The sequence below is a fragment of the Capra hircus genome, chromosome 13 (genome assembly GCF_001704415.2).
Source record: "Capra hircus breed San Clemente chromosome 13, ASM170441v1, whole genome shotgun sequence".
NCBI classification, from domain to species: Eukaryota; Metazoa; Chordata; class Mammalia; order Artiodactyla; family Bovidae; genus Capra; species Capra hircus.
The window spans coordinates 29,652,817-29,796,995 of NC_030820.1; the positions used below are offsets into that span (position 1 = coordinate 29,652,817).

Sequence of the window (144,179 nt, forward strand, 5' to 3'; positions counted from 1 at the left end):
GTCAAATACCCTGATATGATAAGTGTGTTCAATCCCCAAGTCAGTCCAATTTTTATGATCCCATGGACTGTAGTACATTCAGCTCCTCTGTCTTCCACTGTTTCCTGGGGTTTGCTTAGATTGGTGCTCATTGAGTTGGTGATGTTATCTAAGTATCCCATCCTCTGCCCCTTTCTCCTTTTGCCTTCAATCTTTCCTATCATCAGAGTCTTTTCCTATGATTCAGCTCTTCGCATCAGGTGGCCAAAGTATTGGAGCTTCAGAATCAGTCCTTGCAATGAATATTCAGGGTTGATTTCCTTTAGGATTGACTAGTTTGATCTCCTTGCAGTCCAGGGGATTCTCAAGAGTCTTCTCTAGCACCACAATTTGAAAGCGTCAGTTCTTTGGTGCTCAGCCTTCTTTCAGGTTCAACTCACATCTGTACATGACTGCTGGAGAAAATGTAACTTTGACTCTGCTGACCTTTGTTGCCAAAGTGATGTCTCAGCTCTTTTAATATGCTACAATATCAAAAACATTAGAATGATCTCTGTTCGTTTCCAAGGCAAACCATTCAATATCACAGTAATCCAAGTCTATGCCCCAATGAGTAATGCTGAAGAAACTGAAGTTGAACGGTTCTATGAAGACCTGCAAGACCTTCTAGAACTAACACCCAAAAAAGATGTCCTTTTCATTATAGGGGACTGGAATGTAAAAGTAGGAAGTCAAGAAACACCTGGAGTAACAGGCAAATTTGGCCTTGGAGTACAGAATGAAGCAGGGCAAAGGCTAATAGAGTTTTGCCAAGAGAACACACTGGTCATAGCAAGCACCCACTTCTAACAACATAAGACTCTACACATGGACATCACCAGATGGTCAATACCAAAATCAGATTGATTATATTCTTTGCAGCCAAAGATGGAGAAACTCTATACAGCAAAAACAAGACCGGGAGCTGACTGTGGCTCAGATCATGAACTCCTTATTGCCAAATTCAGAGTAAAATTGCAGTAATTAGGGAAAACCACTAGACCATTCAGATATGACCTAAATCAAATCCCTTATGATTATACAGTGGAAGTGAGAAATATTTTCACGGGATTAGATCTGATAGAGTGCCTGATGAACTATGGATGGAGGTTCGTGACACTGTACAGGGGACAGGAATCAAGACCATCCCCAAGAAAAGAAATGCAAAAAGGCAAAATGGCTGTCTGAGGAGGCCTTACAAATAGCTGTGAAAAGAAGAGAAGCCAAAAGCAAAGAAATCTGAATGCAGAGTTCCAAAGAATAGCAAGGAGAGATAAGAAAGCTTTCCTCAGTGATCAATGCAAAGAAATTGTTTTCCTCTGAAAACAATAGAATGGGAAAGACTAGATCTCTAGAAAATTAGAGATACCAAGGAAACATTTCATGCAAAGATGGGCTCAATAAAAGGACAGAAATGGTATGGACTCAACAGAAGCAGAAGACATTAAGAAGAGATGGCAAGAATACACAGAACTGTACAGAAAAGATCTTCATGACCCAGATAATCACGATTGTATGATGACTCACCTAGGGCCAGACATCCTGGAATGTGAACTCAAGTGGGCCTTAGGAAACATCACTACAGTGATGATGGAATTCCAGTTGAGCTATTTCAAATCCTAGAAGATGATGCTGTGAAAGTGCTGCACTCAATATGCCAGCAAATTTGGAAAACTCAGCAGTGGCCACAGGACTGGAAAAGGTCAGTTTTCATTCCAATCCCAAAGAAAGGCAATGCCAAAGAATTCTCAAACTATGGCACAGTTGCACTCATCTCACACGCTAGTAAAGTAATGCTCAAAATTCTCCAAGCCATGCTTCAGCAGTACGTGAACCATGAACTTCCAGATGTTCAAGCTAGTTTTAGAAAAGGCAGAGGAACCAGAGATCAAATTGCCAACATCCTCTGGAACATTGAAAAAGCAAGAGAGTTCCAGAAAAACATTTATTTCTCTTTTATTGACTATGCCAAAGCCTTTGACTGTGTGGATCACTACAAACTATGGAAAATTCTGAAAGAGATGGGAATACCGGACCACCTGATCTGCCTCTTGAGAAATCTCCATACAGGTCAAGAAGCAACAGTTAGAACTGGACATGGAACAGACTGGTTCCAAACAGGGAAAGAAGTACATGAAGGCTGTATGTTGTCACCCTGCTTATTTAACTTATATGCAGAGTACATCATGAGAAATGCTGGGGTGGATGAAGCACATGCTGGAATCAAGGTTGCTAGGAGAAATATCAGTAACCTCAGATATGCAGATGATACCACCCTTATGGCAGAAAGCAAAGAACTAAAGAGCCTCTTGATGAAAGTGAAAGAGGAGAGTGAAAAAGTTGGCTTAAAACTCAACATTCAGAAAACGAAGATCATGCCACCTGGTCCCATCACTTCATGGGAAATAGATGGGGAAACAGTGGAAACAGTGAGAGACTTTATTTTGGGGGGCTCCAAAATCACTGCAGATGGTGACTGCAGCCATGAAATTAAAAGATGCTTTCTCCTTGGAAGAAAAGTTATGACCAACCTAGATAGCATATTAAAAAGCAGAAACATTACTTTGCCAACAAAGGTCCGTCTAGTCAAAGCTATGGATTTTCCAGTAGTCATGTACGGATGTGAGACTTGGACTATAAAGAAAGCTGAGCACCAAAGAACTGATGCTTTTGAACTGTGGTGTTGGAGAAGACTCTTGAGAGTCCCTTGGACTGCAAGGAGATCCAACCAGTCCATCCTAAAGGAGATCAGTCCTGAATATTCATTGGAAGGACTGATGTTGAAGCTGAAACTCCAATACTTTGGCCACCTGATGCGAAGAGCTGACTCACTGAAAAAGACCCTGATGCTGGGAAAGACTGATGGCAGGAGAAGGGGACATCAGAGGATGGGATGGTCAGATGGCATCACTGACTCAATGGACATGAGTTTGAGTCACCTCTAGGAGTGGTGATGGACAGGGAGTCCTGGCGTGTGGCAGTCCATGGGGTCACAGAGTCAGACACAACTGAGTGACTTAACTAACTCCACTGGGTTTGTCAAAGTTTTCCTTCTAAGGAGCAAGCATCTTTTAATTTTGTGGCTGCACTCACCCTCTGTAGTGATTTTGGAGCCCAAGAAAATAAAATCTGTCACTGTTTCCACTTGCCATGAAGTGATGGGACTGGATACCATGACCATTGTTTTTCGAATGTTGAATTTGAAGCCAGCTTTTTCACTCTTCTTTCACCCTCATCAAGAGGCTCTTTAGTTCCTCTTCACTTTCTGCCATTAGGGTGGTGTCATCTGCGTATCTGAGGATGTTATTTCTTCCAGCAGTCTTGATTCCAGCTTGTGCTTATCCAGCCAAGCATTTCACATGATGTACTCTAATCATTTATAAATTAAATAAGTAGGGTGACAATGTACAGCCTTGACATACTCCTTTCTCACTTTTAAACCAGTCAAATACCATGTTGAGTCATGTATTTTCTTCAATTAAATTAATAGTTATTTTTACATTTTCTGTAAAATCTGGAGGATTTTGTACCAGCTGAGCCACCAGGGAAACCCAAGAATACTGGAGTGGGTAGCCTATCTCTTCTTCAGCGGATCTTCCTGACCCAGGATTGAACCGGTGTCTCCTGCATTGGAGTAAAGAATCTGCTTGCAGTGTGGGACACCTGGGTTTGATCCTGGGTTCAGATGATCCCCTGGAGAAGAGAACGGCTACCCATGCCAGTATTCTTGCCTGAAGAATTCCACGGACCATACAGTCCATGGGGTCACAAAGAGTTGGACATGACTGAGCACCTTTCACTTAACTTCACTTCATAGCAGAGGAATTAAGATTCAAAATATTAAGTGGACTTTATGTCTAGGAGAGAGCTGATGCTTGCTCAATGAATAAATTTAAGTGATAGAGCCAGGTTTAAAACTAGATTTTATAAGCTTAAGTTCAGTTTTCTTCTTGCTTTATCGTTTATCTTCCTGGAAGGGGCTTGGGCAAACCTAGAACAATTGTGTATTGTGCTATTTATTCAACAATTAATGTTTGCTTTTGAAAGAAGAGAATTATGGTGCTTCCACCAGCCTTTATTTAATAAAGGAAGTATGCGGTCTTCCCTGGTGGCTCAGACAGTAAAAATCTGCCTGCAATGCAGAAGACCTGGGTTTGATCCCTGGGTGAGGAAGATCCCCTCGAGAAGGGAATGGCAAGCCACTTCAGTGTTCTTGCCTACAGAAATCCATGGAAGAGGAGCCTGGTGGGCTACAGTCCATGAGGTTGCATAGAGTTGGACATGATTGAGTGCTATCATTTTTACTTTACAAAGGACATGTCTACCTTTTGCTTAGCCTATAATTTATACTTTCCTATCCTTAAAATTCTGAGATAAAACTGGCACATAGCATTGAATTAACTTTAGTTATACTGATTCAATCTCCATGGTAGTAATGAATTTATTCAGATTATCTCTTTCTTCATGATTCAGTCTTGATAGTTGTATATTTCTAGAAATTTCCATGTCTCCAAAGTTATACAATTTGTTCGCCTAAGATAGTTCATAGTAGAGAAGGCAATGGCACCCTGCTCCAGTACTCTTGCCTGGAAAATCCCATGGACGGAGGAGCCTGGTGGGCTGCAGTCCATGGGGTCGCCAAGAGTCGGACACGACTGAGCGACTTTACTTTCACGGAAAAGGAAATGGCAACCAACTCCAGTATTCTTGCCTGGAGAATCCCAGGGATGGGGGAGCCCGGTGGGCTGCCGTCTCTGGGGTTGCACAGAGTTGGAGACGACTGAAGTGACTTAGCAGCAGCAGCAGCAGCCTCTTATGAGTCTCTGTATTTCTCAATGCAGTTGTTTCCTCCTTCATTTCTGATACTGATTACTCTTCTTTTTCTTAGTCAATGTTGCCAATTTTCTGTATTTTTTCAAAAAACTAGCTCTTACATTTCAATGACCTTTTGTCTTTTAAGGCTGTTTCTTTTTAAAAAAAATTTTAATTGGAGAATAATTGCTTTACAATGCTGTGCTGGTTTCTGGCATACAACATGAATCAGCCATAAGTATACATATATCCCCTCCCTCTCACTCCCTACCCCATCCTACTCTATTTCATTTCTACTCTAATCTTTGTTATTTCCTTCCTTGTATGAACTTGAGATTCATTTCTTTTTTTGTATCTTTAAGGAAAAAAGTTAGGTCATTTTTTTGAGATCTTGTTTCTTTACATAGGCACTTATCATTAGAGCTTCCCTCTTAGAACTGCTTCTGGTGTCCCGTAAATTTTTGTTATGTTTTATTTCCATTTTCACTTGTTTTAGTTTTGGATTGCTCATTTCCATACCATTGTAGTCAGAAGAAAAAAAAATGCTTGATATGATTTCCGTCTTCTTTGTTGATTTTTTTTGTGCCCTAACATCATATATAGAAAATGTTTCATGTTAATAATAATGTGTATCCTGTTGCTTTTGGATGGAATGTTCTGTATATGTTAAGTCCATCTGGTCTGACATGTAGTTTCAGTCCAATGTTTCCTTTCTGGTTTTGTCTGTTTATGAAAGTGGATTATTAAAGTCCCCTAATATTATTATGATGTCTACTTCTCCATTTAGGAGAGATAATATTTGCTTTATATGTTTAGGTGCTCCTATATTGAGTATAATTCACAAATGTTATATCTTCTCATTGGATTGACTTATCAGTTTATAATTATCTTTTGTCTCTTATTAGTCTTTGTCTGGAAGTCAGTTTTGCTTCAGGTTTTTGTCTTCCATTTGTGCAGAATATCATTTTACATCCCTTCGTTTTCAGTGTGTGTCCTTAAAACCTGTGAGTCTGCTGCAGACGGCATATAGATGGGTCTTGTTTTTAAATTTTTTCAGTCATGCTGTGTATTTTGGAGAATTTAGTTCATGTACATTTTAGGTAATTATTGATAGGTATGTACTTATTGCCATTTTGTTGATTGTTTCCTGGCTGTTTTGTAATTCCTCATTCTTCTCTTGATCTCATCTGTGGTTTGATGATCTTCTGTAGTGATAGGTCTAGATTTCTTTATCTTTTGTGTATCTATTATAGGTTTTTGCTTGTTTCCATGAGGTTTAAATTTATGTCTCTTTTTAAGATAATAGTAAGTTTGAATGTACTCTTAACTCCTGTCTTTTTAAGAGAATTGTAAGCAATGTTCCCCTTTCTTTTTGGTGTTAATAATTTGTTTTACTTCTCATTTTGTTTGGTGTTTTTATCCTTTTTATTAGTTCTTTCCCTGCTCCCCCGCCCCAAGAGGTCTTTTGGTGTCACTTTTTTTCATAGTATATAACTGTTGTTTCATGGATTTCTCCTTTTATATTTTTTCTTTCAATTTTGTGACTTTTAGTATATTGTTATGCAACCATCGCAACTTTATAAAATATTTTTATTACCCCCAAAGAAACCCCTATACATTAGCAGTTATTTCCCAGTTCTGTTGCCCTACTCAATCCCCATTCTAGGCACAGGCAATTGCTAACCCCTTTTCTGCCTCTATGGTTTGCCTACTATGGCCATTTCACATAAATGGAATCATAATACGTGGCCTTTTACAACAGGCTTCTTAGCAGGTGTTCAAAGTTCATCCATGTTGTAGCACGTTTCAGTAATTCTTAATTTTCATATGATTTTTCATTATATGTATATACACTTATTTATCCACCCATTAGTGAACATTTAGGCTGTTTCCACTTACAGCTAGTATGAATAACACCACTATAAATATTTAAAGAAAAGTTTTTGTGGTATATATGTTGTTTCTCTTGGGTGTGTATTCTTAGGAGTGGAAACACTGGGTCATACACTAACCCTTGATTTAACTTTCTGAAGAACTGCACTACTGTTTTTCTAAAGTGATTTGACCATTTTATATCCCCACCAACAACTGCAGAATTCCATTTTCTTCACATCTTTGCCAGCAGCTGTTATTGTCTAGCTTTCTAATTTAAACATCCTCGGGTAGGTAAGATGGTATCTCATGACTTTTATTTGAATTTCCCTAATGACTGATTTTGTTAAGCATGGTTTCATGTGTTTACTGGACATTTTTTTATCATCTTTGGTAGTATCTCTTCCAGTCTTATGGCCATTAAAATTTTTGTGTTAAGATTTCTTTATTTATTCTGGATACAAATTCCTTATGAGGTAATGAGTCTCAAATATTTTCTCTCATTCTGTGGGTTGTCTTCTCATCTTTTTGATGGTGTCCTTTGATACACAATGCTTTTAATTTTGATGAAGTTCAATTTATCTTTGCTGCTACTGTTGTTTTTGGCATTCTAAGAAACACTGCCTAACCTATTGTGATGAGGAAAATTTCTTCTTTTATAGTTTTAGCTTACAAGTAGATCTCTGATCTTTTAAATTTTTACATAGAACGTGAAGTAGAAGTCTGAATTCGTTCCTTTGCACGTGAACGATTGTTTTTGCATCGTTATTTGCTTTCAGTTTGTTTTTGAGATGAAAGCTTACCTTTTTAATTTCCCAACTTTCTATAAGGTTACACATTTGCATTTAAGCACTGCTTTATTTCTATCCCACAGTTTTGCTATCTGCTATTTTCATTATCATTCAGCAAAAAATACATTCTAATTCCCACTGCAATTCCACTTTGACCCTTGGGTTATTCAGAAGTGTGCTGCTTAATCTCCAGACTTTTGGGGGTTTTTCTAGGTTTGTTTTATGGTGCAGCCTATGGTCTAGGGTTAAGTATCTCACATGGATGTGAAAAGAAAATGTTATCTGCAGTTGTCTAATGTCATGTTAGACAGTTGTCAGATCAAGCTAAGGTTCCAGTCATGGGAGTTAAGGCACCTACACTCTCCTAGCTGGGCCTCCAGACTAAGAGGCAGACAAGCCACTCCCATTGTATTTTGTTCAAACCCCTGAGCCATAGGCTTTATAAAATGATTATGTCATGAAGTTTTAGAATGGTTTGTTATGAAACAATTCTAAGAATAACAGATTATATTGTAGACTCAATGTTTATGAGTAGAATCTATGGTTTTTCATAATCCTTATGGAATTTAGGAGCAGAGTTAGAGAACTAATTCTAGCATAATATTTTATATCCATTTGGAAATAAGCAAGATTAACCCCAAATACTGACATTTTACAGCTGTAATAGTAGCTAGTATCACACTCCTAATACAGTGCTACCGAAAGTTGTTATCTATAAAATTGGGGGTTTTCCTATGCTAAAATCTACTTATCATTGTCAATGTGTACAAAAATATAAATAAAACCCCCAAGAGATTTATAGAGGAAATACATGTTATTGAAGTAAAAGTTTAGTTCTGAAATTCATTATGAGGCTGTCTTGTCTGCCTTAAGTGAAGTATTTTCTGGGTATTCACATTTCAAATTATTGGGCAACAAAACTATTGAAATACAGTAATTGCTCTCAAAAGTACACAGGACGGGGCTTCTGTAACTTTGTCTACTGACGAAGACAGCTGTCCCCCAGGTTTTGGTGCTTCCGACCATTTGAGTTACTAAGTGCAAGGTTTGGTCTCCCTGTTGAGGTGCTGTGAGTCCAACAGGTATTTGTTCTGAGCTCTCAGGCCTAGTGGGCAGACTCATTTAAGAGTATGTTATTTTGAGCTATGAATGTAAACAAATCAAGGGTAAAGTTAAAGAAAAAAAGTGTTTATTTAGGCCATCGACTAGGATCATAATAAATAATGCAATATACTAATGTAATAACAGATGTTCTCATGCATTTATCACATTTGTAAATATACAAGAAAGCTGGCTTACAGGGCTGTTGGGACAAATTTGGAAATGTGTAGTTGGCAATACAGTGAAAGTTAACAGTGTTAAGACTATCAAACAGATTCTCTTTCCTATCATTTTTTAAAATACATCCTCTATATATCTGTGAATAAATGGTAATGTTCCCTTATAGTTTCTACTTTTTTATACACATGCCAGAGCTAAGCCAATTGTCAAAGATTCAGGTTGATAATTTGTTATTTATCAATATTTCTAATGGAAACCAGATTTAAGAAATAATGAAGGTAAAAATTCTTTTGCATTTCAATGTAGAGGCTGATGCATTGCATGCCAGAATCACTTAAACAATAAACGGTGCCTGAATGAAATTAAATCCCAAAGTAGAAGTCTATAAATAGTAACCTTGATACTCAATATAAAAATGCTATTATGATGTCTGTAATTTGGCAAATGACCAAATTATCTGACTGCAACAGTGATGAACTTTGATTAAAGCTGTTTTGCTAGTAAATTTCACATAAAGAATTTAAATAGGGTAACCTTTAACATAAAGCTTTAAAACAAATAATTTAAACATATCTTAAACACTGAAAAATGTGTCTTTAATTGTTATTTACAGTTTGTCAGTGATACCAGTGTATAGCTTCATTGGGCCACTTGCCAGTCTTGCATCCTTTTTTCAACATCTGCTATTACAATCTTCTTTATAAATACTTAGGCGAATCAGTTTAGTGAAGGAGAGCGATCTGTGGTCCAGAGTAATTCAATGTATGGCCATTTGGTTTGGAGACAGCGTTTAATGGGCGTGTCATCTGTCTGTAGCAGGGGGTCTTCAAACCCCATAACAACTGCGGTTCCTTCCACATACATTACCTATTGAACAGAAGCAAGCCACTGAGGTCAATCAATCTTAGCAAAGAAAATTCACTCTTCAAATGTTGCCTCATCATTCAAATGCTACCTTATTTCAGATAAAAAGCTGTGATAAAAATACAGCTATATATTCTGAGAAGGACTTATAATGAAAGCAGAAAATAAAGTGCTGAATTTCCAGAGCTGGAAGCAAACTGGATATTTGTCAATGAAATTTTCTGTTATTGTATTAAATACTTCTGAAGCGCTCTTCATTTTGGTTTGGCACAAAAAATCATGGAGAAAAAAAGACTTCAGTCAGAAACAGAAATCAAATAGCAGGAAAAGGTTGATGGATAAAAAACTAGGTACTTGATATGCAGTGGCAGGTGGACGTCAAAAAAGGTTTCATTCTAATTTAAAAAACTTTTAGACATTATCTATGAAGTAACATACTGACAATAAGTTAGCATTTATAAGCACTCACTGTATACATGAAAGCATTGTCATTAATTTCTCTTGATATCAGGATATTCTAATTGCATAATTTGAAAGACAACAGAATAAGCCTGCTGTGTTGAAAAAAGTATGTATAATGATTTTCATACTCAGTGGCTGATACACATGATTGTAATTATGTTCTTCCAAGATAAAAGCTATAACCTTAAGTTGGAATCTCCTTAAAAAACATTAACTACAAGAGTGGGGTATTTTCTATTACTAGGTCAGGTACTTTGGTTTCTTAATTAGGTTCTAGTTTTGATGGAGTAACTTTACTATTAAAACCCTAAGTAATCATGCATTTTAGCTCTCTAAAGCAAAACTTCTTTTTCTCAAAAATTGTCCACCAAGCATATAACAGGTTATCATAATGAACAAGAAAGACAAGATGACCTCTCTTCCATGAGAAACTTTCGTTGGTCACAGTGTTAAAGCAGAAGTGCTCAGGGCTGAGTACCATGATCTCCTCTGTGGCCTCACCAGCCTGGGCTGCCCTGGTGGGTCAGGCTCCCTTCCACTTGGCCAGCCTTCTCCTGCTACCTGTTTCCTCATGTATTTTTAATAGTATCTTCTATGCGGTCTACCACATTTCTAGCTCGTATAACGTAAGTAACTTTATGTTAAACCTTTGCAGCTTAATAGTATAATACATGCTTTGCATTCTAATTCTTATGTTCTGTTGTCAGGTTAATAGTTCATCTTTGATTTCTGATCTTTTTGTTAGTCATGTCAGACACTTGTTATGAGCGTGACTTAAAAACTTACTATACACATATAGCGTGGGCAAGCAGACCAAGGAGAGGACTGGGTTTCAGGAACTCAGTTCTAGTCCCTGCTCTGCCAGTGGCTGGCCGTGTGACCCTGGGTGAGTCGCTAATCTCCCTGTCCCAGAGGCTTCATCTGTAAAATACAGATAACATTTGACTGATCTACCTTGCAGGGATTATGTAGGCAAGTAACTACTTTGTGACTACAAAGTACCTTCTAGTACAAGGCTACACAGAACTTACAACTACATGAAGTGCTCATTAATTTACACAGTAGGACTGAACATAGAAGTTCTCTTATTGACAATTTCTATTTTTCACAATAGATATCAATTATCCTATGAAAAGATCTTTGGCCCTAATTTAGTAAAAGTTCTAATTTATATTTTGTTATGAAAACAAAAGTATATTTTAGGGGCAGGTTTAGATGTGCCCTAATGCACATGACAATCTGTTTTCTGTAGCCATCCTCAGTATATCAGATACACATGAAGTCAGCACGGGTACTTCAAATTAAAAAGGCATGTTAGGCCTTAGTCCTTCTAATATGAGCTATATCTACTGTGACTCTTAACTGGAATAAATGCAAACAGAGTAAACAGATCTTATGTGTTGCCAAGCTCATTAATCAAAGAGGGTAAACGGGCAAGACCAAACTCCTGCTGTAGAGTGGGTGAGCATATCTGGAAGTGAAGCATCCATGGGCCCTTGTCTGAGATTCAAGAAGGCAAGATCAGAGCACAGCGGGTGAACCATAGGCTCGGAGGGAGACACCCAGCCTTCGCTCCAGCTCTGCTGTCTCCTTGCTGCCTGACCTTGGTGAGCTGCTTCCTTCTCTGTGCCTCAATTTTCTCTACTGTAAACGGAGAATATGCAAGAATACTTAGTTCATGAGGTGGGGTGAAACTTTGGAGAAAACAAAGTGCTGATGACAATTCTTGGTACATCCTCAATAAATGCTCGCTGTTATTATATATATATTAAAAAAAAATCTCCCTCTTGCCCCTTCTTTCTTCATTTAAGTGGATCAATAACTTCAGTGGACTAAACTTGATTTTGTAACAACATGTATGTAGATGAGTTACCTTGTTATAGTGAAACCACTGCTCCAAAATTTCAATGACTCGCTCACTGAGTCCAGGTCTATGATAAGCTGTGATAGTAAAGAGATTCCTAGAATGACCTCCTTGCTTAGGCATCAGGTTTATGGGACTCAGACATTGTAATACATACTCCTGTATTTTATCAACTCAGGTGAAGACAAATTACACTGAGTTATCATACCTTTTCATTGTAATTTGACTGTTTCAATCCATTGTAGTGGTAGACAGTAAAAGACTCTGGACCACTGGAACCCTATATTATAAATAACCAACAATTAAAACTGTGTATCAGGCAATTTCTAACTAGCAATTCAAAGTAAAATGGAAGCTTCGTAATTCCACAGCCTTTGATTACGGAATCAGATTAGATCAGTTAGACACTTAGATTTATGTACTTAATGTTAGGTAAAAGATGAGCAGGACACCAAAAAAAAAAAAACAAAACCCATCTAACAAGCTTTTTAATGACAAAGCACTACCGGGCGGGATTCCTGGACCCCAACGAGGCAGGTCGAGGAAGTCCGTGCCCAGCCATGTTAGAAGCAGCTTATATAAGTTTGTTGCGAGGGATGGTCAGGTTAATGGATGGGGATTTGGATAGGTCGTCGGGACGAGGTGTCGCGGGCTGATAGGTCCTTCTATGTGGCTGGGGTGGGGCGGATTTGGCGAACTGTGCTGTCACTGGTCCCCGGGATCTGGGAGGCTCCTTCCTTAGGGACTTCTCCCGCTGGCGGGGGAGGGAAGGGGCGGCCCATCATAGCCCCCGGGGTGTGACCTTACACTTAAGTACTATAAAATCTAAAAGCTGAAATAGCTGCATCTGGGGAAGAGACTAGAGATTGGCAAAGCAGTGATTTTTATGATAAGTTCTTCTATAGTAGTTTATGGTTTTAAATATGTGCATGTATGGGGGTGGAGATGAAACTTGGCCCAGTCCCAGAAGCTCTTGGAACCCACCTTCCAGGCACTACCTACCTCTTCCATCCTTCAGGTATTCTGAGCTACTCCTTCCTGCTCATGTTTAGTTTATGCTGGGATTTGTAACCAAGAATCCTAAAAATGTAGGACCTAAGCTGCTTTTCCAGTCTTGTCCCCAACCACTCACCTTTCTCAGTTCTCTGAGACAAGCATATTCCTCATCTTCACATGAAAAGACCTTTTGTTGTCAGCTCTGTGCACATTTGTGATTTTTTTTCAACTTCTCTTCTTTTAGTTCAAATCTTACTAATTGTACTTCCAGTTGTCTCAATAATTTGTGCATCATATTTTAAAAGAGTTCATTTTTTAACTGTTTTTTACTTTTCATGTCTAGAATCTATGCTCTTTTTTTGTATCCCACTCAAAAGCTTTAAAAGACATATTAACCATCTTGTTTAAATACAAGTCAGTGCAATTACTTAGATAAATGATTTGACTGGATTTTCAGAGTTAATATATTTTAACTTACAAAATAAATATTTTACTGCAGTTCTGGTAACAAGTGGTACAAAATAAATAGCAACAAAAGGTAATGTAACTGCGCTAAAATGCTTTGTCTCTGGGTTTAGACAACCTACACTGGATCCTGAATTGGCCTCGTGCTAGCAGTATAACCTTAAGCCATTTTTTTAAGTTCTCTAATCTTCAATTTCCTCACTGGCAAAATTGGGGAAAAATAATATGCAATTTAGAAGGTACACAGTATCTCATGCATAGTACATGCTTATTAAATGGTAGCTGCTTCTGCTATTTTTACTGTAAACTATGCTGGTATCTGATGAAATCACAACACACCTTGCTAAATAATTTGAGGGAGTGGTAAAACCCTGCACTCCGACAGGAGGAAAAGTTAAGTGTAGGCTGTAGAATTAGCCAGTGACATAGACATGACCCAACATGAAATAGTACGGTTCCACTCCAAGGGTCTCCTTTAATGCAACTAAAATTCTCCTGGGACACAGGAGCACTGGTAGGAGTTCGCACTACATACAGCATCCTTAACCTTCTTTGCTAGCATTGAGAAAGTTCTAAAGATACATACCAATCTATTGACAATAGTTACCTGAAAGAAGTTACCCAGGGGCAGGAGGGGATTAAGAGAATCTTTCTGTTTTTATTCCATGTATTTCTGAATGTGAATCTTTCTTTAGAAAACAGTATCAAAATGTCTATATTGGTGTATATACTGGCTTTCACCACCTCTGTCCTTTAATCAAAATTTTACATTATTGTATTGGAACATACATGCCCTTCTATCCTCTTGGTCTGGGCAAGTATTTACATAATAATAGTGCTTTCTTAGTCTAATATCTGCATGTTAGAACATGTTTAGTAGGGAAAAATGCTGAAACAATCATAATATGATTATCCCAATAGAACAAAACAATGTTACCTGATCAGGAAAAAATTCTTGAAGAAATGGACCCAATAATATGATTCCTAATCCTTCTGGATCTAATTTATTCTTCATGAGATTTATACTATGGAGAGAGAAAAAAGAAAAACAGTGGATACCACAGGAAAAAAAAGCTTATTTTCCTTCTTTCATGATTAAATTACTGGTACTGCAACACATCTGACTGCCAAAAATCCTGAGAGCTGTTCTTTTTTAGACCCCTAATGACAAATACACAGGAATGACATCTAATTTGCCAAAACTTGGTTATTTTTAAACCAGAGTAATCTGTTACTATTTAGAATTTAAATTATGATGATGACTTTGGAATATTGTTCCTTATTAGGTAAAGTAACTTAAAAACTCAGGCTTGTAAAAGCAGGCCTATAGCCTCCCAAAGGCACATTCCCTTTGCTTCATAGGTATGCTTGAATTTAGCTACCAAATGAGGCATTTAGGCTTAAAAATAAACATTTTTTTCTTTTACATTAGAGAGAAAAAGGAACAGTGTCAAAGGTAGCAGTACATCAGATAATCAAAAACATCTCCTGAAAAGCTCACTTTCAAGAACCAAATGAGGTGGAGGCTTAAAATTCTTAGACAGTGTAAACTGAAGGTTATGAAAGGTAAGACAGTTCTCAAAGAGCTAATAAAGTACACTGAATTTCAGGAAGTGGCATGACTGTTGTTCCAGTAGTGGTCTGGAGTAGCGTTTGGCAGAGCCCTTACCATTTGGTGTCACTGAGGTTGCTGAAAGGTATTATGTATAGAAAGAAGGCAGAGAAGAGTGGACTGCAGTTTAAAGAGTTTTAAAAATGAAAATGGTCTTTTCAGAACATTTTTATTCTCCATATTACCTCTCAGGTTATAAAGATAACTTTTATACAGTTGACCCTTGCATAACATGGGTTTGAATTGCCAGGGTCCACTTACACAAACATACACATGTATTTTTCAATCAATATATACATATATCATAAATAAATTTCTCTTATGATTTTCCTAATAACCTTTCCTTTAGCTTACTTTAAGAATACGGTAATACATATATATCATGTTATGAAATGAAACAAATGAAGACACAGTCATATTTACTATATTAATCCTTGATATGGTCCAGTTAGCTTATGGCCATCAAACATTATAAATGGACTGGACCAAAGGACCAAGTGAGTAACTGTCCAATCTTTCAGCTATTTCTAGGAAAACAATTTGACTCAGCTGTGCTAACTTTAATAACTGTCTTTTTCTTCCTTCCCATCTTAAGACTTCTTAGTAACCAAAATTATCCGAATTCAAGTCTCTTTTGCGTATTAGAGCAATATAAACAAAAAGGTCTCCACTTGGTAATCAGCTGAGAAGAAATACGGTAGTTACTATTATACCATTTATTGGACTGGTTCAACTGTCTCTGAATTTCTCCTCTTTAAGTTGGAATCACCAATTACGTCTAGTAAGAAAGGGTAACATCCCAGCTCTAGGTGGTGAGATTGAGACATTATTTCACATGTGATTAGTTTGCAAATATTTATACATATTTCATACTTTCAAAGAAAATATAGCCAAACTAACTGAAAATAGAATAGTACCAAGTTCTAAAAACTGTATACCAATATGTTTTGGGATGCTTTTGCTGAATCCTTTCCTTAAATGTTTGTTAGCTAAAGCTTTTTCACTGTCAGATATACTTTTGGAAAAAGGAAAAAAAAAAAAAGGAAATGTATATCGAAGGTGATTTTTAATAACCTATATTTGATCAATATATTATGTATTTGATCAAAAGATGTGTCCACATAACTAGAGAGATTTTCCCATGGATAATAAAGATCCCAAATTTATAGAAGTTATAGATGTAATGATGTACATTATTAATGAAGACAATGGTCACGTGGGGCAGTTAAAAGAGTTCTCCTACCCTCCCTCCTCACTAAATAACACTTTGTATGTATCTTACTATTCAGGATCTGAAACAAGGTCCAAGGCTTTCATCACATCTTCTAGAAGTGAGTCAGGTATGAATCCATTATCTGAGAAAATATATTACACAAACAATTTAGATAGTTTACTTCAAGAAATGCTATTACTGCTGATCACAGACACCAGTGAAAAGTCAGTAAGAGGGATACAAAGAGTTAAGGAATAGCATATTCAGCTTATTTTGGGCACAATGTCTATTATTATTAGGTTCTTTTTTTTCCATTAGTGTTCTTGAGCACATAGGCAAAGATTTATTTTCAAGGTTAGTTTTTAATACAAAAATAACCACATGACTTCTACCTGAGAACACCAAAGAAACCTTAAAGCCAAATTACTTCTTAAACAGGCTTACAAATTTAAATGATGTAAGTTTTTTCTACTTAAGTTTATAACAACTATTTATTAATTAGGTTTATTTTTCAATAAATAATGTAAACCTTTAAATTCCCTTTAACAAATCCAATTTAAATGATCCTTTACCAATAAATTCCTCTTGTCACAATGTTATGTACTTTTTTGAAAGGATTTTCATGATCGATTGCTATTTAGGTCTCTAATAATATAAGATCAAGAAAAGATACCTCTTGACTTAAATCAATAGACCTGACTTAAAGCCAAAGATTTAACAGGGAAAAAAAAAAAAAAAAGTTGGGACATAGGGTAGACTCAAATGTTGATGAAGACTAGTCAATAGAAAATACTCCTTTTCTAGGGCTCAATGAGGATGGGAAATGGCCCAAACTCAGATGATGCAACAGAGCATGACACACAAAAAAAGCTTCTGGGCTGTCTGAAATCACAGTGCTTTTAAACCAGCAAGTTGTTGATGCCCTTAAATGTCCAACACTCGAGTTCCTCTACCCATTTACTCATTCTGAAGACTGTCTTGGCTTCCGATCAGCTTCCAACATGATACCCTTTTTCAGGGATTAGGATAATAATAACACCATACCCTTTTCAGGGGTTAGAATAATAAAAATAAAAATCTTGTCTTGGAAAACGAGGTGTCCAAAAGTCCTGCTTCTGTCATCAAACCACAAAATAAAGCATAGCTGCTCTTTCTGGATGTAGTGTGTACTCTGTCTCTACCAGAAAGGAAATAAAGAAGTTATGATTCTTTAAAGTCTTTTCTTAAACCTCCTAAGCACATGCTTATTCATATGAAGACTGACTGGCCTTGACTAAAAGGCTGAGAATCATTTAGGATAATTAAAAATTTTCCTGAACATAATTTTATAAAGTGGGGGTTTAGAATAATTCCAGTTTGTCAAGCTACCAATAATTTACAATATAGAGAATAAAGCACTTGTTTTAAGGCACCTGTGAAAATATTCCAGCTTTGTAAGCCTAACTTGAGTTCGAAAGGTAGAAAAAAATTACTCATTTTGCTTAGTTAGGTCACAGCTAAAAGCTTAGCATCTTGTAATGTAAAACAGGCTTTATCAGGTCACTGGCAGACAGAAACAGTTCTGTGTTTATGGGTTATCACATGTATCACTTGACACAGGCAGTGTGTATTACAATATTCTTCAGAAGCACTGAATGGCAGGCAGCCTTATCTCTTCTTACTGTAACTGAGACTCTGCTCCCATCCTCAGAAAAAGCTAATTGGCTGTATAAGATACAAACAACAAGCAGGAAAACAACACAATGACCTCGTTAACTCAAACATGATTTACCTCAAAATGTAACCACTCCAACACTTTTCAAGCGGCCTATGAGATTTACAGCTTGTAAACACAGAGCACAGCAGTGACTATAAGCCAGTGACTCTATTTTTTTATACGTATAGTATAACTAGAGACTGGAGAGCATTTTTTCAATACCTCACAAACTTTTAATATACCCAAGATCAGAAGAGATTTGGAATTACCTTTTTAAAACACTGATTTTGAAGTTACTTTATTCTTTAGCAGTCATTCGTATCAAGACAAGTTCTTTAGAAAAAGAAGCCTTAAGTCTAAGCAGAAGAAACTCATGCTATCTAGGATTTGGTTGGTTCCACAGAGAATATGGAAATAGAGACACAATGATAAGATGACCTCAATATCAACAGCAGAGGAAACCTGAGAGTCAATTTGTTGACTTCTCAAGCTATTCTTGCCTGGAAAATTCCATGTACAGAGGAGTCCAGTGGGCTATAGTCCATGGGCTACAGTGCTGGTGGGTTGTAAAGAATGGGACACAACTGAGTGAGCACGTGTGCATGCACATGCACACACACACACACACACACACACACACAGAGGCAGGGCTAAGAAACACAAAAGGAAAAAGGAGAATGTGAATGCATCAGTAATTTAACCACATGAATATAAAACAGACTTGTGCAGGCGTTCCACCTCGGAAGAATAGGGAGGATAAGAGGGGGCACTGTGTGTGTGACAGTGAGCTGGTGAGCAGCTACAGAGCCAGTGTTCACATACAGTTAAGTTGTGTTTTAAGACATTTGAAAAGGAGGGGAAAAGCTGTTTGTTTACGAATTTGAAAGAGTTTTGCTTTTTCAAAACAAGTAAACAGATGGTAAGAAGTGCCCAGCTCCTAGAGTGTGAGAGGAGGGACACAGCGCAGAGCAGTGCCAGGAAGGAGCGTTGACAGCAGAGTGAGTTAACAACCTGCTGGGTACGATGAGAGTTCATGAGGAAGAAGTCAGAGCTGGACATGAAGGAAAAGGGAGCACCCACTGTAATTCCCACTGGGAAAACCTGGGGAAGACAAGGGGAACCTGGAAGGTCTCTTTTAGCAGAGGCCGCAGTTGATGGAGAGCTGCAGGAGAAGAGCTGTGTCAGGAGTTCAAGCAGGTGAGGGAGAGCTTGAGAGGAGGCAGGACCCAGCATTGGGACTGTAATATATTCAAACCTCTGTAGATGAGAAGAGTAAAGTTTCTTAGGAACAGAGGAGAAAATCGAGAGCTAGTTATTGTTTATTCTTTAGTGGCCAAGTTGTGTCTGACTCTTTGCGACCCCAAGGACTGTAGCCAGCCAAGCTTCCCTGTCCATGGGATTTCCCAGGCAGGAATACTGGAGTGGGTTGCCATTTCCTAGAAGAGATCTAATTGAGAAGAATGTAAACACTGTTGGTCTTAGTCAAGAAAATAATAAATTATTTTTATTAAATGTTGCATCGTACTTTACCTATTATTATTATTAATACTCTAATAACATAAACAATTTAGTAGAACTCTTAAAGAAAGTGAAAGTGAAGTCGCTCAGTCATGTCCGACTCTTTGCGACCCCGTGGACTGTAGCCCACCAGGCTCCTCCATCCATGGGATTCTCCAGGCAAGAATACTGGAGTGGGTTGCCATTTCCTTCTCCAGGGGATCTTCCCGACTCAGGGATCGAACCCATGTCTCCCACATTGCAGGCAGATGCTTTAACCTCTGTGACTTTGGCCCTGAGGCAGGGTCCAGGCATTTTTGTGGTTGCTTTTGCCCTGGTCTCCTGTCCCATGTCTCCCTGGGGCTTTGCTTCTCTGGCTCCTGGACGGCAGGGAAGACACAGCCCCAGGACTAGCAGAGGGCTTGATACAAGAAGCTGCTCAATCACAGTTCTGACAATTATTCAAGCTAACCCTAACTTTAGACTTACATAAACTGCTCTGTTCGGGCACCATGGTTCAACCAAAAACAGCTTTGTGAACTGTACCTATGAAGTTTGGAAAGAAATGAGTAGTTGATTTCTGGCCTATCTTGCAGAACCACTTCACCTTATGTGATGGGAAAGTTACAAACCAAACCAAACATGGTGCAGAATACAGAAAAGAGTACTATGGTGGGGGTGGGGATCAAATTAGTAATTTAGTTTGTGACTAAAAATGAAGAATTTTCTATTTGGAAAACTCAGCAGTGGCCACAGGACTGGAAAAGGTCAGTTTTCATTCCAATCCCAAAGAAAGGCAATGCCAAAGAATGCTCAATCTACCGCACAATTGCACTCATCTCACACGCTAATAAAGTGATGCTTAAAATTCTCCAAGCCAGGCTTCAACAATATGTGAACCATGAATTTCCAGATGTTCAAGCTGGTTTTAGAAAAGGCAGAGGAACCAGAGATCAAATTGCCAACATCCGCTGGAACATCAAAAAAGCAAGAGTTCCAGAAAAACATCGATTTCTCCTTTATTGACTATGCCAAAGCCTTTGACTGTGTGGATCACAATAAACTGTGGAAAACTCTGAAAGAGGTGGGAATACCAGACCGCCTGACCTGCCTCTTGAGAAACCTGTATGCAGGTCAGGAAGCAACAGTTAGAACTGGACATGGAACAACAGACTGGTTCCAAATGGGAAAAGGAGTACGTCAAGGCTGTATATTGTCACCCTGCTTATTTAACTTATATGCAGAATACATCATGAGAAACGCAGGGCTGGATGAAGTACAAGCTGGAATCAAGATTGTTGGGAGAAATATCGATAACCTCAGATATGCAGATGACACCACCCTTATGGCAGAAAGTGAAGAAGAACTAAAGAGCCTCCTGATGAAAGTGAAAAAGGAGAATGAAAAAGTTGGCTTAAAGCTCGACATTCAGAAAACTAAGATCATGGCATCCAGTCTCATCATTTCATGGCAAATAGATGGGGAAACAGTGGAAACAGTGGCTGACTTTATTTTTTTGGGCTCCAAAATCACTGCAGATGGTGATTGCAGCCATGAAATTAAAAGATGCTTACTCCTTGGAAGGAAAGTTATGACCAACCTAGATAGCATATTAAAAAGCAGAAACATTACTTTGCTAACAAAGGTCCGTCTAGTCAAAGCTGTGGATTTTCCAGTAGTCATGTATGGATGTGAGAGTTGGACTATAAAGAAAACTGAGTGCCAAAGAATTGATGCTTTTGAACTGTGGTGTTGGAGAAGACTCTTGAGAGTCCCTTGGACTGCAAGGAGATCCAACCAGTCCATCCTAAAGGAGATCAGTCCTGGGTGTTCATTGGAAGGACTGATGTTGAAGCTGAAACTCCAATACTTTGGCTACCTGATGTGAAGAACTGACTCATTGGAAAAGACCCTGATGCTGGGAAAGATTGAAGGCAGGAGGAGAAGGGTATGACAGAGGATGAGATGGTTGGATGGCATCACTGACTCAATGGACATGGGTTTGGGTGGACTCCGGGAGTTGGTGATGGACAGGGAGGGCTTGCGTGCTGCAGTCCATGGGGTCACAAAGAGTGGGACACGACTGAGCAACTGAACTGAACTGAATCCAACTTCCTAGAGTGGACTCTATATAGCTAAACAATAAACACTGATACTCAAATGAGAAAGTGGAGTTCATTTTCTCCATGGTAAGTAAGCTCCAGGAGTTGGTGGTGGACAGGCAAGCCTGGTGTGCTGCAATCCAAAGGGTTGCAAAGAGTTGGACAAGACTGAGCAACTGAACTGAACTGAAGGTTAAGTAATAGAAAGACACAGCTCTAAGATGACTGAACAAGTTTTGTTTACTTCTTAACTATCAGATTATAGTCCTAAGTCATCCCACATAAAACTATATAGATGAAAACTACTTTAATCAATAATTTTCTCTAATTAAAAAACATAACGAATTTATTTTCCTATGTATTCCTGAGGACTCCAGTCTGAAAAACTGCCAACAATCATAAATTGTGTTTTCATATTGACAATAAGACAGTCTAATTTTCCTTGTAATTCAGTAAAACCCAATGGAGTCTGCTACCTCATTAATGATGGAAAAAATTGAAATTGTAAAAAGCAAACAAATTACTACTTGTGACTGTAAGATACTAAACGTTAGTTTTAGTATCTTTGTATTCCTGATAGTTCCTTTAGAATATAAACCAAAACTCACCTTCTAAATCACATTAGGCTTTTCAAGTCCAGATCTACTCCTTCTTATTCTGAAGGCATTTCTCTATAACTCTGTTCATTATCTCCTAAAATATTGTGTTCAGAATATTTCAGGAGATAACTGATACTTTCTGTGCACATTTCTTTTCTCAGACTCATTCACTTATAATTTTAGGTCTCAGTTTCTCACTAAGGAAAGAAATATATAGGTATCCAAAAAGGCTCAGTACAGAAAGGCCATATGTTTGCGTTGAGAGTGGTTTGTGTTGGTGGTTACACTGGGATAAGAGTATGTTTGACATCTCGGACCATCAATTCAAATCAAAATTACACAGCACTATAAAGAGCTGACTGGAAACCCTGGGAAAATACCCAGTTCATCTGTCAAGTCATCTTACCTTACTATAGGAATCTACCTCTCACACAGTGATTACTATCAATATGGGTAGAAACATGTCACCTAATATGTCCTGAAACAGAGCAGGCATTTTACATGTGTATGTGTGTATACCACTCCACACTCACTCTTCACTGGGATGTGAGGTATAGAAAAGGCAAACATCCAGAAGAGGGGTGAGAGACGGAAGGGAAAAATAAAACAAATACCTTAAATCCTTAAGAGGAAGGTACATAACAGAAAACTGCTTAACTCGTTCTCTGAAATATATTCTTTAAAACATAAATCCTCTCGAAGCTCCAAGCTGAGCTTCCTGTGCTATACAGCAGCTCCCCACTAGCTGGCTGTTTTACACGTGACAGTGTATATATGTCAATGCTACTCTCTATTTGTCCCCTCCAGCTCTGCACCCCAGCTCCTCCCTCCCGCCCCTGTATAAAAAGTCCATTCTCTTACGTCTGCATCTCTATTCCTGCCCTGGTGCAAGAGCGAGGGGATGTACGTATACATAGCTGAAACAATGACAGCACTGTAAAGCAATTACATCCCAATAAAAGAAAGAGAAGGAAAAAAAAAACAAACCATAAATCCAAGCCTTGACCATTAATTTCTTACCTTTGGCATCACTTCAGTAAATACTACATGATTATTTTTCTTGTGCCCTGTCTTTGCACTCAAGTCAAACACTTTGCTGGCTACTGCCTGCATGTAAATTGCTATTTCCTACCTTATGTTCACAGATATCACTTTCTCTTCTTTACGCTATTTGCCAGCATGACCCTCCCCACTCAGGTCTACTTGATGGCTCTCTAGCTAATCTCAGTTCACTTCAATCACATTTCTTTTAATTTTATTTATGTCAATCTTATTTTCATTTTAACTTGCTACAGTTTCCAAAAACTCTTAAGTTTGATCCCAACTCCAAAGATACTAAAAGCATTTAGGAACATAAATTATTTATTTCCCATCTTTTCCATCAAAGGATTCAAAGAGGTAAGAGGATGCTTATTTTTGTCACCCTCCACGACACAGTTCAATGTGCTACACATAACCAGTGATTCCAGTTGAAGCTGTTAACTTATTAATACTATAAAACTGATTTCATTCAGTGGTGGGAAAATATAAAGATGTAAATTACTTTTACTTCTAAAGACTTAGAATGAAATGTTACTGGAAGTTTAAAAGATTATTAATTCCAAAAGGAAAGAAACTTTTTTTTTTCAAGTTAATAAAAAGGTACAGTAGAAGAAACTAACTGTAGGTAAACTCACCAGTACCAGCACCAATTAACTTGAGGTGTAGAGAGAAAGGAATCACACTTATAAATACCTACTACACATTAAGCACTGCAGATGCTTTACACAACATTATTCATTTAATCTTCATAAGGACTCTTAAATAGGCTATTATATGATACATAAGAAAGCAGACTTATAGACTGAAAGGTAACTAAAGTTATATGGGTTACCAAGACTCCTAGAATTTATATGATTGAAAGAGTACATCTCCAAGAACAAAGAAAATTTCAAGACAAAAGACAATGAATTTATAAAAATAACTGAATGCTTTCAGCAGTTGATAAGGACTTCTCCAACAACGTAGGTTCCTTCATGGTAATTTACAAGGGAACAGAAGGCACGACTCAGTTTTAAGGTTATCCTGGAAAAGTCAGTGAGTTAGTCGTGACCATCACCTAACTAAAGTACATAAATGCAAAGGTGATCAAAACCACCTAGTTAGCAATGATACAGTGGACAGCAGAGTGATGTCTATCTATCTATGAACTTTTCAAAACAACCTCGGTTAGTGTGGTAGAGAAGCTAAGATCTGGCTCAAAAACAAATCATAAAGTTGGTTTTTCTTCTTCTGTATTTTCTTGCACAATATTACACAGAAATATTCTGGGGAGTGATATCAGCAAGATGGAGGGCTTGGAGACCCCAACTCATGTCTCCCACACAAAAACCCAACGAAACAACAAACAACTACAAACTGAAGAAAACAGTCCAAGGATAGCACCGGGCTATGAAGCAGAAGCAACAAACCCATGGAGTTCCAAAACAGATTGAGGATAGTGGTGGAGAAAAGCACACCACTTTTTAAGAAGTACCCCCAGCCAAGAGCAGCCTGACACCAGGAGGGTTGCCCTGGGAGGAAGTTCACCACCTGGGGGAAAAGGAAAACCCGTGCAGGCCCCGCCAACAGTTGCGGGGGGGCACGTGCAGCCCCTGCTGCAGTGGTCTCCTACTGTCTTCATCAGCGCTGCTCCTGCACCTCCTCCAAGAAGGTCTACCCCCGGGTGCCGTGCCCTGCCCTGTTTTTAGGTGCTCACCTAAAACAGCCACACAGATCAATGGAACAAATAGAGTCCAGACATAAACCTACACATAAACAGACAATTAACTTACAACACGGGAGTTGTGATATACAATGAATAAAGACCAGTCTCTTCAACAAGTGGTACTGTGAAAACTGGACCACTTGTCTTACACCACACACATAATCTGATCCACTTTGAGTTAAGACTTAACTGTAAGACGAGAAACCTTAAAACTTACTTATTAGAAAACACAGGTGGTAAGCTCCAAGACACTCTTGGCATTGATTTTTTTGGATGTGATATCAAAAGCAAAAATAAACAAGTGGACTGTATCAAACTAAAAAGCTTCTGTGTAACAAAGGAAAATGAAAAGGCAACCTACTGAATGGGAGGATATATTTGCAAATCTCACTTCTGATAAGGGGTTACTATATAAAATATGCGAAGAACGCACAGAACTCAATACAGAAACGCCAAACACTATGATTACAATAGAGGCAGAAGATCTGAATGTACATTTTCCTATGAAGATATACTGATTATATACAACAGGTACATGAAACAGTACTCAACACTCACTAGTCATCAGGGAAATGCAAATCAAAGTCACAATAAGAAATAGCAAGTGTTCGAGAGGATGTGGAGAAAAGGGAACCCCTGTGCACTGTTAGTGGGGATGTAAACTGGTACAGCCACTATGGAGTACAGTATGAAGGTTTCTCAGAAAGTTAAAAAGAGAACTACCACATCATCCAGCAATTGCACTTCTGGGTATTTTTTTGAAGGAAGAGAAAACACTACTTGAGATGCATCTTCATGTTCAATGCAGCACTGTTTACAAGCCAAGATACTGAAACACTCTTAAATGTCCATCAGTGGATGAATGGATAAAGAAAATGTGGTATATACACTAAATGGAGTATTATTCAGCCAATAAAAAAGGAAGGAAATCTTTCTATTTGCCTCAACATGGATGGAACTTGGGGGCATTATGCTAGGTGAAGTAAATCAGACAAAGACAAATACCATATTATCCCAATTATATGTGGAGTGAAAACCATCTATTTCTGCTTTATTGACTATGCCAAAGCCTTTGACTGTGTGGATCACAATAAACTGTGGAAAATTCTGAAGGAGATGGGAGTACCAGACCACCTGACCTGCCTCTTGAGAAACCTGTATGCAGGTCAGGAAGCAACAGTTAGAACTGGACATGGAACAACAGACTGGTTCCAAATGGGAAAAGGAGTACGTCAAGGCTGTATATTGTCACCCTGCTTATTTAACTTCTATGCAGAGTACATCATGAGAAACGCTGGGCTGGAAGAAGCACAAGCTAGAATCAAGATTCCTGGGAGAAATATCAATAACCTCAGATATGCAGATACCACCCTTATGGCAGAAAGTGAAGAGGAACTAAAGAGCCTCTTGATGAAAGTAAAAGTGGAGAGTGAAAAAGTTGGTTTAAAGTTCAACATTCAGAAAATGAAGATCATGGCATCTGGTCCCATCACTTCATGGGAAGTAGATGGGGAATCAGTGGAAACAGTGTCAGACTTTATTTTGAAGGGCTCCAAAATCACTGCAGATGGTGACTGCAGCCATGAAATTAAAAGACGCTTACTCCTTGGAAGGAAAGTTATGAGCAACCTAGATAGCATATTCAAAAGCAGACACATTACTTTGTCAACAAAGGTCCGTCTAGTCAAGGCTATGGTTTTTCCAGTGGTCATGTATGGATGTGAGAGTTGGACGGTGAAGAAAGCTGAGCGACGAAGAATTGATGCTTTTGAACTGTGGTGTTGGAGAAGACTCTTGAGAGTCCCTTGGACTGCAAGGAGATCCAACCAGTCCATTCTGAAGATCAGCCCTGGGACTTCTTTTGGAAGGAATGATGCTAAAGCTGAAACTCCAGTACTTTGGCCACCTCATGTGAAGAGTTGACTCATTGGAAAAGACTCTGATGCTGGAAGGGATTGGGGGCAGGAGGAAAAGGGGACAACAGAGGATGAGATGGCTGGATGGCATCACTGACTCAATGGACGTGAATCTGAGTGAACTCCGGGAGTTGGTGATGGACAGGGAGGCCTGGCGTGCTGTGATTCATGGGGTCGCAAAGAGTCGGACATGACTAAGCAACTGAACTGAAGTGAAACAAGACTGAGCTCACAGATATAGGAACAGATTGGTGGCTGCTAGAGGCACGGGGTAGGGGAGTAGGTGAAAGGAGTAAAAAATGTCAGAGGTACCACCTTTCAGTTATAATATGAGTCATGGGATATGATGTACAGCATGGTGACTAGAGTTAATCACACTGTATTGTTTATATGAAAGTTGCTAAGAAAGTTTAATTCAGAAGTAGTATTTTTCCCTGTTTAACACCATCTGAAGTCAAGATTCAAGTAACCATACTTAAGTACCATGTGAAGCAAAACCCTTCTACCATGTGAAAATATGATGATCACTTTTTTTTTTGGTTCTCACTTCCACTGGTTCTTATTTAAAACTTTCAACTAGTACACGATAGATTTCATTCAGTAATCCAACAACTCTTTAAAAATAAAACTCAGGAAAGGATCAATGTATTTTAAATACATAAAGATATAAAACAATATTAATAAAAAATAAAATCTTTTACCTTCTGGATCATAAGTTTGAAAAACTCTTCTGGCTTGTTCTGAGGGAGCCTCAGGGGCAACTAAAGCCATATCCTGAAAACATAAAAAAACATGCTATCAACAAGCTTCAATATCATGACATTAAAAACAAAATAAATACAAGGCTAGAGAAATAAAGACATTTGGAATCAAAATACTGTGTGTTATGTTAATATTTATATCATAGCTGTATGACTCTCTGGGCCTTAACTTTACCTCTGAAAAATGGCAATACCACTTCAACCACAGAGAACTGTTGTGAGAATGACATATAAAGTTTTATATAACTCTTGAAAAAGTCTAATATTGTATAAGTAATTACTATAAAACTGAATCTGTAAAAATTAATGACATTTTTTGTTGTATAGTAATAGCCAATGAAAAATAACAAAATATACTCTAGTTTTCAAATATCTAAAAATTAAATCCAGAGATGTGATAACAATTACATAAGAATTCATTTGAAATTTTTTACTTTAGGAAGCACGTTATATCAGTGACCTAGGGACAGATCAATAACAACTTCAGCATGTTCAGAATTTTAATTTTTATTAAAGGAAATATCCAAAAGGCATGTTTTTTTTTCCCTATAAAACTTATTCTCTATCATGATGAATTTCTTTAAAAGTAAGCCACGTTACAACTTACCAAAAATAAGCACATAATTCAATGTTATCCTGGACTCTTCACAAAGCTTTACTCCATATATTTTAGCCATTATGAAATTCTACACTTAACCAACATGAAACTAGAATATAGGCTCTAATTGTTTTCCTCTAATCATATACCTGGTCCAAGCATCTGCCTATAATTGTGTTCACTCAGACAAACCTTATCAGAGAGCAAGTTTCCCAAGCTTCCCTTTTTACTATCTTGATTCCTTTTTGAGGAGTAGATATAAAGGGAACATATTTCAACATGAAAAATGCTATTTATGACAAACCCTCAGCCAACATAAAACTCAATGGTGAAAAGCTGAAAGCTTTCCCACTAAAATCTGAAACAAGACCAGGATGTCCACTCTCAGCTCTTCTAATCAACATAGTATTGAAAGTCCTAGCCACAGCAATCGAACAAGAAAAATAAAGGGATTCAAAATAAAAGGGAAGAAGTAAAATTGTCATTATATGCAGATGACATATATGTAGAAAACCCTAAAGATTTCATATGAAAACTTCTAGAACTGATAAATAATCAACAATATAGCAGGATACAAAATTAACATACAGAAATCTGTTGCAGTTCTTTACACTAACAATGAAATACCAAAAAGTACAAAAAAAAATCCCTTTTAAAATCACATCAAAAGTAATAAAATACTTAGGAATAAACCTGGCCAAAGAAGTGAAAGACTCATATGGTGAGAACCATAAAACACTGATGAAGGAATCTGAAAATGATTTAAAGAGACAAAAAGACATCCCATGCTCCTGAGTTCAAAGAATTATTATTAAAATCTCTATACTACCCAAAGCAATCTACAGATTTAAAGCAATCCCTATCAAATTACCTATGACATTTTTTACAGGACTAGAATAAAGAATCCTAAAATGTATATGGAACCATTAAAGACCAGAACTGCCAAAGCAATCCTGAGCAAAAAGAACAAAGCTGGAGACATAACCCTCCCAGACTTCAGACAATACTACACAGCTACAGTAATCAAAATAGCATGGTACTGGTACAAAAACAGACATACAGATCAATGGAACAGAATACAGAGTCCAGAAATAAACCCACACACTTGATTTACAGACACATATAAACCAGTGAACTTAGAATACTTATCTCAGTACCACACACAAACTCAAAATGGCTTAATGACTTAAATATAAAGCATGACACCATAAAATTCCTAGAAGAGATCATAGGCAAAACACTCTGACATAAATTGTAGCAATGTTTTCTTCGATCAGTCTCCCAAGGCAATAGAAATAAAAGTAAAAATAAACAAATGGGACCTAATCAAACTCTTAAGCTTTTGCACAACAAAGGAAACTATAAACAAAGTAAAAAGACATCCTGAAGAATGGGAGAAAATATTTTCAAATGATGCAATTGACAAGGGCTTAATTTCCAAAATATCCAAATACCTCATAAAATTAAATAAAGAAATCAAAACTACAATGAGGTATCACCTCACAAAGGTCAGAATGGCCACTTCATTTAAAAGTCTACAAATAACAAATGCTAGAGAGGGTGCACAGAAAAGGGAACAGTTGTACACTGTTGGCAGGAATGTACATTGGTACAGCCACTATGGAGAGCAGTATGGAGAGTCTTTTAAAAGCTAAAAATAGAACTACCATATAATTTAGCAATCCCACTCATGGGCAGATATCTGGAGAAAACCATGGTTCAAAAGGATAAATGCACCCCTGTGTTCATAGCAGCACTATCTGAACAGCTAAGACATGAAAGAAAGATGTGGTATACACACACACGAATATTACTCAGCCATAAAAAAGAATAAAATCAAGCCATGTGCAGCAACACAGACTGACCTAGAGATTATCATAAGTGAAATACACCAGAAAGTCAAATACTGTATGATATCAATTATATGTGCAATCTAAAATATACAAAAATGAACTTATTTATAAAATGGAAACAGACTCACATAGAAAACAAACCTATGATTACCAAAGCAGGGAGGGGCTGAGGGAGGGATAAATTAGGAGCCTGGGATTAGTACATACAAATAACTATATATAAAATAGATAATCATCATGGTCTACTGTACAGCACAGGGAACCATATACAATATGCTGAAACAAACCAGAAAAGAATATGAAAAAGAGTATATATATTTGTATAACTGAATCACTTTGCTGTACAGCAGAAATACAACACTGTAAATCAACTATTCTTCAATTTTTAAAAAAGTGGGATATAAATGTTAAGTAGAATTTAAATTGCTATTTCTCCATGCAAACAAATTTTTTAGAAATGCACTAAATAACTTTTGTCCTAATCATCTTGCCCTTATCTCAAAGATGAAGGAATAAACTCTTCAGGGTCAGCTAGAGTAGTTCTCACTTGACCATGTCTGAGCACCTTAACAGTATGTTCCATTCAATGGGGAGTAGGTATCAAATGGGTATGGGAGTCAAAACAAGGCAATATATACAAGCCCCTACACAGTTTTAATGTATTAAATGATAAAATAATTTTAAAAAATCTTGTTACTTTATAATGTAGATCTGGTAATGTACAATTATTTCCCTTTTACCATCCCTTGATACCAACTTTTAGGGTGTCATTCTCCTGCATTTTCAGTATCATTTTATAGATAATACACATGTCAAGGGCCATGCTTTCATCTGGTTGAACTTTCAATGCCTTTCTGATTTTATGATCCAGTCCTTTACTGCTGGATACGTGGATTGTGCCTAACATTTTACCATAACCACTGCTGTACCAAATAAACTGGAACATGTGATTTCATATGTGAACAGTCATATCTATAGGACATGAACAGTGGTATCTGTAGGACAGAGTTCCAGAGCAGGATCACTGAGCCAAAGGAAAAAGGCATTGCAGTTTGGTACTACAGATACTACCCGATTCTTGGGTTAAATGTGTTCATTTAACCTAGTCTGAACAGTATTTCTTAAAATGCTTTCTCCTTTCTCTAATACATCCCCAGTAGAGCCTTAGCTCTACAATCACCTTTGTATCAAGGCTAGGATTGTAGCGTGGGTTCTCAGATTTAGGGAGCACTTAATAGCATTGAGACTACTGTTATTATTCCTTAGCTTCCTTTACTACTTCCAAACCTTTACTGCAGACGTTTCTATGTGTATTGCAGAATAAGCTTTCACCTCCTTAACTGTTTCCAACTCTCCTTTCTTTTTTCAATTGTCTACTTGAGAACACCTGTTGGAATTCGTGGAGGAGCAAAGTCACTGAAATGCTGGTGGAGGAAAAGGTCTACAGCTGCAGATGAGCTCTTATGCAAAGGGGAGGGTTTGGAGGCACAAGACGAAGATAAAAGTCATTCTTCCTACTCAACACCTGTTGCATGTCAACCTTTGTTTCTAGTAAGTGATCAGGCAGAGCTTGAAATGAGTTTTAACACATTACTTCAAAATTTCTAAATATTAATTAAAACTGTGATCTAAGTAGAAGGAATGGGCATAATGTTTTTCTTGGTTAAAAAACAAACAGAATCTTTTGGGGGGAAGAGGTGGCAGAGAATATAAATGAAGCATCTTTTAAATCTTCCTACAAAAGTGAAGTTTTGGGAAACTGCCACCGTTTATAAGGTTTGGGGAACAAGGAAGATTCCAGTTCTAGCCAGAGGAAAAGGTTGGCATCAAATTCTCTGACATTAAAGATTTCAGAAAATAAGGGAGTGTGAAAAGAATTTATTAACTACCTGATGCCTCATCTCTAAGTTTCAAGTGCTACAAATAAATAAATACTATGCTTATGTAAAAAAGAAAAAAAAAAGAGAGAGAATTAAAGTAGACTTAATAAAATATTCACTGCTTATCTCTTGCCTCCGGTTATAAACATATTAACAATTTAGGCTTTAGAAAATGTGTGCTTAATTCTTGTTTGGACAGGCATGGCCTAATATAGAAATATCCGATGAAGCCTGGGCAAAGTCCTGGTGTACTCTGGTTTAACAAGTGTTCATTTGGAGTAAAGGTTGGCAAATTTTTTCTGTGATGGGCCAGACAGTAAATATTTTAGGCTTCACAGGCCATAACGTAGCAAGATAAGACAGTGTGTAACAGCAAGATAATATAATACATAAACAAGAGCACCTGGTTGTGTTCCAATAAATATTTCACAAAATAGGTGTAGGGCTTGATTTAGCCTGTGAGCCATAGTTTACCGACCCATGATTTAGAGAATATATTATATTTTTCCCCCTCAATGCTCTAAGCTGTAGTAAACATGCCTTCTTTTGACATATCTGGGGACATAATGATGTCTTAATCACCTTAATAAATTTTACAAAGAAGGTACTTTGGCTCTCATGTGGAACAGAAAAGAGGGTAGGAAATTCTCACTAGCCAGAATGGAATCATCAAAGGCAGAAACGTGAATGAGCACAACACAAGGGAAACTGAAAGAGCTGAACAGGATGGAGAACTGTGAGAGACAGGGAGTGGTCAGGCAAGGGAATCAGCTCTGATGGAAGAATAAACGAAGTTTGGAGGAGATGGTTAAAAACCCAAGTGGAGCACGTGGCTGTCTTAACACTATGCCATCCAGTGGTTGCCAGTTGTAGGCCTCTCACAGGCCAGCAGAAAAAGGCGATGAGGACTAAAGGAGATCAAAGCTGGAGAGTCTGCCAGGCAAACTATGGAAACAGGTGAAAGGAGATTATGGCAAAGATGTCAGAATAGAGTATTTCCAAAAAGGAATTTAGAGAATTTCTTGTTTGACGTTTAAAAGTTGAAACAAGTATCTCAAAACGCTATGAGCAGACAACGAAAAACCCTCAGAAGCAAACTACCAAAACAGAAATTCCTTTTTCCTCTTAAAATACAACCCAGTGGCAGTGGTCATGTTCCACATAATAAAACCATCAACTGTGACTATCATTACTAGTGAAACAAACTGTGTCCTGAACGATTAAGAGAAAAAAATCTTGTTTTGCTCCATTGGTTTCAGTGATATACTAATAGCTAATCTGCCAAACTCCTTAGGAATTAATTGTTCTTAACTCATATCACTGATTTTAAGATGTGTTCATACTACAGGGGGGAAAAGAAAAACACAAAGCCCCCCTACCAAAACCACGAAAGATTACAATAAATTCTAAGGAAAACATTCCAAAAGTTTTCATCCATAAATTAAAAACAGTCTTCTAAATTGATTGTTGGCTTGCTTATTTTGAGTGTTTACAATGCTTTTTAGATTACTGTAGAAAAAGATCTCTTAGTTAAACCTCGTTTAAATTTATGTAATGTTTACATGTTTATAGATGAAATCAGGACAAGTTACAAAACCACCTTCTATTCCCATTAAAGTGCTTCATGCTGAACTCCAAACTTTTAACTTTCTAATTTGGTTTAAAATTACAAATTCCAACACTCATTTTTACCAATTTATTTAACTTCAACACTTCTAAACAAGGTTCCCTGTGTAAGACCTGGAGTAGGATGGCCTATGTAGTAATTTCAGTGATATGGTAATATTACATATATTTCATATCTGCACAGCAAGTTTGAACAGCAAGTGTAGAATTTCATTAATTGAGAAAGGGTCCTTTTCAACCTTTTAGTGAGATATAACTGCCAAATTTTTTTCACTGCACATAAAGAAAATGATTTAATTAGAAAGGATAATTTAAAATAGAACTCTTATGTAAAAACTGTATAAATGTGAAGAACAATATGATGAGGATCCTACCCTTAGATTTTCTATATCCAAGACAAATGTGGCAATAGTTTTTAGACTACATATTTAACATATTTTCCCCATATAACTACCTACATACCCGTAATGTTTTGAATACCTGTCAAGCCTATTAGATGAGATAAAGACATCACAATCTAATAGAAGAGAGAAAAATATGTTCCTATATGTTCCATGAATATTATTAAAATTCTCTTAAAATTACTTTCTAAAATAAAATTCAAACACACATATCCCCCATCCTCAAAAAACTGCTGAGTTGCAAATAAATAGATTCCAATGATGTAATTCCAAATTATCTAAGGCAGCAAGGATAACTGTGAGCATTTTTTTTTCTTCCCCAGTTGCAGTACTTAGGAGAAAATTTCAGTGTGTACTGCATCCAAAACTATTTAAGGTACTCCCACAAGAGAATCTAAACCTAAGAGTCAAATATTTTAATTAGCAATACTTTTAAATTCTGATTTATCATCAACATTAATTTTATTTTTAAAGTAGTTCTCTACATTAGTTAAATATCATCAGATGCTTTAATGACAGGAATATTATAGCAAATAACTTCTTAGCCAATTTACTGGTCAACAGAGACTGCTAAACAATATAGCTTTTAAAGTTATCTGGCTTCATCCAACTTTCCTTAACTGGCAAAGTACTATAAAAGAAAAGGGAAAAACAAAAAAACAAAAAAACCCTGAGGTGTAATGGGACTATCTAATATCCTAGAGTCATGAAACGAATATCTCTTTTTCGTGTAGCTCTGTCCACCATAAACCTTTTAAAATGTTGTAACATTAGCTATGCTTCTAAAATACCTACGGAAACATAAGGAAGGCCAGTGTTCAGTGTGTTAGCTAGATGTAAGTATGTAGCTCATTACCAGAAAGGTCTTTTAAGCTTATTTATTATACCTTTCATCATTATCAAGAGCAATCTGCTGTCATGAGTAATCAAAGAACCCCTGAGAACCTTATCTATTTTCAGGAATGATCACGCACATATAAATTACATTCTAGCTTGCAGACATTTTATAGTGTTATGAGGAGTCCTTCCACACACACATACACACAGCTAACTGGGATATAATTTCCCTTTAGACTTTAAGTAAAATTTTGCTTTAAAAATCACTTTATTGTATGTTCCATATTGACTTTGCTCATGAACTACTTAAGGAAAATAATTTGGGAACTACTAAGAAATAAAGAGTTTAAATCAGTTATCAAATGCTCTCAAGTAGGGAATTCCCTGGTGCTCCAGTGGTTAAGAAACCACCTTCCAATGAAGAGGACTCGGATTCAATCCCTGGTCAGGGAACTAAGATCCCATATGCGGCGGAGCAACTACTGAGCGCCCACACACTGCAACAATGATAACAAAAGATCCTGCCTGCCACAACCAAGACCCAATGCAGCCCAATAAATAAATAATTTTTTTTTAATGGTCTTTAAAGTAGGTAGGAAAGTGGCCTTTCTTCTCACTCTTCCATGATTGCTCGAATCTGCAGCAGTCCCAGCTACCCCACAACAGCTCACTGCTGTGTGCTGACCTATGCTGTGTCAGCGGAGAAGTCAGAGTAGGAAATACACAAGCAAAACCCTTCAAGATTCTTTCTGCACAGAAACATAAACTCTAAATGTGTAAACAAAACCAGGCATTGGAAGGAAAGTCTTCGATATGACGCGCTGCAATCCTTATGATTATATTAACACTGGTTGGATTCTTTTTCTCCCTATCGTTATGACTGTACCACTCACTGCAGGGATCCCTCCAGCCTTCTCCACTGCTTTATGCCAAAGAATTCATCCCTCAGGCCTAAGGTGTCCTGCTCTCCTGGACATCCAGAATAACTTCTGGTTTCTCTTGTTTACTCTGAAGAACTGAGCCAAGAAAAGCTCTTTGCCCCTTTAACTACCGTATGTCATGAAGAAAACCGCTAATACAAGCTGTTACTCTCTAGGCACAAGGATACCTACAAAATTCAAGAAAAATGATTATCTGGCTTTTTTTAAAATGGTAGATGTTCATATTATATCAAAAATCAATCTGATGGTCAAAAATTCCTCATTTCTAGGCTAAGACTCTTTATATCCTTTAAACAAACTGAAACTCTGTGACATTACCTGGCCCCACAGTAGCCCAGGGTGGTAGACAGTATAGTCGATGTCAATTCCTTGCTCTTCCCTGTGAGAGTATAATCACTGCTTGTTGTCATGGGCTCTGCAGTACCTCTCTGTGGCAGAGATCTACTCCTGAGCCCCACTGACATCATGATTTGGTTAGGTGCCATTGTTGGCCAAAGAAACAGAAGCAGAAGTGACATCCTGCCAGCTCCTGGGGGCTGTGAGGGCCACCTGTGGCTGTGCCAGGAGAACTGTGAAGTCCTCATGGCAGGAGGCAGGCACCTGCGGGACATGTGCAGCCACCCTGCAAATTAAGAGAAGCATCAGGGTGTGTGTCTGGGGAGACGGTTGGAGTGTGCCTCAGCACAGCAAAAAGAGGGGACACTGTCTGCAGAGTTTAAACATAATAAAATGGACTTGGTCAAATTCCTCTTTATTATCGTCATATGCAGGTAGTTCTAGATGATTTCAGTAGCCAAATGCCTGCTCTGGCCTGAGGTGACTGTTCTCACTGCCCCCACCCCACCCTTCTTGAATACTGCTGTGTGAACTGTTCAAACTTTAGGATTAGTTGTGACTTCAGGAAGCTGGCAAAAGGAATTAAACCCTAACATTCTGGCTGAGGTTTTAGTTTATGTCACACGTATAATATCTGCTCGTCCTGTTCATCCTTGACCTGCTTCTTCCTCTTCTATTCCTCCATGCTACCCATCGACGTGAATTTTAACCATATAAGCTGCACAGAAGGAATCTCCATATACATATATACACTTCCTATGTTTCTTGTGAAAACAGAAGCCTAGAAAGATGACTGACACTATGGTCCACAAAACACTACACTGGTTATTTAAACTTCGTAGTCCTGGATTAGTGTAAGTGCAAAGTAAGGGACATCCCTGATCCTAGATCCTTCCACATCCTCCTTCCTTTTCTACTATTTTAAACAAGGTTTAAACGGTGAAAAATACTGACAGTACTCAACTTCTAATACTCTGTAAGTTTCATCACAGCTTCAGAGAGAAAGTTCTTAAGAAGGCTGTTCCACTTCCATGAACAGGCTTTACATTCATGACCTGGATGCTCATGTTTAGCCTTTCGTATCAAGATAAGCATGCACAGCTTATCAAGATAAGCATAGTACAGTGAGATGTCAGAGGAGAAATGATTATGCCAGCTGGTGCTGTATCTAATCCCAATTTTTGCTTCCATCTTATCTCTTAGCACAATGAATATAGTTCAGCCATCATGAGCCAACTATTATTCTCCAAATACAGCACAGAGCTTCATATCCCACATCTCTTTCTGCTTACTCTTTTCCCAAGCCTAGAGCACATTCCTCTTTTCATCTAATATACATTATGTCCTTTAATTCCAATGCCATCTCCTCTGCACACCTCTCCCCTCTTTCAGTCTCTAGTTCACCCTAGTCTAATAATTTGTTTTCCTAAGGGACAGAAGTATTTAAAAGCTCAGTGAACAGAATTCATGCTTTAGCCAGGAGGTGTTATTTCTCACTGGTCCCAGACTCTAAAATGTAGATGAAACCAGTACTTATTTCACAGGGTTGCATAGAGGCCTGAATGAGGAGTGCACATAAGATGCTGACCATATAGTTCCCATGGGGTTGCAAAGAGTCGACATGACCGAGCAACCTTCAATTTCACTTTCATCATACATTAAATATATGCTAAGGCCTTTCCTGCAACCCACTCTATTTGCCACAATTATTTTCATCAATTCTAGATGGACAGGTAGAGGTACAGACTTATCAATGCTGATTCTAAATGAAAACTCATAGACTTTACTCATAACAGAATGCCTTTAGGCATGTATCAGCAGTACTGTATCTTGCATGGACAATTATCTGGGTTCTAATGTAACAAAAAGCTACAAGACACAAATTCAAATGGAAAGAGTTTACTAGTTTCAGTAAACTGCATAATACCACGGACATGACTGAGATAATAGAAAAAAGTTCATAAAAAACAATACTAAAATATGACACAAAATTATGATTTATGGACTTAAACTACAAACAGTAATGATTATGATTTAAACTACAAACAATAATATTTTATGATTTAAACTACAAACAGTAATATTTTAGCTCTTAAATCCATTATCCTTTCTCAGGCAAGTAAGGCATGAAATTTAAACAAATGCACAAAACTCTAATATTTATTTAGGATAAATGGATAGGATGACTAAACCGTATTAATACATAGGAAAACCATATTAAAAAATGCCCAACTGTGAATCTAATTATATTCCAAGTCCTAAGACTTTTATCAGTAATGAAAGATACATAGAAGTGAATTTTCTTTATGAGAAATAAAATCTATAAAGCATCATTTTGCTTCTTTTCCTTAAAATCGTGTTAATACACGTAGAGGAATATATTCATGATAAAGTAGAACTGTTCAACTTTTGAACGCCCTAAAAAAGGTTCTAACATGTAACTGCAGTAGTCCTGCTAATGTTACACCAAAGAGTAGGAACACAAAAAGAGCATGCTCTGTATAAAGAATTCTATCTCAGTTCCCAGTAACAGATACCACTGTAAGAAGAGTCAGCTCATGCAGGAACAATTCAATGTTTTGTTTCTCCTTTGCATTAAATTCAGTTTCTCCATATACTTTGCATTTAAACAGAGATGTGTTTTCATGTGTACTTATCTAAAAGGAAACCTGTTTTATCATAGGAAAGGTCAAACGCAACACTCTGTACACAGTATACAAGGAGTCCTTTTATAACCATAAAAGAGAACAAAAAGGAATGTAAAACTCATCTTCCTGGCTTCAAAAGAAAGTTGGAAATGGATTATCAAGGAAATTAGTCACTGATCTTCTGAAGATGAAGCTAGATGTCACAGGTAGGTTCCAACTATTTTTATGTTCAATCAACAGTTTCCATTCCAAAGATTTAAATGCACAATGAAAACAAAAACACTAAATTTATTTGTCTATCCTTTTATAGACATAATTCTAATACTATTAAAGTATCATATTGTCAAATTTAGAGCATCATCTTGAATCTGCATTGAAAATTAGCTCCATAATTAGTTCCAATTCAAGAAGAAAATATCAAAGTGAGCTAAATAATTTTAATCGGTGACCACCAAATGTAAAAAAGGAAGTTAATGAGCCAAAGGGAAAACTGATGATTAAAGAGAAGAAAAAGCAAGAAAGTTCCAGAAAAACATCTATTTCTGCTTTATTGACTATGCCAAAGCCTTTGACTGTGTGGATCACAATAAACTGTGGAAAATTCTGAAGGAGATGGGAATACCAGACCACCTGACCTGCCTCTTGAGAAACCTGTATGCAGGTCAGGAAGCAACAGTTAGAACTGGACATGGAACAACAGACTGGTTCCAAAAAGGTAAAGGAGTACGTCAAAGCTGTATACTGTCACCCTGCTTAGTTAACTTCTATGCAGAATACATCATGAGAAACGCGGGGCTGGATGAAGTACAAGCTGGAATCAAGTTTGCCAGGAGAAATATCAATAAGCTCAGATATGTAGATGACACCACCCTTATGGTAGAAAGTGAACTAAAGAGCTTTTCGATGAAAGTGAAAGTGGAGAGTGAAAAAGTTGGCTTAAAGCTCAACATTCAGAAAACGAAGATCATGGCATCCAGTCTCATCACTTCATGGCAAATAGATGGGGAAACAGTAGCTAACTTTATTTTGGGGGGCTCCAAAATCACTGCAGATGGTGACTGCAGCCATGAAATTAAAAGATGCTTACTCCTTGGAAGGAAAGTTATGACCAACCTAGACAGCATATTAAAAAGCAGAGACATTACTTTGTCAACAAACGTCTGTCTAGTCAAGGTTATGGTTTTTCCAGTAGTCATGTATGGATGTGAGAGTCCTAAAAATATACTGTTCATCTCAAAAAGAAAAAGAAGTTATTTCACTGAATAGAAACAATTTTCTTATCCATCCTCAAACCATGAAGACAGACTTTTAAATGATTATTTATGAATACCCCAAGTTTTTTTATTCACTCATCAGGAGAAAGAATCTGTGTATGTATGTGTGTGTATTTAAGTTGATCAGGCCAAAGAGTAAAAGTAAGTTCTATTTTTGTCTCCATATAGGATACTGCAAGCATTAACAATTATTTCTTGATTTCAAGCTTAGGGATCTATTGAATTCTTATGATAAAAAACAATTTAGCATATTCAGCTCCATTTTCCCCCTTTATCAAGTATCAACATGGTTACATCACAATGTGAAATAAATCTTCAGTGTATTCTGCTAATTTCTTTCTTCATCTGTTTAACAAAAATCTACAGAGCATGAACACTGAACCTGGCACTGTTCTAGGTGCCAGAAACAGGAAGAGACAAAGTGGACAAGAATTCTGCCATCTTGGAGCTTACTAGTGAGATAATACCTAAAACAAGTAAGTAAAATATATGTTATGTGCCTAGTAATCAGAATATATTAAAAAACCTTACAATTCAATAAAAAGACAAACAGCCCAATTCAAAATCAGGCAAGGGACGTGAATAGACAGTTCCTCAAAGAAGACATACAAATGGCCAAAGAGCACACAAAAAAGATGATCAACATCATCAGTCACTAGGAAAATGTAAATCAAGCCACAACCACCACTGTACACCCACGAGGATGGCAATACTAATAATGGGGCAGTAACAAGTGCTGGCAAAGATGTGGAGAACTGGGAACCCTTGTTTACTGCTGGTAGGAATGTAGAATGGTATAGTTGCTGGGAAGCAGCTTGGCATTTCTCCAAAAATTAAAACATAAAACTGCCATATGACCCAGCAATTCCAGTTCTAGATTGATACCAAATTCCCAAAAGAATTGAGAATAGGGACTCACACAGGTCCTTGTGTAGGATGTTCGCTACAGTACTATTCACAATAACCACAGGAAGAAACGAACCACACATCCACTGATGAGTGGACACCCTGTGTTACATGCACACAGTGGAGTATCATTCTTTCAGAAAAGGGGCTGAAGCACTGAGACAGGCTGAAATAAGGATGAGCCTCAAGACACAAAAGGTGATACGCTGTATGATTCATTTACATGAAATATCCAGTATAGGTAAACTCATCGTGACTGAAAGCAAACTGGTGGTTGCTAGGATTCCAGGCAGGAGGAATAGGGAGTAACTGCTAAGTAGATTTGGGGTTTTACTTCAGGGTGATGAATATGTTTTAGTACTAGATACAGGTGATGGCTACACAATATTGTGAAAAGTGCCAAATGCTACAAAAGTGTTCATTAAAAATGGTTAATTTTGTTACATGAATTTTACCTCAATTAAAAAATATCTATTTTGAAAATAAGTGGGAGAGAGACTGTTAATGAAAAGGGAGGAGGGACTGAGATTTTTATAAAGGGTCCCAGGGAAGGCCTCACTAAGAAACTAAGACTTGAATCCTGATCTGAAGTATAGAGTTCCATACCAAGGTCACAGGTGTGAGGCCTTGTACTAAGGCCACAGAGTCCCCCACCAAGGTCATCTCCCAGAACTGACTGAGCCCCATAGCAACCATTGCCATGAGTCCCCACATCCTTACCAGCCAGTTCCCTGACTCCGTATTAGGTAAAAATGCCCACTTGAGTCCTCACCCTATAGCACCCTAACCAATCACCTAATGCTATCCTTTCAGCAAGAATTTTGTCTTGAGGCTATAGAAACTGACTACTAATCCACGAAAGGGGTTGGCTTTCTCTTGAACAGGCCCACAGTTCTAAGTCAGCTCTCCCTGATCTGCCAGGTGGTCAGCCCGCTGTGCTCACAGTGCCCTCATTATCTCAGCTCTTTTTTCTTAATAATAAAATCACTCCCTTCTGAAATGCTCTGTCTGGAGATTCTTTTCCAGCCTGCGCTCGGATTGCCATGCACGACATGAAGGTAGGGAGGAATCCTTGATACAGACGTCTGCTCCAAGATCCTAAAGGCAAGCGCAGGGGTGGAGGGCTTGCTTCCCGTCGGGAGGTACAGGAAAAGCCACCTTGGCCAAGCAGGGCAGGAGGGGAGAGGAGCAAGAAACACGCTTACAGGGTGATGGGGAGTCTGATGAGCCGAGGAAGGGCCGAGGGGGGTCACTCTAAGGACACTGGCTTCTACTCTTAGTGAAAAGGGAGCCAGTGACATGAAGCGACTCCATGTAATGGGCTCATTCTATTGCTGAATTGAGAAGCTATTAGGCTCCATGAAGGGCCACAGCACGGTCGTCAGGAAGCTACTGCCACGACCTAGGGCAGGCATTCTCCAATCTGTCTTTCAGCTCTTTCAGGAAGTTTCCAGTTTCTCTTCTGTCCTTCAAATGTCCTTTCCTCACGGCTTCTACAGCTTCATGGAATTCATCACAAATTCTCTTATGGTTCTTGGTTTTTTGAAATTTTCTTTTGATGCCTTCATTGTCCTACACTGTCTCTAATCTTGTGAGCTCCTTTTCCCTATTTGTTCTGATTTCTGTTCTTCACATTAACATTTCTCAAATGTCTCATGATCCTTGGTGGTCTTTTAATATGTGAGAGACTAAAAAGCACTGTCTGTGTGGGCAGGCCTTGTAAACCTCACTGTGGAGTTATTTTGGCTGGGCCGTTTCACTGCTTTATCTTGACCTTGTCAATGTAGCCAAAGAAAAATAAATGGCCTTAATCGTGAGTAGGTGCGTTCGACAAGCGCAAAGCTGTGGAGTTTTCTGAGGGTCTACGGTCTAATTAAAAACACACATCTCATTAGACTTCTCACTCCTCACCTATCTCAATCTATCACCAAGTTCTGTCAACTCAGGAATAAATCTCTCAAATTTATATACAGTTGATCCTTGAACAATGCAGGGGTTGGGGACACGGACGCTCAGCACGGTCAAAAACTCACAGGAAACTTATAATTGGCCTTGTGTATTCACAGTTCCTCCGTATCTGTGGTTTTGTATCCACAGATTCAACCAACTGGAGATCCACCCAACCAGAAATTGTGTAGCATTTACTAATGAAAAAAAATCTATGTAAAATCAGTTCAAACCCATGTTGTTCAAAGGTCAGCTGTACTTCTATCCATGTCTACAGTTGTTACCTTGGATCAAACTACCCTTTGCTCACCAGGAAGACTACAGGAGTCTTGTTTATCTAATCCCTAGGATACCCTTCAATGTCTGCTTTCTACAGTTAGCCAGAGTGATTTTTTTCAAAATGTACTTTTGGTCCGGTTCCCTTCCTTCCTATCTCTCCCTCAAACTACTCCCAACGCCGACTTTTAAACTCTCGTGGCTGCCCTTACTCTTAGAAGAGAGCCGCACAGGTTGTCTGCCTTTGCAGCTTCCTCCTGCCCCCACCTCCAAGTCTCAGGGCTCCCCTTCTTCTCTCTCAGCTGTTCGCACCACAGTCCTTTCTTCTGCAGTAATTTGCTTGCTCCAACTATTTCCCTTGTAGGAACTGCTTTTTTCCCTCTCCCTGTAGCTTAATTTTACTGATGCCTCAGGGCTCATTTTCAACATCAATTTCTCAAGGAGACATCCCTAATCTTCCTCTAATCCACCTTTAGAGACCTGTGCTTTGTCAGCACCCATCACAACTTTAATTTTTTAAGTGTGACTCTTTGATTAATGCCTCCTCCATGAGAATGCACACATCCACAACAGGCACCTAATCTATTTTTTCCTCACCACTGTATTCACAGCACCTTGCATAATGCCAGGCGCATAGTAAATAAACCCTGTAAATATGTAAGAAATGGGTACATACATAAATGAAGAGAACTGCAACTATAATCACTTCCAGTGTATAAGTCACATGAGAAAGTCTATTGCTTTACAAAGGCATTTTATTGCGTTGGCCAAAAAATTCATTTGGGTTTCCTGTAACAGCTTATGGAAAAGCCCAACGAACTTTCTGGCCAACCCAACATAATGCCAAATTATAGACTGCCTTTAAAATCATGACCTTAAAACATGCTTTTTAAATATTTCATCATAATCAGTACAAAGAAGTCAGCATACACAAAATACTTTTCCTGACAAACACACAAGTTTTGTAGAAAAAGGTATCAATATTCACTTTAAGTTTTGGGGGAGGGAGAGAGAGGGGAAATTGTGTTATTTCAGGTCAGGAACATACGAGTGGGTAAACCTACCAAAAACAAATAAAAAATAATAACAAAAATAAATTCACTGCCAAAATCACTTACTCAAATATATAAATATCCAAGAAAGTGTGACCAAATAACAGATCTTATTGTAATGTAAAAACCAACAAAGTTTACAATATTATCTAAATGGCAAACGCTACATGAATAAAATTTTGAAAAATTTAAATTTGAACCCAGTAAATATTATCAAGTATTATTAATACTGGACTTCCCTGGTGGCTCAGATGGTAAATAATCTACCTATAATGCAGGAGACCTGGGTTCGTTCCATCCTTAGGTTGGGAAGATCCCCTGGAAGAGGGCATGGTAACCGACTCCAGTATTCTTGCCTGGAGAATCCCCATGGAGAGAGGAGCTGGCGGGCTGCAGTCCATGGGGTTGCAAGGAGTAGGACACGACAGAGACTGAGCACATTATTAAAATCATTTATCATTTACATGTTCTTCCAGCTTTGTAACAGTTTATTTCAAAGGGAAAAATTCTTTACATGTTTAAAGATACCATGCGCAAGCAATCCAAATTCAATTGCTCTAAAATTCACTGAAAAAGAAGTACCCATGCTTTTAAGAAGCTTCAGAGTGAGTCATGAAAAAACATTTTTAGAAGATATAAATTTCACTGGAACCTAAATGTGGAAAATTTGTGCAAAGGCTTTATTCATGAAACTAATGAATTCCCTATACGTTGATGGACAGGGAAGCCTGGAGTGCTGCAGTCCATGAGGTCGCAAAGAGTCGGACATGACTGAGCGACTAAACTACACAGAGGTAAGTGTCAAAACAATTAGCACACAATTTAAGAGTTCTAAAAGAGAGATAAGGTATTTGAAATATACAAATTTTATAATTTATAACAGCAGAAGAACCTAAAATCTTAACATAAACTTCTATAATCACTTTAAATTTACATGCACTTTCCTATTAGGATTATTAGTAGTTTTGAGGATGCATATAAATGAAGACAGATTTAAAAACCTTGACTGGACTTCCCTGGTGGTGCAGTGGTTAAGAATCCACCTGCCAATGCAGGGGACATGGGTTGAATCCCTGATCCAGGAAGATCCCACATGCTATGGGGCAACTAAGGCCATGCGCCTCAACTATTGAGCCTGTGCTCCACAACAAGAGAAGCCACTGCAATGAGAAGCTGGCGTACCCCAACGAAGGGGGACCCCAACTCATCCCAACTAGAAAAAGCCAGCAATGAAGACCCAATGCAGCCAAACACAAACAAACATTTAAAAGTCTTGAATGATTTCCACAGTGTACACTGAGTATGTTTTGAGGCCTACATGCAACTGGTGTTGCAAGGTCTCTGTTTTTTCTCTATGTATGTACCTCATGGCTCCAATTCAACTTTTCACTGCATGTGGCTGAGGTCTGTGGATAAGAAAATCAGTGAGAGTCCCTGCCCTACACAAGGCTCACTACTGACCAGGAATCAAGCGACAAAAGGCCTGAGAGGAACAAATGTGCATCTTGGGAACAACGAAGGGAACTTCATTGGGAACAATGAAGCAAACCAGGACAGGTAGGGGGCAGTGTGTATTTCACAGAAAGGTGTGTACTCCCACAACACTCTCGACATACCTATTATCAATGCTTGAAAACAGAATGTCTGCACTGTTACATAGCTCAACCGACACTGTTGCTTGTATTAATTTCCCATGAAATCTTTTCTGCTGTTTTGACAACAAAATCGTTTCTTAATCACTCATAAAATTTAAGATTTAAAACAGTTTTATCTTCAAGGTCCTACTGTAGGGCCTTGGTCCTACAGGAAACTCTGTAGGTCCATAGGAAACTCTGCTCAATGCTATGAGGCAGCCTGGATGGGAGGGGAGTTTGAGGGAGAATGGATACATGTATATATATGGCTGAGTCCCTTTGCTGCACCCCTGAAACTATCACAACATTGTTAATCAGCTATATACTCCAATACAAAATAAAAAGTTAAAATTAAAAAACACATTTTATCTGTCTTTTATATTTCATAGAATTTAATAGTTTTCCTAATGCTAAAGAATAGGGCTGTGATAAAAATAATTAATAATTGGCTTGATAACACATTTCTGTATGTGAACTGGAACTGATTTCCTTTTCTGGAAATTTATAACACTTGACACTAAAATTAGTCAAATGATGAAATCTTCAGTCAGGGAATTAGGTGTTTAGTTTCTGCAGGTTACACTTGCTTTTAACTTCTTCCTCTCTACTTCAGGAGGGAAATGAACAGCAAAAGCTGTCAGATGAAATACAACAAATCAGTAAGGTCTGTCCTTTTCAACTGTATTTATAGCTTTCCCTGTAAGGAAAGGTTAAGCCTGTATCTGCCACTAAACCCACTTGCTGGATGTTTGCCAGCACAATAAAAGTAAATACAGTAATAAATAATGAAACAGATCCACTAAAACTCGCACTGTCACTTTAGTCTTTAGTACAATTTATATAATTCATACTTCTTACAACAGACACAAATAAAGAACAGTAACAAGTACAAGCTGAAAGAGCACGCTGAGTAATCAGCAAAGTGCAACAGGATTAAAAAACATCAAAAATAGAATTATTTATTTTCTCCTTTTAGTCCAACATCTAGCACGTCTACACAGGCATACCAGAATAATGAAAAAGGCAATGATGATGATGATGACGATGACAGCTAAGATTTACTGGGCATTTAACACGTACTAGGTTCTGCTAAATGTTTTATATTTAAGCCTGACAACAATCCTAAGAACAAGATCCTATTACTAAACCCTATATTAAAGACATGGGCGAAGAGGCTGAGCCATGTTAGGAAGTGGCAAGGCTGGGATGCTAACAAAGGCTTCTGAATTCAAAGCTCTAAACCACTCAATTGTGGAAAGAGAAAGATTATAAAGCCTTTGATTTAGCAACAGTTTTCTAGGAGCAAACATTTTAAACATATTCAAATGTATTTAACCTAGTTCGATATTGTTATACTATATATACTAAAACTGTGGAAATATTCCATTCTAAAAGAGCAACTGACTTCTAAATCATTGAACTATTAATAAATTTCAAAATATTTTCCTAGATGTTGTAACTAAAACTATTTTATATCACGTAAATTCAATTTTTATCCTCTAGAAAACAGTAACTCAAAACATTTAATTTCAATTATTTTCATCATAACACAGTGATTTCTAAAAAAAATCAGAAGTCAAACTTGTATAGTTGGTAAAGATAAAGAAATTATAACTAAATCAGGACAGACTTGACTGAAATGACTCCAAAACTAGAGCAGGACAATCATGCAAGCAGTACGATCTTTAGTATCGCCTTTTTAGATTTTGAAGCAATCCACTGAACTCTGTATAAAGATTCAAACTAAATATGGACGTAATATTACCTGTTTGTCTGATGTCAAACTTAACAACAACAACAAGAGATCTTGCAAAGCATACCTTGGCAAAAAATACGGTGAGGTGAGTTTCACTGCCAACAATCCAAATAGGGAATTTTGGAGATTTCAAGTAAGAGCCAACCTAGAACAAAGGTAGTAAAATAAGAAAATGAAAATTTTATATTGCCTGTTAAGTATTTACCAGCAAATCCTTGAAGCATCACTAAAGTGCCTAATTCATATTTAAATGGAATAATGGATTATGCCAGAATGCCTTACCATAAAGGTCAAATGCTAAATGTAAAAATGAGTGTTATAAAGACTGTCAGGGCAAAGCTTATACTGCATCTTTCCACCAGAATAATAATATACAGATTTAACACAGCAAAAAAGAAATTAGTGTAACCCTAAGAATCGTTCTCATGTTTCACTGAAGATCCTAGATAAAATGGCCACTTCTAGAATTTCAGCTTGGTACTTCAAACTCTAAAACTATAAATCTGATGGTAATTACTCTATCAGGAAAATAATCATAAATTAACAAGTGAGTAGATATATGAATAAATAAGAGAAAAAGCCTTAAGAACATCTTGTCTTTAAGGAACCTAGAGCAATATAATAATCTCTCTAAAGCAAAATATATACTTCCATCTAGGAATATTAAAGAATCTTTCACTTGATTATGGTAGGAAGTAAACTCAAAGTTACACAATATTAATTCTAAAATATATTAAAAAGTTATACCTTATAGCCTGCCTTCAAGGTTACACAGTTAACCTATAAAAACAACAGCACCGAAAATTTAAGGGCATCGTTTTTGTGTGACAGAGAAAAAGCAAGCTTAAAATTCAACAGGTTAAAAACTGACCTGTGAAATCTGACCATATTCACATCAGTCATTCACAGTGTTAGATGGACAAGGACTCTTAAAAAACAAGTAACCTTACCAATAACATTTGCTGAGTTTTCTTTTCTCACAAAGACCTTCACCCACGCCCCAACCCCCACTGGAGCTAGGAAATCCCAAGTGGCTACTTGCAACAGTCAGTCAGGGTCAACTATTCATCACTAGGCAGCCAAAAGCCTCCCTATGGTGTCCTGCTTTCAACCACCTTTGAAATTTATTGTGATCATTAGGAGGGCAGTGGGATAGTAAAACTATCTTTTGACCTGTGATGGGAGACATGAGCTGGATGTGCTAATCGCAATGACCAACCAGTAGAGGAGGAAGGGTGATCTGAGGACAACAGAGAAGATAACAGCAAAAGGGCAAAGGAGAAGACAAAGCTTAGCAGAGATTCAGAATTGAGGGGTTTTAGAGGTTTTCGGCCAAGTCCTTCCATTCTACATAAGGAAACCGGAAGATACACAGGATCAGCGCCTGGTCTGAATTCAACAGCTAACTAGTATAGAGTCAGAATTAAAACTCATGTTTTCCGACACATAATGTGGCAGCTCTCCATTACATCATGCTGCCTCTTGTGATGGAAAGTTTAGACATCGTTTAATTCCTCTTCTAGAAAAAGTGTGCATGTATCCGTGTGTAAGCGTGTGTGTGTGTTTAGTTAAGGTAGAAGTAAAAAAATGAGGATAAAAGTATATACAGTGGGATCAAAGGGTAAATGAGTGCTGAACTCATGCAGTGTTTTGTAATAATAAAAATAAATAAATCGAAACGCCGTAAATAGTGCACCCACTTTGGAAAACAGTTTGCCAGTTCCTCCAAAACTTATGTAGATACCACATGATCAAGTAATTTCATTCCTGGGTACACACCCAAAAGAAATAGAACCATGTCCACAAAACACTAATGTTCACAGTAGTATTATACATTATTATGTTAATATTATATATTAATGTTTATAGCAGTATTATTCATAAGAGTCAAAAATCAGAAACAATTTAAATGTCCATCAACTACTAAAGAGAAAAACAAAATTGATATAAATTGGTAAATCATACAAAAGAATATTATTTGGTCCTAAAAAAGAAGTACTAATACACAGGAATGAACAATGGAAACATTATGCTAAGTGAAAGAAGAAGCCAGACACGAAAGGCCACATACTGTACGATTCCATTTAGATGAACTATCCAGAAGAGGCAAAGCTTCAGACACAAAAAGGCGCCAGGGGCTGGCAAGGAATGAGGAAGTGACAGCTAAAGGGTGTAGAGGATCTTCTCGGAGTGAGGAAATGTATTGAAATTAGTTGTGAATACACCAAAAAACCCACTGAATTATATACTTTAAAATGGTGAATTTTACGGCATTGGAGTTCTATTTTTTTTTTTTAAAGTACACACCCCAAAGCATTCAGAGTCAACCTTTCATCTCAGTACAGTCTGATAGACACATGCACACATGGAGATAGGGAGCGAGAGAGCCAGAGAGCCCATGAGAGAGACTGTTTCCTTTGTCTTAATGAGTGCGTATGATAAACGTAATATGAAATGGATCATTTTAACTCTAAAGGGCAATTTGCTACACTATCAAAGAAAAGGAAAATGTTCAGACTTACAAAATCCATTAACAACACAATTATTTCCTTACTGCTGTTTCTCTAAATGTTTGATAAAAAGTATATAATTCCAAGTATATATATATTTTCAGAAGGACAGCTATAATTATATACATATGAGCACCACAGTGTAAGAGTTTTATCTTTCTTCCTTTTTAAATACTTGTCTTCACTTAGTTTCGAGGTCCTCACTAGGGGCTGGTCAGCTTCCTTTAAAAAAGGCAGCTGATAAAGTCCAAACCTCCCTGATACTTCTCCCACCCTCCAGGCCACCATGCATGGCCCTAATCGCTCTGGAGCCCGGTACCAGACAACAAGGGACAACTCCCAAGCCCAGAGCCCACTGAATCTATTCAAACCAGCCAGCCCACAGCGGGGCCAGGCATGGGTTGCACGGCCCCCCAGTCAACTCCACCCCAGTTCCCATAGGAAGCTGCCCCTCAGGGCTGCAGCCTACTGGTGCCTTGTCCATAGGTCTCCTTCTCTTCCTGTCTTAGAGCTTTCTCTTGTTTAGAGCTGTAAGTAACAAAAGCGTTCTGCCTTTCATCTATCTGAGCATCTGTGTGCTGTATCCTACCATAAGAAATATCTTTTAAACCCTAGAAAACACCACAATTACTGCTACAACACTAGACGGGTAATACTAGGGTAGTACTAAGGCAGTAATACTGGGGTAACAGAATATACAGCAGCTAATGACTTCCCACTATGATCGTAGGCAGAAAACAAACATTCCTCTGTTCTACCTAACAGTTAAAGAAAAGCAAATGCACGTATTTAGAAGAGCTCACCATTCTGGTGAAACTGTCTGCTCATTCATTCAACAAATGTTTACTGAGCATCTAATATGTACCCAGAAAGACAATGTGACTGCTTTCATAGAGTTAATATTCCATTAAGGACAACAGAAAAATTCAAGATTAAAAAAAAAAAAAGATAACTAAGCCAACAAAAAAAGGTCATTACAAAGTGATTATTCCTACAAAATAATGTGAAAAAGAGTCAGTGGGAAATGGTCCAGGAAAAGGCCTTTGAGGTACCTTCTGAGTTAGGGCTTGAAGGAGAGAGGAGTGATCCATTCAGCTGCAGTATTCCAGGCAGAAATGAAAGAAGTATAAAGATTCATCAGGTACGGGCTTGTCTGTTGTTTAGTAGCTAAGTCATGACTGACTCTTTGCGATCCCATGGACTGTAGCCCACCTAGGTCCCTCTGTCCATGGGATTTCCCAGCAAGAAAACTGGAGTGGGTTGCCATTTCCTTCTCCAGGGGACCTTTCCAACCCAGGGAAGTAAGAGCTTGGCATGTATGAAGAACTGACAGGAGACAGTGTGGCTGGAGGACAGAGAATCCAGACCATCAGGGCCTTAAGGCCACAGGGTGAAGATTTCAGAACATTATCACCTTCACTCTCTATCTTCCTGCAAAACACACTCCAGGCACTTTTTAGAAAACAGCTTCACTGAAATATCTTTGACATACAAAAACTAAATATATTTAAGGTAGACAACTTGATGTTTTGATACATGTATATACTATAAAAAGATCACCACAATCAAGCTAATTAACACCCATTAACTCTAGTCACCATTTTTTTATATGCATACACAGTCACACTTTTTGGAATAGGAATGGTTGTTTATGGGTGTGTTGGGGAGGAGACACAGCTTTATTCCCTGGTCGCTAGACTGCCTCAGAATAGCTTTAGGTTGTGTAATTAAAGTCACTAAAAATGTAAGAGTTACTACTGTTTGACAGCACAATTACTATTAATGAATAAAGGCAGGATGAAATCATTTGATTATCATGTCCATATCATCCCTGTGCAAGTGTTGTCATGAAAGATGAATGTTGTCTAGTAAAAAAGAAAGGAAACAGAGGAAGGAGAGGAAGGGAGGGGAGGGAGGATGAGGAAGGGGAGGTAGGCAGGCAGGCAGGCAGGCAGGAAAGGACTGTTACTGTTACTAAAAATAATCACCACCATTCAAACCACTGCTATGAAACCACCATTCTAAACTGGAAAAGAATAGGAGATCTACTTCTTTTTCCAAAATCAGAACATTTTATTAAATGCAAATCATTAATGATTTAAACTCCATTTAAAACTATTTGGAATATCCATAGTAATTTCAGATTATGCAGGAAAAGTGATGAGATACATATCAAAAAATGAGAGCTTCATGGCAGCTCCTAATCCTAGCACATGTGTTAAGAGTTTAATGCTGTGAAATGCTTAGGTCTTTCTTCTTTTAGTGTGAAATCATTTTTCAGATGAAATAGACAAAAGTTGGAATTTCAGGCATTTAACAAATTGTTTTACTATGCCTGACAAAATATTTATTACCAGTTGTTTCAGTGAACCATACTGTCAGTATGGAAGATCAAATAGGATATTCTCTCCCCTCAGTTTATAAAAAACTTTATTTATATTCAATAATGGATATCTGTTTTCATAAATTATTTCAAAGTGGGTTCTGCCTCTGACCCTCAAAAGGAATGAGCCTAAAAAAATAGGAAACTCAGCATGATTGGCCAGCTTAACTCTATCCTTGATAAGCCTGTCAGTTCAGAAAGGGTGATGAAAAAGGAATTGAGAGTATACACTATCAGCAGTGAAGTAAAATATGCTGTCATAGGAGAAAAATGCTCTCTGTAACAGGGGACAAGAGAATAAAAATCATTCAAAGTACCTTAAAAATCAACTTACCTTACAGTATCTTAAAGCTTCCATGAGGGTTAAGAATCCTACAGCAGCTTGTTCATGTATACCAAGAAGTTCTGCAACAAAAAAGTCAGCAATGCATTAGCATACAGATCTGAAAAGGACTTCAATATAAATACATTTGTACACATACATATATATATATTCTACACCAAAACGTTTACTTTCACCCCAAATTGTACTTTAAAAGTCTAGCATATATTTACTGTTAAGAGATCACATCAAGTCATCACGATAGTCCTGTTCATTACAAAATACCATTAGATTAGGTAATAGAGCCTTTATATGTACATTAAATGCATTTATAAAACTTTATATTCAATGTTAACTTTTGATAGCCATTTGATATCATCCCTTTCTCCTCTAAATAAACACAAGCAGCAGCTTAAGACTGGGGAAATGATGAACAGAACACAGTACCTGGTTTACAAAGCCTAGTGTTAGTCACTCAGTCGTGTCTGACTTTTTGCAACCTGATGGGCTGTAGTCCACCAGGCTCCGCTGTCCATGGGATTCTCCAGGCAAGAATACTGGAGTGGGTAGCCATTCCCTTCTCCAGGGGATCTTCCAAGCCAGGGATCGAACCCAGGTCTCCTGCATTGCAGGCAGATTCCACTGAGCTACAAGGGAAACCCTTACAAAGGCTAAGAGCTTACCAAAGGAGACAGATGAGAAAACCTGTGCTCTTTATTTAGATGAACACACACAACTTACAGTGGTGTTAAGGGCATCTGTTTACTGTGTTAGGGTAGGTACACGCAAGTGTTAACATCTGAGTTGAATCCTGAAGCATATGTAGGAATTTTCCAGGCCAAGAAGAGGATAAGAAGAAAATTTAAAGAGAAGAAATGGCAAAGAAGTATGAAAAATCAATGTATTCAAGGGGTGAAAAATTTGTCAAAGCTTCCTTAAAGGTTTCTAGCCTGGGGAACCTGATAAATGGTGACTGACCGAGAGAGAGAATAAAGAATTAGGTTCTAAAGTGGTATGAAGAGAGAGCATGAGTTTAGTTTTAGATAAGTCGAATTGAGTGACCTTGAGGACTTCTAGAGAGAGATGGGTACATTACTAGAAGTAAGGTTCAGGAACACAGAAAAAAAGGTCAGAACTGGATGCAAAGCTTTAGGGAATCACCAACATGATCATGGAAATGGATAAGAGTGAGCAAAAAAAGCAAAGAAAATGAAAAGACAGACTATTCCACATCAGAAATGTAACTGTAATGGTAATAAAGTCTTTTCATAGACTACAGCTTTCAGCTAACGTACATTAAGTATCAGGATAATAGTAATTTGGGTAACAGTAATTTGTAATTTTTTTTTGCATTTCTTTTCCATGGGGATGGTCTTGATCCCTGTCTCCTGTACAATGTCATGAAACTCATTCCATAGTTCATCAGGCACTCTTCTCTATCAGATCTAGGCCCTTAAATCTATTTCTCACTTCCAATCATAAGGGATTTGATTTAGGTCATGCCTGAATGGTCTACCGGTTTTGGCATCCGGTCCCATCACTTCATGGGAAATAGATGGGGAAACAGTGGAAACAGTGTCAGACTTTATTTTGGGGGGCTCCAAAATCACTGCAGATGGTGACTGCAGCCATGAAACTATAAGACACTCATTCATTGGAAGAAAAGTTATGACCAACCTAGATAGCATATTCAAAAGCAGAGACATTACTTTGCCAACTAAGGTCTGTCTAGTCAAGGCTATGGTTTTCCCAGTGGTCATGTATGGATGTGAGAGTTGGACTGTGAAGAACGCTGAGTGCCGAAGAACTGATGCTTTTGAACTGTGGTGTTGGAGAAGACTCTTGAGAGTCCCTTGGACTGCAAGGAGATCCAACCAGTCCGTTCTGAAGGAAATCAGCCCTGGGATTTCTTTGGAAGGAATGATGCTAAAGCTGAAACTCCAGTACTTTGGCCACCTCATGCGAAGAGTTGACTCACTGGAAAAGACTTTGACACTGGGAGGGATTGGGGGCAGGAGGAGAAGGGGACGACAGAGGATGAGATGGCTGGATGGCACCACTGACTTGATGGACGTGAGTCTGAGTGAACTCCGGGAGTTGGTGATGAACAGGGAGGCCTGGTGTGCTGCAATTCATGGAGTCGGAAAGAGTCGGACACGACTGAGCAACTGAACTGAACTTGTAATAGTAATTTGGGACCATACATATTTCTAAAAAGAATCTTTTTTGTAGTTAAAAAATTATATCCACTATAAACACAACATATATATAATTCTACATCCTTTTTACTATTTGGTTATGTATCGTCCATTTTCCAGTAGGATATCATGTTTTTATCAATTAATGTAATAATATCAACTTATTTGCTTTGTTGTAAATATTAAGCACAATATCTAGATGGTGTAAACCAAGAGTTGGTTGTTTAAGCTTTAATTTTTGTAAATTCAAAATTAATAGAAGACATGTATACACATAGTTTGTATTTTTCACTAGCTTCTTAAAGGCACAGAAGAGACATAGCTAGTTTCCAAGTTTTGCTTAGAATTCTCAGGGATGTCTAAGTTCCTTTTAGACTTATTTCTCTGTCTTAATTTTTAACAACCCAAAAAACAGTGATTATTTTCTTATAAACCAAGTAAGCAAAAGCTTTTTTGGATCCTCAATAATGTTTAATAGTATAAAGGTCATGAGAACAAGAAATCTGAAAATCATTGGCATAGCATTCAGATCAAAAAGAGAAAGTGAGGGTGAGCAACCAGATAGGAAGAGATGGTACCCCACAGCCTTTCAAATTTTTTCTTCCTCTTCATTCTTAAAATTAAGGAATACTAAATATTCTCTGCTGCTAAGTCGCTTCAGTCATGTCCGACTCTGTGCGACCCCATGGACTGCAGCCTACCAGGCTCCCAGTCCATGGGATTTTCCAGGCAAGAGTACTGGAGTGGGTTGCCATTGCCTTCTCTGCTAAATATTCTCAAGTTCAAATAATACATCTTGATGAAAGTGAAAGAGGAGAGTGAAAAAGTTGGCTTAAAGCTCAACATTCAAAAAACAAAGATCATGGCATCTGGTCCCATCACTTCATGGGAAATAGATGGGGAAACAGCGGAAACAGTGGCAGACTTTATTTTTTGGGGCTCCAAAATCACTGCAGATGGTGACTGCAGCCATGAAATTAAAAGACGCTTATTCCTTGGAAGAAAAGTTATGACCAACCTAGATAGCATACTGAAGAGCAGAGACATTACTTTGCCAACAAAGGTCCGTCTAGTCAAGGCTATGGTTTTTCCTGCGGTCATGTATGGATGTGAGGGTTGGACTGTGAAGAAGGCTGAGTGCCGAAGAACTGATGCTTTTGAACTGTGGTGTTGGAGAAGACTCTTGAGAGTCCCTTGGACTGCAAGGAGATCCAACCAGTCCGTTCTGAAGGAGATCAGCCCTGGGATTTCTTTGGAAGGAATGATGCTAAAGCTGAAACTCCAGTACTTTGGCCACCTCATGCGAAGAGTTGACTCACTGGAAAAGACTTTGATGCTGGGAGGGATTGGGGGCAGGAGAAGAAGGGGACGACAGAGGATGAGATGGCTGGATGGCATCACTGACTCGATGGACGTAAGTCTAAGTGAACTCCCGGAGTTGGTGATGGACAGGGAGGCCTGGCGTGCTGCGATTCATGGAGTCGCAAAGAGTCGGACACGACTGAGTGACTAAACTGAAGAAACAGTTTCACATTTTAATTTCTAAAATCACTTACCACCATCTAGTGTTATGACTTGATTACTACATCACCTATTTCCTTACAGATGTCTGGAATACTATATCTGTAATATCATGCTACTAAATACACCAAATCAGCTTTCAAAACTCTTGAATAATGAATTATTCAGATGCAGTCAGTAATCACATGTTTAGCCATGTTGTTTGAATGGTAATATTTTTTAAATGTATCACTCCTATGTACTTAAAATTTTTATCTTATTTTGATAGCTAAAGTGCATCATTAATAATATTTATTATTGTACCATGTTATAATTACAGTGAAGACATACTATTCTCACATATTAAAATTTAAAGAATTTAGTTACACTAACTACACTTTTCTCACTAAGTCTCCAAGAAATCTGTTTAAGTTTGCAGAAAATTCTAATAATTCTGTCATTATATTTCAGAATTTTAGTCTTGTTTTTAGCCTAGCAATTAAGACTAACCATGATTAAGTGTCTATCCACCTTTGTGTTCAGTCAGTCAGACTGTATCAAAGTGTAGAGTTTCATATATTCACGAGTTTGCTTCTCTATACCCTTTTCTGCTCCCAACTATCACTTCTCACTACTGTCAGGGTATCTATAGAAGTCCTTGTTAGGCCTTTCAAACTTGATATTGACTTGGAAAGCACATACCTGCACTATATTTATTTAACAAACACCCTGAGGGCCAAGTATTGAAAAGAACAATGTCAAGCACAGTGTGGGAATACAAAGGCATCACCTGGAGTATGAAGACAGAAGAACCTCTCTGCAAACTATGTATCTGATGAGGGGTTAACACCTAAAACATATAAGAAATTCCGAAAACTCACTGTTAAAAAAAAAAAAGTAAAAAAACGTAACTCCCCAAACCAAACAAAATGCTAAGCAAAAAAATCTGGGCTAAAGACTTGACACATTTCTCTAAAGAATACATACAAATGGCCAACAGTATATGAAAAGATGCTGAAGATCAACATCCCCAATCATCAGAGAGGAGTAAATCAAAACCACAATGTTAGGGTAACCATTCTCAAAAAACAGAAAAGATTATAAATAAGTGTTGTGGAGGATGTGTAGAATCCTTGTTCACTGTTGGTGGGAATCTAACATGAAAAACAGGATGGAGGTTCCCCTCCCAAAATTAAAAATAGAACCACTGTATGATCCATCAGTTCCACCTCTGTGTATTTAATTGAAAAGAGTGAAGTGAGCATCTCAAAGAGATATCCACATTCCCATGTTCACTGCTGCACTGTTCACAACAGCTGAGAAACAGACAACCTAAATGTCTAGCAACGAATGAATGAAGCAAGCGTGCAACATCCATACAAAGGATTACCATTCAGGCTTACAAAAGAAGGAAATCTTATCGTGTGTGCACATACATGAACCGTGAGGACCTTAGGCTAACTGACATATGCCAGTCATAGAAGGAGAAACACTGCATGATTCCACTGAGATGAGGTATCTAAAACGAACTCAGAGAAGCGGAAAGTAGAATGGTGGTTGACAGGAGCTAGAGGAGGAGGAAATGGGGAGAGGCTATTCTACAGATAGAAGAGTTTCAGTTCCAGTTATATAAGACAAGTAAGATTTTCTGTACAATCTCATACCTATAATTAATACCATACTCTAAAACTTCGTTGCAGGGGTGGATCTCATGTTAAACATTCTTACTACAATTTAAAAAAACTCAAATCCACCCCCAACAACAATGTAGAATGTGGTAAGTATGATGAAGGCAAAATGCTCAGAGACCAGACAGATGACCAGCAGTTGTGGGACTCTGGGGACTCCTGGAGACAGCACAAGCAGTGGCAGCTGAAGGACTGGCCAAGCAGAGATGGGAGGGATAGAGGTCTTCAGGCACAAGGAGCAGCACGCACAAAGAAATGAAGCTAAGTAGCAGGATTCTGTTCAAGCATCGATAAGTTCATGATGGCTGAAAATATAAGCTGGGGTGAAATTATGTAAGGTCACTAAGTAAAGAATCTACACACAATGGAATATTACTCAGCCACAGAAATGAATGAAACTGTACCATTTACAGAGACGTGGATGGAACCAGAGACTGTCATACAGAGTGAAGTCAGTCAGAAAAAGATAAACATCATATAGTAATGCATACGTGGAATCTAGAAAAATGGTACACCTGTGTCTTTCTGAAGCAGCACAACGAGAGACACAGAAGTAGAAAACAAACATGGTTACCACGGGGGGAAGGAGGGTGGGATGAATTGAGAGACTGGGATAGACATATACACTACTATGCATAAAATAGATAACTAATTTAATGAGAACCTACTGTATAGCACAGGGAACTCTGCTTGATGCTCTGTGGTGATCTAAATGAGAAGGAAATCTAAAAAACGGGATACATGTATATGTACAGCTGATTATGATATAGTAGACAGCAACATCACTGTAAAGCAACTATACTCCAATGAAAACTTTAAAAAGAATCTGTAGTTTAAAAATGGAGGGGGGAGGGCTTTTTTAATAAGAATGCTAGAATATCTAAAATTTTTAAAAATACAAAAAAAAGCTTGATTCATCTCATTTACAGGTAAAGGTACATGCACTTTGAGCCATGAACTTTGTGAAATCTATTTTTGAAGTGAAGAGCTTTATAAAAACCACTAACTGGTTGTTATATTCCTGAGAAGTCAGGTTGCTATGGAGTTGGCATCTAGCCAGAGTTGCCAATTTCAGCCAATAAGAACACAATATGCCCAGTTATATTTGAATTTCAGATACAAAATAAAAATTTTCAGTAAAGTATACTCCAAATACTAAGCAAGACATACTTCCGCTAAAAAGGATTGCTTATTTGAAATTCAGATTTAACTGGGAACTCTGCATTTTATCTAGCAAAGTACATGTGTGTGTGTGTTACTCCCTCAGTAGTGTCCAACTCTTTGCAACCCCATGGATTGTAGCCTGCCAGACATCTCTGGAAATTCTCCAGAGAATACTGGAGTGGCTTGCCCCTTCTCCAGGGGATCTTACCGACCCAGGGATCAAATCTAGGTCTTCTGAATTGCAAGCAGATTTTTTACCATCTGAGCCACTAGGGAAGTTAGAATTGGGATATTAGGTAATCCTTTGGGGAAAAGTAAAAAGGTAGATCCCTATCTCATACCACTCATGAATAAATAAAATCCAGATGGGTTAACAGGATAAACATTAAAAAGAAATAAAGCCTACCAAATCATTTTAAGAAAATACTAGGCAGTGCTAGCTTTAACCTTGGGGTGGGAAAAACACAGAACAAATACAAACAAAAAAATGTAAACAAAAGAAGCAAAACCCAGAAGCCCTAAAAGAAGAGATCAAATGATTTAATTTCATCAAAAATGAAAGCTTTGGTATATAAAAGATAGCAGTGGCAAAGTTAAAGAAGACAGAAATGGCTGAGAGACAGTATCTACAACACAGATTTAATACATAAAGAATTAAGAATTTATAAAGTACCCCTAGAAATTATAGTTAAAATAACCTCTCCTTCTAAAATGTCAAAAGAGAGACAATTAGCAGAAGAAGAAAACACTAAAAGTTGGCAAACATATGAAAAGATGATTAGGTGCAGGTTCAGTAGGAATCAGAGAAATGTGAATCAAAATAGGCTACCAAGTGTCAATAAACTGATGACAAAAATACTAAAGAGTGAAAGTTCTGAGTGCTGGTTAGGATGTAGAAAAACAGAAACTATACACTGCAAGCGTAAGTTTATACTTCTCCAGTCGGTAAAGCAAATTTCCAAAGGTAATTTGGCATATGAACGTTTAACAGGTATTCCTCAAAAGGTTAAATAAACACAGTTATCATATGACCCAGGATATTCACTCCTGGGTAGATGCTAAAGAAAAATAAAAACATGTTCTCACTAACATTTGTACATAAATGTTACTAACCACATCACTCATCACGGCCAAGTGGAAACAAAGCAAATGTCCATCAACTGATGAATGAAAAAAGAAAATGAGAAAATGTGCTATAAGCTATACAATGAAATAGTTTTCAGTAAAATGGAGTGAAGTGCTCGTTCATGCTAAAATATGGATGAACCTTGAAAATACTACACTAAGTGAAATAAACTGGTACAGAAGTTTATATATTACGTGATTCTATTAAATGTCCAGAATAGGCAAATCAACAGAGATAGAAAGCAGATTAATGGTGGCTGAGGGGAAGTGACTACTTACGGGTTTAAGGGTTCTTTTGGAGATGATACAGATGTTTTGAATCTGATATGGTGATGGCTGCACAACTCAAGAACATATTAAAAACCAATGACCTATACATTTTAAATGGCAGATGTGTAAATTATGTGAATTATATCTCAATAAATCTATTAGTTAAAAAAAAGAAAAAGAACAGAAGCCTAACTGTAACCTTTATTGGTTGGATCCACTCTAATAAATAATCCTATGTAAACTTCATCTCAGCTCTTAATTCTGATTGCACATTTACACATTCCTTCCATAATTCATCTTTATACTCCTTCTTAAAGCAGTGGATGTAAACTCTTTCTCCTTTACATGCCTCTAACTTTGTCCATTCATTGTCAGTGGACAAATTCAAACTCTCAAAAGTTATTCCAATTTAAATATTTGATACCTCAAAATGCCTTTTTCTTTTTTCAATACATTCTTTCTTCTTGTTTTAGAAGAACTGTGTATCTTTCCAACGTCACTGTTACTATCAACTCCATTTACTATCTCTTCTATTAAAAGCAGTTTTCCTCCTAACAGATAATTTAGGAGACTTCTATCCCTTAAAAAAAAACTGGTGTATACCATCCCTTGGTCTTATGACCAGGCAACGAACTCCCCTCTTTCCACCCTTTCACCAGCAAAATGTCCTTGCCTACATTCCTAAAATATTTATTCCTTATGCTATGGATTCTATCTCAGTTGCTCTTTTAAGGGAAAGCCCTCATTAACTGCTAAATTCATAGCCTATTCTTAGTCCTCATTCTCCTTGTTTGAGAGATTCAGCATGGCTCATTCACTTAACTTCTGTATCACACACACACACAAAAATCTTTGGATAAAATTCTCAATCTCTGCTTCTCTCTATAAATGAGGCAAAAATTACCTCTTAGGGCTATTGTGAAATTAAATAAAATGAAATTCTTCTATATCATCTTATATATTTATTTTCACACTGAAAATTCTATTAAGTGTGGTTTAATAGGCTATCATGATGATTAAGTATGCTGGTTGTAAGAGAACCAGACAACTGTGGTTTAAACTCCAGCTCTGTTTGCATGAAATAAGATACTTAATTTGGTGCCTTAGTTTCCTTTATTCTATGACCTTCATAGAGTAGTTTTAAGAAAAGTGAGTAAAATGGGAGAAAAGAAAGAGAATCATTAAATATTAAGAACAGAGGTTGGCATTGCTAAGATGATGCTTGTCACTGCTGGATAATGGGCTTTTTGTTGTTATTATTATTTATTTTTATTTATTTATTTACTTGGCTGTGCCAGGTCTTAGCTGCGGCACACAGGATCAGCATTCTTAATAAGTGTCAACAGTTGTTAATGGCCCTTTAAAGAAAATGAAATACCTGAGGACAAGAATTGTTCTCTGGATCCAGTGACTTAAAGCTGACTTCCTATAATGTTTCTTGCACATATTCATTCACTCAATAAACTTCATTTGAAAACCTATTGGTGATTTGTACCTTACTCTTATCCGTCTAATTCACAGCTGAGTTCTACAGATTCTACTTTCCCGGAGGCTCTTTCACAGAGGCAGGGGTCCAGCAGGAGAACATGCTATGGTGGACTGAGCACAAGCCTGGGCTGTGGTCAGCCATGGACGCCTGCTGTTGGATGTGGGGTGAATTACAAATGACCTAAGCCTCGGTTTTCTTAACTATAAATTGAGGTTGAGAAGATACACATCCAAAACATATTGCTTGGCACAAAGTACATAATCCTAGCAGCTCTCTTTCTCTTCCTTTGCCACACCTATTTCATCGTTACTTCCCACCCATTAACTAGTTTGTGACCTGTCATCCTGTCCCATTCCTATGCATACAAGCTGACAGGTTCAAGTTCTTCTTTTGTCTTATGTTACTGCTCTGCTTAAATGCCTTCAATGACTCTCTTCCTAACGCTTGACAACTAAGGTTTAAACTTCTCAGTATCAAGATCCTCTGGTTTCTTACTCAACCTTATCTTTATGATCTTTTCTGTCTTCTTCACAGTCAATGCTTTTATCTCCTCAAATCTGGCTGTACATTCTAATTATGTACAGGTAATTTTTAAATTATCATGTGCAGAGCCCACAACCTAGAAATTCTAATTTGTTTATTCGTTCTCAGCTGGGGCCTGAGCACTGACTTACTCTTAAGCTTTCTACGAGTACAATGCATAGTCGGGATTAAGATACACTGCTCTAATGAGACTGGTCTGTCTCCCTGTCTCTAGACACAAACCTGTTATTTTTCCCTCTCTCTCCTTCCATGTGGCCTCATTAAAATGGCCACTCCTACTTAATGGCTCCCCACTCGTCCCAAGGCAAACAGAGTAGGAAAGGCTTCCTCCTTTCCTTGAACTTCTATCACACTTTACTTCAACTTGTGTTCATTTTGCCTTGCATTATAATTATCTGTGTGCATGTTCTTGTTTTCCTCTTTTGAGGGAAGGCCAAGTATTCCCATGGGCTGGTTGAGGCATTTTAGAAATTTAATCTTAATCTTCATAATCTAACATTTCTTTAAGGATGGTATTACCTCCCTGAGTTATAAATAAGCAAACTGCAGACAAGAGAAGTAAAGCAGCTTGCCTAAAGATTTGCAAAACTAGTAATTCTTTAATTATAATTTTTCTTTGTATAATACATATATCAGAATTTTCCTCCCATGTTGTCAGACAGAAAAATATCCAATAAATGCTGGATGAATGTATGGATTTTCACTTTAATTTTGGTGAATGAAAACAGATTCAACCTTAAGTCAACATTCGTAACAATTAAGGGAGAATGTAAGAAATATACCATGTCTATTTTCTTTTCCAAGATAATATTTTAAAGTCATTGCTTAGTTTTGATATTTAAACTATACTTAAAAAAAAAAACCTGAGCTTCCCTAGTGGCTCAGACGGTAAAGCATCTGTCTGCAATGCAGGAGACCCAGGTTTGATCCCTGGGTTGGGAAGATCCCCCTAGAAAAGGAAATGGCAGCCCATTCCGGTATTCTTGCCTGGAAAATCCCATGGATCACGGAGCCTGGTAGGCTACCATCAATGGGGTCGCAAAGAGTCGGACACGACTGAGCGACTTCACTTCAAAACAAAAAACACTGCAAGACAATAGCTTTGAAAGCTAGTATTTCAAGAAACAGAAAAGGATGAATTAGTACATATCAACAACTGGATAGCTGACCAATATTCTGTAAATATTGGGTTGGCCAAAAAGTTTTTCATAAGATGTAATGGAAAAACCCAAATGAACTTTTTGGCCAACCCATATATAGCATGAAGAAAAGCCTATGGAAGACTTGAGAATCTAAACTGCCTTTGACTAGCAGGGTTGAATACTTTCAGCTCTCAATCAGAATGAGGGCTCAAGAACAGGATGGGCTCAATTACAAAACTATAGAGCAAGTTCACCTCACTGCTTTTTTTGTCAGTGCATTTTACTGTTTGAACTTTGACCTTTACCAGAAATCACCTGAATTAGGTTCTCATTTTCACCTCATCACTGAGATAATTTTGTATACATTAGCTAATGTAGGATGGAAGGGTACCTCTTAGATTTCTTAAATAGTTAAGGTTGGATGGTGTTAAGGTACTTTTCAATTTTGAAATTCATTCATTTTTACTGATTTTTCCCCCTAATATTGTATTCTTTTATGTTTCTATTAACTCCATGTATTTCTAAAATTTGAGAAAATTTAAATATAAGATCAAGATTCATTCATTTAAATGGGAGCAGAAAGCAGTAATTATTATTTTCTCAGTCATAATATTTGCTTCTGTCATTTGTTGACAGTTTTATTTAATTTTAGGAGAAAAATTAAACTTCCCTGTGAACTATAGGAGTCATGATGATTTCTGTTCTATATTACACACTTCAAGGATTACATACTTGAGAGTCTGACATGCCTTTAACTAGTAGGATTGAATATGTGGTAGTTATTCAATGTATGTTGAAAGAACAAATAAATGAATTCAAACTGACCAAGTAACAATAAGCTACAGGGAATCTTTTTCAGAGCTGTGTATCAGCTCTCCTTAACTAGATGGATTGGCCAAAGGTGCTTGACTTCAACGTTCCTGGCAACATATGAAGGTATATGAAAGAAATTATTGAGACCAGAGATGGAGGTGATGGTGGTTTAAAATTCTCAGACAACCTTAAATTTACCCAGCATTTTAAAGGAAATTACAAACCTTAAAAGTAATACAGGGAAAAAAACCACTAGACTCTTAAATACTCCAAATCACAATACTCTTAATTTTTCAGTTTTAAGCAAAATTCAATAGTGTTCTTGACTTACAGACAGATATCACTGGATATGTACAAACTTTATATACATTTTAACTTTACATATATACAAAACATTTTAACTTTACATATATACAAAGACCTATTACTTTTTCTAAGCAAGTTAGTCCTATAATCCTAATTTTATATTAGAGAAAGCTAAAGGCTTAAGTAACTTGACTCAAGTCATATACTTGGGATTTGAACTCAAGTTTGTCAGCCTCCAAAGTCTATGCTCTTCATGTTATAGTGCTGTGAAAACTGTAAAGGATTCCTCTATACTAAAGCATTTATCTTAACCTCTAAGTAACACAAGGCCATTAAACAGATGAATTAACAATCAACTGTATTTTAGTGGAATATTCATCATAAACAAAATAAACACAACAAAGAATAAATACACTTACTCATTCCTGAGCATTCTCTATCACCATCCCATACATTAGAAACAGCGTGTCCTGTCAGCAGGAGGTTAATTAAACTTTGGCTATTAATAAAGATTAAAAAGTAATTAAAGTATGAATATACTAATTTTCAAAAAAAATATTCTTATGACAAAGCATAAAATCATCACTTTTTACATTAAATTATGTTGTTTAAAAAATAGAAAAACCTTACAGTTCTCATTTTATACACAACCTTGCTAAATGTATCACTTCCTGTGTCACCACAATGGTGCTTGTTGTTCTATATAATCATATCAATTTAACAACTTTATTCAAGACATCATATTTAAATAGATTAAAAAAATGATACTTAGACTGCTAATTTATTTATAATCACCTTAAAAATACATATATAATTTTTATTATTTTGTGTTTGATGCAAGACATGTGAATTTAACCTCTGGGGCAGAAAGATCTAAAGGAAATATGTTTTGGAGTGAGTTAACAATCAGTCACTGTGTCATCAATTTTTTGCATAAATAGCTATAAAAAGCTTGAGAGGCATGGTTTCTCAGAGAAAAATAAAAAAAAAAAATTTCCCCCAAACAGGGAAAACATTCACAAATACACATGGGTATACTTATTTCTAAATTAAAGTGAGCAAACTTCATCTATTAGAAAATTTCATGAATGCACTATCAAGCAAACATTGTTAAAATATTCCCACTGTCATCCTAAAAGAAACTATTTGCTACAATAAACCCAGTGCATACACAGATCTAAAGTGAAAGTTAATACTTCATACCTAAAAGCAATGTATAAAGCTTAAGACTGCTCATACTCAGAGACTTTAAGCTATAAGTACCGACAAACAAAATTATCTGACTCAGTAGTGTTTTATCTTATGTGCATATTATCAGTCCTAAAACCTAAAGTCCATATGAGGAAATAATAGATTTTAGTCAATTACCTGCCATGTCCATACACAGGATCTATCAAAGGCTCACTCGAATCTTCAATTTCATTTTTTATGTTTTCAATGCCCTAAAGAAACCAAGAATTCATTGGCTTATTTTTAAAAAAACTATAGAAATGAAAATTATGGTAGTTTAAAAACTAACCAGTTTATACTATGAATTAATAAAACACCATTATATAAGTAACTTTTCTCCCAAAGAATTACCCAGATTTGAAATGGGGGAGGGTGCGTTTGAAATGAAAATAGTGAGAAGCAGTTAATTCTTAGAATCTTTTCTTCTGTGTACTCGACATCAGAACAGGTAACAGCTCCAATGTGGGTATGTGAGTTAAAGGGGTGGTGGGGAGGGCCAGAGAGGGGCAGACAGAGAGACTGTTTAAGTTTCAAGAGAAGTGAGGAGAAAATTATTTTATCTGAAAGTTAATACTCATTTAACTTTAGGTGAAATTAAATTTGAACCCAATATACCTACTGAGGTACCTAATATATTTTCTTAGATCATTAAAACACTAAATATATATACACATGATAAAGATATAAATTTAAATACACAACAGGTATTTCTCATACATAAGAAAATGGAAGGTTCTCTTCTGATTGTGCATTCTTATATATTGGTCATTCAAATGTGCACTGACAAAATGTAAACTAGGAGGGCAGGAGTTTCTTATTTTCTTGAAAGCCAATTTTCTGGTTTTTTAATCGCCCAAAAGATTACCCAAATCCCTAAAGGTCTAGTTACTGGATAAGTACAAGAAGGCCTAGGCATTTTATCTCCATCAATTCCAAAATGACAAAGATAAACTGCCATTCTCTGTGCTATTCACCTAACTTTAATCATTGATTCCACTTGATTATAGGCCATTTCTAAAAATTAAAGCGATGATAATCAACAATCAAAATAGTAATATTGTGGAAATACTATAGAATGATACAAACAAGTTTAAGATCTCACACTGGACTTCCTTGTGGACAACTATACAAAATGGACTATCATAAAGTCACAATGAATAACATAGTCAAGCGCCAAAAATCACTAGGGAGAGAGGGGATCTTATTTCAAAGACCAGGTCAAGTAAGAACTAGACATGACATTTTTCTTGGCTGTGAACGACTAGACAGAGAGGAGGTATCAAAAGTTTTGAGCGTAAGAACTGGAAGAGTACTGAACAGTCACGATGAACTCATTAGAAACCAGGCATCCTCGGGACCTCCATCACTGCCAGTCCCCATTGCTAATCGACTACTAACTACTTTTCATTCTTTCTCTTAAATATGCTCCTAAATGATTTAAAATTTCTAAGTTTAAAACATGCTTCTAAAAAATATGCTCCTTTTCTTTCCATTTCCATGATCACTGCTCTGGCTTTAGGGTCACCTATTTCAGTAACTACTTTTCCAGTTTCCCTGACTCTAGTCTTACTATCCACATACCAACTCCCTCCAGCACAACTCTGATACCAATTTAAAGAACCTTTTAGCAATAGAAAGATCTCATTACTTCATTGCTCACAATTTTTGATTTGTTCCAATTTTGGCCACATAAAATGAGATTTTAAGTATTTCTGCACAAGAATTCTTACATATATGCCATTCTCATCTTCCACGGTTGCCTTTCTGGTATATTATGCTACACTAAGATAATGTCTTTATACCTGTTGTTCCCACAGCTTGGAATTTCTTCTCATAGTTATTCTGTCCAGAAAACTTCTCCCCATCCATCAAATGATGCCTACAAGGTCTGCCCTTGATTCCACCATATGAACTAAGGCAAGCCTTCTATTGTCCCACTACGCTTTGTGCATGAAACAAACAAACACCAAAAACACTGCCAAAATGGAAGTAACTATTAAGGTGTCTACCTTTTTGTTTACAACATTGGAGAGGAATGATTAAACAAAAATTGTATCCACATTGTAAGTTTAGTCCCTAATAAACAGTCAGTGCTCAATAAACATTTATCAAGTGAATGAAGTCTGATTCCAGATATGGCAAATTCAGCAGGATAACTCAGACCAAACAGGTCGCTGGAGATGTGAGGCTGGCGCTTGCAGAAAAGGGCAGGACCAGAAGTATACAGGTCAGAATGAACCATATAAAGGTAAGCTGAGAGGATACAAAGGTAACTAACAGGAAAAGATGGAAATGAAGCTATAAGCAGAAAAGTAATTATGAGGCATTACAGAAAGAGAACCAGTATAGTGATTTATCAGGTAAGCTAAGAAGAGACTGGTGTTAGATACAGCTGTTCCAGAAGGGGCTAAGGGGTCAAGTGCTTCCACTATGATCCAAGAAAATAAAATACCAAAGACCTCACTGCACTTCATAATTAGAATATTACTGATAAATCTCTGCAGTCTAGAAGATCATGGGTAAAGCTTGAAACGTGGTTAAGTAACAGGTGAATGAAGAAAGAGAGACTGATACTTTATTACTGGCACAAGAGATTTCAATTCTGAGATTTAGAAACAACATCAGAAGTAAAATTTCTCTCTGCAGTAGGAAAAATACTAAACTCAAATGAATAAAAATCAGAAAAACATCTTCTTTAACCAACCTTTGTCAGTAACACAGAATACAGAAAAAGCAATACTCCAAATTTGTTTCCCCACATTGAATACTGGTCCAAGACAGCATCTCTTAATTCTGCTAAACTTCTGAATGATCTTTTTCTGGGGGAAAAAAAGAATTAAGTATTAATATGATATGAGATTGACCACATTCATAAATGGGAACATTTTTTAACTGTCTTCTATATTAAAATGCATACATACAAAGAGGAGATTTTTGTGTCTCAAATTTTCAAATATAAATTTAGCCATTAACAGCCAAAGCTATTGCTGACAACTGTCATTATACATAATAGGTACCATTAAAATAGAAAGCCTACTTGGTAGGGAACCTCTTCATCTCTTAGGTGAACTGTCTGACATCAATCACTTGTTTAATGATCATACAGTTATTTAAGGAATTAGGTGGTCCTCTTCTAGGATATGGTTAAGAACAAAGAAAATTGACTTTTTAAAGCTTGAAAATTATTTAACAAATATCTGAACACCAAGGATAAGGTGTACCGTTGTGGCTTCTTTTAAAATAACATTGCATTTCAAATCAAATGCCACTCGCAATTCTACCAACATAGCTATCCTTACCTTTTATTTCAGAAAAAAAATTTAAATACTCTAATGAAAATATGGCACTTTTAATGAAAATTATAGAAAGCATATTTTGACAATAAGCAATAACACAAATATTTATCATACTAGAAATCTTTATTTTCACTTGGAGAAACATTATTAAGCTAAAATGATTTTTCATTATAATGATGATTTAATATTACAAAAGGGTGTATTTCCAAAGTTAATTTGGGAATCAGAATATTAAGAACATATTGACAAAGTATTTTTTTAAAAAATCTGAAAACAAATTAATCCTCAAGCATACAAATCTAAGTACCTTTCCACAGTATGAACAGACTTAAAATGGCAAATGTGTCCACAAGGTAAGTATTTTAAATGTTCCAATGTTACTTACTGAATTAATGCATGAAATCGCTCAAAGCCAAGCTCTTCGACAGCCAAGGCAGCTATACATAAAAGACACTTTTCAGCACTACACATGGCAAATAAATGACACAAGATACACACAGCAGGCTGTAAATACTTTTAAGCAATCAAAAGTTTCCCTCTTTCCTTACTCCTTAGAATTCTCAGTTTATTTTCCACCTTATTGCAACATAAATTTATATTTCAACATCTTAGGTATCATGAATAGAACTAAAATGGATTTAATACTGAAATGCAGAAAGGTGATTAAATAATAAACATTTTCTTTAAATTCAGTTGTGCTAGAATAGTTAATAGCATGTGAGAAAGCATTGAAAATCATAGTGCTTCGCACATAACTGCAATGTGTCCTGCACTTCTAAATCATCTTTCATTTCTTAGAGCCAAGTCAAATCTTCACTGCTAATCTTCCTCTAATATAAAATCTTTAGACTTGATGTTTCATTATTAAACAAATGCATATAAAAAGGCAGAGAACTTTGAAAGTACACAGGTTCAATGACAGCTTTAAGTCTGTTTCCTCATTTACTTGTATAACTGTTGACAAGTTTTCAGTATCTTATTTAGATTATATTTACTAATAAAATTATAAAATTTTAAGAAATCAAAGGAAATCAAAGAAAGCATTTAAATGAAAAGTAATGCTTACTTAGCACAGTTCTCAGTTCCAGGCCCTTTTTTAAATGCTCTATGGGCCTTAACCTCATTTAATCCACAAACAACCCTAGTACCCCGTTTTATAGTAGAGGAACCCAAGGCCCAAAGAAGAATCCTTCCAAGAGCAAAAAGCTATAAACAGCAGAACTGAGATCTGAACCTGCATAGTCTCAGCTCCACAAAGAAATCCTGTCTTTAAAGAAATCCTACACAGATCAAAATGCTCACTCTCATTAATCACAAGGAACAATTTCATATATACCTTATTAAATAAATAAATAAATGTTAGTACTTTCAAATACTAATCCTCACTAGAGAACTGAAGAAACTATGTATTCAAAAGTGAAATTTTTATTTACAATTTAAAAAAGTCTCATTATGTTAGCCTTTCAAAGTCCAGATTTAATTTTCAAATGTTTTGAATTACTTTTTAACATCTGTAAAGTCCAAATTGATTCATTTAAATAATCTTTTGATTTGTGTGTGGGAAACAAACTGAAATTGAACCTGAGTATTCACTACTGCAAACAAGTGTGCATTACCAAAAGCCAAAACTACACACCACAAAAGCCAATGAAATTAATGTTTGTACACAATGTAATATTGACAAGGGGAAAAACACTTCACATTTAAAATTTCAAGAGAAAATAAAACTTCTACCTAATCTTTTCTAAACTGTACTAACTTCTATGTGGCACCTGATTATCTAAATAATTTTACTGAGTGTACAATATGAAAGTTGACATAAAGATAGTAATTTAGAGTAAAGAGGCAAGCAAAATAAAAAGCTTAGCAGGCAAGATGGTAGAAAAATATAAAACACAAGAAAAAGAACATAGCTGGGAATAAAGGAAAAAAACAGGTAAAACAGATTGTTATATGGAATAAATTTTAATATAAGCTCATTTCATTGTCAACATCTAATGTGAATTTTCAAATTTTCAATTACTAAAACTTCTCCAATTTATATAACATTAAAAATCAATTTATAATAGTTTCATTTCATGTCTATTTTAAAAATGAGACAATGTAAATTGGAAAATTACTAAAAAATGTTTTTTGGAGGGGGAGTCAATATAATATGCCCAAATAGGTTACTGAAGTGCCAAAGTTAACATCATGAGGCCATTTAACCCATCAACACAGAAATGTACAGCACATCCAGTGAGCACACAGTTTACTAAGATACTAATGAAAAATGTTAGCAAAAAACTATTTTCTTATAATATTAATACACGGAATAGTTTTAACCACATATTCTTTAAAACAACTTCTAACCTCTTCAACTATCCCTATTAAGATTTTAATATCCTAAACAAAACTATTAAACATGCTTTTATGCAATCCAGTAAAATCTGGAAAATATTTTAAGACCAGCCTTAATGACATTTTTTGATTATCAACCTTGTATTTTCCACTTGTTTTCTTTAACTCTAAAAATATATTAAATTCTTTTTGAAATGCTATGTTTGAAAGGCCTAAAAGGAAATGTCATTCAACTGTTTAAATTTGAAAAATTATTCCTTGCAAATGTACTATTAGTAGAATTTGCCATTGCAAAGGTGAGAGAGAGAAGATGCTGACATCCTAGAGACATGTTGGCTCAAAGAGATAACTTGCCTCGTAGAAAATCCTATAGGGAGAGCCAGATGTGTATCATAGCAACTGAAATTTACTTTTTAGAAATTGGGTGTCTACAGTTTCCACAAAGACGATAGTTAATGGATTGCACTATAAGCAGAACAAGTCACTTATTTAATAAAGGCACTTAGAACTATCAATTACCAAAAGCAACCTATGAACAAGTTAATTTCTAAAAAGAAAACCAGAAAAGCAACTCTATCTGTAGTACAATCTTACTAGTTCATTCTGGCAGTTTGTAGGTCAACTAGGTAAGAATATTTAAAAGCTAAAGACCATAGAATATATAATTCTTCTGAGTGAGAAGAGCTGTTATTTTTCTCTAAGAGAAATCTTCAAGGTATGAAAAACTTAAATGAATGCAAAATTAAAACTCATAATAAAAAAACTATCTCAAAATAATTCATCTATAGTAACCATGTCCAAAAAGTTCAGGAGGAAAAAAAACAACACAGGGAAGAAAAATGTCCCCATCTTTGCTTTAGGAAACAGCTGAAGATAATTAAGACATTTCCTAATGTAAAAAACAGTTGTAATAATAATAATTTCCCTGTTTTTTCCAATACCAAGGAAAACACTGAAGTATTTGAAGCAAAGAAAACAGAAATATGTTCTTTCAGCTTTCTAAATGAGAGTTCCAAAGCTGAAAAGAGACTGTCATCAAGTAGAAGTTAACTAGAACTTTTACTAAGTTTACTTTAAGAGATGCAGTTCCTATGTTTTTTCCCCAAAAATCAAAGAAAAAAATAAACAAATGTAATATCCTCCAGCAATTAAAATCATCATGTAAGAAATGAAAACTAACAAAGCTCAAGGATTAAGTAAGCTTAGGCTAAAAAACAGATCTTACACAATGTTTAAATCTTGTTCTCTCTTTAAAATTTTCAATAGTTTATTCAAACACACAGACAAGAAATTACTTCATGAAATAAAAGTGTGTCTTACAAGAATGTTCCACTTGGCAACTAGACTGTGCAGGGCTCCCAGAAAGACTAGCGGTTTCCTCAGTTGTTTTTCCTCTTAACCAAGAAACCAAGCAGTAGGATCCCGAGTTGTCACAACCAGCACTTTCTAAAATATCACACAAGGTATGACAAAGGAGTTCCTTCCGCTCTTCCTCTAAAAATAACCGAAGCATAAGTTACAATGGTTTTCTCTGCGGGGGACAAAAAAATCCTGTCAAATAACAATGTTAAGAATGTGTTAATTTAGTGACCAAAATCAAGCATTTTTTAGAGGGGCAGAAATCCATAAGCCACTGATCTTCAATTACAGTTTAGAAAAACAATGTGCTTGAGGGTTAAAATGTCACTGCTATTGAATATTTCCATTCAGGAGAAAAAGAATCCTGGAAAATGTAGAATTAAACATCAGAGGAAGGAATATGCTACGTGGAGTAAGCTGATACTGATCACTCCTTTCTTAGGCTGCAAACGGAACCTTTCAGCCTTCTTATAGAACCAGGTCTTGTAAGGGCCTGTGGAGACCTCTGGTTTTCCCCATTTCTGAATGAGTCTCATGTCTTTGATCTCCCAGTCCCACGGGGGAAGGATAATGAGATAATATACCATCAGCACATATGACACAATCCATTACATTAGCAGAGGCCGTTGCGGTTATGCCGCATAGTACACAAACCACTGATACTGTACTGTGGTGATCTCAGCCTCAGACATTTATAAAAAATAGCACAAATGCTCAACTCTGTCCTGAATCTTAGCCACCCTCCCCTTTTCGAGTAGTGTTCGTCTCCAGAAGTAGTACCACTTTCTGAAGCTTTCAAACAAAGGTGATAAGATGGCTATCTACCCCATGTAAAATTTTATGCTAGAGGGAGGTTTCTCTCCCTAGATAGACTAAGAGTTCTTTAAAGACTGGAACTGTCCTATTCACTTTCTAGCCACCACAGCATTTACGACACTTACAACAATGCTACAAAAATTTCTTATCAATATGAATGCTTCTATGCAAGAAATTTTAGAAATTTAATAAAATGTTCATGCTAGTAACAGTCTCTTTTGAATAGTTTCTTTCTTCTCTACTGAAACTTATTTTGCATTTCAGTTATTAATTAAAAATACATGACAGTGACACTTTATCTCTTAAATTCAAAACCACTAGTAGAATGTAGCTGCATGGTTTGGAATGGAAGCTGCTCTGCCCTTATATACAAAACTGCAATTATAATATATTCTACCTTCTTTCAGTAGTCATTGTGAGTTCACATAAAATAGTGTAAGTGAAGAAAATATATTTGTAAACTGTCAAGGATGCAAATGTTTGTTATTATCAGGTAGCACATACAGTTCTCTGATTTAACCATATTGCAGAAGCCACGAAAGCTTCATTTGTGATTTAACTCAGAATTACCTGCAGTAGTATTGGTATTGTGTAAAGTATTATACTAAAAGATTCAGCAATACAAAGATAATCTTGAGTTTTTGCTCAAAGCTAAATCAGACAATCAAACATAAATGATTCTTCCTTATGGTATGCTATCATTTAACAGTGCACCAAAAGATTTTTCCCTAAGTAGTAAAAACCTGTCTTACCCCTCTCAGTTAGGAAAACCACATTACAAAATACACATTTTAAAGACCTAGAGTCACTGTTCATGAAACTTCTGGGAATATTTAAAAAGTCAACCTCACAAAAAAGTAACTGATAGTTTACTTTTTAAAAACAGGTAATATCAACTCAATTACTGCCAATGAATGCTGCAGGAATCACTTATAAAATAAAAGATGGAGTAGAAGTTGATAAAAGACAGCTATCATACCTGGGCAATCCCTCCAAGAAGACTTCTCAGATGAAAACAGGAGCTTCTTCAAAAGAAATGCCTTTACACAATTAAAGCAATAATTATTAGAATTTATTATAAACATACCTTATATCATTCTTTTATTCTAAAATGGAAAAAACCCCCAACTAATTTGTACCTCCTTTCTGATCTTTTGAATAGTGCTATAGAATTTCAAATCATTTTCCTCACATTCACCAGTAACTGAACATACTTACTTACTTAGAATATATTACTATAAACTTGATTCTAGACCCATACAATTCTTCTTTTATAGTACATATTTTTTGGCAAATAGAAGAACTGACTCAAAATAATAACTGCATAACTGAAAAAGAAATTTACTGCTTCATTCACAGAGTGAAAGCTCTATCGACCAGGAAAAAAAAAATCTACGTTTCTCTTTGATTCCTTTGAGGAAAGAAAGCTAAATACAAAAGTGGTTCTGTACTACTTCTCATTTGTGACACAGGAATACCACTGTGTGGATCACTGATAAGGAGTTCCTAACTTTCTGATTTAACTCAAAAAGCTTTAAGATCCCAAGGAAAAAACAAACCCATTTTTAACCTTTTCTTAAGTGTGCCAACTACGTTACGTTAGTGTTTCCATAGATAGCAGTTCTGAGTATAATACTGTTTCCTTCTCAAAGTGTAGTTAACCTGACTTGTTTATTTTCCACCTACTTTATCTCCAGGGGGCAGATTCAAGAAAAAGTAGTTACTATGGTGATTCTTACTCATCAGTGTCTGAAAAAGTAGTATACAGATAAGAAAACTACTTTTAGTTGCTGCTGCTGCTAAGTCGCTTCAGTCTTGTCCGATTCTGTGCAACCCATAGACGGCAGCCCACCAGGCTCCCCTATCCCTGGGATTCTCTAGGCAAGAATACTGGAGTGGGGTGCCATTTCATTCTTACTCATCAGTGTCTGAAAACAGTAGTATACAGATAAGAGAACTACTTTTAGTTAGACAGACCTAAACTTGAATTCTGGTTCCATTATTTTACTAATTAAAAATAATAGCACAAACTTTAAAAAGTTGTAATGAGGATTACATGAGATGATCTAGTAATACACTTAGCATAATACCTGGCACCTAATAAACTATCAATTCTAAACATCTAAACAAAAAAATAAGGAATATTCTCACAGTAATAAAATCTACAAATACTATAACCAAGTGCTTTTGACTTTTCCCCAAATAACAGAAACCATAAAATTGAGTGGCATAACTATACTGCAAAACTGGAAAAGTGAGATGGGACAACCATTATTTCACCACTAACAGAACCACCATTCGCATTCTGATATACTTCCTTCAAGTCTTTCTTTCATACCTGTTTCAAATTTTAAGTGAGAAGCCTAATGGGTATGTGATTGTTTTCCACTTTTCCCACATAATTCATAACTATAAGTCAATCTCTAACTGTCTACCGAGCTATTAAAGTTTACTTCAACATTATTCCATGTTTACATGACGTTACTGTGCATTAGGTTATTTGCAATTTTTTAAAACTACTATAAATAAAAAACATATTTGGAATTGCTGTAAAAAAGCTAATTCTTGAATACAATCTTTCAATTTTAAGGATTATTTATTCAGGGAAGATTCACAGAAGTAAAATTATTCTCAAAGAATCTGCATTATTTTATTATGGTTTCAATTATAATGTAAAATTCCTTCCCTTGGTCATAGTACAAATTTTTACCACATAGAGTTATCTGTAGCTACAGAGTGTGCCAGCATCACCCTACCCTTATATGTACTGGCAATTATTTTATATTTAAAGATTAGGAAGAGTAAGCCTTCGGGCAATTATTTTATATCTAAAGATAGGGAAGAGTAAGCAAAAGAATCTATTTAAAAGTTTTATTTGTACTTTGGTGGATTCCCAGTGAGCTTGGGCATCTTGATTTTTTGGTTGTGCAGCATCATTCCACCTGCCATGATTGCACATACTTGCCCATTTCACCTCTGAGGTTTAAGTGTTTTTCTAACCAATGTGTATGAGTTCTTTGTCTAAGAAAGATATTCACTTATTGCTAACATTACCTGAAGATATTTTCCTGAGCCTGGAACTCATCTATTCTCTTAGAAGGCTGGTAACCCATTATTTTCAACTTCCCGTGGTTAAGTGTTGTATCAAGAATAAACTTGGTACATGGTACGAGATGACCCAGATTCAGTTTTCCCCCTCAAATTATCAACCTGTCGTATCAGTAGCGTTTACTAAACTACATTGTATTTTATCACTGATTTGTATTCCTTCTTATTATGGTACGCGATTATAACTGTTGTATGTAACATGGCCTACTACTGTATTTTCTACTTGGTTCCATAATGTTTATTCTTCTAGCAAAAGTGCCATGTTCTAGAGTTCAGTTTTAAAAAGTTCAACATCCAACTCGCACACTTCCCTTCATTACTCTCAGTAATTTAGTTTTGATTTTTACATTGAAATATTAATACAAACAAAATTCTATAATCAAAAACATTTATGTAACTATGAAGCTAAGTTACTACCTCAAAGATATATCTTGATTTTGAATATTACAATTATTTCCTGTTACATAACAACTCCACTTGCAAAAATAACTACCATTTTGGAAATATAGTGAATTTTATACAACATGAAATTCCTGCTATTTATCTTGCATTTAAGTATATTCATAGACTGGCAATAGACTCTAAGGTACTATCATGGTCCAAGAGGGTCAGTGGTAATAAAATCTACCTGTATATAAACAAGACACAGAATCCTCAAATTCTCATAAGATTCCTACTAGCAAACCAAAACCTACCTCAGTTGTTCAACAGCTCTAATAACTAATTTATAGTTAAATTTATTTATACTCTAAAATCCCTAGGCAAAGCTCATTCAAATTTTTCTTAATTAAAAAAAAATTACTAATGAAAAAAATGTATTCAACTTTACTTTTTAAAGAGGAAACAATGACCTACAAAGAATATATTTTAGAATCAACCATAAAGGAAAACATTTCTTTTCTTCTTCAAAAAATGCACTTTAAATTTAACAATGTAATTGTGTATGGAGTTTGAGAGACAAATTTATTTTGCAACTAACAGTCAGGAAAGCATTTTTTATGCTCAATGAATAATAAATACCACATTAAAAATGTATTTTCAAAATGTGCTGATTAAAACAAGCAATAAATTCAAGTTTCTTTTTAACAGTTCTGAAGTTATACTGCTGTTTAGACATCGTAAATATCACAGCAAACTGAAAATTCAATTCTCCGTTTTAATAATTTAATAGTTCATGGCAAATCAGCCTTTGAATTTCAAACAATGCAACACATAAAAATTCAAAATCAAATACACATACTGAAATTCACCCTATCTCATGTGCAAAGAAAAAAAAAATCTTTTTTTTTTTTTAAAGTTTGGGAATTGTTTGAAATCTGCTGTTACTGATTTTATTTTAAAGACCCAAAAGATACACCCTAAAACAGTATATACTGTCAACTTACTTTAAAATCTGATTGAGTTTTAGGCCATGAAAATATTAACCCGTCTTCAACTTTTTTGAAGAGTCATTTTAAGAGACAGAACAAATACAAACGATACCATGATTATGGTATAACTACCTTTGGCATAAATTATTATTACTCAATAGGATCACTGTGTAAGATGTCATGGTCATTATTTTCAAGAAAACATAATAGAAAACTTGGAGTTAAAGTCAGCCAAATGGCTACTGCTGTGTAAGCTACTCATATTCTGAATTCATTTTTATTTCAGACATTTAAAGCAATTTACATGAACAAAAGTTAAGAGGTAACTGATTATGCTTCATGATTACACAGAGTACAGGTATTAGAAAACACAAAGTCAAGGAGGGAACGTTTGAACACGTCCCTCTAAGGAGTTGGTAAAGTAGTCTATGTTACCTGAACAGGTGCAATAACAGCACAGGGGCCACCTTCAAACTGTTCTAATGCAGATCCCTCTGATTCACTAAACACAAACCCTAAAAATGAAAGCAAGCAGCAAAGATTAAACATGTCGTTCAAGTAGTAGCCGAAAGAATTTTTAATGTACTTTGTTTTGAGAGAGAATCACTTATCACAACAGCAAATTATCTTTAAGTCAGTCCATTGCTATAGTTCTTAGCTTTCTGGAGGATAAAAGAACCCTTTGAAAAAAGATACGGAACCTAGGCTCCCTGCCAAGTGCACATGTGCGCGCACACACACACCCACACAAACACAATTTTGCACTCAGGGCCCCCTATTAAGTGGACTAAAGAGATACAGTGTAGACCTCAGTAAAACAACACTAAATCTGATTTTTTAAAGTAATTTAATATACTGGAAGAAAGACTAGACAGTTTACTGAATTTAAACAGAAATTTTAGGACTCTTTAAATTAAAAAGCATTATACACACTGACAGCTTCCCTGATGGCTCAGACGGTACAGAATCTGCCCACAAAGTGGTGAGGCCCCGGTTTGATCTCTGAGTTGGGAAGATCCCCTGGAGGAGGATATGGCAGCCCACTCCAGGATTCTTGCCTGGAGAATCCCATGGACAGAGGAGCCTGGCAGGCTACAGTCCAAGGGGTTGCAAAGAGTTGGACATGACTGAGTGGCTAAGCCCAGCACATACACACCAAACGTGCTCATACTGGCTCCATCTCAATTTAAGTGTTACCAAGTCGCACTGATTGAAAGCAGCCAGGACAAGCTCCCACAGAGATCACGGCACACTGTGGAGATATTGCAGCCAAAGTCAGGAGAGGTTAGTTACAATCTGTACAACCTTCAGGAAATCATTTCCCCTCCCTAGGCCTCGGGGTACTTAGCTTTAAAACAATCATTTCCAATTCCAACATACCTAATGGTTATAATTCAGTCATTTATGCAATGAACATTTCATGACCCTCAGACACGACACCAAACATCCAGGATATACAAATGACATGCATGACAAAGTCCCTCGTCTGGAGAAGCCAACAGTCCAGATGAAGACAGACATACGAATAAATCACTAAAATAAAGGGATAAATGAATGTTTTAACAGAAGTATGAAGAGAGTGTTGAGAAAACTGAAAGGAATGACTTTGCCTAAATCAAGTCATAACAGGTGACTTGAAAGCTGACCTTGAATGGAACCTTAACAGAGGCAAGGGTGGGAGAATGACTTTCAGGTAAAGAAAACATCTTCAGTAAAGGAAAAAGGGGTGGTAAGAACAGGACAAGTTCATGGATCAGAGGGAAATGTCATGCAGTTGAAGAGCTGTATGGGGGCAGGATGGTGAGAAAGAAGAGATGACAGGACATTCATACTGGGAAGGGCCACATCACGACAAGTACTAATTAAAGTAGTAACACAACCATACTGGAATTTTGTTTCTTTCTTTAAAGGACCAGAATGGGGAGGAGACCATTTCAACAGACCTATAGAGACAGTGCCAGACTAATACAAACAACACTAATGTTGAGAGAAAACACTATATACAAACAGTATTTCTAAGGTAAAAATTAAGATTTGATGAATATATGCAAGTGCAGCACAGGCTGGGTACGTAAGAAATTAGATCTAACTCTGTTTCTACCTTGAGACACTCGGTAGCAAGTGAGTTAACAAATAGTATGGAAGTCGCCATTCCAGTCCACCTCTTCTCTCTTTACCTTTCAATCTCTTTCAAATAGGATTTAAACATGTACCTCCTATTTAAAAACAAAAATTCTCCTTAAGAGTCTACCAGAAGGTCCTTGTTTACCCAAAGGAGTTGAAAATTTAGCACCCCCCCCAACAAAAACCTACACACACTGTTTACTGCGCCTTTCATAACTGCCACAACTTGGAAGCAGCCAAGATATCCTTCAGTAGGGGAATGGATAAATAGCACATACAGAAAATGAAATATTATTCGGTGTTTATAAAAAATAATGGCTTGCAAGCTGCGAAAAAATAAGGGGGAAAACAGTTATATACCATATGATTCCAACTATATGACATTCTGGAAAAGGCAAAAAAACTATGCAGAGAGTAAAAAAGATCAGAGGCTGCCAAGGGGAGGGGAGAGGAGGATGGGGTGAACAGATAGAGCACAGAGGATTTTTACAGCAGTGAAAATACTCTATGATACTATAATGATGGATACATTCCATTATATTTTTGTCACCACCCATAGGATGTATAGAACCAAGAATAAAAGCTGTTGACTTTGGGTGATAATGATGAGTCAATGTAGGTTCAAAATTGTAACAAACACTCTGGTGGGAGATATTGACATTGTTGTGCACGTCATGGGAGCACGAGGTATGTGGGGAAATCTCTGTATCTTGCTTGCAATTTTGCTGTGAACCTAAATAACATTGTTCTAAAAGGAAAAGTCTTATTAAAAAATCATTTGACCATTAAAAAGAAAAATTTCCATCCAAGACTTCAAACACCACTCGCTCAAAGCATACCTAATTGTCTGTATGTACTGTCTCAATTTCCTCAATTAACTCAACCCACAATAATTTGGTTTTCAACCTGTGATTGCATCAAACTCACTCTCACCAAATTCACCAATGACCCCTCAGAGAACCGTCTGAAACGCTCATCAGTGACTTGTGAAAGCCTTCTGGCCCTTGGCTTTAGCGGTCCCTCTTGTTCCAGATTTTCCTTTTTTGTTTCTGCTCTGTACCAATGTTGATCAGCGACTAAATGCTAATGTTCTTCAGGTCTTGGCTTTAGAGTCTCTGTTCTTTTCGTTCTACATGTTCTCCCTGTGTAACTCATCTACTCCCAAGGTTTCCATTATGGGTTATAATCAGGTAATCTCCAAACAGAGCCCTGAATGGAACTCCAGTCACTGACAGAATCTAAATTCTTTAACATGGTCTTGTATGGTCTGGCTTCTGCCTGTGTCTATCTCATCCTTTGACACTTTCCTTCTTTAGCCTCCAGGTGGAGACTTTCTTTCAGACCATCAAATATCCATTCTCTCTCTGGTTTCTCATGCTTTGAACATATTCCCTCCACTTGAAACACCCTCTCCAAAAAACTCCCACTTAACTTTAAGGCTTCACCTTATAAGAACCTCTTGGTTCAAGGGCCCAAAACACATCTGTATCTGCCCATCTCCATTCCATTTCTGGTTCACCTTTAGGTTCTAACCACCATCATCTTTCATCTAGAACACTGTTAGGAATTTCCAATCAGGATCCCCTTGCCCCATTTCACCCACATCCCAACTCCCAACTCACCCCTTACCTATTCACCATAAATTTACCAGAGAAACAGTCTAGAAAAAGAAACCAGTTTTTCTCACAGACTGCTTAAAACATTCAAATGGTTTCTTACTGCAATTAAAATAAAATTCAAACTCCTTTTTCATTGCCTAAAAAAGACCCTATATGATCTATCAATCCCAACTTCCCTCAGTTCACTCTTACCTTCATCATATACAGGGGTCTTAGTCCTCAGAACATCTTAAGATCTTTACCTGGGGCCTTGGTGTCGGCTGTTCTCTCTGCATGAAATGGTCTTTACCCTTCTCATAGCTGAATCCTTCTCATCCTAAAAGACTCAGTGGAGGTATTAACTCATCAGAGAGATGTTCCCTGACAAATCTAGCTAAGTAGATCCTTCCTACCATTCCCCAGCCCAACCAGGACTTATCATCATCTGTAATTATGTTATTGTTCATTTGTTTATTGTGTCTTGCCTTGCAAGTATCCTGCCTCTCTTATTGACCAGTTTTCCTAGTGTGTTGTTATTAATACAGTTAATACTCAATGAATACTTGCTGAAGTTTTGGGAAGAAAGATAATGGGGGTGAGCTCATTCACATCCAACTCTTTGTGAGCCCATGGACTGTAGTTCTCCAGGCTCCTCTGTCTAAGGGGTTCTTCAGGCAAGAATATTGGAGTGGGTTGCCATTTCCTTCTCCAGGGGATCTTCCCGACCCGGGGATCTTCCCGACCCAGGGATCAAACCCATGTCTCCTGTGTCTCTTGCATTGGCAGGTGGATTCTTTTCCACTGAGCCATCTGGGAAGCCTGATAATGGAGATTTTTGTTTCTCAATTCAGTCTCTAAAATGTGGTGGGGGCGGATATGGGTCTGGAGCTCATGGCAGGGATGAAGATTAAAGATAGCAACTTGAATCACCCTAAACATGGCAGTTAAAGTGAATGAGAACACAGAACAAAGATAATGAAGGCAGTTAACATAAAAAAAAAGAGAAAGAAACAAGCCGATGCTGAGTCAGCAAAGACGACTGACAAAGACTTGAAAGGTAAGAGAAAAAACACAGTGAGGCCCCACAAAGGAAAAGCAGGCAGTCACCTGTTCCAAATGCTGAGTGGAATAAAAACATACATGAAAACCCTGGGTTAAGCATGTCATCACTGGGAATACTAAAAAAAGCAAACTTAGAATACTAGGAAGAGCAGTCAAATTTTAGAGGGTTGAGGTGTGATTCAGAACACAAACAGAAGGAGAGGCTGCAAACTATGTTAAACAAGTGAAGGGACAAAGGATGACAGCTTGAAGGGTAGCTGGATAGAGAATTATTATTTTATAGGACAAAGGGCATGAGTTTCCAAGAAGAAAAAGAGTGATCAAATGGAAAAAGAGAAAGTTTAAGGACGCTGAGTTCTGAGAAAGCTGAGATGGTACAGAGTGGCGGTGGACTGGATAAAGAGGTTCTCAAAGTGTGGTCTACCGAACCCTGGAAATTTTAGTGACCTTTTAGGGAACCTGCTAGAGGTGAAAATCATTTTTACTGTAATACAGAGATATCTGCCCTTTTCTCGGTTTGATATTCACAGTGATGGTACAAAACAAAAAGTGGGTTATGTTACTGGTGCCTTAGCACACATCAAGGCAATGCCATTAAGCTATACCAGCAGTCACTGTACTAGGAAACACCCTGATATGCTCTCAAACAAACAGAAAAGGCCAATTTAACTTAAGAAAGCTCTTGCTAATGCTAATCTTATTAAATCTTGACTTTGAATACAAAGTACTTAAAAAAAAATTGTATGACATAATGGCAACTACCTATGAAGCACCCCTGCCACGCACCCTGTACAGGTAGGTGGCTCAAAGAAAAGCAGATGTGCCATTTTTTGAACTGTGAGCTGAACTAACAGCTTGTCTGTGAATGTTATTTTTACTTTGAAGAGCTAGTAACAAACTATGATTATTTAGACTTTTTCTCAGAAGTAAATGTAGTGAGCCTGATACTTCAAGGAAAAAAAAACTGACAGTACTTTTGCCAGCAATAACATTTCAAGCTTTCAAGTGATTAACTAAAATTCTGGAAAACTCAGGGCCACCACTGTGAGCTTGAAGCTTCCCAACACTCAAAGAGATTTTTCTGACAGGATCAGTGATATAATAATAAATATGACTTTCAGTTTAGTTCAGTTGAGTTCAGTCGCTCACTCGTGTCCGACTCTTTGCGACCCCATGAATGCAGCACGCCAGGCCTCCCTGTCCATCACCAACTCCCGACTTCACTCAAATTCACGTCCATCGAGTCGGTGATGCCATCCAGCCATCTCATCCTTGGTCGTCCCCTTCTCCTCCTGCCCCCAATCCCTCCCAGCATCAGTCTTTTCCAATGAGTCAACTCTTCACATGAGGTGGCCAAAGTACTGGAGCTTCAGCTTTAGCATCATTCCTTCCAAAGAAATACCAGGGTTGATCTCCTTCAGAATGGACTGGTTGGATCTCCTTGCAGTCCAAGGGACTCTCTAGAGTCTTCTAGATATTGTTTAATAATATGTGTTAACATTTGGAAGATGTGCATAAACCAGCAGACCAATAATTTCCAAACAACAAATGGTTACAAATTAATTCACAGGTAGAAGATCCACTCAAAGTACAAGACAAACCAATGGATTTCAATTTAATACAGTACAAATGTTCACCAATGTGGCTTCAGATTTCATATCTCAACTAACCTCTAAGAAACTACCATTTGCTGAGTTTCAGTGTAGTATCAAAGAAGAATATCCACAATTATTTGAAAATGCTATTATGATACTCCTATATTACCAATTGCTTAAATGTATGAAGATGGATTTTCTACATACACTTCAACCAAAACAACAGACTGAATGTTAACAGGCTGGAGGAGCAAGTGAGAGAATCCAGCTATATTCTAATGAGCTAGACACTGAAGAGATTTTTAAATGTAAAATAATGCCACAGGTCTCAATTTTTTTTCATAGTGAAGTCTTTAATAATTTTTTAAGAGTGTAATGGGGCCCTGAGTTTATAAACTTGAGAAAACGAAAACTTTAGCAGGTTTTCAACTTAGAAATATGGGCAAAGAGGAAGTGATGTTACTGACTGAGAGCAACAGAATGAGGGGCATAGAAAACAGAATATTAATTCCAAAAAATCATAAGAGTCGACAGGATAAAGAACTAAGAGAAATACTGAGGGCTCAGCTAAGGTTTAATTAGTACATCTGTACTGATGCCCACCACAATTTGCTCCAGCAACACGCAACACTTTGGGAGAAACAGAATAGAGGACAGGCTAAATGTAGGCTAAAAAAAGGCATGATGGGGCAACCTTAATAAGGACAAATGAGAACTAAGGGTGCTGGTGATCACATCAAGACAAGCAAAACTGAGATCCAACCTGGAAACAAGAGGTGAAGCCAAGGGACCTCTACTCTTCATCCACCTCTTTTCCTAGTGGCAAGAAAGGGTCACTGGTGTTGGGGCTAAGTGCAGAGGTGAAACTAAGCTCTTCCAAACTTTCAGGGTATGTGATAAATAAGTTCAGTAATGGATCCTTGCCTTTCTTAAAATCACTGATAATGTAATTCAATTTTCAAGGTCCATGGGTGGGGCTTTTAGACTGAAATACATTATGATGAGTTGCTTTCATACTTTAGAGATAAAAACCCCAGGGAGAGAATTCTAGGCAGATATGCTTTATAACAAATTCTGTTTAATTGCAGCATATATGCTTGAGGGTGTTATCTGATAATGAACAAAGGCTCTTACAGCTTAAAATGTAGTAAAAGTCAAATAAATGGAAATGAACTTTTCTGTCCTAAAACAGGACTATGCTATGCAGGCATCTCCTTTTATAATAAAGTTTCACTTGAGTTGGAATTTTTTAGGATACAGTTATTTTTCTTGTCAAGTGTTCTCATATTTGTATTATTTCCTAGTTTTAAGAGGAATTGACTTATCACAAAATGACTGCTTTACTAATTAGATCTGAAATTAGCCATCTAACTTAGCATCTGATCCTAAGCATATGATTTTGTATCACACTGGACAGCACTAGACTAGACATAGAAGTCTTTCTCAATTTTATAGCTCATAACTAATTTAAACCTAAGCCATGAACCTCTTTGCAATTTCCTAGTCTTTTATTTTCATATGACTTACTTATTCAAACCAGTTTGACAACTATTGCCTATGTAGTTCTAGTCTTCCATGTAAACAAAAGTCTTCATTTGTCATTATAAGTTAGATAATATTTAGTGGAATCTGAACTGAGCCTTAGTCTCCTCATCTATAAACAGGAGAATAACTACATTTATCTCTTGCTGTCTCTTGGGGTTCTTGCAAAGATTAAGCAAGATTTTCAAAAACTGTAAAGCATAATACAAATGTAAGGTATTATCATAAATATTTTGAACTTAAGATCTTTGAAATTATATGATCCATAATACTGACTTACCTTCACATCACACTTTTGGATTTTAACCCAAATTGATCCCTCAATTTTTCAAAAGTTATTTAGAATCTTTTTTTTTAATCATATAGTAAATACTGTCCTACACAGAAAGTGCAAAACTAATTTCAAACAACCACAGCTCCAAACACTCCACCTCCACCCTAAAACACACTGAACTGCAATAAACAGCAAAACTGGGTTTCTCTTCTGGCTAATCTTTAGGTGAAACAACGAAGTAATTTAAAGCTGGAAGGAACTGGGTAGAAAAAAGGAAAAGATGAGAGTTCTCAGAGTTTATAATGTACATCAAGGTTGACTTGTTTTTTAAATGGAGATTTGAAACACAGCCACACCCATCTTATCAAGGGCTGCTTCTGCTGCAATGCCAGACAATCAAGTCACTGGCCCTTTAAAGAAAATATTTGCCAAACACTGGCTAGACAATCAATACTGAAAAAAAAAACAAAGTCTCAACCAGCCAAAATGTTTTCCTTTGTAATAAGATTAATATTTACTTTTGTTAGATCATGGTGACTCTTATTCTGGTTCTGCTGGGTTGAGGTCAACCTGACCACTTCCAACCATCTCCTCTACCACTCTCCGGGTCTAAGTCACAGTCTTTTACCCCCTGGATTACTGCAATTCTATCTCATTTGGTCTTGTTGTCTCACCCTAGGACTACAGTCCATCCTCAAATTTAGTAGTCAGGTCAGTCCTTTAGAAATTGTCATGTCATGTCTCTCCTTTGTTCCAAAACTCCCAATGACCTGTCATCTCATTTAGAATAAAAACCAAAGTCCTTGCAATGGCCTATAAAATCTTAGTGATCTGGGCCACATTGTTTCTTATACCATCTTTATTGGTGCCTTCTTCCTTCATTCTGTCTCCAGCCAAACTAACCTCCTTCCCATTCCTTAACCAGACGTACTCTGCATTAAGTCTTTATGATGGCTATCCTCGCTGCCTGGAATATTCCTCAGATACCTCCATGACTAATGCAGTTACTTCAAGGGTTTGTTCAAACCTTATCTTAAAATGAGGCCTTTCCAGGCAACTTCACCCTATAATTCCTATCTCTTTACCTTCTAGTATATATACTATGCCATATTTGTTATTTGTCTTCCCTTGTGCCATATGAAGTAAGCCTGGAACATTTCAGTTTGAGAGAAAGGAAGAATAAATGATATTTACAAATAATGAAGTAGAAAAAAAATTTTTTTTCCTTTAAAAAGCATTAGTGACAACTGAGCAGGAGGGAAGTAGGCAGGAGTAAGGAGTAAATGTCCAAGTTAAACAACAAAACAACTTCAAATCTTTAAATTATGTGACTTATTGACTTTAAAATAAAAACTGCAAAAAAAAAAAAAAAAAAAACACCTCACACCAAAACCCTACTTTTCTCTCTTTTAAAAAAAAGTATTTGCAAAACAGAATTATCTCAAACTGCCAAATGAATTTTAAAAGAACACACACACACACACAAAAACCTACGTGCTACTCCTGCACTTACTGCTTTAACATATTATCTAAAGAGGCCAAATCAATTAAAGGGGGGAGAGGGAAACTCCTAAAGCTGTTTAACATATCACAGGAATTTAACAGGACCAATCAGTATAGTTTCATAAATGGAATATTCCTGGACATAGTTCTATAAATATTTATGCCAAAGACCTTACATCTATAACTTGCTTCCAAAAGATAATGAGGTTACAGTTGTCAATTCAAAGCACAGCTACAGATGATGAAATAAAGCCAAAGCTGATGTCATATTACGAATGCAGTAAGTGCAGCAAAGCAGTGTCTTGTGTCATTCCCAAATCATTGCCACAGCAACCTTCAGCAATTTCTGTCTCCTCTGAGAAAGAATAAATGAACACAAAGTCAACAGAGCAAAACCAGTAACAACACCCCTCTGATTCAGAAGTGGTAACTTAAAAACACATATTTGGTTGCCTTAAAACCATGATCAATTTAAAACCTTGAAGAATCAGCCACAATATAGCTGTACTCTGTCAAGAGCAAAAAGGAACCTTTTATTTTCAAATGATATTGAACAGGTTTTGTTAAGGAACTTCTGACTACAAGATGGTAGAGCATTCTAATGTGCCATTTCAAAGTGATCTAATTAACAATAATTTCTTGCAACTGAGTGATCTTTGGCTTGATCTATCCTACAATTAGGCACTTTCTAAATTAAGCTATCATTTTCTGAGTGTTTATGTCACATATTGTGTTAAGTACTTGCCTTTAATCCTCACAACAAACCTGTAGGATCGGCACTAGTATTATCTGTTCTCCACAGAGAAGGAAACCGAGGTTTAAGTTAAAAAACTTGAACCCAGAACCAAAGAATGCCTATTCCAAAGACTGCTCCTGCTCCTAACCATTATTAGAACAGCCTCTGAATTCTCCTTGTATCTGCAACACAGTACTAAAATAAATGAGGCCAAATATCACCCTATTCTGCGCTATATTACTGTTTAATTAACAAAAAGTAAAACCTTTCTCAATCTTACAATCTTGTGTACTTTAGGGCTATTCATTACTAGAATAAATAAGACAAATAGGAAAATAAGTTTTAAAACAGAACTTGCAAATGTGAATGCCCATAATTTCTGAGAAAAATTAGTTAAGTGACAAAATTAGGTGTGTGAAGTGAAAAGTGAAGTCGCTCAGTTGTGCCCAACTCTACGACCCCATGGACTGTAGCCTACCAGGCTCCTCTGTCCATGGGACTTTCCAGGCAAGAGTACTGGAGTGGATTGCCATCTCCTTCTCCAGGGGATCTTCCCAGCCCAGGGACAGAAGCTGGGTCTCCCGAATTGTAGACAGACGCTTTACCACCAGGGAAGTCCAAAAAGAGCCAAACTAATTACATGTCTGGTTAAAAACAGAAAAGAAAACAAGACAGAGCTGTGACTTGTAATTCACTCCCAGTTCTATCAATTCGTGCAACTTTGGCCTGGTCATTTAGCCTTCAGGACTCATTTTTCTCATTTTCAAACAAAGAGTAATGGACTAAATAACCTAACTAGCTGTTACACATTATGATTCTGTTTTTACCAGGTCTTAGAAGTATCTGAGAGGGAAGAAGACATGATTTAAACCCTAAATGTTTGTTACTAAGTAAACATTATGAAGTAAAGACATGTATCTACTATGCTAAACTTACCCCAAATCCTTTGAGAATCAGTATTTTCTAAATACGTTTTCATAACAAAATATTTTAATAATAGTACTAAATAGCTACTATTCATTGGCTTGTGATGTTTAACATACATACATTACCCACCCTTCTGATTTCAAAGACTATGCTGTTAACTTCACTTTCTTATCACCTTAACCAATGTGTTCGTTTCGTTTTAATATTAAAACGCACGAGACAGCGATGATTACTAGCATGAATTGCCCAACGCAGAGCCTGGGACAGCTCTGGAATTAAATCAGTGTGTGTGTGTTTTCTATTTCACAATTATTCGTAGTATTAACAAAACTTCTTATATAATTCAAAATCCTGTCTGAATTATCAGATCGGCGCAGGAGGTTCTATGAGCCACGGAACAGATACTAAATCACCTCAAAATCTGGCATATTGGGGTGTAGAAAACACTTTGCAGCAGCGTTTTATTTTTGCACCGAGTACCACGCCTAACCGCCTAATTAAAATACAAACTGCACAATCCTTTCGTGGAATTAGCCACAGTGAGTTTCACGTGGACTTCCCTTCTCCAAAATTAGACCAAGCACCAAGATGAAGCCTCGTTAGAGGGTAAAGACCCAGGAGGCCAGAGCAAGTCTTGAGAAATGGATACCAAAGGCACAGGGCACACCTTCAGTGTCACACCCTGCAGCCCGACTGCCGCCCCCTTCTCCTTCCCAGCCCAAGAGGCAGCCCAGGGAGCGGCAGGGGCACTTCGGGTCTTTAGCTGCCAGCTGGAACCATTCTCCTACCCAACCTCTACCCCCTGGAAGGGCAGGGCGTTTCTAGAAAGTCCAGTGTCAGTGCAGAGCAGGGGAATTGGGACAGAGTACAGGGCACGGGAGGGGACTGGCGCGAGAGGCGTCAGGGCTCGACTCTCTCGGGGCAAAAGGAAGCGGGGGCTGGAAGCCAGAGTCCAGCCGGGGTACCTTGCGTCCAGCGGCAGAAGATGGTGTCAGAGAGACCGGGGCTGCTGTTGGTGCCCCACACCAGCTCCATCAGCTCTTTAGTCAGTTCGGACATGATGGGATGCCGGCGAGCTGGTCTTGGCTTTCAGGACTCCTGCCCCGGCACATGGGGAAGGGGCGGCTTCCGAGACCAGAGTGGCGGGACGGCGGCGGTAAACGAGCTTGAAGGTCAGACGGGAGGGAGGCAAAAGGAGAGAGACCTACTTGCAGAGACCCCGCCTGTCAAGCCCGGTCGAAGCGGCAGCAAGGAGTTTCCCGTACCGGAAGTACCGGAGCCACTTCCGGCTTCTCTTTCACTGCGGACCCCACGGCCGGAGGGGCAGGCGGCACCTCCCCGGAAGCGGAAGTGGGGGTGGGGCGAGAAGAGCTGCACGGGTCTCTTCAGGCCTTTCTGAACTCAGTGTAAGGGGACTGTCGTGTGGTGGCTGCTTTTGTGTTGGCTGGAGCATCGTGTCCCATGGGTGTTGGCATATTCCTCAGTTCAGTCGCTCAGTCGTGTCCGACTCTGCGACCCCATGAATCGCAGCACGCCAGGCCTCCCTGTCCATCACCAACTCCCGGAGTTCACTCAAACTCGCGTCCATCGAGTCCGTGATGCCATCCAGCCATCTCATCCTCTGTCGTCCCCTTCTCCTCCTGTCCCCAATCCCTCCCAGCATCGAAGTCTTTTCCAATGAGTCAGCTCTTCGCATGAGGTGACCAAAGTACTGGAGCTTGTAGAATACCTCTTTATCCGCACTGCTTTGGGCTTAGCGGTAGGACCCCAGGCCCAAGCCCTGGACTCGAAACATAACCTATAACCGTAAAATTTGTAATATTAATTATATTTACAGCTTTAAAAGTATGGTTGAGTCTCCTTGAGGAAACATTCATGTCTGTGCCCATAAATTGAAGGCTCTCAATCTCTTGCTAAGTCACATAAAGTTAAACCAACCATCAACATAACTGAAGAATGTGACTGAATGAATGTTAGAAATGCCTGACCCAAGCGTAACGCAGAATTACAAAGCTCTTTACAGGAAAACAGATTCAAAGCTGCCCGTTTGTAAATGGTAGAGCAATTTTACCTGCAATTTTGAAGACTGTAGTTTGTATGGGCAACACGTGAGCTTAAAGATCGGGTTTCAATCATTGACAAGCATTCAGTTGAATTTAGTGGCTTCTCTGAGTTGGTGATGCGTAGGGAATCTTGGTATGCTGCAGTCCATGGGGGTCACAGAGTTGGACACGACTGAGCATTTGAACTGAATTGAACTGAAAAATTTCTGTTTGTGACACTTACAAAGAAGAAAACTTATTCTGGCCGAATTTGGAAAACAAATAGGCAAAAATCTGTTGGGCTCCTTCCAGGCAGCAAATAACAGAGTTTGTTAATTTATACTCTATTTTTGATTTAAGCAACCTTTGCTGTTGTTAAAAGGAATTGCTCAAAGTACCTGAACCCTATCCATAGCCGCCTTCCCAATATTTTTTCCTTGTGAAATATCCTTTATCCTATTTTTCAAAGAAAATCTTATTCTTCAAGATGTATGTTGACTTAAAAAATACAGCCTAAAAATTCAAAGTTTTTTTTTTTTTTTTTTAATTCAGTGAGAATTTTTAGGACTTTAAGCCTAGGAGACAGCATTTGTAGTAACCTTGAGACAACTGCTCTGAGGAGCAGAAGGGAGGAGCCAGGTTAATAGAAGTTTTGCAACAAAGGGCAGGTAGTCTGAACATCAAAAGATTATTGTTAATTAAAGGAAGCCAGATATCCCACAATCCAATATTCTTGGGCTTCACTGGTGGCTGGAATGGTAAAGGATACATCTGCAATGCAGGAGACTTCGGTTCGATCCCTGGGTGGGGAAGATTCCCCTGGAGGAGGACATTGCAACCCACTTCAGTATTCTTGCCTGGAGAATCCCCCTGGACAGAGGAGCCTGGCAGGCTAAAGAGCTGAACACAACTGAGCGACTAAGCACAGCACAGATATCCCAAGTTAAAGAAATTAGCACTTTTCTATGTACGGGAAGATGCAAGAGTCTGGGATCACTGAAATCATTTCTTTCATATGTATCTCAGCTATCCTGGGCCAGTAGCCTGTGTTTTTTCACATCCTGAGCTCCACTGGGGCTCACCTTAGGGAGTAGCTACAGTCCTAGTGGCTGCTAGTCCACAGGTACCCTTCTTCCTGAGTGCCCTTAGGGCTCAGGAATTCACAATGGAGTTCTATAGTCACTGATGACTGTGATATCCCTGTTTACTGATGTGGCAGGAAATACTCCATTTCTTGGTACTTCCCTGGTGGCTCAAATGATAAAGAATCTGCCTGCAATGCAGGATCCAGGGTTGGGCTGATCCCTTGGCAAAGGAAATGGCTACCCACTCCAGTATTCTTGCCTGGGAAATTCCATGGACACAGGAGCCTGGTGGGCTACAGTCCATGGGGTCACAAAGAGTTGGACACAACTGAACAACTAACACTTCGACTTTTCACTCTACTACTCACAAAGTAGAAGTGGTACTTTGAATAAAGCCTTCTCCTGTTGTTACAATATAAAAGAAAATTTTTCGCTTCTGAGATTTCGTGAAAGTGAAGTTGCTTGGTCATGTACAACTCTTTGCGACCCTATGGACTATAGCCTATTAGCCTCCTCCATCCATGGGATTTGCCAGGCAAGAATACTGGAGTGGGTTGCCATTTTGTAACTTGCTTATGACAATCACTGTCATTTGTAATTTGCAAATAATTATTTACTCTTCTGCTGTGGTAGATGTTTAAGGAAGATGAGGACCTGTCTTATTCATAGTAGCTAATAGAGAGCCTTGAACATAGCTGGATCTCAGTATTAGAATGAAACTTGCCTTTATGGAACTTGAGAATTCACTTATGGAACTTAAGAATTCAAGAAGTAAGGAAATGAGGGAAAGTACCAGTGACTGGTCCAAGTAAATGTCTATTATTTGTACAGGTGATTTATAATTTGCACAATTATTTCACTTCCTAAAAGACATAGAAGGGCCAATATTCATAGATCCTACGTAAGTGGCAGAACTCTAATGTCAACTACAAATTGGCACTTGCCATGGGAGCTTGCCATCTACCTGTAATCTACAAGGATTAAATCATGTGCTGCTGCAGCTGCTGATTTTTAACACCCCTGAAAGGCCTTCAGGGTGAAGAACAGAAATGTAGCACTCTGTGCTCTGGAAAAAATGGGCAGAACAGGTCTTCAGATAGTTAGATATTTTGAGGAGCTAATTTTATGAGCCCAATTCTAGTATCTTGTCATATCTAGAAAAGCGCTAAAATCCTTCATGGTGACAACTGCTTGTTGTGACTAGCAGAAACCTTCCAAAATATATGCTTGATTGCATGTACACCCCCTTCACCAAAATCACATATATACTGACCTTCACCACTACCTCTTTAGAGCAGTTTCTCAGAGCTATCTGAAATGCTGTCTCTCAGGCTATAGTCCTCATTTTGCCACAAATAAAACTTAACTCACAACTCTCACACTGCATTTTTTAAAAGTCAGCAATAAGTTCAGAGGTGTTTGCCACATTTTCCTCTTTTCATTATTATAGAGACATAATTATAGATATAATTGTCCATGAATAGAAAGAAATACTTTCCAAAAAATTTTAATGAAATATTTCTTGATCCATGATTTTTCTTAGTTTTCAGCTGTGATGAAACTGGCAAAATCTTGGGTAGATATTAATATGCATGATCTTTCTACCTTTAGGTTGTATTCTCTATTTGCAACATGCTTTAAATTTTTAAATTAGCTGGACATATTTTTAACAAGGAATATTTGATTGTTAAATTATTTATGTTGCTTAATTATTCATTACTTGCTACATTTGAATTGTGAAGTTATGCTACATTAGAAATGCAAATTAATGTTCATTTAACATTTTTTTAGTTAGTAATCATTTAGAAAAATAACAATAATTGTAACAGTCAAGTTTGTTGCATGTATTTCTGGTACAGGAGGATAATGCCTTTTTTGTTTTTATAATGACTTGAAAATTATGTAATTTTTCTTTGGCATATTTATCTTGTTCCATATTTACCATAATATTTTTTCCTTAGGACCATCTATTAGTCTTTGTCTAAGTAGCTAACTCATGTCCAACTCTTGCAACCCCATTGACTGTAGTCTGCCAGGCTCCTCTGTTCATTGGATTCTCCAGGCAAGAATATTGGAGTGGGTTGCCATTTCCTTCTCCAGATTGCAGGTTGACATATAGGTTCCATAAATGATTTTTAATCCTAAAAGAGAGTCTAAAAATATCAGAAAATTCCTGTTAACATGTTAACTTTTATTTTTAGTATTCCTCTTTCAAACTCAAGTCAGGGTACCTCTATAAAACTGGGCTTAGATTACCAGAATCATCAATTCTCTTTAGCCAAATCCACTAAGAAACAGAATCACTCATTATCAAATGCTAACTCCATGCTGAATTATTGTTATCTTTCCCCAAATTTCCCTGTCAAAAAAGAGCAAAACAGCTTCATGACCTTGTTCCTAGCAACTACCATGAAAGGACATTTCTCCAACTAGAAGCCCTCAGATTCTAATTTAGTATATTTGCACCACTTGTTTAAGAGAAATCAATCTTTCAGAAATCCACTCTACAATAAGATAAGTTCTAAGCAGGTTACTAAAACAATCCTCTCTGTATTTATTAATAAAAACTATTTCATGTATATGTCCCTTGGCTTCCAATAACAGTGTAAATCTGTCGAGCACATGAAATTCTTTTCTTTGCATCAAACTAAACATGTCTCAGTTCCTTATAAATCCACCACTATCATGCTCAGGTATGACATAAAATGTCATTTCCTACAAACACATGGTGGAAAAAGGGTTCTGTCATTAAATGCTGAGTTAAATAAAGTCAAGCAAGAGATGCTCAAAATTCTCCAAGCGAGGCTTCAACAGTACGTGACCAAGAACTTCCAGATGTTCAAGCTGAATTTAGAAAAGGTAGAGGAACCAGAGGTCAAATTGCCAACATCCATTGGATCATTGAAAAAGCAAGAGAGTTCCAGGAAAACATCTGCTTTATTGACTACACCAAAGCCTTTGACTGTGTGGATCACAACAAACTGGAAAATTATTCAAGGGATGGGAACACCAGACCACTTTACCTGCCTTCTGAGGAATCTGTATGCAGATCAAGAAGCAACAGTTTCAAAGAACTGGACATGGAACAATGGACTGGTTCCAAATTGGGAAAGGAGTGCATCAAAGCTGTATATTGTCACCCTGCTTATTTAAATTATATGCAGAGTAAATCATGCAAAATGCCAGGCTGGATGAAGCACAAGTTGAAATCAAGATTGCTGGGAAAAATACCAATAGCCTCAGATATGCAGATGACACCACCCTTATGGCAGAAAGCAAAATGGAGCTGAGGAGCCTCTTGATGAAAGTGAAAGAGGAGAGTGAAAAAGCTGCCTTAAAACTCAACATTCAAAAAATGAAGATCATGGCATCTGGTTCCATCACTTCATGGCAAATAGATGGGGAAACAATGGAAACAGTGACAGACGGTATTTTCTTGGGCTCCAAAATTACTGCAGATGGTGACTGAATCCATGAAATTAAAAGACACTTGCTCCTTGGAAGAAAAGTTATGACCAAACTAGACAGTATATTAAAAAGCAAAGAGATTACTTTGCCAACTAAGGTCCATCTAGTCAAAGCTATGGTTTTTCCAGTAGTCATGTATGGATGTGAGAGTTGGACTACAAAGAAAGCTGAGCACCAAAGAACTGATGCCTTTGAGCTGTGGTGTTGGAGAAGACTCTTGAAAGTCCCTTGGACTGCAAGGAGATCAAACCAGTCCATCCTAAAGGAAATCAATTCTGAATATTCATTGAAAGGACTGATGCTGAAGGTGATACTTCAATACTTTGGCCACCTGATGCAAAAAACTGACTCACTTGAAAAGACCCTGATGCTGGGAAAGATTGAAGGAGGGAGAAGAAGGGGATGACAGAGGATGAGATGACTGGATGGCATCACCCACTTGATGGACATGAGGTTGAGTAAGCTTGGGAATTGGTGATAGGGAAACCTGGTGTGTTACAGCCCATGGGGTCGCAAAGAGTCAGATACAACTGAACAACTGAACTGAACTGAGCAAGAGATGGAATTATATTTGAATCATATTGTTCACTGAGTTTCTCACAGTTTATTTCTACAGATAACTGTTGGAAATCATTGGCCACAGTACAATGGAATAGATTTTTTTTTTTAACTTTTCTTAGGTTATTTGGATGTAGACCATCTTTGAAGTCTTCACTGAATTTGTTACAGTATTGCTTCTGTTTTTTGTTTTTTGGCCACAAGGCATGTGAGATCTTAGCTTTCTGACTAGGGGTTGAACACACACCCTATGCGTTGGAAGGGGAGGTCTTAACCACTGGACCACTAGGAAAGTCCCTAATGGAATAGATTTTTTATAGGAATTAGAAAAGCTGGATGTTAGTTTTTATTTGGGTACCATGACCTTGGATGAATCACTTAACTGTGCTTTCTCTGTTCATAGTAAGGACTAAATTTAAATCATCTCTTAATATCCCATTTACTTTAGATCATGCCCAGTTCTGATTTTAAAAACTGGCTGATTAGAAGTTAAGATGTATAGAAGGAGTGAGAAGAAAAAGAATGTTGAGCAAGTATAAAGAGTAAACAGTTTAGCACTATTCTTCACTAACACATAGAATTAAAGAGGTTGGTAATTTGCCACTTGTCATTTAGTTGTGCTATCATTTTAACTACGATCAAATTCAAACTTGCATATTAATCTAGAACTAACTATATTAAATGAGTATATAAGATATACACACTTGGATGTGTCACAAGTACTCAAACTTAGTATGTGCCAAATCAAATATCTTGCCCCAGAAAACCTTCTCCCCTTTCATGTTTCATTATCAGTGAATGGTGCCATGCTGTATAAACATGCACATATTTAAATGTTCTCTATTTTGATATAATAAGTAAGCACTTTGAGACTCAGATGCCACATACAGAAAATATACTAATAATTACATCATACAGGGATTATGGGATTTAACAGAGTACACACAAAAAATGCATAATGAAAAATGCTATTCTTGTGTTAGCTATGTTGATGGTTTGAACCGGGAACATTGGGGAGAAAGATGAAAAATGAGTTATTGCTGCATTTGATCTGGAGAAAATATCAGAGAAGTTTGAACTGGACAGAATTTAGTATTTTGGCCACACTGTGTGGCATATGGGATCTTAGTTCTCCAACCAGGGATCAAACCTGCGTCCTCTGCATTAGAAGCGACCGTCTTAAACACTGGACCACTAGGGAACTCCCCTGAACTGGAGAGAATTTTGACTAGCAAAGAGAGGGAGGATGTGCGTTTAGGTATGAAATATTGCAGCAGGAGCCTGGCATTAGTGTCACTAGAGAGATGAGTGAAGAATGTCAGATTAAGGAGGTGCCATAGACTGAATTGTGCCTCTTCCAGATTCATATGCTGAAGCCTTAGCCTCAATATGACTTGCAAATAATGCCTTTAAAGAGGTAATTAAGCTTAAATGACATCATATATATGGGATTCTAATCCAATAGAACTGGTGGGCTAATAAGAAAAGGAAGAGACACTGGACATCTCCCTCTTTCTCTCTCTTTCCTCTCTCTTCTCATTCTCCCTCATCTTTATCTTTGGTTTTCTACTGTTCTACTGTGTTATATGGTATGGGTCATTTTTGTTTATCCTGCTTGGTATTTGTTGTACTTTTTCAAATTGTAAATTTATGTCTTTTATCAACTTGGAAAATATTTCAGCCATTTAATTTTTAATATTTTTTTTCTCAGTCATTATTATCCATCTCTGGAAATCCTAACAGACATATATTGGGTTTAGTCACTTAGGCCCCCATGCTCAACTTGTCTTCCATATATGCCATTTATTTTTCTCTACATAATATATATGTAAAATAAAGTCTTCATCTTTTAATCTCTGCTCACCTCTGTCTTTACTGCTTTTAGCAAATTTAATTGAAAATTTAAATCTCAATTGTTTCATTTTTATTTATACAAATAAAAATCTTTGATTGTTTTCCAGATTTTCCAGAAGTTTTATAATAGTATTTTCTAACTCATTTATTATGAAATGTTTTGTTAGTTCTATGGTTTGGATTATAAGCTTTTTTTCCTGTTTTGGATGTACTGTACAGTTTGTGGGATCTCAGTTCCCTGACCAAGCACTGACCCTAGGTCACTGCACTGAAATCCCAGAATCCTAACCACTAGGCCACCAGGGACTCCCAAACTTGTTTTTAAATTAAGTTTGGTTTGTGGGAATCTCGTATGACTGTATTATGTAGATTGAGTATTTGTCCCTCAAAGACATTTTGAATTTGCATATTATGCTGCCATAGATCAATTTTATGTTGCTTTCTGAGACGAAATTTTCCTGGACCACACAGAGAGTGAAAATGATAACTGCAGCCTATGTGAGGAAGATACATCATTACAGATTCTCAAATGTGGCTCTTTATTGATCCATCTAGATTCTATGTTAAGACAGAGACCTTTACTTGTCATTTTTTGGACAAGTTTTCCACAAACTTTTGCACAGCAAAGGAAACCATAAGCAAAATAAAAAGAAAACCTACAGAATGGGAGAAAATATTTGCAAATGATGCAAGTGACAAGGGCTTTATTTCCAAAATACATAAATGGCTCATACCACTCAACAACAACAAAAAATAACCCAATCAAAAAATGGGCAGAAGACCTACATAGACATTTCTCCAAAGAAGAAATGCACATGACCAAGAGACACATGAACATTGCTAGTTATTCAGTTCAGTTCAGTTGCTCAGTCGTGTCCGATTCTTTGCAACCCCATGAACTGCAGCACGCCAGGCCTAGCTGACCATCACCAACTCCCGGAGTCCACCCAAACCCATGTCCTTTGAGTCGGTGATGCCATCCGGCCATCTCATCCTCTCTCGGCCCCTTCTCCTCCTGCCCTCAATCTTTCCCAGCATCAGGGTCTTTTCAAATGAGTCAGCTCTCCGCATCAGGTGGTCAAAGTATTGGAGCTTCAGCTTCAACATCAGTCCCTCCAATGAACACCCAGGACTGATCTCCCTTAGGATAGACTGGTTGGATCTCCTTGCAGTCCAAAGGACTCTCAAGAGTCTTCTCCAACACAACAGTTCAAAAACATCAATGCTTCTGCGCTCAGCTTTCTTTATAGAAATGCAAATTAAAACTGCAGTGTGGGCCCACTTCACACTGATCAGAATGGCCATCATTAAAAAGTCTACAAATGACAAACTCTGATGGGGTATGGTGAATATAACATAATAATACACACACATAATATTATACTGTTGGTGGGAATGTAAGTTGGTATAGCCACTCTGAAAAACAGTATGAAGTTTCCTCAGAAAGCTGAAGCAGAATTATCATATGATCTACCAACTTTACTTCTGAACATATATCCAGACAAAACTATAATTCAAAAAGATAAATGCACCACTATGTTCATAGCATCACTATTCACATTAACCAAGACGTATATACATTTATACTCAGCCATAAAAAAGAATGTAATACTGTCATTACCGCAACATAGATGCAGCTAGAGCTTATCATACTAAGTAAGTCAGAAAGAGAAAGACAAATACCATATGACGTCACTTATATTTGTAATCTAAAATATGACACAAGTGACCTATCTATGAAACAAAACCAGAATCACAGATATAGAGAACAGACTGGTGATTGCCAAGAGGAAAGGGGTTTGGGGAAGGATGGAATGGGAGATGAGGGTTAGCAGATGTAAGCTTTTTAAATATAGAATGGATAAACAGCAAGGTCCTATTGTATAGCATAAAGAACTATATTCAATATTCTATTGTAAACCATAATGGAAAAGAATACATAAAAAAGAATGTGTGTGTGTATATATATATATATATAACTGAATTTGTCCAACTTTTTGAAATCCCATGGACTGTAGCCTGTTAGGCTCCTCTGTCCATGGAAATCTCCAGGCAAGAATACCAGAGTGGGTAGCCATTCTCTTCTCCAGGGGATCTTCTCAACCCAGGGATCAAAACCAGTTTTTAGTCAGATTCTTTACCAGCTGAACCACCAGGGAAGCCCCAAACAGAACTTAATACCCATTGTAAATCAACTATATACTTCAATTAAAAATATTGAAAACTAATTGTAAGTATATACTTTCTTTTGTTCAAGAAATGATTAGCCCTTAAAGGAATGCTGTGCCATTCCACAGAATGCCAGAAAGTCAAAGAACAATTGATGTAAGCCAGTCAATTACCACCTAACCATCTCACTGATAGATTTCATCTAATCAGTAGTCAATGATGTGTATATCTGTACCTTGATTTGTAATTCCAATAAATATTTGAGATTGTATCTGTAATTTTAGCATTTCAATTCTGCAGTTCCATCAACAGGTGGTGCCATTGTATTATAGTTTGAATTTTGTAAACAAAAAACCTTTTTGGAGTAGTTGCACCTATAAGCATCTTCCTTTTTCCAAAGACTTTGGTCATTGCTTTTGTACCTTAGGAACCTTGAGTTTATGATTTTGTTTAAAACATGTATATTATTGAAAATTATGTCCTGGAATAAACCTGGCTGGATTCTTCTACTTTATATAATACTTCTAGAAATTTCAGGATATAATGTGTGCCATTTTGTTGACAAAGCAACTAGTAACCAAAAATAATAACTATGTATTCTGATATCTACAGGACCAATGTATGCTATATAATTTCAGATTATCACAAGTTCTCATTTTATACAGAAAATTACAGACCAATGTCCCTGATGAATATAGATGCAAAATCACTCTAAAACAGAATTCAGAAGCACATGAAAAGCATCATTCACCGTGAGCAAGTGAGATTTATCCTTAGGATGTGAGGATGGTTCAACATACAGAAATCAATGTGATCAACCATATTATTAGAATAAAAAAATTATATATTCTCAGTAGACACAAAAAAACCATGTGGCGAAAAACATTGATTCATGATAAAAGTTTGTAAGTTAGGTATAGAAGGAACGTATTTCAACATAATAAAGGCCATATATGACACGGCAACAGAAAATTTTATAATTTTTAAAATACTCCTTTGCAACCCACTCCAGTATTCTTATCTGGAGAATTCCATGGACATAAGAGCCTGGTGGGCTATACAGTCCATGGGGTCTCAAAGAGTAGGACATGACTGAGTAACTAACTAATAACACTTGCATTTGTAACAGAACACCTCTGCATTCTTTCCCTTTGGTACTGAGAAAAGCAAGACAACACTCATTGTCTATTTGTGTATAGGTTATTTTTTTTAAAGATGCTATTAAATATTACATTGGTCACACCTCTGTCAAGAGATCTCTTTATAGTTCAGTATTCCCAGAAATAACACCACTGGGCGATCTCTCCATGTTGCAGCAAGTTGAACGGGGTCAGCTTGGAATGGAATGGGTGAACCCCATATGCACTGGCATGAAGAAAGTGAATGGAGGATACCTGGCTCTGACCCTTTCCGAGTTCTGCCTTTGGTTCACTGTGTAAACTGGCAAAGCTATTTCCCTCGAAAGTGCTTGTCAAAGTCACAGCATGAACACACAAGGTGGTAATAAGAAGTTGTGACTCACCAAAAGAACTTACTTTGAGGTTTCTTGTCATTCTCCTCAGTGATTTGAGGAACCCATAGTTTGTCTAAGCTAATTAGTCCTGCATTGTTGGTGTGGATGATCTGAGAAAAAGACATTGAAAATAATACAGTTCTTTACCAATACTAAAAATATACACACACACACAAATCTAAAAATGTACACGACACAAATGTCAAGAAATGAAACAAGCCTACTTAAAATCCTTTGCATCAATTTGATGAGCAGATCAGCAGATGGAAAACTCAGCTCAGAGTAGACAAAATACAATTTATTTGGCAGCAGAAATCCAAGTTAGGGTCTACATGTTAAATGATACAATTATCAACATACTGGACACATTTTATTTCATTATAAAATCACTGCAGATGGTGACTGCAGCCATGAAATTAAAAGACGCTTACTCCTTGGAAGAAAAGTTATGACCAACCTAGATAATATATTCAAAAGCAGAGACATTACTTTGCCAACTAAGGTCCGTCTAGTCAAGGCTATGGTTTTTCCTGTGGTCATCTATGGATGTGAGAGTTGGACTGTGAAGAAGGCTGAGTGCCGAAGAATTGATGCTTTTGAACTGTGGTGTTGGAGAAGGTTCTTGAGAGTCCCTTGGACTGCAATGAGATCCAACCAGTCCATTCTGAAGGAGATCAACCCTGGGATTTCTTTGGAAGGAATGATGCTAAAGCTGAAGCTCCAGTACTTTGGACACCTCACGCGAAGAGTTGACTCATTGGAAAAGACTTTGATGCTGGGAGGGATTGGGGGCAGGAGGAGAAGGGGACGACCCAGGAGGAGATGGCTGGATGGCATCACGGACTCGATGGACGTGAGTCTGAGTGAATTCTGGGAGTTGGTGATGGACAGGGAGGCCTGGCGTGCTGCGATTCATGGGGTCGCAAAGAGTCGGACATGACTGAGCGACCGAACTGAACTGAAGAAATGTTAACATAATTCTTCAGTATAAGTTTTAATATGTAATTCTCATTTATTATCACGCCTCTATGGTTCAAAGGCACATTTTCAAATTTGTTATCAGATTTACTCTCGTTGATTCTTATGATACAACTCTAACAATCGCCATTTCATAATCAAGATTAGTTTCCAAAAATTACACTGAAATAAGTATTGGAGCCCACAGTAAGTCAGATCCTTTTAAGTTATGTGTTCTTTCCATTGCACAATGAGGAGTGAAAAGAGTGAATTTTAACAACTGAAGTTGCTCTGTAGTACAGTAAAGTGAATAAGTTTAGAGGAAAAAGATATAGAATAATCCAAATGTTATTTTTATTAAATTGTGATAAGAAATGATATGCATCTCATCCTCTCCATGAATTATCCTAACATACTGCAATTCTGTCTTTACTAGGGTTTAAAATGGGCAGGGAGGATCTCTTTGATTTTCAGATCTGGAGCTTTTTCCGGTTGGAGTGGTAAGTGAAGAGTAGGCAGTATTTTTCTTGGCACAAAAATAGAGTGAGGGCATATCCCAGACATATTGTGTTAATATTCACTTCCTCTCTGCCATTATGCTTTTTCAAAGTTTGGTTGTAGATCCTTATCCATTCTGTGAAAAATCATAAGATTTTACATTTGCACTTTTTCCTTTATGTCCAGAAAGTAAATTCCTGATTTTTCAACAAGGGCGAACTTTTTATCTTCTTTGAGATTTTGTTTTCCTTGAGAGTAGAAAGTATCCTTTATATTTATTGAAAATTTTGCTGCTCAATTTTTTACAGAGAAATTTTATACGAAGTGACTACCTATTGCATAGAACATGCATTATACATAACAATAAGTTTATATAAGTTAAGACATTGAGGAAAATCAAGAATATTTTGTTGTTAAAAGTCGCAGAAAACAGCTGAAGCTACAAGGATGACAAGATGCTTCTAGGGGAAGATACTTTTGGAAGTGAATTTCAAGATGTTGTTTGCATCCTTCATAGTATAAAGAAAAAATACCCTTGATCCAGGAAAGATTATAAGGATAGAAATATGAAATAAAATGTTAATAGGTAAGGAAGAAAATAGAAATGACTGTTACAAAAGGGATATATAGGGATTTCCCTGGCTGTCCCATGATTAAGATTCCTTGCTCCCAATATAGGGGGCTGGAGTTCAATTCCTGGTCGGGGAACTAAGATCCTGCATGCTGCTTGGTCCAACCAAAAACGACAACAACAACAACATGAATATACATGGGAGAAAGGTTGTGAAAAAAACCAAAAACGCAGAAGAAAGATTTGAGATGGAGGCAACAAAGACCGTAATTAGTGATGCAGGTAATCAGGTTGGCACTAAAGTACACAAATTTGGATAACTCTTCCAGAATGCATAGGAAAGATTAAAGCCATGCATAAACTTATGATAGAATAAATTACACAGAGGATGGAGACTCAAAATAAAGAGAGTTGGATGGAATTAACTCTCTGAGGGGAAGGACACTGTTTCTGCTTTGTTCATCGAATTTGGGGGAGTGCCTGGGTCATAGTAGGCATTCATTATATATTTACTGAAAAAATAATTAATTGGTTACTGCATCAATTAAGATGCTTTTAGGTTTATGTCTTAGGAAACTCAACTGAAAGGGACATAGACATTAAAGAAAATGGTCCACATAATTAATAGTCCAAAAGTAGGATAAAGGTCAAGATTGGTTAATCAGTGGTTCAACAATATCATCAAGCACCAATATTTTTACAATTCCTCAGTATACACTTTACTTTATTGTAGTTTCCACTTGGAGTTTTGGGATAATGGCTACTTCCTCATTCATGTTTAGTGGAATAAAGAGAACATTTCTTCAACTTTTGCTCAAGTGTTCTTCCTCAGTTTCGCTAATTCAGTTACTAAATCCAGCTCTGTTGCCAGGGGATCACTATGCTTAAGCTTAAAGTTAGAAACCAGTCCATAAGAAGAGTGATGTGACTGCAATGATTAGTTAATACCAACCAGAGACCGTTCCTGGAACTTAGGCTAAGGTCCGTCTAGTCAAGGCTATGGTTTTTCCAGTAGTCACATACGGATGTGAGAGTTGGACTGTGAAGAAGGCTGAGTGCCGAAGAATTGATGCTTTTGAAGTGTGGTGTTGGAGAAGACTCTTGAGAGTCCCTTGGACTGCAAGGAGATCCAACCAGTCCATTCTGAAGGAGATCAGCCCTGGGATTTCTTTGGAAGGAATGATGCTAAAGCTGAAGCTCCAGTACTTTGGCCACCTCATGTGAAGAGTTGACTCATTGGAAAAGACTCTGATGCTGGGAGGGATTGGGGGCAGGAGGAGAAGGGGACGACAGAGGATGAGATGGCTGGATGGCATCACCGACTCGATGGACGTGAATCTGAGTGAACTCCGGGAGATGGAGATGGACAGGGAGGCCTGGCGTGCTGCGATTCATGGGGTCGCAAAGAGTTGGAGATGACTGAGCGACTGAACTGAACTGAACTGATTGCTGCTACATAGTAACAGAAGGATAAAATCGGACAGTGAGGGTTTCACCACACATTCTTTACAAAATTTATAAAGAAGACATTTGAGGCAAATAATGCAGCAGCTACAATATTAAAAAGTCTTTTGCTGAAGAAAGATTCATGTATACATATTAGAAAGGCAGTGCTGGGGCTGCCATACAAAATACCACAGATTGTGTGGCTTAAACAAAAAAACTGTGTTTTCTAACACAGTTCTCGATGCTAAAGGCCCAAGGCCAAAGTGACGGCCGAGTTGGTTTCTGGTGAGACCTGTCTTCCCAGCTTGTACATGAGCACCTTCTCATTGTGTTCTCATATGATCATTCCTCTGTGCAGTTCAGTTTAGTTCAGTTGCTCAGTTGTGTCCGACTCTTTGCGACCCCATGAACTGCAGCACGCCAGGCCTCCCTGTCCATCGCCAACTCCCAGAGTTCACCCAAACCCATGTCCATCGAGTTGGTGATGCCATCCAACCATCTCATCCTCTGTTTGCCCCTTCTCCTCCTGCCCTCAATCTTTCCCAGCATTAGGGTCTTTTCAAATGAGTCAGCTCTTCATGTGAGGTGGCCAAAGTATTGGAGTTTCAGCTTCAACATCAGTCCTTCCAATGAACACCCAGGACTGATCTCCTTCAGAATGGACTGGTTGGATCTCCTTGCAGTCCAAGGGACTCTCAAGAGTCTTCTCCAACACCACAGTTCAAATGCATCAAATTCTTCTGTGCTCAGCTTTCATTATAGTCCAACTCTTACACCCATACATGACTACTGGAAAAACCATAGCCTTGACTAGATGGACCTTTGTTGACAAAGTAAGGTCTCTGTTTTTTAATATGCTATCTAGGTTGGTCATAACTTGCCTTCCAAGGAGTAAGCGTCTTTTAATTTCATGGCTGCAATCATCATCTGCAGTGATTTTGGAGCCCCCAAAAATAAAGTCAGCCACTGTTTCCACTGTTTCCCCATCTATTTCCTGTGAAGTGATGGGACCAGGTACCATGATCTTTGTTTTCTGAATGTTGAGCTTTAAGCCAACTTTTCACTTTACTCTTTCACTTTCATCAAGAGGCTCTTTAGTTCCTCTTCACTTTCTGCCATAAGGGTGGTGTCATCTGCATATCTGAGGTTATTGATATTTCTCCCGGCAATCTTGATTCCAGCTTGTACTTCATCCAGCCCAGCGTTTCTCATGATGTACTCTGCATATAAGTTAACTAAGTAGGGTGACAATATACAGCCTTGACGTACTCCTTTTCCTATTTGGAACCAGTCTGTTGTTCCATGTCATCAGTTTTAACTGTTACTTCCTGACATGCATACAGGTTTCTCAAGAGGCATGTCAGGTGGTCTGGTATTCCCATCTCTTTCAGAATTTTCCACAGTTTATTGTGATCCACACAGTCAAAGGCTTTGGCATAGTCAATAAAGCAGAAATAGATGTTTTTCTGGAACTCTCTTGCTGTTTTGATGACCCAGGGGATGTTGGTAATTTGATCTCTGGTTCCTCTGCCTTTTCCTCTGTGCACAGGCATGAAAAAAGAGAGAGAGGGAGAGAGAGAGGGAGAGATAGAGAGATCTCTTCTTTTAAGGACACCAGACTTACTAGATCAGGGTCCCACCCTCATGATGTCATGTAACATTGTGGTGGTGGTTTAGTCGCTAAGTCATGTCTTTTGACCACATGGACTATAGTCTGCCAGGCCCCTCTTTATGGGATTTTCCAGGCAAGAATACTGGAGTGGGTTTCCATTTCCTCCTCTAGGAAATTTTCCCAACCGAGGGATCGAACCCTTGTCTCCTGCATTGCAAGCGGATTCTTTACTGATGGAGCTACCAGGGAAGCCTCAAGACCCCATCTCTGTGACATTTCAGGTCTCTGGGCATCAGTGTCCACTTGGACACTGTGTTTCACAGAATTCAGGAAATTCTGGAAACTTCCCTTTCTCCAGTGCACAGTTACCTGAGTAAAAACCTGTAGGTCCTGTTGGGAATGCACTAAGGGAATCGTGACTGTGTGTACATCTGATACATTCTTGCAAGGTCTTTTTTTCCTGGGGACCCTATCTCAAGTCAATAAATTCCATGCCTGAAACCTGGATTAGGTCTGGAAGCTGGCCTAGGGATCATGTTTTATTTAAAGGGGCAACTGTCTTCATTCTCCATCCTTTATTTTGTTTTTGCAAATTGGGAGGTACCTTTGTTGTCTGCCCATCCATTTTACCCTTAGGGGATGCCATGTTCTTTAAACCATCTCCAACCTTGCTATCCACTACAATTGCATCTACTTAGCTTCCTGTGATTATGTGCATTCACCTCAATTCTAAAATCTAGAGGGAACTGTTATCCCCACAGTGACCAGGAGCCCTGGTCTTTAATGAACATTTCTGCTGTTATCCTAAAACACAGGAGATCTAACACTGAAGTTCTTAATGATGCTGGTGATCTCTCAACAGTGCATTTCCCATGGAACATAATCATTTGACAGATTTTCTGGTTTAGCAGGCACATCTCTCTTAGCCTTTGGATCCCTTTTGGTACCATCATCCATGGCAACTCTGGAATTTCAAACTCCTTTTGTGTGGACCCATTGCTTTTTCCATGCTTCTAGGAGTAAACTGTACCACCCTCCTGGAGTCTTTGCCAGGATGCTAAATCTTGCATATTTGGATTGTATATTCAACATTACGGGGCTTCCCAGGTGGCTCAGTGGTAAAGAATCTGCCTGCCATGCAGGAGATACAGGTCAATCTCTGAGTCTGGAAGATCCCCTGGAGAAGCAAATGGCAGCCTGCTCCAATATTCTTGACTAGGAAACCCCATGGATAGAGGAGCCTGGTGGGCTAGAGTCCATGGGGTTGTAAAGAGTCTGAGGCAACTCAGCCACTAAACAACAATAACAAATTCAGCCTTACACACTTGCCTCCTTCATCAGAATCTCTCAGAATCTAATCCTACGCAAATTTGCCTGGTACTTTCTAGTATAAATGAGCTATATCTTGCAGCTCATTTGAAGCACAGGTCTTTTCTTCCTGATCGCCTTATATTGTGACTTTCCCTAATTATGGGCCTGGTCACCTGGTGAGGAGATAGGGCAGCTTTTGGGAAGGTACCAAAAAACTTAGTAACGAAGGAAAAAATAAAATGACCCTCATGAACACATACCCTATTGCTCTAGAGATGAAAGGACTGCATCTTGAAATAAGATACTGTTTCCTTTCCTACTGATAATTTAAAATCTTTATAGATATTTTGATAAATCATCACATACATTTTTGGATATTTTGTCTACATGTCTCAAAAGGCTCACAAAAAGTACCTACCCTTTGATCCACCATGTATATTACTGTGTTACTGTAAATTCATCCTAAGGCAATTATCAAATAAATGTGCAAAACTATATGTGTAAGGATTTTCTTTTAAGGGTAAAAATTACACAAAATAGTTATTGGTTAAATAAATTATGGAACTATAACATAAGACTATGCAGTAATGAATGTTGATGAGGTAAAACCATATTTATTAATATAAATATACTCTTGGTATTACTGAAAAAGAACAAGTAGGCTATTAAATGTGTGTGTATAAGTGCCTGCATGTGTTTGCAAAGGAAATAAACCAATGTGAGCTATAGCCAAAGAAAAGAAAGGGAATTTATTATAAAAATAAAGAGATATCTCAAAGATTCCAAAGTTACATTTTTAGGAGAAACTTCTTAGGAAAAGACTAAGCCACATTTTAAAAACTTACAAGCATTCTTCATCTTTTATCTCTGTTTCACTATTTGTATTTGCTTATTCTATGATTCATGTGATGAATTTGCCTATCCTAAAACTCACAGTTTCATATATTATAGTCCAGCTATACCTAGAAACTGCCTGACATTCTGCAAATCTGAGCTCCAAATTCCTGGAGAGACTCTGGGCTAAGAATACATGAATATATGATGTCTATCCTTAGTGTATTAACTATGGACAGAGGAATAAAATTGTGTCAGACAAATGTGACTGCCAGGAACCCACTAGGTTTAGAAAGTTGATGTCATCATTTAAAAAGTGGAATGATTATGGCTGGGCAGAAAACCCACAGCTATCATAAAATATGTAGATGTATTATTCCTATAAAGCTGAATCATCTATTGGTCTTCATTCAAATAAATGACAGTATAAAATTCTCCAAAAATTTGAGAATACATTTTAAAGTTTATAGTGGTATACTCAGCGCACATTTCTTAAAGTTCCCTGTGATACCTACAGCCCACATCTGATACTATTAATAAAAACTTTATTCTTTCTCTTTCCTGATTACATAAATACTCTCTCATTACAATCTTCTTTTCACTCTTCTTTTCATATCCCAGATCTAGTTCATTCTCTTCCAATGTTTTTTCCTATGTAAATCATTCAAATCAATCTTGCTTCCTTTTTTAAAAAAAAAAACAACAACAACTGTGTTAGAACACAACACAAGATCTACTCTCAACAAACATTTGGTGCACAATATATAATTTTTAACTACAGGCACAGTGTTGTACAGTGGATCTCTAGAACTTATTCATCTTGTGTAACTGAAATTTTATACTCATTAAACAGCAACCCTTTATTATTCTTTCCCTGCACACTCTGGTAACCACCATTCTACTTTCTGTTGCTGAGTTTGACTGTTTTAGATACTTCATATAAGTGGACTCATGCAGTATTTCTCCTCCTGTGAGTGGCTAATACATGGAGATAACTACGGTTGTGGATTGAAACACTCAATATTGTTAAAATATCCATGCAGCCCAGAGAGATCTACAGATTCAATGCAATCACTATCAAAATTTCAATGACATTTTTGACAGGAAAAAAAAACTACCTCTAAAATTATATGGAACTGCAAAAGACAATGAAAAACCAAAAGAATCTTGAAAAAGAACAAAGCTGGATAAATCACATTTCCTAATTTCAGAATACCTTAAAAACTATAGTAATTAAAACAGTATGATACTAGTATAAAAATAGACTTATCAACCATTAGCAGAGAATGCATACACAGTCAACTGATTTTCTACTGGGTGCCAAAAATACAATTGGAAAAGGATAGTCTCTAAAACAAATAATGTTGGAGAAACTGAATATCCACAAGAAAAAGAATGAAGTTGGGCCCTTACCTTACACTATATACAAAAATAACTCAAAATGGATTAAAGATGAAATTAAGATATGAATCTGTAAAACTCCTAGGGAAAAAAAATAGGGGAAAAGCTTCATGATAGTGCTCTAAGGTGATGAATTTTTGAATATGATAAAAGCACAAGCAACAAAAGGAAAAATAGGTAAGTGATATGACACTGCAGATGGTGACTGCAGCCATGAAATTAAAAGACGCTTACTCCTTGGAAGAAAAGTTATGACCAACCTAGATAGCATATTCAAAAGCAGAGACATTAATTTGCCGACTAAGGTCTGTCTAGTCAAGGCTATGGTTTTTCCTGTGGTCATGTATGGATGTGAGGTTGGACTGTGAAGAAAGCTGAGCGCCGAAGAATTGATGCGTTTGAACTGTGGTGTTGCAGAAGATTCTTGAGAGTCCCTTGGACTGCAAGGAGATCCAACCAGTCCATTCTAAAGTAGTTCAGCCCTGGGTGTTCTTTGGAAGGAATGATGCTAAAGCTGAAGCTCCAGTACTCTGGCCACCTCATGCGAAGAGTTGACTCATTGGAAAAGACTCTGATGCTGGGAGGGATTGGGGGCAGGAGGAGAAGGGGACGACCCAGGAGGAGATGGCTGGATGGCATCACTGACTCGATGGACGTGAATCTGAGTGAACTCCGGGAGATGGAGATGGACAGGGAGGCCTGGCGTGCTGCGATTCATGGGGTCACAAAGAGTTGGACACGACTGAGTGACTGAACTGAACTGAACTGATGACAATCTTGCTTTCTTTGTGTCTCCCTGTCTCCTACAACTGCACTCTGCACCGAGCAACTCCTCTGGCACAGTTCCATTCTGATTGAGAACAGAACTACTGATATCTTGTTTTTGCCCTGCCCAATATGTATTGGGGGAAAACAGAAAGATATAAAGCATTAATACTGTTTATCACCAGAAGGTGAAATTATGGATAATTAAAAAATGCATTTTATTTTTCTTATCTGTTTTTCTACTTTCTTAAAATGATAAGTATGCATTAGTTGTAAAATAATTTAAAATCCATATATGGAAAATATATGTGCCAAAGATTCTCATTAATATTGTTAACATATTTTAATTTCATCTCTATTTTATCTCAAGCAGATCAAAGCCTTCAAATCAAACACCAAGCAAAACTCTACTTATAATAATGGTTTAATAAATAATTTATTTTAAAAATGAACTAGTAAATACACAAATGCATAAAATAAAACTTAATCCTGTAGTTTACATGGCAGCCAAAAGAGAAATACCTACAAAAATCACATAACCAGGGCTAATATTGCTTTAAGTCACAAAAAGATTACTGATTACCTAGTGTAATCAGTATACAAAATTGATTTCTACCAAGAAGCAACTTCATCATTTTGCAAAACATTGTCAAAAATTAATATTCTATACTCAGCTGGAGTTGGATAAGAGTTTAACAAAATCCATCACTAGAAGTTACATAATGTATCAAGTTAGAAGCTATCCCCTTACTGTGGAGTTTTTTGTTGTATGTTGTTAAAAAGTTGAATTTCGGGCTTCCCCGGTGGCCCTGTAGCTAAGAATCTGCCTGCCAATGCAAGGGACATGGGTTCAATCCTTGGCCTGGGAAGATCCCATATGCTGCAGGGCAATTAAGCCTGTGTGCCACAATTACTGAAGCCCACACTCCCCAGAGCCCATGCTCTGCAATAAAAGAGCTATACGATGAGTAGTTCTGGGGATCTAAAGTACAGCATGGTGATCATAGTTAACAATACTGCTTTGTACATGTGAAGGTTGTTAGAGGAGTAAATCTTAAATGCTCTCACCACAAAAAGATATAATTTGTGATGTGATGGAAGTGGTGATTATGGTGGTCATAATTTTTAATATATAAGTGTATCACATCAACACATTGTAATACTGGTACATTATAGGTTCTCAGAAAATATTTTTTTGTTGAATAAAATAAAACATTTTTTGAGAAATTTAGATGTGTCAGAAATTAATTTTTAGAAGCTGGAAATTTTTCAACTTCTAGTGATATGAATTTCTGGAATTATATCTACAGGAAAGGTAATACTATGCTTCTTTAAATTTTTAGTAATATTTTGATTTAAAACATTTTTATTGGAATATAGTTACTTTACAATGTTGCATTATTTTCTGCTGTTCAGCAAAGCAAATCAGTTATATGTGTACATATATCCTCTCTTTTTTGGATTTCCTTCCCATTTAGATCACCACAGAACACTGAATAGAGGTCCCTGTGCTATACAATAGGTTATCATTAGTTATCTGTTTTATACATAGTAGTATTTATATCGGAGAAGGCAATGGCAACCCACTCCAGTACTCTTGCCTGGAAAATTCCATGGACGGAGGAGGCTCGTAGGCTGCAGTCCACGGGGTCACTAAGAGTCAGACACAACCGAGCGACTTCACTTTCATTTTTCACATTCATGCATTGGAGAAGGAAACAGCAACCCACTTCAGTGTTCTTGCCTGGAGAATCCCAGGGACAGGGGAACTTGGTGGGCTGTCATCTATGGGGTTGCACAGAGTCAGACACGACTGAAGCGACTTAGCAGCAGCAGCAGCAGCAGTATATATATATATCAATTCCAATTTCCCAGTTGATCCTACCCTTCACCCTCCTTGGTGTTTATACATTTGCTCTCTACATCTGTGTCTCTAATATTTTGATTTTTGATCTTTCCTATTTAAAGGGGATCTTCATGAACCAGGGATCGAACCCAGGTCTCCTGCATCGCAGGCACCAGGGAAGCCCATTTAAAAACGTTCACCTTTTTTTCTTGTATGTCAGGAAGCGTGAATGCTCAGGCTCCTCTGTTTCTCTGCTTCATGGATTTTGATGGAAAACTCCATACTGGGGAAAGAATAGTTGAGCTGAAACTTCAAATAGAATCTCATGAGTCATACACATGTCTGCTAACAGGAGGAGACAGGCAAAGATGCACAAGCACAGAAGATAATGGGAAGGGAGTTGCTTGATTTTTTTCTTCTCCTCTTAATCAGGAAATAGTTGTTTCTTCCCCACTTTTATTGTTTTGAACAATGCATTTCACCAACAAGAAGAAACTTAATGATGAGCCAATTGCAGGAAGCAGGAATTTGATTTTCTAAATTCTTAGTTCTTTAGAGTAAGCAGAGATCCAACAGTGACATTTAAAAATGATTCTGTTTCTGTAACTTGGCTAGTCTTTAAAATAAAAGGACGATGTATGTGGAATTCTGTACACCTACATGATAATTCATGTCAACCATGCACTTACTGCACACTCTCAAATGCTTCCCCACATAAATCAATTCTGAGACCTAAGAGTTTCCCTCATTAAAATTTACTTGAGATTCCTGTAACCTTTTCTCAGGAAGCAACAGCAGGTATAAAATGTGCAGCTTTGCGTGTGTGTGTGTGTGTGTGTGTGTGTGTGTGCGTGTGCAAAGCTTTAATTCCAATCTATAAAAGAAAACCTTTTTTTGGTGGGTAGTTGAAAGCCTGGCAAAGGTGGGCGAGAAAGTCATAGAATTTTGGAAGTATGACATAATAGATTATAGAAATTAGAAATTTGTCACAGAATACTGATGGAGGAGATGCCAGGCTGAGTCAGATTTTCCCAGTGCTTAAGCAAGGATCTGGTTATAAATTGGACTCCCTTGAAAATTGCACTAACATTTCTGGCCACTAGATCAGTCTGAATTCTCTTCTCCCAGATGCAGCCATGATAAGAGTCAGTTTGCATATGGTATAGCTGGTGGTGTACTATTTATTGCAAGTGACAGTTTCATAAGCTGGGTGTTAAGTGTTTGCAGGAATCATTCTCTTGCTTAATGGCTACCAATGACTGTTTCTGCTGCAGAATAAAGTACAAATCCTGAAGTGTGGCATGCAAAGCTCTCTGGGATCTGGTATGTTGCTTAGATCTCATCATCTGGTTGTACTATCCACCTAGCTTCTATGTCAAGATTTAGACCCATCTCTTCTCTCTTTGGAAGGACTGATGCTAAAGCTGAAATTCCAATAATTTGGCCACCTGATGTGAAGAGTTGACTCATTGGAAAAGACTCTGATGCTGGGAGGGATTGGGGGCAGGAGGAGAAGGGGACGACAGGATGAGATGGCTGGATGGCATCACTGACTTGATGGACATGAGTCTGAGTGAACTCTGGGAGTTGGTGACGGACAGGGAGGCCTGGCGTGCTGCAATTCATGGGGTTGCAAAGAGTCGGACATGACTGAGTGACTGAACTGAACTGAATTTCCTTCTTTATGCCATCACTGTACATTTTAGAGCCTTATAACAGTAAATACTTATTTATAAGTTTATCTCCTTGAAGGAAGGAACTATGGTTTATTAATCTTTTAAAAATTATTTATTTTATTTTTGTCTTCTTTGGGTCTTAGTCGTGGCATGTGGGTTCTTCACTGCTGTATGGGCTTAATTGTCCCAAGGCATGTGGGATCTTAGTTCCTGGACCAGGAATCAAACATCTGTCCCCTGCATTGGAGGGCAGATTCTTGACATTAGACCACCAGTGAAGCCCCCAGCTTATTAATCTTTGTATCAGCAGTACCTAGTATATAGATATAGTATCATCATTGTTTGTTGAATTGATGGATTTATGCTCAATCTTTAAAAAAATACTTATTGTCATTCATTTGACATGCAGTAGGCAAATTCTAAGAATGACTCTAATGACACTCATCTAATGATAATAATTCCCCTGTCTTTTGAATGAGGTCATATCTCTGCATATCATGAGACACCACTCCCATGATTGTATTATTGTGACTATATCAACTTACAAGGAAAAAGGAGGTGATCTGGTTGGGCATAATTTAAGCTAACAAGCTCTTTAAAAGCAGAGGTTCAACTGACTGATGGGGGAAAATGAAGTCAAACATTTCACGTTTGACGGACATTTGATGCGTCATTACTGGCTTTGAAGATGGAGGGGGTCATGTGCCAAGGAATGCTGGTGACCTTTGAGAACTAACAGTGGCTTGCGGCCAGCCAGGAAATGGGGATCTCAGTCCTACACCCACAAAGGAACTAGATTCTGCCAACAATCTGAGTGAATTCTAGATTTTTCAGATAACAGATCAGTCTGCTGACATGTGGATTTCAGCCTTGTAAGAATCTAAGTAGAGAACCGGATCTCATTATCCCAGAGTTCTGACCTACCCAGTTAAGGGATAACCAATGGTATTGTCGAAAGGCAGTTAAGTTTGTAGCAATTTTCTCTGCTGCAACAGAAAACAAGTCTAGCAACCTCACCAGACAGAATGGATACATATGCTCTCCTCTGTCTTGGGTTTATTAATTCAATTAATGCAAAATAGGTGTACCCATGTCCAATTGATGCCTGTTAGCTATGTAAGAACACTTAGGCCAAGGCAGTATGGTCATTTCAAATAAAGTAACAAACTGTTATTGGACACATTCCACATTTCATGCACTAGATGGGGTTCTGGCTGGGATTCAGTCCTGAATATAATACACTTAGTCAGAACAGCTTGATGTTCTAGCTCACAATAGCAGGGACATAACTGCAGACAAACACTTTATGTCAAAGAAGTCAACACAATAGCATTAAAAGTCTGAATATTCGGGGGCTATTTTTGTAGCAAGTATATTAGTTTTCTAGTTACTGAAGTTCTGTTTGGTTCCGTGTCAAATATGCCTGGTATTTAAATTTAAAAAAAATTTTGGATAATATCTTCTCATTTTTAAGAAACCAGCCCTGAATGTTTCTAATATTAAAAAAACCTTCACTTATGTCAATTATAAGACAACTGGAAATTTGAATACTAGATATTTAATAATATTAAGGAATGTTTTAGATGCAATATTACATTTTTTTTTTTTAAAAGAGAGTCATTCCCTTTAGAAATTCATATGGAAATATGTATGGTTGTTGTAAGGGATTTACTTTCAAATAATCTTGGATGGAGGAAAGTGGATGGCAGTTTAGATGAGGCCATGGATTGGTTATGGGTTGATGGCTATTGGGATAGGTGATGGGTCCATGGGAGGTTATTTTTAAAAATGTTGTCGTTGATGTATTCAAAAGGATGCTTGCTAATTTTTACATATCATTTATAATGCTTTACTGTTGGTATTTTCAAGTTAACTAGTTAGTTATATAGCTAGAAATGGAAGTATTAATGAATTTTTTAGGTTTGGAATTGGTGAAGATGTGACTTTATGTTAAGTATACTTCTACTGAAGTCATACCCCCCCACACACATATGGCTTCAATAGAAGCATACTTTACTTAACATAAAGTCACTTCACCAATTCCAAACCTAAATTACACACACACACACACACACACACACTGTACTATATATATAATCATATGCAATATATAGTGTATACACTTATAAATTATATATACAGTATCTTGTACATCTCTGCATACTGTACCCTAGCATCCTAAAATCATCAATATAATATTATGAAAATGCTGAATTTATAGTCCCTTTAATATCTTTGGACTAGAGCTAGTAGGTGACAGATGTTGATGGCTCATGGCTGTGGTACACTCCCCCAGTATTTATCACAGACCTGTAGATCAATTATGATAGGTCCCATAATGTAAACAAAAAGTTACAATATCTGAACATTTCAGTTGGGTAGTCAAGATCTCTATCTCTAATACGCATAGCCTTGGCCATGAAGTAGGTTGGCCCTACATCTGTACTCTCACATCTGTAGGTTGTGCAGAGCATCAGAAGAAAATGATTAAAACTGAGAAGATCTTATTACAAAGATTTTTGGAGACTATGCACTGTGTGTGGCCAGAATAAATACTTTCAAGTAGCTTGATGGTGAGGGCAGAGATGAGTCCCCTAGAGGGCATGCCATACTGCAGGGCTTGTGTTTTGGGGAGCAGGATGGGAAGGTTCTGGGAACAGCAGAACAGTAGCTGGGCTTTGCGCTCCTCCTGTGTTCTTCCCCCATACCACGTTAGCCTCTCCTTTACAAAATGGTTAAACTAATATTTAACTAGAATGAATTAGAAGGCAGCCAAAGTATTAGCCTGTTGGGTGTAGGCATGCACGTTGGCCCATAAATTCATAAGAAAACAAATACAGCAACGGCCCCCAACCTTTTTGGCACCAGGGGCCAGTTTTGTGGGAGACAATTTTTCCACAGACCAGGGTGGGGAGGGATGACTTCAGGATGATTCAAATGCATTGTATTTATTATGTGGCTGCTGATCTGACAGGAGGCGGAGCCCAGGCGGTAATGTGAGTGATGGGGAGCTGTTGTAAATACAGATAAAGCTGCTGCTCACCTCCTACTGTGTGGCCCAGATGCTAACAGGACTCAGACCCATATTAGTCTGTAGCCCAGGGGCTAGGGACTCCTGCTCTATGGCATTTTGGAGTGAGTCTAAAACATGAAGATCATATAGGATTCAGAGAATTAAGACCATGAGAGGCCACAAAAGTCAGTCCAGGAGATGTTAAGACTTGAGATAGCTATAGAAACAGTGAAGAAGTAACATTTTCCTGCAGGGGTAATTGTTCTGTGGGGAGATGCACGGCAGAGTGGGGACCAATGAAAGAGAAGCCCAGCTGGCATCGGGGCTTTGGAAGGGGATGTGAGCAAATGAGACGAGACCAGCTGGTAGAGAGCCTGAGTTCCTGCCAGAGAGAGGTTTTAGACTTGATCTAATAGACAATAGGGAACCATTCACTTTTGTTAAACAGGTGGTGCTAATTAATTGAGGATAATCAGGAGTCAGCTGTTCAGCAACAAGTTAGTAGTGGAAGAGTTTTAGTTTATTAAAGAAGATTTGCATTGGAAGAGTGTTTCCCAAACTGGTCTGAGAAGAATCCCTCAGGGGCAACTGTTAAAAGTGCAGACTGGCAAACCCTTCTTCGGATGCTGGTGTTTTAGCAGATTGGGGATGAAAACAGTGCTTTTATAAGCTTGCAAAGTGAGTCATTTATGCATAACTCTCTTCTAGGTAGTTGGAAAGTGTGTGTGATGACAGATTTAGTGTTTGCTGTGACTTTCAGTGGGATTGGTCTTCCCAGGTGGCACTAGTGGTAAAGAACCTGCCTGCCAAACAGGAGACTAAGAGATGTGGGTTCAATCCCTGTGTCAGGAAGATCCCCTGGAGAAGGGCATGCCAACCCACTCCAGTATTCTTGCCTGGAAAATTCCATGATCTGAGGAGCCTGGCAGGATACAGTCCATGGGGTCGCAAAGAGTGGACACGGCTGAAGCGCCTAAGCACACGCAGATCAGCGGAATTAGGCAGAAGAGATAAGGATGCTGAGGAAGAAAAAGCTTTGGGGAGCTTCATTTAAGAATTGTGATACTTTCCAATCCACGGCTTTAAGGGTTTCCTTCGACTTTTGGAGTCTTTTCTCTTACTAACAAAGCTTCTGAATTGTGGTATATAGAAAAAAAGAAAACACGTGTTTAGATTAAAAGAATAAATTCCAAGACATTGCTGTTTTACAAGGCAGTTTATAATGAAACGTTCAGTCTTTGTTCTAACCATGTATTTCTGAAATCAACTGAAGATTTTCTAGTTTCGGCCTGTAGAGGGAGCTGTAACTCTTGCTATAAATAACAGTCTTCTTTTCCCAGGCAGACATAACATCACCAACCTATAGTATATTACTGAACTATTATATTCTAGAATTTATAATGAATATCCTAGAAATGAAATGTGGTATTTCCTTCATAATTTATAACTCAGGATTTGTACATACTTTGTTTACGACACTCCTTTTTACATATCTCCCAGCACGAACTCCTTTGGCAGTCAAAATGGATTGCACTATAGGGATATTTTTGGCCCTTTCTTTTCCATCCCCATTTACACAGGCTTTCTCTTTCTTTTTGGAACAAAAATTGTTGTCATTTGTCTAAATATGACTTCCTTGCTTGGAACCTAATTAAGAAATAATTCTTTAATGAATCCTTCTCTGATCTCCCATCTCTCAGCTTATATTACATGGTATCTTGTAACCCTAACCATAAGCACCTTGACTGCAGAGCTTCTGTCTGGTTCATATTCATAATCATAGAATATAGTGTCAGCTCATAGTGGTTGTTCAATCAATGAAATGGTCAAAATGTAATATGTGGTTACATTATTACCATATAAAGGATCACTACTTTTGAACACCATGACTATTGGCTTTGAAATTATCTACATCAGTCTTGCACTAATGTGTTGACAGTGAATTTTTACCCATTCTAAAATAAAAAATAGTTGTAAGAAAGAACTATGTGCTCACTTGAAACTTCAGGATTTAAAAATAAAAATTGGAGGGAACACTTGAAAGATATTTAAGTGTCTTAAAATAACTCTTTGAATGGTTAAGAAACATTATGTGGTTAAGAAAATTCTCTTGCAGAATGATCATGCATCCCTTACAAGGAAATATGTGTATTATCATAAAAGATGCACTGTGATTGAAGCAAGAAATAAGTTCCACCTATACTACTCACTGTTTAGAATAATGAGCTAATCCCCACACTTTGCCTTTGAAAAGGACAGAAAAAGTGTTGGGAACTGCATTGTTTGAAGAAATGAGCTGCCTGTACTTAAATAGCTATAGGATTGTTTTACCTTAAAGAAAACCTAGGGTATTTCTCCACAAATTTAAGTTCTTTGACTTACCATCTTAGAAAAGGTAGAGCAAACATTCTTATTTTTTTCTCTCTCAAAATGTGAATACTGTGTAGTTCTAAAGCCTCCTTCAAACAGCTTAAAGTCATATGTTGGAAAAATCTCATGACCAAGTTCTATTATACTCAGTGTGAGATGATATTAGTATGTGTAGAGATTACAGTCCATTTAAAAGCATACTAGTCTAAAACAATTGATTCACACATACACACACACACACAAGTGACAGAAAGTTGAAAACAATTTAAATCTCATTCAGTTCCGTTCAGCTGCTCAGTCGTGTCCGACTCTTTGCGACCCCATGAACCGCAGCACGCCTGTCCATCAACTCCCGGAAGCCACCCAAACCCATGGGCATTGTGTCAGTGATGCCATCCAACCATCTCATCCTCTGTCGTTCCCTTCTTCTCCTGCCCCCAATCCCTCCCAGCATCAGGGTCTTTTCAAATGGGTCAGCTCTTCACATCAGGTGGCCAAAGTATTGGAGTTTCAGCTTCAACATCAGTCCTTCCAATGAACACCCAGGACTGATCTCCTTTAGGATGGACTGGTTGGTCTCCTTGCAGTCCAAGTGACTCTCAGGAGTCTTCTCCAACACCACAGTTCAAAAGCATCAATTCTTCAGTGCTCAGCTTTCTTCACAGACCAACTCTCATATCCATACATGACTACTGGAAAAACCATAGCCTTGACTAGATGGACCTTTGTTGACAAAGTAATGTCTCTGCTTTTGAATATGCTGTCTAGGTTGGTTATAACTTTCCTTCCAAGGAGTAAGCATCTTTTAATTTCATGGCTAAAATCACCATCTGCAGTGATTTTGGAGCCCAGAAAAATAAAGTCAGCCACTGTTTCCACTGTTTCCCCATCTATTTCCCATGAAGTGATGGGACTAGATGCCATGATCTTCGTTCTCTGAATGTTGAGCTTTCAGCCAACTTTTTCACGCTCCTCTTTGACTTTCAAGAGGCTCTTTAGTTCCGCTTCACTTTCTGCCATAAGGATGGTATCATCTGCACATCTGAGGTTATTGATATTTCTCCCGGCAATCTTGATTCCAGCTTGTGCTTTATCCAGCCCAGCATTTCTCATGATGTACTCTGCATATAAGTTAAACAAGCAGGGTGACAATATACAGCCTTGACGTACTCCTTTTCCTATTTGGAACCAGTCTGTTGTTCCATGTCCAGTTCTAACTGTTGCTTCCTGACCTGCATACAGGTTTCTCAAGAGGCAGGTCAGATGGCCTGGTATGCCCATCTTCAGAATTTTCCACAGTTTATTATGATCCACACAGTCAAAGGCTTTGGCATAGTCAATAAAGCAGAAATAGATGTTTTTCTGGAACTCTCTTGCTTTTTCCATGATCCAGCGGATGTTGGCAATTTGATTTCTGGTTCCTCTGCCTTTTCTAAAATCAGCTTGAACATCAGGAATTTCTCGGTTCACATATTGCTGAAGCCTGGCTTGGAGAATTTTGAGCATTACTTTACTAGCATGTGAGATGAGTGCAGTTGTGCGGTAGTTTGAGCATTCTTTGGCATTGCCTTTCTTTGGGATTGGAATGAAAACTGACCTTTTCCAGTCCTGTGGCCACTGCTGAGTTTTCCAAATTTGCTGGCATATTGAGTGCAGCACTTTCACAGCATCATCTTTCAGGATTTGAAATAGCTCAACCGGAATTCCATCACCTCCACTAGCTTTGTTCATAGTGATGCTTTCTGAGGCCCACTTGACTTCACATTCCAGGATGTCTGGCTCTAGGTGAGTGATCACACAATTGTGATTATGTGGGTCATAAAGATCTTTTTTGTACAGTTCTTCTTTGTATTTTTGCCACCTTTTCTTAATATCTTCTGCTTTGTTAGGTCCATACCATTTCTGTCCTTTATCGAGCCCTTCTTTGCATGAAATGTTCCCTTGGTATCTTTAATTTTCTTGAAGAGATCTCTAGTCTTTCCCATTCCATTGTTTTCCTCTATTTCTTTGTATTGATCGCTGAGGAAGGCTCTCTTATCTCTCTCTTACTATTCTACATTCAAATGGGTATATCTTTCTTTTTCTCCTTTGCTTTTCGCTTCCTTTCTTTTCACAGCTATTTGTAAGGTCTCCTCAGACAGCCATTTTGCTTTTTTGCATTTCTTTTTCTTGGGGGTGGTCTTGATCCCTGTCTCCTGTATAATGTCACGAACCTCTGTCCATAGTTCATCAGGCAGTCTATCAGATCTAATCCCTTAAATCTATTTCTCACTTCCTTGTTAATAACAAATAAAAGCACTTTATAATAATATGATAAAACTCTTCATCTATTTGTTACCCCTTACTATTTAAAAAATTGTACTGCTGACAATTGGCTATACATCATAGACTCTTGGTGAGTGTGAGAACTGATATGCACTCTCTCTAGGAGAGATCTTGGCTATGGGTTTGTATATTACCTTTAAAAGTTCTATGCTTACCCAGTAAGAGCCCTTTAATAAATTCTTGCTAAGAGAATATACAGAAATTCATGGGCTTCCCTGGTAGCTCAATTGGTAAAGAATTCACCTGCCATGCAGGAGACCCTGGTTTAATTCCTTGGTTTGGAAGATCTGTTGGAGAAGGGATAGGCTACCCACTCCAGTATTCTTGGGTTTCCCTGGTGGCTCAGCTGGTAAAGAATCTGTCTGCAATGCAGGAGACCTGTGTTTTATCCCTGGTTTGGGAAGATGCCCTGGACTGTATAGTCCATGGGGTCACAAAGAGTCAGATAGAATTGGGCAACTTTTACTTTCAAGGGAAAATGCAGAAACTCATACAAAATCCATGTGCAGATAATCCCATTATGTTTTTAAAACTGGAGTATAATTGCTTTACAATGTTATGTTAGTTTCTGCTGTACAATGAAGTGAATCAGCTATAGGTATACATATATCCTGTCCCTCTTAAGCCTCCATCCCACTGTCTCCCTATCCCGTCCCTCTAGGTCATCACAGAGCTGAGCACCCTGTGCTATATAGGACAACCCACTAGCCATTTTACACATAGCAATGTATATATGTCAGTGGCTATTATCTTAATTTGCCCTCTGCTCTCCTTCCCCTCTGTGTCTACAAGTCTTTTCTCTATGTCTGTGCCTCTATTCCTGCCCTGCAATTAGGTTCATCAGTATCATTTTTCTAGATTCCATATGTATGTGTTAACATACAATGTTTGTTTTTCTGATGCACACTTTGAGGAAGGAAGGGATATGCACAGTTATTGGTGAGGGTGCCAGAAGTGACTCTCAGAGCTCCCCCGACCCCCAGTCCCCACTGGTCTGCTTCTGCTCTTGGTCAATAAGCAATATGGGCCAGGATTTGCCTTTTCCTGTGGGATTCTTCATTTCTAGCCATGCTATTGCCTCCCGTTGAGACCTACTCCCTCCATTGCATATTAACCCCCAGTTCTCCTGTGTGGATGACCTCATGGGTCATAGCACTCCTGGCTGGCTTATAAACAAGATGCATTGATTTCTCACAGTTCTGGAGACTGTAAGAATCTGCAAATTCTATGTCTGGTGAGGACCCTCTTCTTCATAGAGGGTAGCTTCTCACTCTATCCTCATGTGGTAGGAAGTGTGAGGGAGCTCCATGGAGTCTTGAACCTTTTTTTTTTTTTTTGGACTGTGCAGCATATACAATCTCAGTTCTCTGACCAGAGATCAAACCTGTGCCCCTTGTAGTGGGTCTTAACCACTGAACCATCAGGCAAGTTCCTATGGAATCGCTTTTTAAAAGGGCACTGATCATACTCGTGTGGGTTCCACCTTCATGACCTAATCATCTCCCAATTGCCCCTCTCCAGATGCCATCACATTCGGGGGTAGGTTTCAACATGTGACATTTGTGATGACACCAATATTCAGTCTCTAGTCCCTGGGCAGGAAGTGGCCTTGAGACCAGTTTGGCTTCTGTTGTCGTGGCCTGGGCAGAAGGATGTTGTCCTTCATCCCTTTTCTGGGTGACAGCTGAGGCAGATTGGAGGTTTCAAGATTAGGAACTACATGTCTGTCTCTACTGAGCCCTATAGTGGACTGGAGGAAGCAGAAAGGGCCTGTGGAAAAGTGGACATCAAAGTGCATTTTCTTAGTGTTCAAGACAAATGGCAGTCGATTCAACCTGGTGCTTCTGACAACTCTTACACTCCTAGGTCCTTGATCTAAGAGAGACTGTAATTAAAGATTTTTCTGCAATTATACTGTTCTCTGAGAATGAGGCCGACTCCACTCCTTTGCCCACCATATCATATGCAGACTATCTAACAGGTAGACATTCAAATTTGAAATGCATTTTCAGGAAAATCTTTAAAATGATTAATCTTTCAATTTAAACAAAATTTGGGCCTAGGAATCCTAAATTAAACAATTTCCGCACCCTCACAGCCTACTGTTTTCAAATAAATCTTCCCAGTTGTATCTGACAATTTTGTAGACCTTTCAGTATTCCAACCACTTTCAGCATTCTACCAACATCTTACTTTTTTCTACTGTATTACAATAGAATAATTTATTTCCACATTATTCCTTATTGTCATCAGAAATCTAAAATATCAGTTATCTGATTCTTACCTGTTTCAAATGAATCCAGATGTTCGCCTACTGAAAGGGAGCCAGTTTTTTTTTTTTTTTTTGCTACCATAGATTTAACTTTGGAGAATAAATTTGGAACAATTCTGTAGGGACTATTGGTCACAGATGGCTGAGTGATAATAAATCCTCAGGTTGAGACACAGTCCTTCTGGATTGTAGCACTCGAACTGATTTTAATAATTCAAATTACTCTGCATCATCCAAGTAAACAAAATATATCTCTGGCCTAAGTCCTTCTTTTTTCCCCCCAAAAGATATATAATTAGCTTATGACATATTAACTTTTTCTTACTCTTACTCTTAATTTCTTTCTTACTCTTAATTCAGTTCTTCAACATCTCCTCCAGGAGTGCTTTTCCTTTCTTCCAAGCCATAAAGAGTTCAATCTCTTTCATCTTTTAAAATTATCCCCTTTCTTGTAGGAAACTTCCATTTGTATACCCAGGCTGAGTTTTTGTAATTCTCTTTCTTACTCATCATCATATTTGCCACATGGCTTACATATCTGAGCTCCTTAGAGGCAGGAACTGGTTTCTTAACAATTTTTGCATCTCTACAGCTTAGCAGAGTACCTGGTATACAATAGATGCTCAATAAAGAATGAAGTATAGTCCTTTCAGTGAGAGGTTGATATCAAGTCATTTACATCATCCAGTGAAGGACCCAATCACCTCCCCAAATCTCACCTAATACCATCACCTTTGGGGGTTAGGATTTCAACATATGAATTTTGCAGGGCGGGGAGACATAAACATTCAAACCACAGAATTAAGAGATTATTTAACAGATTACCCTGCACCTCTTAAGAAAACACCAATATTAAAATCTTGACTTTGTGATCTACCCCTGTGTAGCTTTGGGATATATTTTGCCCTATTTACATAGCTTTTGCTGATTAATTTCCACTACCATATTTTGCCTTTGGGGATAAATCCTATGTTCCTTTTATTCTTTGTAGTCTCAGCTTCTAACATACTGTGTGGCAAGTAGTTAAATCTCAATATATATTTGTTGACTAGATGAGGTTACTATAGCGGGGGGAAAGATAGATTTCACATCTCATTATTGACTATATCCTATTCTAAGTGTTTCCATGCTTCTTCTTATGGTCTTCCCTTTCAGTGACAACTAAGCAGAATTCTGGTTGTAAGAAATTGTAACCTGGTAAAAACATGGTCATGCAACAGTGCTTTTCTGTTGCTATGACAGTATCTGTAATGCTTATCTCTATGTTTTGATTAGAGTAAGAGATACAGAATAAGCCATTAGACATGTCACCTAGGGCAGGGGTCACCAACCCCTGGGCCGTGAATCAGTACTTCCTGTCAGCTCAGCAGCAGCTACATTAGATCAGAAATAAAGTGCACAATAAATGTAATGTGCTTGATCAATGTTATATGGCAGCCTGGATGGGAGGGGAGTTTGGGGGAGAATGGATACATGTACATGTATGGCTGAGTCCGTTTGCTGTCCACCTGAAACTATCTCAACATTGTTAATTGGCTATACTCCAATATAAAATAAAAAGTTAAAAAAAGTGCAATGTGTTTGAATCATCCCCAATCCATTCCCCCTGCCACCCCCTGGTCCATGGAAGAATTATCTTCCACAAAATTGCTCCCAGGTGCCGAAAAGGTTGGGGACCTCTGACCTAGTGGACTTTTTGGGTGGCCTTCATTATCTAAGGCAGATTCAATGTCAAGTCATAAAATGACGAGCATATGGTCTTATTATTAGTTCTCTCTGGAATTCAGTCTCTTTATATATGACAAAAATCTGTTACTAGTATTTCTCGAGCCAAAGAGTCTCTGTAACCTATAAATTTAAATCGGATCTTGACTGTAATATATGCCTCCTGTAGGTAGAAAAGATGTTCCTATTCACACTGGTATAGTTTCTTTGGATTATGATTCTCACTGTCACATTTTTTTAAATAAAATGTTTTAATTTTCTTTCATCAGAGCACTGCAAGCTTTATTTTTAGGACTAAAGATTTAATTCCAACAGGATATGTTTAGAACGCTCATGTACTGGCTTTCCGAAAACATTGAGTTTCATCTTATTATGAAAAGTGTAAACAGGTTATAGCTCAGAAACAGGTGCTAGAGCACTCAGCTTTTTGAACTTCACAGGGATGTCTTCCAGCAGCGCACAGCAGACTGTTCACATGTGATTTCACATAACTCTGCACTTAAATCTCATATCTTTCTGTCATTTTACCCCCTTTGTTAGCTGGCAGGACACAACATAAACTAAATTCATATGTTAAATCAAAAAAGCAGCCTCTTCCCAATTTTGTCAACATTTTCCAAAGGAAACCGCATGTCAAACTAAGCAGTGAAAACTGAAAGTGTTAGTCACTCAGTGGGGACTGACTCTTTGTGACCCCATGGACTGTAGCTTGCCAGGTTCCCCTGTCCACGGGAATTCTCCAAGCAAGAACACTAGAATGGGTTGCCATGCCCTCCTCCAGTGTATCTTCCTGACCCAGGGATTGAACCTGGGTCTCCTGCATTGCAGGCAGATTCTTTACCATCTGAGCCAGGGAAGGCCATGCAAAGGAAATCTTCAAAGGAAAATTTTCACCAGCAATGGCGATTCAGTATAATAAAAGTGTGCCCTCCTCATTTTAAAATTTACATGCCATTAATTTTTTTATTGGCCAATCAGCGTGTGATAACCCAGTTCCCAGACCAGGGATAGAACTCTGTGCCCTGGCATTGGGAGCTTGGAGTCTTAACCACTGGACACCAGGCAAGTCCCCACCCCCTCTTCTGTAATAACATTTACTGAGCATCTACTAAGTGCTACATACTATTCAAAGGCTAAGAGTGCAATTGTAAATACTATAGGCAAGATCCCACAACTCATAACACTTGCATTTTGAAGGAAGGATATGAGTAAGTAACCAACCAAACAAATAATGAAACAAGTCTTTATTGCTAATGACAACATAACACGTGCCAGATAGAGAATGATCTAGGGCTGGGTGCATAGAGAATGTGTGGTAGTTAGTGTAATGACATTCTGTTTTTAATGCTTGTTATTCAAAAGCATTTAAAAGAGATTTACTGATATTATAACATTCCACACATAAAAATGAATATGCATTTCTAAAAAGTAAGGACATTATACCATATAGGCAAAACAATATAATGTTATCATACTTAATAAAATTAATAATTATTCCCTAGTGCTATCTAATAGTCAATCCACATTTAAATTTACCCAATCATTTCCTGAATGTCCTTCGCAGTTGGTTTGTATGAACATTATTGAATCCAGGGCCAGATATTGAATTTCATAAGTCTCTTTTGATCAAAAAAATATTTCTTGATACAGGAACCTAACTTTACCTAGTTGAATATTCTACCATTTGGACATTGCCTCATTTCTCTCACATGGGTGCCATTTAATTTTATAGTTTAATACCTTGTATTTCTGAAAACCCAGAATTTTGTTTCAAAGTTTTGATTAGACCAGGTTAAACATTTTTGTATAATGCACCATAAATGATGTTGTCTATTTCATAATGCATTATATCTAGAAACACATAATATCTGGTTGTCCTACTATTTTTTAAACTAAAAGTTGGCCATCAGATTAGGGAGAATTATTCAAGGCTGTAGCCTTGTCCCTTTATTGCACATTAAATTTTCCTTTTGCAGTCAGGAAATAATCTGTGTGGTACACTTCGGCACCATATACACATCCATTTATTTATTTATTTATTTATTAAATTTATTTTTACTTTATTTTACTTTACAGTACTGTATTGGTTTTGCCATACATTGACATGAATCCACCACGGGTGTACATGAGTTCCCAATCAACGCTTTGTGTAATGGTTTTAAAATCAATTTGCAATCCTCATCTGAATACATAATTTCATTGGACTTTGAAAAATGGTGATTCTTCTTTAATTTTATCCTTCCTTCTGTGATTATTTGCTGGAAATTTTAAGTAAAGTAAAGGTTTTCCTCATGAACCGGGGTCATATGGTAACTTCAAAATACAGGTCCTATTGAAAAGGCCAAGGTACATGCATGTAAGTTTTCTCTTTGATTTGTAATTTTCAAAGAAAAAACTGGCTTAATAGCCAATGTAGAAGGCAGCAATGAGGTATTCCCTCCATTTTTTCCTTTTTTGGGGGTATTATTACAGAGTAATGGATTTTTACTGATTTAATGTTTTATCAAATATTCAACAATCATGTTATCTTATTCTTCTCAATGCTCAAAACTATAACAGTTTTGGCTTAAAACTGGCTTTTGAGTTCTTTCACCATAGCTTCATCGTGGGATTGCTTAGGAAAAATTTTCATAGAAAAGAGAAAGAAATCACATCCTTAAAATGAAAAAAATTGGTAAGATGGACTTCTTTAAAAAAAACCAACAAATCTTTGCTTAGGAAGAAAAAGTCAACAAAATACAACATCCTTTCATGATAAAAGCCTTGAACACATTGGAAGGAACATAATCACAAAGGCCATATATGACTGATGCCCAGCTAACATTATATGCAATGGAGACAAATTGAAAGCTTTTCCTTCTAAGATTAGGAAAAAGACAAAGACGTCACTCTTACCACTCTTATTCTATACAGTATGGGAAATCATAGTTAAGAGAAGTTATGCACACAAAGAAATACAAAGCATACAAATGGGTAAAGAAGTAGTAAAATTGTTGCTATTTGCAGGTGATATAATTTGTATACAGAAAATCCCAAAGAATCAACCAAAAAAGTTTTGGAACTAATCAATGATTTCTGTAATGTTGCAGCATATAAAATCAACATACAGAAATCAGTTGCATTTCTATACACTAATAACAAAACATCTGAATAAATAATTTAAGACTCTTTCTTTCACAACGCCATTAAAATCAATGAAATACCTCTGAATACATTTAACCAAGGAAGTGAAATATCTGCAGAATAAAACTACAAGACTTTGATGAAAGAAACTGATGACACAAAAAATCGGAAAGATGGTCTGTTCATGGCTTGGAAGATTGTTGATAAAATGTTTACACTACCTAAAGCCACCTATAGATTCAACCTAATCCCTACAAAAATACCCATGACATTCTTCACAGAAGTAGAAGAAAAATTCTAAAGTTTTTATGGAACACAAAAGGCCCAGAGAGCCAAAGCAGACCTGAGGAAAAAGAACAAAGCCAGAGGCATCACACTTTCTGACTTCAAGTTAGACCACAAAGTCATAAACAGTATGGGACTAGCAAAAATAGACACGAAGACCAATAGAACAGAATAGAGAGCCCAGAATCAAACCTCCACATATTCGGTCAACTAATGTTTGACAAGAAAGCCAAGAACGCACAGTGAGGAAGAACCAATGGTTCTGGAAAAATAGGGTAAACACATGAAGAACAATGATACTGCACCCTTATCTTACACCACTCACAAATCCTGGATTTAAACATAAGATGAAATACCATAAAGTTCCAAGAACAAAACATGGGGAAGAAGCTCCTTGACACTGGTCTTGGCAATGATTTTCTGGACATGACACCAAAAACACAAACAAGAAGAATAAAAATCAACAAATGAGATTACATCAAACTTAAAATGTTCGACATAGCAAAAGAATCAAAATGAAAAGGTAAGCCACAGAATGAGAGAAAAGTTTTGTGAGCCATGTATTAAATAAAGGATTAATAACCAAAATTATATAAAGAACTCATGTAACTCAGTAACAACAAAACACAAAAACAATCTATTTTAAAAATGGGCTGAGGAACTAAACAGATATCTTTCCAAAGGGGATATCCAATGACCAAGAGGTATTTGAAGAGATACCCAACATCACTAATCATTAGGGAGTGTAAATCAATACCACTATGATCTATCACCTCACATGTTAGAAGAGGTAGCATCAGGAAGACAGATTATAACAGGTGCTGGTGAGGGTGCAGAGAAAAGGGAACCCTTGTACGCTGTTGGTAGGAATGTAAATTGACCCAACCATTATGGACAACAGTAGAGAGGACTTTCAAAAACTTAAAAATAGAATTGCCATATGATGTATCAGTTCCTCTTCTGGGTGTGTGTGTGTGTGTGTGTGTGTGTGTGTGTGTGTGTGTGTATCCAAAGGAAATGAAAAAAGGATATTGAAGAGATATATGCACTCCCGTGTTTAGTGCAATATTATTTACAAGAGTCAAGATATGGAAACAAGTGCCGTTGAATGAATGAATGGATAAAAAAATACATATACAATGGAATATTATTTAGCTATGAGAAGGAAAGACATCTTGCCATTTGCATCAACAAGGAGGGACCTTGAGCATTTTATGCTGAGTGAGATAAGTCAGATGGAGAAAGACAAATACTGTCTAGTATCACTTTAATATAAAAAACCAAATTCGTAAAAGCAGAAAGTAACATGCTGGTTATCAGGGAATAGGGGAGGGAGATCAGACAGATGTAGTTTAAGGGTACACTCTTACAATGAGCAGTAAATAAGCACTAGATTATAGACAATAATACAGTATTATTATCATCAAACTTAAGAGACTAGAACGTAATGATTCCAAACACTTGAAAGAAAGGATAATTATGTAATATGCTAGGAGGTGCTAATTATTGCTACAATGGTAATTGTATTGTATAAATGTATCAAATTAACATATATGCCTCAAAGCTATACCTTATTCTATATCAATATTTCAATAAAAAATAAATACAAATTTATAAGAGAAAAATCTTGTTCTCCCTAAGACATCAACATAATGTAAACATCCTTACTGAATGGACCTAGAGTCAGAAATTGGCCCACCACCTGCTTTTAATCAAGAAAGTTTTACTGAAACACTGACACACTCATCATTTAGGATTATCTCTGCTACACCAGCAGAGTTAAGTAATCTTGATGGAGACCTTATGTTTCCTTAAAACTAACATATTTGCTACCTATGCTTTTGCAGGTTTGCTGAGCTGTGGCTGGGACTAAGAAATGTTCAAGCAACCTGATATTTTTTGTTTGATATTGTTTCAGGCATTCATCTTGTTTTTTTCCTAACCAAAACTTTAGCTGCTATTTAAAAGTAGGAACCATGACTTATGTTTTGTCTGTATCTTTCATAATCCCCAGCACATAGCTGAACATAGAGCAGGTACTCTTAAATACTTGATTGCTTTGTCTGCTGAAAGTGTACTTTCACAGAATTTTTTTGGTTTGCTTGTAACAAAGAATATCTATTGACTCAAAGTAATGAAGTGTCTAGATATACGTGTTTATTCACCGCATTGGAATGATATATGAATGTACTGGAATTACTGCTGTGAGTGAAAGAAATCAATTTTCTATACCCTTTATATTACATTACAGAGATGACCCTACATTTCTACCTATTCTGCACATTTGCTTTTTAGAAGAGAATAATTTTTTTTTCACCAACTCACTGAAGTCATTGTTATTTCATGACTAGGTAATATGAGGTTACTTTAATCTTTAGAATGAACTTCCTGTGTTGAAAAAGCCTCTCACTTTGCAGGGGGAAACATTAAGGTCAGTGTCTGTGGCTCTCAGGGGATTTTGCTCACCTTGACACAGAAAGAAATTAAAAAGAAACAAATTCATATTGGAATGAGCAATAAAAATTAGTGCACAATTTAGCTCTAAGGAAGACTCACTGGGCATAGACAGAGAATTTGCTGAAAGGTGAATTCACTGAAATTCACTTGAATTCACTGAAATCTACTATCGACTGTAAACAACACACTTTATCTTTCCTTTGTGCAGAGTGCCTGCAGATTTATACATGAACACTTTTGCTAAAATTCAGTGCAAGGATGGGCTGTGCCTATTTGCCATGGGAATGTTGGGAGAACTTGAATTTATTTCTGTTGGCCCTTCTGTGACTAATGCCTTGTGGTTCTTGTCATCTTGTTTGGCAAAAAGGACAGCCAAGTATTCACTGATGTACATTCAGATTTTTCCCACATCTTGGCAAATGTGATTAGTGCTGCACTGACCATATGACTATGGGACCACTGGTGTATCTTTGAGATCCTGATTTTGGTTCTTTTGGATGAACACCCAGAAGTGGGATTGCTTGATTATCTCATAGTTCTATTTTTAATTTTTTGAGGCATCTCCATACAGTTTTCCATAGTGGCTGTGTCATTTTCTGTTTCCACCAGCAGTGTACAAGGTCCTAATTTCTCCATATCTTTATCAGTAGTTATTTTGAGTATTTGTGGGGATAGTACTGCATTGTACAATTAAATTTGTTAAAGGTGTAGATTCCATCTTAAGTGCTCTTATCACAATAAAATAAAACTTAAAAGAAGTAACCAATATTGGGTGTCTATCACTGTGGTTAATATTTGTAGTATTTGTTTTGCATGTGTATTACAATTAATGTTTGGCTCTGTGAAAATAGCAATTTAGCTTCCATTCTTGAAATAGTAAAATCTGCATGGAACTAAGATCTATTAAACAAATACAGTTTCTGTGCAGCAAGCAAATTATTTCTTGTGCTACTGTTCATAAATAATGGAGCATTGTGAAATGAATACTTAAAGAAATACAAACCTATTAAAATAATGCACCATTTGCCTAAGTTTATGCAGTTAGCAGGATTTACTATAGCTGCAAATTATTTCAAAATTGACTGCAGTATTCTAGAAATTTAATGTGTGGCTAATTCGGCAAGCAGCCCATTAACAAAACAAAATGGGAGAAGCACTGACTTGTTTTCATCTAGTAATACTTTCACTAAGGTAGAAGTAGAAACCATTTTGGTCATTTTTGTAATGTTATAGACTTCTGTAGACAGACTAATGTATTTGATATTTCTTAACCTTTCTGTCGGTGAAGGCAATGGCATCCCACTCCAGTACTCTTGCCTGGAAAATCCCATGGATGGAGGAGCCTGGTAGGCTGCAGTCCATGGGGTCAATAAGAATTGGATACGACTGAGCGACTTCACTTTCACTTTTCACTTTCATGCATTGGAGAAGGAAATGGCAACCCACTCCAGTGTTCTTGCCTGGAGAATCCCAGGGATGGGGGAGCCTGGTGGGCTGCCATCTATGGGGTCGCACAGAGTCGGACACGACTGAAGTGACTTAGCAGCAACCTTTCTGTAGAATTATATCTAAGCACTATACATTTCTGTGTGTGTGACACACACACACACACATATATATATATACACATACACACACACACATGGGTCAGAAAGATCCTCTGGAGAAAGGAATGGCAACCCATTCCAATATTCTTGCCTGAAGAATTCCATGGATGAGTAGCCTGGTGGGCTACAGTCCATAGGGTTGCAAAGAGTTGGACATGGTTGAGCGACTAACACTTTCACTTCTTCATATGTGTTTATAGATACACATATGTAAGTATATGTGCATATATGTATGTGTATATCTGTATACACATATGAGTATGTATATATATGTGTGTTTTATGTGTGTGTTTATATACATATGAAAAAAGTTCTTAGATTACAAAGAGGCCTTATTTCTCTTTAAAAATTTTTTAAATTAAATTTTATTGGAGTATAATTGTTTTACAATGCTGTGTTAGCTTTCACACTTTTTAAAAAACCGTTGGTTTGTACATCTTAAAACTTAGAAACCCAAAGTGGATCATGTTTTTATTTTTGTTGTTGTTTTTTTTTTTTTGCCCTGGACTGTTGCTCTTGGGTTAGTTCCATTTTGATGAAATCTGTCACTGATAGAAGAGAGTTCAAGCTTCTCTAAACCAATTAAAATGTTTTTGCCTCAGGAGGTAAATAAAAGCACATGATAGAACTAAAGCTGAATGGAGAGTGGTAATCAGTATAGTAGTTCAATACTGAACAATATTGAACACCATAATAATAACACCTAATAAATCATTCTGAAAGGTACACTGGCTATATATTTTTTCAAGGACAAATAAAGTATACTCATGAGGATCAAAGTGATGCCTATGTTATTTTTATGGCCTATTTTAGAAAGTATTGAAGATTTCTCCCAAAGTAAACTTTACATGCCTTTGTTATATGAAACATTCCTCCAAATAATTGAAGCCTGTCATAGTATTTTTACACACATTATGAAGTGAGATGTAAATCAATTTAAAGATTTATGTAAATTTATTTCGAGCTCTACTTAAATAATTTTAAAGTCTGTCTGTTTAAAAAATATTTGTTCTACTTTGATCACAAAAGAAATTTTAGTGTTGAATTCAAAGCATAGCTATTATTACTTTTTCTTTTAAGAATATCATAGTTTCTGTTTAGTTTTTGAAAATGGAACTGTTCAACTGTTTTCAAAATAACATTAACCTTAATGGTTTGCTTCCGTCTTTTCTTACTGCCTTCTTTTTTTTTTTGGTAAGAACTTTTCAGTTATTTGTGACTTAATGATTATAATGCCATGATTAGAAGATGGTGACTCTGAAACAGTTCATGCACATAGTGGTTTTTAAGAAACATGTTTGGTTCATTTAATCATTTGCTTATCCATCCATTTTTCTGTCTATTCATCCATTCGTTCTTCCACCTACTCATTGTCTATCCACTCAACCATCTTTCTATTAACCATCTACTTATCATCTATCCATTCACTCTTCTATCCACCCACCCGTTCTACCATCTAGTCATTCAATGTTTTTGAGCCCCTGCTATGATAGGCACTTTACATATACATAAATACCATGCACATACACAAATATATATGTATATATAATATTACATTTTCTTTATCCATTTATCTGTTTAGGGACACTTAGGTTGTTTCTGTATCTTGAGAACTATAAGCAACACTGGTATGAACATTGTGAGTGCATGCATCCTTTTGAATTAGTGCTTTCGTTTTCTTTGGATATACACCCAGGAGTTGCTACCTTTATGCCTTCATTTAATTTGCTAATACTTTACTTAAGATTTTTCATGATTATTCACAGCTGATATTTGCTTACTCTTTTTTACCTTTAATTGTTTTTTTTCTCTCTTTTTAATAGTGAGATGCCTTAATCAATTCAAGCTGCTATAACTGAATACCCTAGATTGGGTGGCTTAAAACAGCAGAGTTTTATTTTGTACAGTTTTTGAGGCTGTGATGTCTAAGATCAAGGCACCAGCATATTCAGCGTCTGGTGAGAGCCTGCTTCCTGATTCATAGACAGATTTCTTCTTGTGTCCTCACTTGGTAGAAGAGGGTTGAGGGGGTTCTCTGGGGTCTCTTTTACAAGGGCACTAATTCTATCATGAGGACTCCACTCTCAGGACTTAAGGACCTTTCAAAGGCTCAAGTCCAAATACCATTACATTGAGGATAAGATTTCAACTTGTGAATTTTTTTTTGAGGGGGTCACAAGTATTCAGTAGTGATCATGAGGCAATTTTTGTTTTATAAAAGAAGTTGTGATGCTTTCTGTTTTTTTTCTTTGTTACTGAGAGCTCCTCACTCATCTGTTTAGGAATTCCTGTTCCTTCCAAATCCAACATTTTTAAACCTAGAATTTTGCTTATGTTTCACAGTACATGTAGAACTCAAATGCCTTACAGTAAATACAGTTCTGCCCAACCGCATCTAGAAATATTGAATCCTGTCTCTATCTAACTTGGAATACCAGGTCAACCTGTATCTGTGAATTCCAAGTACAGGTGGCAACAGTCTCCATTCTAGGGCTGCTGGAAGTTTGGTTGAAGCCATCGTGGCTGGCATTTACCTGCTGAGCTTGTGCACCTGGTGTTTGCTTATTGGTACCTGAGTGGCCAACATCTGCCCAGGCAACACTGTGCACCTCACCCTTGCTGAGGCCCATGCTGCTTCTAGAGCTTGCACATTTGCTAAGGCCTTTGATATCACTTAAAGAAGGTCACACTTTTGAGTTGTATATTTATAGTCTGGCAAATGCAACCCTGCCTCTATATAACAGCCCCTGGCTGGAGACAAAACGCTCAGTGATCCCCAGGGGCAAAAGCACCAGGACACTGTACTAAATACATGAAAAATAAAGAAGTGCAACTATAAAAAAAAAAGATACATGGCCCCAAAAAGAGTCTCCTAAATTTTCAAGGTCATGTCCTAAAGTCCAAATGAAGCTGCATTCTCTAGCCTAATTTGGCTTCTCCACATTGTTCTTTCAATCTCTACATTCCAAATCTTTATGTATTTGTCGGGGTTCCCTACCCAAAGTACTGGACCATAATATCACCATGGGATAAATTTACTCTCTCCTTGCCCAAAATTCCCATCAAGGAAAGAGCCTAATTCTCTAGATCTTATGGTTTGGATGAGATAGCAGAACATTGGTCTCCTGCAAGTAGCTAGGTCCCTTCCATCTGGGAAAAAGGGATAAAACTGATGAACAAAAGGTCAGGATGTGCTGTGAATTGGACAAGAACAGGAAGGGGAAGCAGCTCTTTCTCTTTCACCTGGTCCTGCCCATGTTTACTGGCTTGCTTGAGTCTGTCTTTCATATCTACTGTATTTTCCCCACTGCACTTACAGTAACGTTTTCTTCACTACTGTTAATTTTCTGCACCCTGAGTTTTGTCCTCTACTGTTATTTCGAGCATTCCTGTATTCATTTTTTTTAAATTTTAGCCTGTTTTTCCCATCTTAGTATGTTCTATTCCTAGACTATTCTGACACCCTATTCCTGTTTCTTAATGGCTACAGCTTCCTACATTCTCTGGAGTTCATAAACAATTTCACACTTCAATTCAAAATTTTGTTGTGTATCACATAGTGGATCAGTGTCAAAGGTGCATGGATATTCTTTCTCTTTTTCTGCAGTGTTTAATTCACAGTTTCCTCTTTAGCCCTTTCTGCTTCAGCTCCTACTCATGCTCAAGTGAAGAAATCTTTCCTGACTCATTATTTTTAGAAAAATTCTTATGGGTAAATTGCATTTCATCTTGTTCTTTGCCTGATTGTTTGGCACTTTAATTCCTCCTCAGATCTATGATTGTAGAACAGATTGAAATGTACAGGTCTTGGTCAATTCTCTGGTTTCCAGCCCAGTTGTAATTCTATTCAATAAAAGCACCAGTGTCCAGCTCCCTGGTTCTTAGAGACTCTGGTAGGATACATGAAACTCTAACTTCTATTAACTGTACTCAGTTGTACTAGAATTCATCCCCCAGCTGCCTTCAGAATATTGCTTTGGCTATACATTATCAACATGAATTTAACTACCAAGGCATTTGCTTTTGAAACTGAGAAGGAGTGGGGCTCTGGGGTACAAAAGTCCACGTCCCTCACTTCTTGATTATAGGAAATGGGCTTCATTCAGCCTCCATGACCTTCCCTGAGCTCCAAGGGGCAGGTTCAAATAATTGTTAATTAGGGAAGTTGGGTGGGCATGTGGAGACAAGGGAGGAGCAATCAAAAGGAACAATTGTACAGCCTTGGGGGCAGGGTCCTGGTCCCCCCTTCAAGGGACACGTACATCGTTGAGCTGTTTTGCAGGAACTGAAACCCCCACTAGGTAGGAGAAGTTAATGGCAAGTTGCTAACAAGCTTGTAGACCCTAGACTGGTTGGAACCAGAAGGTTGATGATGCTGACTCCCACTGATGATGTTTTAAAAATACTGTGTTAAAATGATAGAGGTTTATCTACTATAGAACTTTTCAACAGCTTTAAAATGCCAGTGTATATGCATTGTGAGCCACCAAGAGGTATAACCAAGCATCACACCCTTTACTTGTTCGAGCATGAATCTATGCAATATTATTCTTGCACAGTGTTCCACAGATCATTTGTTTAAGAAAGAGTACACTCACTGTGTACTCTGTATTTAAATGTCCCAGAGTCCTTACTACTCTCTGGTCACAAGGAAGACACTTAGATACACTTAATTTATTCAGCCTTCTGGGTTATCATTTTCTGCACTTCTGCAGAAAGACATTTAGCTCTTGACCTTATGTTAAGCTTATTGACTACATCTTTTAAAAATTATTGTTCAGTTCAATCACACAGTTTGATTCAGTTCCAAGGTCTCCATGTAATATATAAACAAAGCAAGGGCTCAATGAATTTTTTAAATTCACTTACATGATTGCATGTAGTCTTCTGTATTTGCTTTATCAACTCTTAAATAATGTTTAAGACTAAAAACTTTGCTATATATAATTAGAAGCACACGTATACATTTGTGCCATAGTGCTGTACCTAATAAAAACTTGATACCTACTGATTGATTAATGATACTAATACCTAAAGATGACAGAATTCAATGTTTGGCTCTGGTTGTTTTAATATGATCTCTAGAGCTGAATATAAAACAAATTTTACTCTAGAGCTGAGTAAAACAAACTGGAACATATATTGTTTTATTGTATATATTAATTAAATCAATATTGATTTTGCAAGTGTTATAGAGAAACAAATTAAACATCTGTAGAAAAAAGTGTTATGTCTTTAATAAAATGCTTTAAAAAATAAACTAAAAGATACTCAGGATTTGAAGAACTCTAACAAGAATTTAGAACCATTTCAGTAAGACTAAGATAAGATTATTTTGCATTAAATTAAAGACAAGAAAAGGCCATTCAGGTAATAAAGTTCTTTCATAGTTCAGTTCAATTCAGTTCCGTTCAATCGCTCAAAACACTAAGTAAAACAAAACAAAACTGAATATAAAAATTCCTTTGTAACTTTTCTCCTTGACCTCACAAAATGAGAAGCTCTGAAATGTGAGTCATGTGATAATGCTAAGAATTCTTTCAATATTTTTGACAGTGAGATCTTTTTAAGAAGTTGCTTCAAAGTCATTTAAATAAGAAGGCAAATATGTACAACTCAAAATTTTAAACTGCCAAAATTACACCCTGATTTCTCTCCCATATTACATATTTATTTTATTAAGTTTATTTAGCCTGGGCTTCCTTCATAACATCATTTAGCTGAATCTACAAGTGCAGCCTTTATTATGTACAGGTGGGAAGTTATTTTCTGGGCCTGAGATGGAGCCATAATTTCATCTCTTCAGAGGAACTGAAGAAATGTGTCTGGTCTTGTTAGATGCTCGAGCTATAGCATATTTCTGTGCCAACAGCATCAAACTTGGCAGAGGAACTGACTCTGGAGCCCCCGGTCTGTGACCTGAGCTGAAGCTTCAGAAATAAATTGGAAAGTCAAGGGAACACAGAAAGTATATGAAGAGCTTTAATTAGCACATTCAAGAGAAAATACTGTATTAGCTTTTTATTGCTTATAGCATATTAACACAAATGAAGTGGCTTAAAACAACCCACACTTGTCATCTGAGAGTTTCTACAGGATAGATGTCTAGGCATGGCTTAGCTGGGTCCATTGCCTAAGGTCTCATATGGCTGTAACTTAAATGTTGGAGGAAATGCATCCTCACCCGGAAACTTGACCAAGGAAAAGCCCCTTCCCAAGGTCACTCAGGTCAATGGCAGAATTCATTTTCTTTCGGTTGTAGGACTGATGTCCCTGATCTACTGGCTGTCAGCTGCCCTCAGCATCCAGAGGCCACTCACAACTCTTGGCCAAGTGGAATCTCAGACATAGCTCCTTAAATTCTTCAAATCCAACTAGGAAGGGAGGGTCTTTGGAATGAGACTGCTACAAGGACAGGATCTTATGTAAGGTAACATAATCATAAGCATGATATTCTCTCATCTTGGCCATATTCTGTTGGTTAGAAGAGAGTCACAGGTCCTGCCACTCAAGAAGGGATTATGCAAAAGTGGGACTGACCACCAAGAGGTGAAGATCATGGGGGGACAACCTCTGAGTCTGATGTCACAAATACTGGGTTCTTGCTTAAGGAAGATCTCCTCTAAAAACTAGTGTTCAATAGAGTGGCATCAAACATGAATATAAGAAAATGATGAGTCTCCTGCTAGCTACTCCTGGGCATATGCACAGACAAAATTAAATTCAAAAGACGCATGCACCTCTGTGTTCATAGCAGTACTATTTACAATAGCTAAGACATAAGACACGGAAACAACCTAAATGTCCATTGATAGATGAATGGATAAAGTGGATGGGGTATATGTATTTATATGTGTGTGTGTGTGTATTACTCAGTCATAGAGGAATGAAATAATGCCATTTGCAGCGACATGGGTGGCCCTAGAGATTATCATACTTAGCAAAGTAAGTCAGAAAGAGAAAGATAAAGACCATGTGATATCACTTGTAAAGTGAAAGTGAAGTTGCTCAGTCGTGTCCGACTCTTTGCAACCCCATGGACTGTAGCCCACCAGGCTCTTCCATCCATGGGATTCTCCAGGCAAGAATACTGGAGTGGCTTGACATTTCCTTCTCCAGGGGCTCTTCCCAACCCAGGGATCGAACCCAGGTCTCCTGCATTGCAGGCAGACGCTTTAACCTCTGAGCCATAAGGGAAACCCTAAAGCGGAATCTAAATATGGCACAAATGAACTTATCTACAAAACAGAAAGAGACTCACAAACACAGAGAGCAGACTTGTGGTTGCCAAGCGGGAGGAGAGTGGGGGCTGGAAGGATTGGGAGTTTGGGATTAGCAGATGCAAATTAGTATATTAGGATGGATAAACAATAAGGTCCTACTGTATACCACAGAGAACTATATTCAATATTCTATGATAAACTATAATGGGAAAGAATATGAAAAAGAATAATGTGTATATGTGTATACAACCACTTTGCTATATGCAGAAATTAACACAACATTGTAAATCAACTATACTTCAAAAATTCTTTTTAAAAAGAAAGAAAATGATGTTTGTCACAGTGTTTGCAATGTTTCAATGATTTCTTGACCCTGCTTGTGAAACTGAAATTTCTGTGTTTCCCAAGTGACTTCAAAGGTCAATGAGAAAGTTCTTTGGTGAGATAGTAACAGTGTCTATCACTCAACCAGACTGTTCTTTGCAGGCTACAGTTTCTGTTACTAATTTGCCAGTTTGTTGATCTCCTATGACATAAATATAAATATTTACACTTAGTAAGAAATGAAATACTGAACTCAAAACTTAATTGTTTGGTGAGAAAAAAAATCACAACTTTGCAAAATTAGTTGAACTAGTATAGGGACAGTGTGGAGTAAAATTTTAAACAATGAAGTTTTTAAAATTGAAGGACATTTTACATATAGTGAAGTACATTTCAGGCAGATGCTTTACTGTTTGAACCACCAGGGAAGCCCATATAGTGAAACACCCAGGTCTCAAGCACACAGTTTGGTGAGTTTTGACAAATACAAACTCCTGACTAATCAGCACCCCAGTCAAGAAGTAACATATGTCTATCACCCCAGGAAGTTCACAAGCTCCCTTCCAGATAATTCCTATTACCCTTAGATAACCATTCTTCTGATGCTTGTCATCATAGACTAATTTTGCCTGTACTTTAAAAATTATTTTAAACAGTTAAGATAAAATTGAAGTATACTATACATATATTTCAAGTGGACAATGAGATAAGTTTCTACATGTATCTATAGCAGTAAAACCATTACCACAATAAAAACTAAAAACATTTCTGTCACTCCTAAAAGCTACTCATGTCTCTTTTATAAATCTGTCTTCTCTGTGTTTCACCATTGCTGCCCCAGGCAACAAATTATTTGCTTTCTAACACTTTAGTTTGGATATTCTATAATTTAAAAACATGCTCAGCCATCATTAGACATCAAGGATATTCAAGTTAAAACCACAATGAGATATATTATAAACTCATTAGGATGATTAAAAAATTACAAACTAACCATATCAAGAGTTGATAAGAATGTCTAACAGGTGGAATTCCATTGCTAATGGGAATACAACATGGTACAACCACCTCGGAAAATGGTTCAACAGTTTCTTAAAAATGGATATGTTTACCTATTACGGAATTCAACTGTTCTACTGCTAGGTTTTTACTCAAGAGAATAAAAACATATATTTACACAAATGTCCACAGAAGCTTTACTTGTTATAGGCAAGAGCAAAGCTGAAAATAGCCCAAATGTCCCTGGACAGGTGAATGAATAAACAGACTGGGATGATCACCCAGCAAAACACTACTCAGCCATAAAAGCGAACGAACAGCTGATGCATGCGACAAAATGAATCTCAGAATTCCTATGCTGAATAGTAGTTTTCTATAGCCCTTCTTTCTTTCTTTAAAAAAAATTTTGGCAATGCCATGCAGCTGTGGGATCTTAGCTCCCAAACCAGAGATCAAACACTTGCCCCTTGCAGCAGAAGGGTGGAGTCGCTACCACTGGGCCCTCAGGGAAGTCCAGTTTTCAGTTTTCTCTATTTTGAATTTCATACACATGGGAAGGTTGCAGCATTTGCACTGTTGTGTCTGCCTTCCTTTGCTCCACAAAGATTTGTTCGCATTGTTGCTAATTCAGTAGGGTATCCCTCTTCATTCTCAAACAACTGACTTTGAAATTAAAATACTCTTTAAAATCATACAGAGGTTATATGCACATGTAACAGTATACGCAGGTGACACCACCCTTATGGCAGAAAGCGAAGAAGAACTGAAGAGCCTCTTGATGAAAGTGAAAGTGGAGGGTGAAAAAACTGGCTTAAAGCTCAATGTTCAGAAAACGAAGATCATGACATCCAGTCCCATCACTTCATGGCAAATAGATGGGGAAACAATGGAAACAGTGAAATACTTTATTTTGGGGGGCTTCAAAACCACTACAGATGGTGATTACAGCCATGAAATTAAAAGACACTTGCTCCTTGGAAGGAAA

General features: G+C 37.4%; 1 protein-coding gene across 3 annotated transcripts; it reads right to left on the reverse strand.

The window, feature by feature from the left end:
* Positions 8,661-91,159, reverse strand: FAM188A (family with sequence similarity 188 member A). Of its 3 annotated transcripts, XM_005687973.3 has the most exons (16): positions 90,831-91,159; positions 78,940-79,019; positions 75,006-75,066; positions 73,172-73,345; positions 69,897-69,948; positions 68,920-69,034; positions 66,354-66,427; positions 65,405-65,484; positions 52,760-52,830; positions 48,280-48,312; positions 47,597-47,677; positions 27,508-27,580; positions 16,320-16,392; positions 14,363-14,450; positions 12,173-12,244; positions 8,661-9,641 (listed from the first exon to the last, which is right to left on the reverse strand). In XM_005687973.3, the coding sequence occupies exons 1-16, from the start codon at positions 90,922-90,924 to the stop codon at positions 9,492-9,494; spliced, it is 1,371 nt and encodes a 456-aa protein (XP_005688030.2). In that variant the 5' UTR covers positions 90,925-91,159; the 3' UTR covers positions 8,661-9,491. The 3 variants fall into 3 exon arrangements, with proteins under 3 accessions (XP_005688030.2, XP_005688031.2, XP_017912639.1); XM_005687974.2 differs by lacking the exon at positions 48,280-48,312; XM_018057150.1 differs by lacking the exons at positions 48,280-48,312; positions 69,897-69,948 and having other exon boundaries at positions 90,831-91,158.

Coding starts and splice junctions, on each gene's coding strand:
- FAM188A (XM_005687973.3), bottom strand. CDS start 90,924: ATGTCCGAACTGACTAAAGAGCTGATGGAGCTGGTGTGGGGCACCAAC. Junction 52,831..65,404: donor TAGAGAATGCTCAGGAATGA/GTAAGTGTATTT, acceptor TTTTTGTTGCAG/AACTTCTTGGTATACATGAA. Junction 16,393..27,507: donor TCAAACTTATGATCCAGAAG/GTAAAAGATTTT, acceptor ATATTTTCTCAG/ATAATGGATTCATACCTGAC.